This window comes from Kogia breviceps, chromosome X (assembly GCF_026419965.1).
Source record: "Kogia breviceps isolate mKogBre1 chromosome X, mKogBre1 haplotype 1, whole genome shotgun sequence".
NCBI classification, from domain to species: domain Eukaryota; kingdom Metazoa; phylum Chordata; class Mammalia; order Artiodactyla; family Physeteridae; genus Kogia; species Kogia breviceps.
The window spans coordinates 87,665,768-87,788,559 of record NC_081330.1 but is presented as its reverse complement, the minus strand read 5'-3'; the positions used below and the strand labels follow the sequence as shown (position 1 = coordinate 87,788,559).

General features: G+C 40.2%; 2 protein-coding genes and 1 non-coding gene across 19 annotated transcripts; 1 reads left to right on the top strand and 2 right to left on the bottom strand.

Moving 5' to 3' along the window:
• The first annotated feature begins 1,928 nt into the window (after nucleotides 1–1,928).
• Nucleotides 1,929–79,146, top strand: PFKFB1 (6-phosphofructo-2-kinase/fructose-2,6-biphosphatase 1). Of its 17 annotated transcripts, none has more exons than XM_067023858.1 (15): nucleotides 4,904–5,068; nucleotides 5,757–6,332; nucleotides 40,294–40,419; nucleotides 44,308–44,416; nucleotides 45,258–45,324; nucleotides 46,616–46,690; nucleotides 47,133–47,189; nucleotides 49,107–49,228; nucleotides 52,137–52,344; nucleotides 55,099–55,272; nucleotides 58,723–58,827; nucleotides 70,311–70,440; nucleotides 73,078–73,140; nucleotides 74,202–74,266; nucleotides 78,977–79,146. In XM_067023858.1, exons 2-15 carry the CDS (start codon nucleotides 6,236–6,238, stop codon nucleotides 78,980–78,982), a joined length of 1,404 nt encoding a protein of 467 aa, XP_066879959.1. In that variant the 5' UTR covers nucleotides 4,904–5,068; nucleotides 5,757–6,235; the 3' UTR covers nucleotides 78,983–79,146. The 17 variants fall into 17 exon arrangements, with proteins under 17 accessions (XP_066879967.1, XP_066879964.1, XP_066879962.1 ...); XM_067023854.1 differs by lacking the exon at nucleotides 78,977–79,146 and adding an exon at nucleotides 74,617–74,940 and having other exon boundaries at nucleotides 4,905–5,068; XM_067023856.1 differs by lacking the exon at nucleotides 78,977–79,146 and adding an exon at nucleotides 74,617–74,940 and having other exon boundaries at nucleotides 4,907–5,068; nucleotides 44,323–44,416; nucleotides 55,099–55,245.
• Nucleotides 76,361–84,738, bottom strand: LOC131747796 (trophinin-like). Its single transcript, XM_067023869.1, is given in 11 exon segments — nucleotides 76,361–78,588; nucleotides 79,380–79,494; nucleotides 80,046–80,108; nucleotides 80,525–80,567; nucleotides 80,661–80,740; nucleotides 81,430–81,521; nucleotides 81,957–82,036; nucleotides 82,297–82,360; nucleotides 82,476–82,580; nucleotides 83,226–84,334; nucleotides 84,658–84,738. Coding segments are annotated over 10 exon segments (3,531 nt in total). The 5' UTR covers nucleotides 84,294–84,334; nucleotides 84,658–84,738; the 3' UTR covers nucleotides 76,361–76,767.
• Nucleotides 79,728–79,856, bottom strand: LOC131749087 (small nucleolar RNA SNORA11). Its single transcript, XR_009333197.1, has one exon. It is a non-coding gene; the product is annotated as a small nucleolar RNA SNORA11 (small nucleolar RNA).
• Nucleotides 84,739–122,792: the final 38,054 nt, after the last annotated feature.

Genomic DNA, 122,792 nt, shown 5'->3' with positions numbered 1-122,792 from the left:
AATTTTTATGTTATGTGTATTTTACCATAATTAAAAATAATAGTAATAAAAGGAATGAGGAACCATCACCTCTACCTAGTTCCAAAACATCACCCCAAAGGGAAACACATACCCATTACGCATTAAGCAGTTAGTCCCTATGCCCTCCACCGCCAGCACCTTTATGACATAAATTTGCTTTCTGTTCCTGTGGGTTTATCTATTTTTGATATTTCATATAAATGAAATCTTTGCAAAATGTACTAAATACCACTTAATCGTACACTTTAAAATTGTTAATTTTATGTTCAAATTTACCTCAATTTTTTAAATGCATATACACACTACAATATATGAAATAGAGAAACAACAAGGACCTACTATACAGCACAGGGAACTCTACTCAATACTCTGTAATAACCTGTATGGGAAAAGAATCTGAAAAAGAATAAGCAGTATATGATGTATTTTGCTGTACACCTGAAACTAACACAACATTGTAGATCAACTATACTCCAATATAAAATATTTTTTTACAAAATGGGGGGAATAATGAAATGTTCTATGTGTAGTGATATGGAAAGATCCCAAAACATATTGGGGGGTGGCAGGCTGTAAAATAGTGAGTATTGAACCTTTTCAATAAACCACGGGGAAAATGAGGGGAAAAAAGAAGCACTCTAATGGAGTAAGATTTAGAAGAGGGCCTCTGGCTTTACTGGGCTGGGGGAGGGGGATGGGGAAGCTGTATCAAGCCACCCTGTAGTCATTATTTGTCTTGGGCCTTATAGCATCTCTTAGGATGTGGCCTGACAGGTACTTTCTCTTTGCTCTATTTCTCAGATGATTAAAATCAAGGCCAAGAGAGTTAAAGTGGGCTACAAGTTCCAGAGCAGCACTGTCTTCCAATATAACCCATGGCTCTTCCATATGCATTATCTCATTTCATTATCAGGGCAACACTGTAAGGGGCATTGAGGCTAAGTAAGAGAGGTTCAGTTAATTCACCCCAGTATCACAGAAGCGGTAGAGCCAGGATTCAACGCCTGTCTTAATCAGCTCAAGGAATACTTTCCTGAGTAAGTTTTTTCTAACCCTGCCAGCTAGATCTTTTCCTCTGGGCCCCCACACCACCCTATGGTCCATTCTGTCACAGCACTTACAATGCACCGCTACCACTGATTTCTATTTCTGTCACTAGACTGCCAACAGCTTGAGAGCAATGACCATATCTGATTCCTCTTGTTAGCCCCATCCCCTAATATAGTGCACAACACATATTAGGAGTTAATAAATATTTGTTGAATGAGTGAACAAATAAAGGGCAATAACAAGAGCATCAACAGGTTAGTGACTTGTTTTGATAACATAAAAATAGAAATAACAGACGTGCCCAATGTCCAGGGAAAAGCATAACTTCGCATCCTTAGTTTCCTCACCCAGAATTGTGGCATAATTACTTTTCCCCCAGAATTCCATAACCTTAAAACCATCATTCTCAGCGTCTGCAAAAAAGACCCAAAGAGCTGCTTTACCTCCTGGAGGACTTAAAGATTACATTCCAGTTGTTGCCATCAGAAAATAGCCCTGCAATTAAAATTAAGATGTTGGTGCTTTAAGCTTTTCCATGTTTTGGTGGTTATTGGCTTAGGATTGAGTCCCAAGAGTGGAATAATTAGGACAAAGGAAATGAATATTTTTATTGCTCTTGCTTCATATTGCCAAATCACTTTCCAGTAGGGAATCATGCTGATTTACACTGAAGACCAATCTGAACCAGCCCCAAGGAAATCCAGATCTTGCCTGTTTACATTGCTGTTTTTTGTTTCCCCATTCTGCAGTAGCTTGTTAATATTAGTTCTGACCTTTGGGGCAAGGCGAACACATGGTTGGCCTGAAGAGAAAAGGCTCTGGGTGACTCAGGAACTTCTTTGGCAGCTGATATTTCAACAGCGGGCACACACCCCCTCTTACCAAGGGTACTTCCCCAGCCTTCCCAGGGAACTAACAAGTGCCTCCAGGCTCCCTGCTTGATGCCACTCTCTGGACCTGCTTTGGGGGTCTAAATGCAAGAGAGCCGTGTGTCGTGTGTTGGATAACTAGCGATGGAAGAAAAAACCTCTAGGAGAGCAGGTAGGTGAAACAGAAGGAAAAATGGATAGGAGTTAACACAAACCTAAATCCATTCTTTAGGCTCTCTGGAAAGTTTTCTTGGAATAGGTGGTCACTCAAACTGTTCACTAAAGTGTATGGGAAGTTGGGGATAACATGATTTCTATATCTCATTATCTATCATCCATTCTGACCTGTCTTTGTGGAACACTGGCCCAAAGGGCAGTTCCCTAGCACCTTAGAAGTCTCTCTAATATGGTCTAGTCCAATTTTGAATGAACTGGATGATAGAGATTGTATCTCTTACCTCCCAGCTGGTGTATAAAGTAGGGCTGGTTTGCTGTGGCACTTTGAACAAGGCTTTTAGCTCCTCTGGGCTTCAATAGCCTCCTCACCAAAATGGAAATTGAAGTCCCTCCTATTTCCCTCAGAGGAAATAGTCCCAGAGGACTGTCACAAGGTGAAGAGGAGTGGGATGACAGGAGCTAAAACTCATCTGAAATATTTCAGGACTTCCGTGCTCTGTCTTAGTGATCCTACTTTTTCTGTAGCCTCCACAGGCAATACCACCCATAACCCTCCAGCTGCTCTTCTCCCTGAGTGACTATGGTCTGTGGAGGGCTACTCCTAAGACTAGGATAGAGCAAACCTTGGTCCCCAGGCATGGGGCTGAAAGTAGTGGGGGGATGGTGGGCCAGGGCAGTGGCCAAGAAGGAAGTGGATCATAGGCAGCTGCCACAGAAGGCCTGATATTCACATATAGGCACCTGACCTGTAAGCATACAATCTCCCCTCCTCACTCTAACACAAATGCATTCACACCTACACACTCCAAGAATTACCAATAAGAAGACTGGTTTTGTGATTTTGATACCCATCAGTACTGTCTTGATACTGCTTTTAATGAGATTCTCCCATACACTTCATACTTTGGGAGGATGGTCAGGATCTGTGGGCCTCAGGTAGTCACACTTTATGCTTTTCCTCCATAGAGTTAACCCCAAATTAGAATTTGTGACTCAGCTCTTGGTCTTGAGTGAGTCTCTGATACTGGGTGAACAATATTTTCTGTAACCAGTTAACTGGAACTTTTTTTTTTGGGGGGGGACTTCTTTCTTTTGTTCTTTCTGTTCTGCCCCGTTCAGGGTTGAGAAACTTTCTAGATCCTACTACCACCTTCTACCTTCAGACCAAGATAGTTCTCCCACCCAGTTCCCTAGATAGCTCTCTTTTATAAAATTTACCTTGTTGAATGGGGATTATTTGTACACGTTTTCATCTCATCTAGGGAAGAGAGATATAGACTGAGCAAGTCTCCTCTGTGCCAGGGCCTGAGCTGGACACCTGGAAACAGATCACAGATAACTGAGATCCAGTCCCATTCTTAAGGAGCAGTAAGTTTGGGGGCCTAGTGAGTCCGCTGGTACAATTTAACCACAGAGGTCTAAAGAGATACATGACTGGAGAAACAGGTTTGATTGAGAAGAGCCAGGGCTGAGACCTTCCCATAAAGCTTTAGTTTTCCTACTTCTGGGGAATCAGAACTGATAACAGTGGTTAAAACACACACACACACAAACACACACACACACAGATAGTTCCAGGTAGTTTTAAGTTGGGTTTTCAAGCCTGGACCCCAAGTTTACCCTTTCAGACCTTGTCAAAAGCCTGCTAATCTCCTATCTCAGATTTCCTGCTGCTAAATTTATCTTTCTGCCTTTTGTCAGGGTCATGAGGACAAAATTGTAAACATAGAAGAGGGGTTCACGTGACTGGATTGATTACCTCGGACAAGCCACTCCCCCTCCCTAGACCTCAGTTTCCCTGTGAGACTAGTGAGAATGTTTGGAAGGAGCAACTATGATAAGGAATATGTTTCTTTGTGGGCCATGGAAAACATACATGTAAAGGGTTATTATTCAGATTGTTAGCCTTAGCAGAGTGATACCAGTTAGGAGATTTATTAAGATTAAGAGAGTTGCATCTCTTCCAAACTCTAGTTCTAAGACTCTAAATGTTCTGAGCTAATCTAGAAGACCACATTCTTAAATCAAGCTTGATTGATCAGTTAACCAAAGAAAAACCCTGGACTGGAGAAATCGGATCCCCAGTGTTCTATTTCTGACTTGGTGACTTAATTTACTATAGGACCTTAGGAAAATACTTCCCTCTCTAGGTCTCCATCTTCTTAACTGAGAGGGTTGGATGCAATGATTTCTAGGGGACTTCTGTATTACAAAACCAAAAAAGTAAAAGCGAATTCATCTTTCTAATTGATTGGCATGAGCTCTTTATTTATTATAAATGTTAACCCTTTGTCATAATTTTGTAAGTTTCCCTTACTGAACATTTCCTGAATGCTCAGCATTACACCAGAAGTTGCATATTAGCCAAAGAGGAAACTGACCTTTTACTTCACAAAGGGAATCAGAGTGTTAGGTAATAGATAATGAACATTTTCCAGGTTACTTTATATGTGTTAACACATTGAATCTTCAACAACCCTATGGGAGTACGTACCCTTATGAGATGAAAACACCACGGCACTGAAAAATTAAGTCTTCTACCCAGGGTCTCATAGCAAGGGGCAGAGGTGGGATTCCACTCCAGTAGTGTGACTCCAGAGCCCATTGCTTTTAACCACCGTGATCCACTGCCTCAGTAGATTCATTTAGAAGGTCAGGCTTTGGAATGTATTGAAAGTTTGGTATGATTTATACACAACAACTGGAGGGAATCTAACCCTTATGTAGACGAGGATTCTGGGAATGTATTTTAGGGAACTTCTTAAAAGGCAAAGTGGAGCTGAGAGCATTGGAGGTCAGGGATTGGAGATTGCTATCTCCATGAGATTGCCCCAGTGTTGCTCAGCTCAGTGGAAGAAATTGAGCTTCCTTGTAGCCAATCACTGGAGGTTCATCAAGGGGTGGGAAGATTGCAAAAGAATGAAGTAAGAGCACACTTGGACGTCTTCCAGGTAAGCTATGCTGTTAGATGAGTACTACACATAAAAGCTTCAAAACAACCAGGGGGATGGGGGAGGGTAAAGCAGAGACATCTGGGTAGGATGGCTCTGGCCTATGGACTTGTCCTACTTTGAGGCCATTGCTCCCAACTCACCACACTCTGCCTGCTGTAGCCTCCCCACTAAGCCTCCATCCCCATGACTTGGCATGAAGAACTTTAGTCTGGTTCTGGGTCAGATCACAATGCCTTTCTCCCTAGGGGACCTGATGGCAGTTGGCAGTCATGTGAACAGTGCTTATCATCCTAGCAATGGCTGCATTCACTTCTCTTCCCAAGGTGTACAATTTACTCTGATTTATTTAGCTTTGGCTGGAGAGAGCATAAAGATGATCAGATAGTGCCCATCTCTCCAAGAGTGTCCTGGGCAACACATTTTGGGAGAGAGAGGCCCTTCAGTAGGAAAGGTAGCAGAATTCAGGGAAGACAAGGGTTGCAATGCCATTTGTGGGGGAGGGCACTGAGGCAGTAAGCCTTCCACTTCCAGTTCAGACCTAGGATTGCTAGCTCAAAACATTGCATTTTTCAGTAGGGACTTTGTGTTTGTGTGTTTGTTCTTGGGAATCTTGCATTTCTGATGTGGATCTCTGTTTCTGGGTTAGAACTTGACATTCTACTTGGGCCTGTTTTTAATTTCGAAGCTATGAAAGCTGCTGAGATCTGCCTGCATCACCTTTGCCTTCCCACCCCACACAGGATATAAGCACATGACCTTCGGTCTTTTATTTGCATACTCTACTAGTCCTGTCTTCATTGGAGGGAAGTGACTGGCCAGACCTGGGCTGTCTTGCTGGCTGCCTTCCTTGCTGGGTTTCAACTTATCTCCTATGTACACAGCCCTTGGAGTTCAGAGGCCTCTGCTGACCTCTGTTCAACCTCTCCTCTGCGCCCAAGCCCCCACTGGTACATACAGGAGCAGAGGCAGACAAGGCAGGCAATGACTAGGAGACAGGAGAGGGGCTGGAGACAGGCTGCTAGAGGGCTCAGAACACCAGCACACCTCCCTGTCCCAACTCTGTCCACCACCTGCTGTGACCACAGCAACAGAAGAGACAGCTAATAAGACCAAGTGAGGCCTGATACCTTGTGGACAGTGGTGTCATTAGCTGCGACGCCTAAGATGTCTCAAGAGATGGGAGAACTCACCCAAACCAGATTGCAGAAGATCTGGATTCCACACAACGATGGCAACAGCAGGCTGCAACGCAGGAGGGGCTGTAAGTGGGGTTTGCTTCCATGGGCTTCGAGGTGGTGGTGGTAGAGTGGATGTAGAAGAGCAAAGGACATGCCCCCCAACCACCCCCACCCCAACCTGAGAGTTGGAATAAATGAACAGCTGGATGAAATAGCTGTAAGCTAGATAACAAGAGGCTAATGTCAAAAAGGTAGAGAAAGAAAGACAGAAAGAGAGAGAAGAAGACAGAGAAAGAATGAGAATTATATGAAGACCATCTTAATCAGAGGGATTTTTGACTAGGAATTTTTTCTTTCTTATCCAGAGCTTGTTTGGAATACTTCTTGTTTGAAATTTGACGTTTCTAGTTCAGTGTTAGCTTAAATGTTTTATTTTGGTGACATCAGTGAAGTGTCTGGAAATTAGTACTGTCTGATAGTGCTTGGGTGAAATAAGGTGATGGTTCCTGGCATTGTTTCTCAGAGGACAGGTGCTGGGTACACAACAGTACCATATCATTGGTCGGTTTTGCTCCTCCCCTTTCTCAGGCCTCTTCTAATAAGCCTCTGACTGGGTTGGGAAAGGCTGGGTGTCCTGTCTCCTGCATTGCCTTCTTGGCACATATGGACACTTTTGCTGCTCTGGGGATTTGAGGGAGAAGACATTCAGGGAAAGCCTGCTGGTGTAATGTTCACTTTGAAAATTTAAGAAAGAGCAGGTTCAAAGGGGAAGCAAACAAAACCTCTAAAATATATATTTTAAGTAGAGTATACCATTTCCCATAGATAACAGGGTACAGTTGCGGATCAAGGTGCTGCCAGCCCAAGAATTTTGGCCTGAGGAGCCATAAGGTGTGCAGAGATAAGACAGCTGTGGAGTGTGGGACCCAGACATCTCAAGGACCAGCTGACCAAGCTTCCACTATGCTAATGCTAGAGGAGGTCCAGGCTCAGGGCTAGTGAGGGGAGGATCCAGGAAGATGTAGGATGTTAAATATACTATGTAGAATGAGGGTGTGGTTAGAGGGAGAGGGGTAAAAACCAACCTCCTGTTCTTCTTCCTCCTCCTCTCCACCAGCAGTTTCAATCTCTCATCTGGTGATCTAGGAGCCTGGATGAGACTGAGAATTACATGCCACCCTCACTCACCAAGCCACTCTTTATCCTTTCTAGGGGCTGTCGAGTTTAGCTGGCAAGCAGGCAAGCCACTCTCTGCATACCTGGGTCCTCCATTGTTAGGACCCTTATATTCCCGAGAAATCTGTCTTTCAGGTTGGAGAAATAATAGATATAAATCACCTAATATAGTATTTGTCATATAGAGGGTGCAAAATAAATATGTGCTCACTTTATTCTGAGCCCGTCTTTCCTCAGCTGTAAGACAGAATTCATACCTACTTCCCCATGTTGTTGAGGTGATTCAGTGATTCAGACTGCCTAGCTTTGAGTCCCAGCTCTGCCACCTCCTGCCTCTGTGACCTTGGACATTTCTCTTAACTTACCTCTCATTCCATTTCCTCATCTGTCAAAAGAAGTTAGTAATAATAGTGTTGTTGTGAAGATCAGAGAGCTAAAGCATATAAAATGTTTAGGAGAATGTCCAGTGCATAGTAAATACTCAATAAATATTATTATTATTTAAACAAGAAGGCGGGTGTGTGGTCTTTTTACCCATCATATCCCCAGCGTCAAGCCCAAAGCCTGGCACATAGCAGATACTCAGTAAATGGTCACTCTGTGCTACTTCCACTCTACCACTCACCATAGCCAAGCATGGGGCTCTGTGTATACAAGACAGTAACTCATTAGTGATTGACTGAATTATGTCAGACCGCAGATATAATAAACTTAGATAGTGCCCTGGGCAATGTCTGCCTCACCTACCTTGCTGAGGAGGCCAGGCTATTTACCCCAGAAAGATCTGAATTACCTCCTGCTTGGAGCATCCTCTCTAGAAGACCTGCCCACCCTCACAGTGGGCAGTGGGGGAGGGGAGGCACACAATCACTTAATGACGGTTTTGAGGATTAAATGCATTAACGTGTGTAAAGTGCTTGAACAACTGTGTATATTCATCTTTGACTTGGTTTTTTGCATTCAGTGTTATGTTTATTCGTGCCATGTATAATATTGTTGCATGCAGTTGTAGTTTGTTTATTCTCCTTGCTGTGTAATATTACATTTTGTGAATATCCCGTGATTTACTTATCCATCTTACTATTGATGTACCTTTAGGTAGTTTTGTTTTGGGTTATGAGCAATTATGCAATGAGGATTTTTGTCCCCATAAATTTTGGAATCAGTTTTTCAAGTTACACACACACACACACACACACACTTTTGGGATTTTGATTGGAATTACAGTCAATCTGTATGTCAATTTAAGGAGAATTAACATTTTGTGATATTGAGTCTTCTGTAAACATGGTGTGCCTCTCTATTTAGACTTTTTTGATGTTATTTGAGTGAAGTTTTGTAAGTTAAAAGGGCTTATACATCATTATAAGATTTTTTTGCTTATTTTTCTTGCTATTGTATACCATTTTAGAAAATTACATTTTATACCAATTTATTGCTAATGAGTACAAATATAATTGTGTGTGTTCTTTTGTGTGTGTGTGTGTGTGTGTGTGGCGCATGGGCCTCTCACCGCTGTGGCCTCTCCCGTTGTGGAGCACAGGCTCCGGACCCACAGGCTCCGCGGCCCCAGCCGCTCCGCGGCACGTGGGATCCTCCCGGACTGGGGCACGAACCTGCGTCCTCTGCATTGGCAGGCAGACTCTCAACCACTGCGCCACCAGGGAAGCCCTAATTGTGTTTTCTGTATATTGCATTTGCAACTAGCAAACCTGATAAACCTTTTATTAATTTTGATAATTTATATGTAAATGACAGTTTTCTTTTTTCCCTTCCAATTCTTATATTTTTTAAATCTCTTTTTCTTATATTACTGCACTGCTAGGACCTCCTACCTTCGATACATGCACACCAATGTCAAATAGAAATGTTAGTATTGTGCATGTTTATGTTGAACCTACTTTTAAAGGTAGTGCTATTAAAGTTTCACCATTGAGTAAGTTCGTTATAATTTTTTTTTGTAGATACCATTAACAGGTTAAGAAAGTTCCAGTGTGTTCTTAGTTTGCCAGTAGGATTTTTTTTCTCCTATCTACTTTATTTACTATTATTATTATCCAATAATAATTATTTAACAAAAGATTTACCTTCTTAGCAATTTTTAATGTGTACAATATTATTAACTATAGGCACTATGCTGTACAGATTTCTAAGATGTATTTTTCTTGCATAACCAAAACTTTGTACCATTTGACTAATACCTTCTCATTTCCCCTGCCCCATCCCAGCCCTTAGTAACCACCATTCTATTTTTTGCTTTTATGAGTTTGACATTTTTAGACCCTTCACATATGTGGTATCAAGCAGTATTTGTCATTCTGTTCTTGGTTTATATCACTTAGTATAATATTCTCCAGTTTCATCCATGGTGTTGCAAATGGCAGGATTTCTTTTTTTTTAAAGCCTGAATAATATTCCATTACATATATGCATGTATATGTACATTTTCTTTATCCATTCATTCACCAGTGGGCACTTAGGTTACTTCCATATCTTGACCATTGTGAATAATGCTGTGGTGAATATGAAAGTGTAGGTATCTCTTTGAGATCCTGATTTCAATTTCTTTGGATATATACCCAGAAAGGAGATTACTGGACCATATAGTAGTTCTCTTTTTAACATTTGGAGGATTCACCATACTGCTTTCCATAGCAACACCGATTAACATTCCCACCAACAATGTATGAGGTTTCCCTTTATTTCCACATCCTTGTCAACAGTTGTATTTCATTTTTTTAGGATAGCCATCCTAACTAGTGTAAGATGATATCTTACTGTGGTTTTGATTTGCATTTCCTTGATAATTGATTATGTTGAACATCTTTTTATATACCTGTTGTCCATCCGTATGTCTTCCTTATAGAAATATCTATTCAGGCTCTTGCCCATTTTTAAAGTAGGTATTTGTTTTTTGGCTGTTGGGTTGTAGTAGTTCACTATATATTTTGGATATTAACTCTTTATCAGATATAAGGTTTGCAAACGTTTTCTACCATTCCACAGGTTGACTTTCATTTTGTTGTTTCCTCTGCTATACAGACGTTTTTAATTTGATGTAGTCCTACTTATCTATTAGGATTTTTTAAAGATGAGTAGATGTTGAATTTTATAAACATGTTTTCTGTATCCACTGAGATGACAGGTTGATTTTCTATTTTAATCTGTTAAAATAGAAATGTGAAAATTAAATTAAATTAAATTTAAAAATTAAATAAAATTAATCTGTTAATGTGAGAGATTTTTCTTGTTTGGAACTTATCTTGCAATCCTAGGATAAATAAAAGCTGCTGGATTTAGTTCATTAATATTTTGTTCAGGAATTTGGCATTTTGTTTATGAATGAGAGTTACCTGTACATTTTCCATTCTCATAGTTCCAGTTCCCTGTTTGACTTTTGTGTCATAAAATGAAGTGGGAACTATTTCCTTTCATTCTACTTTCTCACAGAGTTTGTCCAAGTAACTATTCGTTCTTTAAATATTTAGCACAACTTCCAGGTAAAAACATGCGGGCTTGGTGTCTTTGTAAGAAAAATTTTAATGGATACAGCCTTTTAAATAGCTATAGAATCATTCCAGTTTGCTATTTCTTCTTGTCAGTGTTGTTAAATTATGGTTTTCTAGGAATTTTTCTATTTCATGTCGTTTTCCAAATTTATTTGCATAAACTTATGTCCATATTTTTAAAAATCTCTGTTGCATTTGCAATTATATCCTCTTATCCTTGTTTATTTGTACCTTCTCTTTCTTCCTCTTGATCAATCTTGCCAAAAGTTTGTCACTTTTAAAAGTTTTTTAAAATAGTCAACTTTTGGTTTTCTGATTCTTTCTGTGATGTCCTTTGTTTTTTATTTAGCTATTTTCCTTATCATTATTCTTTTCTTTTCACTTTACTTGGATTTATTCTGTTGTTCTTTTTTTTAATTTCTGGAGTTGGATGCACAGCTTATTAATTTTCAAACTTTCTTCTTTATGAATATAAGTATCTGATTCTATAATTTGCCTACTAAACAGGGCTGATATTCCACAGATGCACAATTGTATGGACATATGAATTTTAAAGATATTTCCAGACCATTTGGTAAATAGGCACTGCTCCAGGCTTTCTTAGTTTCTCCATCACTTAACCAGTTGCCCTGGCCACCTCAGTCTCTTTCCCAGGACTGCTAATACCTACAGATTATCATCTAGCAACTAAAGGGTTAATGCCTGACACAGAAGGAGGCCTCTACCAATTGGTGCCAAGCCCTTGGGCCAGCTTCTGTTTTGACAGATCAGTGCCCTTGCCATTTTCCAGTTTAATTCCATTCTCCTTAGAGAACAAACTTTGTATGATTTCAATTGTTTGAAATCTATAGAGATTTGCTTTATGGACCAACGTGTGATAATTTTTGGTTAAAATTCCATGAGAACTTGAAAAAATGCACATTTTACAACTGGGTTCAGAGTACTATATACTTCAATTAAGTCATGTTTGTTAATCTGGCTCAAATGCTCTATATTCTTCCGGGATGTTGTCTGCTTGTTGATATGGAAAATTTGTTAATGTCTCCTTGTAACTATGTCAATTTTGAAGCTTTGTAAATAGTTCCAAATTTAGAATTGCTATATATTTCTGGTATACTGAATATTTATCAATGTGTAAGGAAATTATTTCTGGTAATCTAGTATCATTGGCATTTTGTCCTACAATTTTTTTTCCTGATATTAATATATATGTATGTATATTTGCTTTATTTAGCTTTATATTTGCCTGGTATATCTTTCTTACACTTTTAAAAAATGTTTTTAACAATTTTAATTGAAGTAAGTTAATTTACAATGTTGTGTTAGTTTTAGTTTCAACTGTACAGCAAAGTGATTCAGCATATGTATATATGTATTCTTTTTCAGATTCTTTTCCATTATTGGTTATTACCAGATATTGAATATAGTTCCCTGTGCTATACAGTAGACCCTTGTTGTTTATCTATTTTATATATGTTTGTATATGTTAATCCCAAACTCCTCATTTATCTCTCCCTCTCACCCCTGCTATCTCCTTTGGTAACCATGTTTGTTTTCTATGTTTGTGAGTCTATTTCTGTTTTGTAAATAAGTTCATTTGTATCATTATTTAGATTCCACTTATAAGTGGTATCATATGGTATTTGTCCTTCTCTGTCTGACTTAATTCACTTAATATGATAATCTTTAAGTTTATCCATGTTGCTGCAAATGGCATTATTTCATTCTTTTTTATGGCAGACTAATATTCGATTGTATATATGTGCCACACTTCTTTATTCATTCATCTGCTGATGACATTTAGGTTGCTTCCATGTCTTGGCTATTGTAATTAGTGTTGCTATGAACATTGGAATGCATGTATATTTTCAAATTAGATTTTTCTCTGGATATATGCCCAAGAGTAAGATTACAGGATCATATGGTAACTCTATTTTTAACTTTGTAAAGTACCTCCATACTATTCTCCACAGTAGTTGCACCAATTTACATTCCCACCAACATTATAGGAGGTTTCATTTTTCTCCACATCCTCTCCAGCATTCATTATGTGTAGACATTTTAATGATGGCCATTCTGACTGGTATAAGAAAAATGTTTTTGATAGAGATATAATTCACGGAGCATAAAACTCACCATTTTAAAGTGTACAACTTAGTGGTTTTTAGTATATCTGCATGGTTGTATACCATAATTACTAATTCCAGAACATTTCATCACCCCCCAAAGAAACCCCATACTCTTTAGTGTCATTCCAGATTCCCCTCTCCCTTCAGCCACTGGCAACCACTAAAATCTACTTATTGTTTCCATAGTTTTGTCTATTCTGGACATTTCACATTAATGGAATCATACAATATGTGGCATTTTGTATCTGGCTTCTTCCATTGGGCATAACATTTTCAAAGCTAACCTATGTTGTAGCATGTGTAGGTACTTCATTCCTTTTTATAGCTGAATAATATTCCATTATATAGATACACCACATTTTGTTTACCCATTAACGAATTGATGGAAATTTGGTTTTTTTCTGCTTTGGGCTATTATGAGTAATGCTGTCATGAACACTCTTGCACAAGTTTCTGTGTGCACATATGTTTTCATTTCTCTTGAATATATACCTAGGAGTGGAAATGCTAAGTCCTCTGGTAATTCTATCTATAATGTTTTGAGGAACTGTTAAACTGGTTTTCAAAGTGGCTTCACATTTTACATTCCCAAAAGCAACATATGAGCATTCTAATTTCTCTATATCCTCACTACCATTTTTAAAATTATAGCCATCCTAAGTGTGTATGAAATGATATATCACAGTGAGTCCCATTTGCATTTTATTAATGCCTAATGATGTTGAGCATCTTTTCATGTACTTACTGGCCATTTGTATATCTTCTCTGGAGAAAAGTCTATTCAGATTCTTTGCTCATTTTTAAACTGGGTTATTTGTCTTTTTATTTGGGTTGATTTTTCCTTTTTATATTCTGGGAACTAGACTCTTGTCAAATATATGGTTTGCAAATATTTATTCCCGTTCTGCGAGCTATCTTTTCACTTTCTTGATAGTGTCTTTTGAAGCACAAAAGTTCTTAATTTTAATGAAGTCCAATTTACTTTTTTTTTTCTTTTGTTGTTTGTGCCTTAGGTGTCATGTCCCTGAAGCCATTGTCTAATCCAAGGTCACAAAAATTTATGCCTAGGTTTTCTTCTAAAACTTTTATAGTTTTAGCTCTTACATTTAGGTCTTTTACCCATTTTGAGTTAATTTTTGCATATGGTGTGAGGTAGGAGTCCAACTGCATTCTCTGCACGTGGATATTCAGTTGTTCCAGCACCATTTGTTGAAAAGACTTCTTTCTACCACTGACTTTTTTTGGCAGTCTTGATGAAAATCAATTGACCATAAATTAGAGAGTTTATGTCTGAGTTTTCAGTCCTGTTTCAATGGCATATATATATATATATATATATATATATATCCTTATGCCAGTACAACACTGTCTTTATTACTATAGTTTTTTTAAATTAAGATTTGAAATTGGGAAGTGTGAGTCCTCCAACTTTGTTCTTCTTTTTCAGGATGATTTTGACTCTTCTAGGCCCCTTGAATTTCCATATGAACTTTGGGATCAACTTATCAATTTCTGAAAAGAAGTCAGCTGAGATTTTGATAGGGCTGTGTTGAATCTGTAGGCCAATTAGAGAATACTGACATCTTAACATTATTAAGTCTTAGGTCCATGAACATGTGTTGTTGTTCCATTTATTTAGGTCCTCTTTAATTTCAACAGTGTAAGTTTTCAGAGTATAAGTTTTGCATTTCTTTTAAGTATTCCTAAGTATTTTTGATGCTATTGTAAATTGAATTGTTTTTATTAATTTCATTTTGCTTGTTCTTGCTTCTTTATGGAAATATAAATTTTTATATATTGATCATGTATCCTGCAACATCACTGAACTCATTTATTTATTTTATTTTTATTTATTTATTTATTTTTTTTGCGGTACGCGGGCCTCTCACTGCTGTGGCCTCTCCTGTTGCGGAGCACAGGCTCCGGACGCGCAGGCTCAGCGGCCACGGCTCACGGGCCCAGCCGCTCCGCGGCACGTGGGATCTTCCCGGACCGGGGCACGCACCCGCGTCCCTTGCATCGGCAGGCGGACTCTCAACCACTGCGCCACCAGGGAAGCCCCTGAACTCATTTATTAATACTAATAGATTTTTAGTGGATTTCTTGGAATTTTCTACATGTAAGATCATGTCATCTGCAAATAAAGATAGTTTTATTTCTTTTCTTTATTTTTATTTTTAATTTTATTTATTTATTTAACATCTTTACATATACAAATATCCCCATATCTCCTCCCTCTTGTGTCTCCCTCTGCAATCTGGAGGCCTTTTATTTGTTTTTCTTGCCTAATCACCCTCACTATAACCTCTGGTACAATGTTGAAAAGATGAAGTGATAATAGACATTCTTCTCTTGTTTCTGATTTTAGTGCATTAACATATGATCTTTCACCATTAAGTGCAATATTAGCCATGAGTTTTTCATAGATGTCCTTTATCTGACTGAGGAAATTCTATTGTATTCTTAGTTTGTTGTGTGGTTTCACTATGAAGGGGTGTTTAATTTTTCAATTGCCTTTTCTATGTGCACTAAGATGATCATATGGTTTTGGTACTTTATTCTAACGATGTGGTGTATTACACTACTTGATTTTCAGAGGTCTAATCAACACTGCATTCCTATAATAAAGCTAACTTGGTGACAGTGTATAATCTGTTATATTTTTCTGGATTCAATTGGCTAATATCTTGCTGAAGATTTTTGCATCTATATTCATAAAATATTGGGCTATAATTTTATTTCTCTCTGATATCTTTGTCTGCCTTTGGTATCACAGAAATACTCAAGGAATGAGTTAGGAAATATTCCCTCCTATTTTATGAAACAGATTTTGAAGAATTGGTATTAATTCTTTAAATGTTTGGTAGAATTCTCCAGTAAAACCATCAAATCCTGGACTTTTCCTTGTGACAAGTTATTTTGGTTACTTATTCAATCTCTTTACTTGCTATAGATCAACTAGATTTCTTCTTGAGTCAGTTTTGGGAGTTTGTATTACTTTAATAATTTGTCCACTTCGTCTAAGTCATCTATTGTGTTGGCATACACAATAACACTCATAACACTCCATTATAATTATTTTTATTTCCATAGGGTCAGTAGTAATACCCTTCTTTCATTCCTGAATTTATTTATTTATTTATTTTAACTTTTTTATTGGAGTATAATGGCTTTACAATAGTGTTAGTTTCTACTTTATAAATAAGTGAATCAGCTATACCTATACATATATGCCCATAACTCTTCCCTCTTACGTCTCCCTCCCTCCCACCCTCCCTATCCCACCCTTCAGCTGGTCACAAAGCACCGAACTGATCTCCCTGTGCTATGCGAGTGCTTCCCACTAGCTATTTATTTTACATTTGGAAATGTATATATGTCCATATATGCACTACCACTTCCTCACTTTGTCCCAACTTACCCTTCCCCCTCCCTGTGTCCTCAAGTCCATTTTCTAGTAGGTCTGTGTCTTTACTCCCGTCTTGCCCCTAGGTTCTTCATGACCTTTTTTATTTTTTTAGATTCCACGTATATGTGTTAGCATATGGTATTTGTTTTTCTCTTTCTGACTTACTTCACTATGTATGACAGACTCTAGGTCCATCAACCTCACTACAAATAACTCAATTTCATTCCTTTTTATGGCTGAGTAATATTCCATTGTATATATGTGCCACATCTTCTTTATCCATTCATCTGTTGATGGACACTTAGGTTGCTTCCATGTCCTGGCTATTGTAAATAGAGCTTCAATGAACATTGTGGGGCATGACTCTTTTTGAATTATGGTTTTCTCAGGGTATATGCCCAGTAGTGGGATTGCTGGGTTGTATGGTAGTTTTATTTGTAGTTTTTTAAGGAACCTCCATACTGTTCTCCACAGTGGCTGTATCAATTTACATTCCCACCAGCAGTGCAAGAGGGTTCCCTTTTCTCCACACCCTCTCCAGCATTTATTGTTTGTAGATTTTTGATGATGGCCATTCTGACCAGTGTGAGATGATATCGCATTGTAGTTTTGATTTGCATTTCTCTAACGATTAATGAGGCTGAGCATTCTTTCATGTGTTTGTTGGCAATCTGTATATCTTCTTTGGAGAAACATCTATTTAGGTCTTCTGCCCATTTTTGGATTGGGTTGTTTGTTTTTTTGATATTGAGCTGCATGAGCTATTTGTAAATTTTGGAGATTAATCCTCTGTCAGTTGCTTCATTTGCAAATATTTTCTCCCATTCTGAGGGTTGTATTTTGGTCTTGTTTATGGTTTCCTTTGCTGTTCAAAAGCTTTGAAGTTTCATTTGGTCCCATTCATTTTTTTGTTTTGTTTTTAATTCCATTTGTCTAGGAGGTGGGTCAAAAAGGATCTTGCTGTGATTTATGTCATAGAGTGTTCTGCCTTTGTTGTCCTCTAGAGTTTGAAAGTGTCTGGCCTTACATTTAGGTCTTTAATCCATTTTGAATTTATTTTTGTGAATGGTGTTAGGGAGTGTTCTAATTACATTCTTTTATATGTAGCTGTCCAGTTTTCCCAGCACCACGTATTGAAGAGGCTGTCTTTTCTCCATTGTATATTCCTACCTCGTTGATCAGATATAAGGTGACGATATGTGTGTGGGTTTACCTCTGAGCTTTCTAAACTGTTCCATTGATCAATAGTTCTGGTTTTGTGCCAGTACCATACTGTCTTGATTACTGTAGCTTTGTAGTATAGTCTGAAGTCCAGGAGCCTGAATCCTCCAGCTCCATTTCTCTTTCTGAAGGTTGTTTTGGCTATTCGATGTCTTTTGTGTTTGCATACAAATTGTGAAATTTTTTTGTTCTAGTTCTGTGAAAAATGCCAGTTGTAGTTTGATAGGGATTCCATTGAATCTGTAGATTGCTTTGGGTAGTAGAGTCATTTTCACAATGTTGCTTCTTCCAAGCCAAGAACATGGTATATTTCTCCACCTATTTCTATTATCTTTAATTTCTTTCATCAGTGTCTTACAGTTTTCTGCATGCAGGTCTTTTGTGTCCTTAGGTAGGTTTATTCCTAGGTATTTTATTCTTTTTTTTTTACAATGGTAAATGGAAATGTTTTCTTAATTTCACGTTCAGATTTTTCATAATTAGTGTATAGGAATGCAAGAGATTTCTGTGCATTAATTTTGTATCCTGGTACTTTACCAAATTCATTGATTAGCTCTAGTAGTTTTCTGGTAGCATATATAGGATTCTCTTTGTATATTATCATGTCATCTGCAAACAGTGACAGCTTTACTTCTTCTTTTCCTATTTGGATTGTTTTTATTTCTTTTTCTTCTCTGATTACTATGGCTACATCTTCAAAAACTATGTTGAGTAATAGTGTTGAGAATGTGCAACCTTGTCTTGTTCCTGATCTTAGTGGGAATGGTTTCAGTTTTTCACCATTGAGGATGATGTTGGCTGTGGGTTTGTCATATATGGACTTTATTACGTTGAGGTAAATTCCCTCTATGCCTACTATCTGGAGGGTTTTTATCATAAATGGGTGTTGAATTTTGTCAAAAGCTTTCTCTGCATCTATTGAGATGATCATATGGATTTAATTCTTCAATTTGTTAATATGGTGTATCACATTGATTGATTGATTGAAGAATACTTGCCTTCCTGGGATAAACCCCTCTTGATCATGGTGTATGATCCTTTTAATGTGCTGTTGGATTCCGTTTGCTAGTATTTCATTGAGGATTTTTGCAACTACGTTCATCAGTGATATTGGTCTGTAGTTTTCTTTTTTGTGTGATCTTTGTTTGGTTTTGGTATCAGGGTGATGGTGGCCTTGTAGAATCAGTTTCGGAGTGTTCCCCCCTCAGCTATACTTTGGAAGAGTTTGAGAAGGATAGGTGTTAGTTGTTCTCCAAATGTTTGATAGAATTCGACTGTGAAGCCATGTGGTCCTGGGCTTTTGTTGGAAGATTTTAAATCACAGTTTCAATTTCAGTGCTTGTGATTGTTCTGTTCATATTTTCTACTTCTTCCTGATTCAGTCTCAGAAGGTTGTGCATTTCTAAGAATTTGTCCATTTCTTTCAGGTTGTCCATTTTATTGGCATATAGTTGCTTGTAGTAATCTCTCATGATTCTTTGTATTTCTGCAGTGTCAGCTGTTACTTCTCCTTTTTCATTTCTAATTCTATTGATTTGAGTCTCCTCCCTTTTCTTCTTGATGAGTCTGGCTAATGGTTTATCAACTTTGTTTATCTTCTCAAAGAACAAGCTTTTAGTTTATTGATCTTTGCTATCATTTTCTTCCTTTCTTTTTCATTTATTTCTGATCACATCTTTATGATTTCTTTCCTTCTGCTAACTGTTGGATCTTTTTATTCTTCTTTCTCTAATTGCTTTAAGTGTAAGGTTAGGTTGTTTATTTGAGATGTTTCTTCCTTTCTTAAAGTAGGATTTTATTGCTGTTAACTTCTTTCTTAGAACTGCTTTTGCTGCATCCTATAGTTTTTGGGTCATCGTTTTTCACTGTCATTTGTTTCTAGGTATTTTTTGATTTCCTCTTTGATTTCCTCAGTGATCTCTTGGTTATTAAGCAGTGTATTGTTTAGCCTCCATGTGTTTGTATTTTTTACAGATTTTTTCCCTGTAATTGATATCTAGTCTAATAGTAGTGTGGTCAAAAAATATACTTTGAATTCTCTTAAATTTACCAAGGCTTGATGTGTGATCTAAGATATGATCTATCTTGGAGAATGTTCCATGAGCACTTGAGGAGAAAGTGCATTCTGTTGTTTTTTGATGGAATGTCCTATAAATATCAACTAAGTCCATCTTATTTAATGCATCATTTAAAGCTTGTGTTTCCTTATTTATTTTCATTTTGGATGATCTGTCCATTGGTGAAAGCAGGGTGTTAAAGTCCCCTAGTATGGTTGTGTTACTGCCAATTTCCCCTTTTATGGCTGTTAGTATTTGCCTTATGTATTGAGGTGGTCTTATTTTGCATGCACAAATATTTAAAATTGTTATATATTCTTCTTAGCTTGATCCCTTGATCATTATGTAGTGTTCTTCTTTGTCTCTTGTAATAGTCTTTATTTTAAAGTCAATTTTGTCTGATATGAGGATTGCTACTCCAGCTTTCTTTTGATTTACATTTGCATGGAATATCTTTCTCCATCCCCTCACTTTCAGTATGTATGTGTCCCTAGGTCTGAAGTGGGTCTCTTGTAGACAGCATATGTACGGGTCTCGTTTTTGTATCCATTCAGCCAGTGTATGTCTTTTGATTGGAGCACTTAATCCATTTACATTTAAAGTAAGTATCGATATGTATGTTCCTATTCCCTTTTTCTTAATTGTTTGGGGTTTGTTATTGTAGGTCTTTCCTCCTCTTGTGCTTCCTGCCTGTATAATTTCCTTTAGCTTTTTTTTAAAGCTGTTTTTTTGTGGGGTTGTATTCTCTTAGTTTTTGCTTGTCTGTAAGTATTTTAATCTCCCTGTCGAATCTGAATGAGATCCTTGCTGGATAGAGGAATCTTGGTTGTAGGTTTTTCCCTTTAGTCACTTTAAATATGTCCTGCCAGTCCCTTCTGGCTTGCAGAGTTTCTGCTGAACGTTCAGCTGTTAACCTTATGGGGATTCCTTTGTATGCTATTTGTTGTTTTTCCCTTGCTGCTTTTAATATTTTTTCTTTGTATTTAATTTCTGATAGTTTGATTAATATGTGTCTTGGCGTGTTTTTCCTTGGATTTATCCTGTATTGGACTCTCTGTGCTTCTTGGACTTGATTAACTATTTCCTTTCCCATATTAGGGATGTTTTCAACTATAATCTCTTCAAATATTTTCTCAGTCCCTTTCGTTTTCACTTCTTCTTCTGGGACCCCTATAATTTGCATGTTGGTGCATTTAATATCGTCCCAGAAGCCTCTGACACTGTCCTCAATTCTTTTCATTCTTTTTTCTTTATTCTGCTGTGCAGTAGTTATTTCCACTATTTTATCTTCCAGGTCACTTATCCATTCTTCTGCCTCAGTTATCCTGCTATTGATCCCTTCTAGAGAATTTTTAATTTCATTTATTGTGTTGTTCATAATTGTTTCTTTGCTCTTCAGTTCTAGGTCTTTGTTAAACGTTTCTTGTATTTTCTCTATTCTATTTCTAAGATTCTGGATCATGTTTACTATAATTATTCTGAATTCTTTTTCAGATAGACTGCCTATTTCCTCTTCATTTTTTAGGTCTGGTGGGTGTTTACCTGTTTCCTTCATCTGCTGTGTGTTTCTTTGTCTTCTCATTTTGCTTAACTTACTGTGTTTGGGGTCTCCTTTTAACAGGCTGCAGGTTGGTAGTTCCCGTTGTTTTTGGTGTGTGCCCCCAGTGGCTAAGTTTGGTTCAGTGGGTTGTGTAGGCTTCCTGGTGGAAGGGTCTAGTGCCTGTGTTCTGGGGGATGAGGTTGGATCTTTTCTTTCTGCTGGGTAGATCCACGTCTGGTGGTTCATTTTGAGGTGTCTGTGACCTTATTATGATTTCAGGCAGCCTCTCTGCTAATGGGTGGTGTTGTGTTCCTGTCTTGCTAGTTGTTTGGCATAGGGTATCCAGCACTGTAGCTTGATGGTCGTTTAGTGGAGTTGGGTCTTGGTGTCGAGATGGAGATATCTTGGAGATTTTTGCCATTTGATATGACCTCCAGCAGAGCTGGAGGTCTCTGCTGGACCAATGTCCTGAACTTGGCTTTCGTCCCTGAGATGCACGGCCCTGACCCCTGGCTGGAGCACCAAGAGCTTCTCATACACATGGCTCTGAATAAAAGGGGGGAAAAAAGAAAAAGATAAAATAAAATAAGATAAAGTAAAAAAAAAAATAATAATTATTAAATTGTTCTTCAGTAATTAAAAGAAGAAAAAAAGATAGAAGAGAACAAGCACACCAGAAAACAAATCCACCAATGATAACAAGTGCTGAAAACTATACTAAGAAAAACAAACAAACAAACAAACAAAAGCAAAACAAAAAATACAGACAGAACCCTAGGACAAATGGTAAAAGCAAAGCTATACAGACAAAATCACACACAAAAGCATACACATACACACTCACAAAAACAGAAAAAGGGGAAAAAAAATATATCTATATATCATTGCTCCCAATGTCCACCTCCTCAATTTGGGATGATTCGTTTTCTATTCACGTATTCCACAGATGCAGGGTGCACCATGTTGACTGTGGAGATTTATTCTGCTTCTCCTGAGGATGCTGGGAGAGATTTCTCTTTGTCTTCTTTGTTTGCACAGCTCCTGGGATTCAGCTTTGGATTTGGTCCTGCCTCTGCATGTAGGTCACCTGAGGGTGTCTGTTCTTTGCTCAGACAGGATGCGGTTAAAAGAACAGGTGATTAGGGGGCTCTGGCCCACTCAGCTCGGGGGGCTGGAGGGGTATGCAGTGCAGGGTGAGTCTGCAGCAACAGAGGCCGGCGTGATGTTGCAACAGCCTGAGGCATGCTGTGTGTTCTCCCGGGGAGGTTGTTCCTGGATCATGAGACCCTGCCAGTGGCAGTCTGCACAGGCTCCTGGGAAGGGAGGTGTGGATAGTGACTTGTGCTTGCACACAGGCTTCTTGGTGGCTGCAGCAGCAACCTTAGCATCTCACGCCCGTCTCTGTGGTCCACGCTGATAGCTGCAGCTTGTGCCCCTCTCTGGAGCTCCTTTAAGTGCTCTTAATACCCTGTCCTCATGCACCAGGAAACAAAGAGGCAAGAAAAAGTCTCTTGCCTCTTCGGAAGTTCCAGACCTTTTCCTGGACTGCCTTCTGGCTAGCCATGGTGCACTAGCCCCCTTCAGGCTGTGTTCACGCAGCCAACCCCAGTCCTCTCCCTGGGATCTGACTGAAGCCGGAGCCTCAGCTCCCAGCCCCCACCCATCCTCTTGGGTGAGCAGACAAGCCTCTCGGGCTGGTGAGTGCTCTTTGGCACCAATTCTCTGTGCAGGAATCTCTCCACTTTGCCCTATGCACCCCTGTTGCTGCACTCTCCTCCATGGCTCCGAAGTTTCCCCCCTCTGCCACCCGCAGTCTCCACCCACAAAGTGGCTTCCTAATGTGTGGAAACCTCTCCTCCTTCACAGCTCCCTCCTACTGGTCCAGCTTCCATCCTTTTTCTTTTGTCTCTGTTTTTTCTTGTTTCTTTTGCCCTACCCAGGTACATGGGGGAGTTTCTTGCCTTTTGGGAGGTCTGAGGTCTTCTTCCAGCGTTCAGTAAGTGTTCTGTAGGAGTTGTTCCACATGTAGATGTATTTCTGATGTATTTGTAGGGAAGAAGGTGATCTCTATGGCTTACTCTTCCGCCATCTTGCAGCTCCTCCCAATTCCTGAATTTATTCATTTGAGTTTTCTCTCTCTCTTTTTTTCTTGATCAATCTAGCTAAAAATTTGTTGAGTTTGTTAATCTTTTCAAAGAACCAATTTGGGGTTTGTTGATTTTCTTTAATGCTTTTCTATTCTGTATCAAATTATAATATCCCTCCTTTTGGTTCACATACTTGTGAATTTCCAGAAGTTCTTTCTGATGTTAATTTCTAATTTCACTCCATTATGACTGGAAAACAAACTTTATATTATTTCAATACTTTTAAGTTTACTATAGCTTATTTTATGACTTAGACTATGATGTATCCTAGAGAATGTTTGATGCTCACTTGGGAAGAATGTATATTCTGCTGTGTAGAGGTGGAGTGTTTTATAGATGTCTGTTAGGACTGGTTTGTGTACAGTGTTGTTCAAGTCTTCTGTTTCTCTGTTTATCTTCTGTGTAATTGTCCTATTCATTATTGAAAGTTCCATATTAATGTCTCCAAATATTTTCATCAAATTGTCTATTGCTTGCTTCAATTCTGTCAGTTTTTACTCCATGTATTGTGGGGCCCTCTTCTTAGATATAATTATAATATATTCCTTACGGATTGACCCTTTTGTCATTATATAGTGTCCTTACATATCTCTAGCAATGTTTTTTAGCATCTCTTTCACACGATCTTAGTATAGCCACTCCAACTTTCTTCTGGTTGGTCTTTGCATGATATATTTTTTACGTTCTTTTACTTTTCATCTATCTGTGTCTTTGAATCTAAAATGTATTTTCTGTAGGCATCATATAGTTGGATCTTGGTTTTAATCCAGTTAGAAATTTTCCACCTTTTGATTGGATTGCTTGCTCCATTAACATTTAATGTTATTATTGATGTGGTTGGATTTAAATGTGCCACTTTTAAATTTTCTATATATATTATGTCTTTTTCCTTCTATTCCTCCTTTCTTTTGCATTAAGTTAATGTTATCTAGTTTAATATTTAATTCCTTTAATAATTTTTTCACTGTACATTTCTGAGATATTTCCTTAGTGGTTGCTCTAGGGCTTTCCATATACATCTTAACTATTAGAATCTACTTTAGATTTTTACTAACTTAATTCCAATAAGATATAGAAATGTTACCACTATGTATCTCTATTCCATTTTCTTTTTTGTGCTATTATTTCATACATATCATATCTTTACATGCTAAACCCCCAAAAATATATTGTTATAATTGTTATTTTATATAATTGTATGTTTTAAAGAAGCTGAGAAAATTAAGGAGGCACATATATACTTATAAAGTTTTTTTTATATTTACTGTATGATTCTGTTCATTTTTTCTATGGGTTTGAATTAACTTCTTATGTCATTTCCTTCCTCTAATATAACTCTTTGCTTTGTGACTTGGTTAGGTTATTTTAGTGAATTCTATTTCTCTGCAGTGTGAAGCCTTTGGTGTTACTTCTTGGAGGGCATAGACTTTGGTCTCACTTTGACCATCTCTTTCCCTGATTACTCTACTAAGCTGTCAGTCTCATCTGGTATTACACTCTGGAATCCACTAATTATTAGCTGATTGCTATTATTTTAATTAAATTCTGGCAAAAGTAGTCTTTGAGGTTAGCTCTGACCTGAGGAGGGCTCTTCTTAATTGGCTTTTTCTCTGGTTCTCTGGTGAACTAGCTGTTCTATGGTTTAGCTTGTTGCTCATAATTAAGTGGACTTATTGTTTTCAAGAGCACCCTTAGGCTCTTGTCTTATGGATTGCTTTTCTCCATTGGCAAACCTTCTGATCCACTGCTGTGGGTGCTGGGTGGGGCAGTGGCCTCTGGTCTTCTGTTTGCCTATCCTGGTGTAGTACTTCTGGCCTCTGAGCAAGTTGGAATGAGGGTGATCAGGAACCCAGTATTCTCAGCCTACTGCACCTGGGGTATAACCTGCATCCTATGGGTAGGGACTGGATGAGGGAAGGACATATCCAACCTCTGAGCTACATTTGCTACTGCAACTTGGAGCTGGAAGGGATGTGAGGTGCTGACTGTCTGCCCCTCCAACTGAGGTACCATATGATTTTATTGGGCGAACTCTCTTAGGTGGGAGCCCCATCTTTTTGGCCACACACACACACCTGGAGTGGAAGTTCCATTAAACTAAACTTGGGGGGCAAGAGTGAGGATCATGGCAAAAATGCCACAGATACTCACTGTTCTTACTGAATTTTGGTTGATTTTTTTGAATAAATGCTTCATGTACTGTATCCCATTAGGATAATTTTCAGAGACTTTAAAAGGTTATTTTTTAAAATAATATTTGCCAGTTTTGCTTTTTTCACTGGGGAATGGGTTCGCAGAACTCCTAATGATGGAAGTAAAAGTCTCACAATTGATTTTTTGTGTTGATCTTGTGCCTTCATCCTTGCCTAACTCACTTGTTAGTTCTAAGAATTTTTATACTTTTGGGGAATTTCTATATAGATAATCATGACATCTACAAATAGGAAATATTTTATTTATTCTTTTCTAAACCGTATGCCTTTTATTTCCTTTTACTGCCTTATTGCAGTGGTTAGAACGTCTAGTACTATGTCAAAAGAGTAGAGAGAGTGAACATCTTTACATTGGTTCTGATCTTAGGGGGAAAGTATTGTCTTTTACTTTTTAAAAATTTATTTATTTAATTTTGGCTGCATTGGGTCTTCATTGCTGCATGCAGGTTTCCTCTATTTGCAGAGAGCAGGGTATACTCTTCATTATGGTGCACAGGCTTCTCATTTCAGTGGCTTCTCTTCTTGTGGAGCACAGGATCCACACACGGGCTTCAGTAGTTGTGGCATGAGGGGTCACTAGTTGTGGCTTGTGGGCTCTAGAGTGCAGGCTCAGTAGTTGTGACACATGGGCGTAGTTGCTCCGTGGCATGTGGGATCTTCCCAGACCAGGGATCGAACCCATGTCCCCTGCATTGGCAGGTGGATTCTTAACCACCGTGCCACCTGGGAAGTCCAAGTCTTTCACTTTTAAGTGTAATAATGACAATAGGTTTTTGTTGTAAAGATTCCTTATCAAGTTTAAGTAATTCATTTCTATTCCTAACTTGCCAATAATTTTTATCACTAATTAGTGTTTAATATATGAAGTGTTTTTTCTACATGCATTGACATATTTTTCTTCTTTAGCTTATCATATTGTGAGTTACATTAATTTATTTTTTTGAATGTTCATCTAGCCTTGTGTACTTAGACTGAATTCCACTTAGTTATTGCATATAATTATTTTAATGCAACGTTGGATTCTATTTGCCAACATTTTTTGATGATTTTTATATTTAAGTTCATGAGAGATATTGACCTATAGGGTTTTTTGGGCACTCTATTTGTCTTGTTTTGGTATCAGGGTAATTCTGGCCTCATTAAATTAGCTGGGAATCCTCCCTTCTCTTTTGTTTTCTTGAAATTATTGTGTAAAATTTGTGTTAATTCTTCTTTAAATGTGTGGTAGATTTCTCACATGAATACATCTGAGCCTAGAGATTTCTATTTCTGGAGATTTTCTTTTTAATTAAATTACTTTAATGATTACAGGACTATTCAGATTGCCTATTTCATTGTGGTTGAGTTGTGGGAGGTTGTGGTTTTCAAGGAATAGGTCTATATATTCTAAGTAGTCAAATTTATAAGAGTAAAATTGTTTGTAGTATTCCCTTATTAGCCTTTAAATGACTGCAGGATATGTAGTGATATAACCTATTTTATTTCTGATAATGGCCATTTGTGTCTTCTCTCTTTTTATATTTGTCAGTCTTGCTAAAGGTTGATCCATTTCATTGATCTTTTTTAGGAATCAACTTTTTATTTTATTCATTTTCTCTATTGTTTTTCTGTTTTCATTGATTTCTGCTCTTATCTAATATTTCTTTCCTTCTGCTTCCTTTTGTTTATTTTGCTCTTATTTTTCTAGTTTTTTTAAAGTGGTAACTTAGATTACTGATTTGAGACTTTTCCTTTTTCCAATGTAAGAATTTTAGTGCTATAAATGTCCCTATCAGTACTGCTTTAGCTGCACCCCTCATATTTTGAGAAGTTGTTTTTTAAGTTTAAATCAGTTCTATGTGTATTTTCAAAATTTCTTTTGAGACTTCTTTTTTCAGTCATGGATTCTTTAGAAGTATGTTCTTTAATTTCCAAGTGTTTAGAGACTTTGCTGTCTTCCTTCTTCTGTTGATTTTTACTTTGATTCAGTTAGGATCAGAGAATACACTATGTTTAATGTCAATCACTTTAGATTTACTGACTATTGTTTAATGGCCCAGGACATGGAAATGTACCATGGACACTAGAACAAAATATTTATTCTGTTGTTTCTGGGTGTAGTGCTTTATAAATGTCAATTAGATACTGCTGATTTATTGTGCTGTTTAATTCTTCTACACTGTTGCTGATTTTATGTCTAATGATTCTATTAATTTCTGAGAGTGTATGTTGGAGTCCTCAGATATACTTGTGCATTTGTCTTATTTCTCCTTTTAGTTTTTTTTTCATTTATTTTGAGGCTTTGTTGTCTGGTATGCATACAATTTGGATTATTATATATTCCTAGGGTATTGATCTTTTATTATTATGTAATTCCCTTTTGTATGTAGTAATTTTCTGTGCACTGAAGTCTAATTAACTGGATAGTAACAGCTACTCTTGCTTTTTTAAAATTAATGATTTCATGGTATATTCTTTCTTCTTTATAATATATATTTATTAACCCACTTAAACATGAAAATAATAAACCTACTACATGATAACATAAATAGCACATTTTTCATAAAATAACTTTATTTCCCCTCAAAGAAGGTAAAGCAAAATTGTTTTATGAATTTGTAAATCTCTTTTATGTCTGGCGTAATAGAAGATAGATGTATTTTCATACCTTCTGCATTCAATCTGTTGCAATGTGTTATCTTGGTTGAAATATATGAAGAAAATTTGTCCTCCTATACAGTAGCTTGGGAAAACAGCAATATGCTAATAGCCTTTAGTTTTAGATAATTTTATTTTTCTTTGATATTACACAAAAATTAGACAATTGATAGTTGCTTTTTTATATTGTGGCAAGAACACAACATGTGATCTACCCTCTTGACAATGTTTTAAGTGCATAATAAAGTATTATTAATTATAGGCACAATTACAGTAGATCTCTAGAACTATTCACCTTGTATGACTCAAACTCTACCCATTGAATAGCAACTCCTTATTTCCTGGCAACAACTATTCTACTCTCTGCTTTTGAGTTTGACTATTTTAGATATCTCATATAAGTGTAATCATGCAGTATTTGAACTTCTGGAACTGGCTTATTTCACTTAACATAATGTACTCCAGGTTCATCCATGTTGTCACATATGACAGGATTTCCTTATTTTTTTAAGGATGAATAATGTTCAATTATTTGTATCTACCATATTTTCTTAATGCATTCATCAGTTGATGGATATTTAGGTTATTTCTATATCTTGGCTATTGTGAATAATGCTTCAATGAACATGGGAGTGCAGATAATTTCTTGACGGTCCTGATTTCAAGGATAGTGTCTTAAACAAATGGAAGTGGGGAAACTGGATATCCACATGGAAAATAATGAAATTGGACCCTTATCTTACAACATACACAAAGATCAAGTCAAAATTCATTAAATATTTAAATATAAGACCTGAAACTGTACAACTCTTAGAAGAAAACTTAAGGAGAAAGCTTCATGACATTAGTCTAGGTAGTGATTTCTTGGATATGACACAAAAAGCACTAGCAACAAAAGCAAAAATAGACAAGTGGGACTACATCAAACTAAAAAGCTTCTGCATGGCAAAAAAACTTAACTGTATTTGAGTGGATCTATTTCTGGTTTCTCTATTCCATTCTTTTGATCTATATGTCTATCCTTTGCCCATACTACACTGTACCTTTATAATAAATCTTAAAATCAAGTAGGAAGTTACCTCCAAAATTGTTCTTATCTTGCAATTATTTTAGTCAAACTAGTTCCTTTTACTCTCCATATTTTCAGAGTACAGGTATTTTGCCTCTTTAGGTAGGTTTATTCCTAGATATCTTATTATTTTTGATGCAATGGTAAATGGGATTGTTTCCTCAATTTCTCTTTCTGATCTTTTGCTGTTAGTGTACAGAAACATGACAGATTTTTGTATATTTATTTCATATCCTGCAACTTTACCGAATTCATCAATGAACTCTAGTAGTTTTCAGGTAGCATCTGTAGGATTTTCTATATATAATATCATGTCTGCAAACAGTGACAGTTTTACTTCTTGTCCACTTTGGATTCCTTTTATTTCTTTTTCTTATCTGATAGCCATGGCTAGGACTTCCAAAACTATGTTGAATAAAAGTGGTAAAAGTGGACATCCTTGTCTTGTTCCTGATCTTAAAGGAAATGCTTTCAGCTTTTCACTGTTGAGTATGATGTTAGTTGAAAGTTTGTCATATATGGTCTTTATTATGTTGAGGTAGGTTCCCTCTATGCCCAATTTCTGGAGAATTTTTATCATAAATTGTTGTTGAATTTTGTCAAAAGCTTTTTTTGCATCTATTGAGGTGATCATATGGTTTTTATTCTTCAATTTGCTGATGTCATGTATCACACTGATTGATTTGCAGATATTGAAAAATCCTTACATCCCTTGGATAAATCTCACTTGATCATGGTGTATGATCCTTTTAATGTGTTTTTGGATTTGGTTTGCTAGTATTTTGTTAAGAAGTTTTGTGTCAGTGTTCATCAGTGACATTGACATGTAACTTTCTTTCCTGTGATATTTTTGTCTGGTTTTATTATCAGAGTGATGGTGGCCTCATAGAATGAGTTTGGGAGTGTTCTTTCTTCTGCAATTTTTTGGAATAGTTTCAGAAGGATAGGCATTAATTCTTCTCTAAATGTTTGATAGAATTCGCCTGTTAAGCCACATAGTCCTGGGCTTTTGTTTGTTGGGAGTTTTAAAATCACAGTTTCAATTTCATTACTTGTGATTGCTCTGTTCATATTTTCTATTTCTTCCTGGTTCAGTCTTGGGAGATTGTACCTTTCTAAGAATTTGTCCATTTTTCCCGGGTTGTCCATTTTACTGGCATATAGTTGCTAGTAGTAGTCTTTTATGATCCTTTGTATTTCTGTGGTGTCAGTTGTACCTTCTCCTTTTTCATCTCTAATTTTATTGATTTGAGCCCTCTCCCTGTTTTTCTTGAGTCTGGCTAAATGTTTATCATTTTGTTTATCTTTTAAAAGAAGCAGCTTTTAGTTTCATTGATCTTTTCTATTGTTTTTATCCCTATGTCATTTATTTCTGCTCTGATCTTTATGATTTCTTTCCTCCTACTGACTATGGGTTTTGTTTGTTCTTCTTTCTCTAGTTGCTTTAAGTATAAGATTACATTGTTTGAGATTTTTCATGTTTCCTGAGGGAAGATTGTATTGCCATAAACTTCTCTCTTAGAACTGCTTTTGCTGTCTCCCATAGGTTTGGGATCTTCTTGATTTTGTTTTGATTTGTCTCTAGGTATTTATTGATTTCCTCTTCAATTTCTTCAGTGATCCATCAGTTGTTTAGTAAAATATTGTTTAACCTCCATGTGTTTGTGTTTTTTACAGCTTTTTAAAAATTGTAGTTAATTTCTAATCTCACAGAGTTGTGTCGGAAAAGTTGCTTGATATGATTTCAATTTTCTTAAACTTACCAAGGTTTGCTTTGTGGCCCAGCATGTGATCAATCCTGGAGAATGTTCCATGTGCACTTGAAAAGAATGTGTATTCTGCTACTTGTGGATGGAATGCTCTATAAATATCAATTAAGCCCATCTGGTCTAATGTGTCATTTAAGACCTCTGTTTCCTTATTGATTTTCTGTCTAGATGATCGGTCCATTGATGAAAGTGGGGTGTTAAATTCCCCCACTATTATTGTGTTACTTTCAATTTCATCTTTCATGGCTGTTAGTATCTGCCTTATAAATTGAGGTACTTCTATTTTGGGTGCATATATATTTACAATTGTTATATCGTCTTCTTGGATTGATCCCTTGATCATTATGTAGTGTCCTTCTTTGTCTCTTGTAACAGTCTTTATTTTAAAGTCTATTTTGTCTGGCATGAGTATTGCTATTCCAGCTTTCTTTTTTTTCCATGTGCATGGAATAACTTTTTCCATCCCCTCACTTTGAGTCTGTGTGTGTCCCCAGATCTGAAGTGGGTCTCTTGTAGACAGCATATACAGGGGTCTGTTTTTTGGGTATCCATTCAGCCAGTCTATATCTTTTGGATGGAGCATTTAATCTGTTTAAATTCAAGGTAATTATCAATATGTACATTCTTATTGTTATTTTGTTAATTGTTTTAGATTTCTTTTTTTAGTGTTTTTCTTCCTTCCCTCTTTTGTTCTCTTCTCTTCTGGTTTGATAATTATCTTTAGTGTTGTGTTTGCATTCCTTTTTCTTTTTTGTGTATGGACCTATTGTAGACTTTTGTTTTGTGGTTATCATGAGGTTTTGATATAGCAGTTTCTATATATACTATATACAAGATTGTTTTAAGTTGCTGGTCTCTTAATTTCAAATGCATTTCCAATATCCTGCATTTGTACTCTCCTCACGATTTCTGGTTTTGATATCTTTTGTATGCAGATGATTTCCTACCTTTACTGTATGTTTACCTTTACTGTTGAGCTTTTCCATTAGTAATTTTCTTGTTTCTAGTTGTGGCCTTTTCTTTTCCACCTAGAGAAGTTCATTTAGCATTTGTGTTAAAGCTGGTTTTGTGGTGCTGAATTCTCTTAGCTTTTGCTTTACACTTTTGATTTCTCTGATGAATCTGAATGAAAGACTTGCTGGGTAGAATATACTTGGTTGTAGGTTTTTCCCTTTTGTCACTTTAAATATATCCTGCCACTCCTTTCTGACCTGCATGATTTCTGCTGAAAAATCAGCTAAGTTTATGGAGATTCCCTTACATATTATTTGTTGCTTTTAAAATTTTCTCATTGTCTTTAATTTTTGCCAGTTTGATTAATATGTGTCTCGGTGTGTTCTTCCTTGGGTTTATCCTGTATGGGACTCTGTGCTTCCTGGACTTGGGTAACTGTTTCCTTTCCCATGTTAGGGAAGTTTTCAGCTACTATCTCCTCCAATATTTTCCCAGGCCCTTTCTCTCTCTCTTCTCCTTCTGGGACTCTTACAATGTGAATGTTGTGCATTTAATGTTATCCCAGAGGTTTCTGTGACTGTCCTCATTTCTTTTCATGCTTTTTTATTTATTCTGTTCCACAGCAATGATTTCCACCATTCTGTATTCTAGCTCACTTATCTGTTCTTCTGCCTCATTTATTCTGCTATTGATTCCTTCTAGTGTATTTTTTATTTCAGTTATTGTATTGTTCAACTCTGTTTGTTCTTTATATCTTCTAGCTCTCTGTTAAACATTTCTTCTACTTCTCAGTCTGTGCCTCCATTCTTTTTCCAACATCTTGGATTATCTTTACTATTATTACTCTGAATTCTTGCTTGGGTATTTTGCCTATCTCCACTTCACTTAGTTGTTCTTCTGGTGTTTTATCTTGTTCTTTCGTCAGGAACATATTCCTCTGCTGTTTCATTTTGTCTAACTTTCTGTGTTTGTGGTCTCTGTTCTGCAGGCTTCAGGATTGTCATTTCTTTTGCTTCTGGTGTCTGCCTCCTGCTGGGTGAGGCTTGTCTAGAGGCTTGTGCAGGCTTCCTGGTGTGAGGGACTAGTGCCTGACCACTGTTGGTTGGAGCAGGTTCTTGTGCCTCAGGTGGGCAGGCCTGTGGCAAATGGTGTGTTTAGAGGTGGCTGTGGACTCAGGAAGACTTTAGTCAGCCTGTCTGCTGATGGGTGGAGCTGTGTTACTGCCCTGTTGGTTGTTTGGCCTGAGGCCTCCCAGCTCTGCAGCCTAGAGGATGTTGGGTAGAGCCAGGTATTGCTGCAAAAATGGCAGCTTCCAGGAGAGCTCATGCCAATGAATATTCCCCAGAGTCTCTGCCTCCACTGTCCTTGTTCCCACAGTGAGCCTCAGCCACCCCCTGACTCCCCAGGAGACCTTCAAAGACCAGCATGTAGGTCTGAACCAGGCTACCTTCTGAAGTCACTGCTTTTCCCTGGGTCCTGGGGCACACGAGAGCTTGTGTGTACCCTCTAAGAGTATATTTTATGTTTTCACCAGTCCTGTGGAGTTCTTCTGATCAAGCCACTGGCCTTCACAGCCAAATGATCTGGGGGCTCCTCCTCCCAATGCTGGACCCCCAGACTTGTAAGCTTGATGCAGGGCTCAGAAATCTCACTGTGGGAGAACCTCTGCAATATAATTATTTTCCAGTTTGTGGGTCACCCACCTGGTGGGTATGGGATTTGACTGCATTGCAAATGTGCCTCTCCTACCATCTTTTTGTGGCTTCTTTGTCTTTGGGTGTAGAATATCTTTTTTGGTAGGTTCCTATCTTTTTTGTTAATGGTTGTTCAGCAGTTAGTTGTGATTTTGGTGTTTCTGTGAGAGGTGGTGAGCTCAAGTCTTTCTACCCCACCATCTTGTCTCAAACCCCCATAACCAATCTTCTTTTATGGAAGAACCCTGAAGTATGAACAGGTGGTTTCACACAGTTCTAAGGTATAGATTTCTGGAGGGATAGGAACAGACCAGCAGTTCACTGAGTTCTCATTACCAGGTTCAGTGACATCCCTTGCTCTTCACCACTTCTTTTGGTTCTCCATAGCATACATTTTCTGGCCCATTTCATGAAAAGGGAAGGTATCATGGAAAATATCCTAGAGAGTAGTTGAAGACACTAGTGAATGCAGGTCAATGAATCCCTGCAGTTGAACCATCCAATTCTGCCTGGCTCATACCTCTTTGGGTTCCCACTGGGCTCTGTTCCCTCTGTTGTCTCTGCACTCCAGCATAATGTGACAGGGTAGATCTGATACCGTCTGTGCAGTTTTCTCTCTGTTCTGGCTGCTGCAAACTAGCTGCTGCACTCTCCTCCAAGGCTCTGAAGCTCTACCTCTGTCCTGGCTGATCTCCCTGCAGGTGAGGGGACTTCCCAGTGTGTGGGACCCTTTCCTCTTTCACAGCTCCCTCCCAGGTGTGCAGGTCCTGCCCTAATTTCTTTCCCTCTTTCTTTTTTTTCTTTTGTCCTACCCTGTTACATGGAGATTTTCTTGCCCTTTCAGGAGTCTGAGGTCTGAGTCTGCCAGCATTCGGTAGATATTCTGTGAGAATCATTCCACATGAAGGGTGTATTTTTGATGTATTTGTGGGAGGAGGTGAGATTCATATTCTACGGCTCTGCCATCTTGATCTGCTCTCTCATTCAAGAATTTTTATAATAGATAATTTTAGACAATTCCATCGCCTGTGTCATCTCATCATTCATGTCTGTTGATGGTCTTTTTTCATGTGAGTTGAGATTTCATAGTTATTTGTATCTTGATTGATTTTAGTTTGTATTGTGGACATTGTAAATATCATTTGAGACCAAGAGTATTGTTTTTATCCTATGGAGGTTGATATTTTTGTTTTACCCTTCTGTGTATTGGGGTTCCAAAATCAATTACATTTTTGAAACTTTCATAGTACTATTTAGACCAGTACGGTGTGTGCACCACCTAGTGGTCAGTGTGGGACTTGGGATGATTCACTTTCCAAATCTTTGGTAGGCTAATTAGGGTCACATCAAAGCACTCACAGATCAAACGTGAGCCCAGCGGTTCAAAACCACTTTTTGCAATTTCTTTTCTAAACTGTTCCCTCTCCCATAGTTTTTCAGTACTTTCCATTTCTCTAGGCTCCCATTTTCTGTCCTCTGTTCAGAAACCACCCACCTGCTTGGTAGTATCACTTCCAGAAACAAGTTGCAGGAGAGAGAGAGGAAAAATTAGTATGGAGTTTAGTTTTGTCCCCTTGATGCCATGGCTCCACCTAGAGAAAGAACCTTATCCCTGAGAGTTTTGATTACTGGAAGTTCCCTTTATGGACCACTCTTGCTTCTGGACTACTTTTGCTGTCACTACTCCCACTGTGGGACCAAAACAGAAGTCGAGTAAATAAAAACCTGAGGAATTTCTCACATTTTCACATTTAGGAGTTCTCTTTTCCTCTCCTTAGGCCATAACATCAAGGCTTCTCCTGTATTGCACTCTGTTAAACAATGCTCACCTCTGGGTTTCATATCATGTCAAATTCAGGCTTAGGAAGCTGGAGGGAAAAAATAATGTTGAACTCACAACCGTTTAGGTGGCATTTCAAACTCTGATTTTTTTCCCAGTCCATCTGCCTATATTTACTTTTCAGTTTTCAAATAGGTGTCCATGAATTCTATCAAGGTTTTATATTCTAGTTAGTTAGTGAGAGATAAAAGAAGGTCCCAGAACTGGACCCAGCTGCATGTGTTTTGTAGATGGCTTCTAGTCGATTCTTGCTTTTTTTTTCGCTCTGACAATCTCTGTCTTCTAACTGGTGTGTTTAGAAAATTCACATTCAAAGTGATTATTAATACAGTTGGATTAAAACCTACCATCTTGCTGTTTTTTCTATTCATTGCATTGTTGTTTGTTTGTTTTCTCTCTCTCTCTTTTGAGTTTTCTTACTTTATTTGAGTATTTTTATGATCCCATTTTATCTCCTCTATTTACTTATCATTTATATATCTTTTAAAAAATTTAGTGGTTCCCTAGGGTTTGCAATGTACAGTTTAAAATAATTGGGTTTGGGCTTCCCTGGTGGCGCAGTGGTTGAGAATCCACCTGCCGATGCAGGGAACACGGCTTCATGCCCCGGTCCAGGAGGATCCCACATGCCGCAGAGCAGCTGGGCCCGTGAGCCATGGCCGCTGAGCCTGTGAGTCTGGAGCCTGTGCTCCGCAACGGGAGAGGCCACAACAGTGAGAGACCTGTGTACCGCAAAAAAAAAAAAAAAATTGGGTTCATCTTCAAATAACACTATATTGTTTTGCATGTAGTCCAAGTACCTTACAATAGAATATTCCCAATCTTACTCCCTTCCCTTGTGTCACTATTGTAATCATTTAATTTTTACATTTGCTATAAACACCCAATACATTGTTACTATTATTGCTTTAAACAGTTGGGTTGTTTAAATTGGAAATATAGTTGACATACAATATTATGTTTCAGGTTTACTACATAATGACTTAACATTTGCATATATTACAAAATGATCACCATGATAAGTCTAGTAACCATCTGTCCCCATACAAAGTTATTATTATTACAATATTATTGACCATATTCCTTATGCTGCATATTACATCTCTGTGGCTTATTTATTTTATAACTGGAGGTTTATACCTCTCACTCCTCTTTACCTATTCAACCCCCACCTCCCCTCTGACAGCCATCCATTTGTTCTCTGCATCTATGGGTCTGTTTTCATTTTGTTTTGTTTGTTTCTTTTATTTTTGGGATTTTGCATAAAAGTGAGATCATATGGTATTTGTCTTTCTCTGTCTGACTTATTTCACTTCACATAATACCTTGTAGATCCATCCATGTGGTCACAAAGGTCAAGATTTCATTTTTTATGGCTGAATAATATTACATTGTGTGTGTATACATATAATGTAAATTATATATATATATATATATATATATATATATATATGACAGATCTTCTTTGTCCATTCATCTATTGATGGACACTTAGATTGCTTCCATATCTTGGCTATTGTAAATAATGCTGCAATGAACAGGGGGGTACATATATCTTTTGTGATTAGTGTTTTTTGTTTTCTTCAGATAAATACCAAAAAGTGGAATTGCTGGATCATATGGTAGTTCTAGCTTTAAGTTTTTGAGGAAACCCTCACTGTGTCCATAGTGGCTGAACCAGTTTACAATCCCACCAACAGTGCACGAGGATTCCCTTTTCTCCACATCAGTCAGTTATTTTTTAGAACAATTAAGAATATGGAAAATAAAAATATATATTTTGCCTTCATGTATTCCTTACTGAGGGCACATGCTTACTGAGGGCACATTCCTTACTGAGCTGAGGGCACATGCTCTTACTTTAATTATGTAGATCCAATTTCTGACTTATATCTTATCCCTTCTGCCTAAATAATGTCCTTTAATATTTCTTATAAGACACGTCTGCTGGTGATGAATTTCCCGTTTTTGTTTGAAAAAAAGTCCCTATTTTACCTTTATTTTAATTTTATTTTTTTATTTTTATTTTTGTGGTACGCGGGCCTCTTACTGTTGTGGCCTCTCCCGTTGCAGAGCGCAGGCTCCGGACGCACAGGCTCAGCGGCCATGGCTCATGGGCCCAGCCGCTCCGCGGCATGTGGGATCCTCCCGGACCGGGGCACGAACCCGTATCCCCTGCATCGGCAGGCGGACTCTCAACCACTGCGCCACCAGGGAAGCCCTTGCCTTTATTTTTGAAGGACATTTTTGCTGAATTTAGAATTGGATAGGCAGGGTTTTTACTTTCAATATTTTAAAGGTTTCATTCCACTATTTTTGGCTTATGTGACTCTCATACAAAGTCTCATATAATTCTTCTTGTTCCTCTGTAAGTAAGGTGTTCCCTCCACCCTTTTTCCCTGACTGCCTTCAATATTTCATTTTGCCTGATTTTCTGCAGTTTGAATTTGATATGTCTGGGTGTGGTGTGGCTCTTTTAAAAATTTTATTTACCCTGTTTTGTGTTCTCTAAGATACTTGGATCTGGGGTTTATATCAATCGCTAATTTTGAAAAATTTCAGCAATTATTTCTTCAAATATTTTTTCTCCATTCTCTCTCTCTTCTTCTAGTATTCTAACTTGATAGTGTCCCAAAGCTGAGGGCACAGGTGGAAACTCACCACAGTTGAAGGAGAAAATTTGAAAAAATGCTCTAACCCAGGAGGGATAGGAATATGTGCTAGGCCCACAGTTTTATTTAGAGGAGGGTCAGGAACATTTGGGAATGTCACACCTTTATGACTCAGGATAAGCCTGTCTAAGACTGAGACTTAATCCAAAAAACATAGTATGTCCCTAGTCCCCTATTCTCCACTACAAAGCTAAAATAAATCAAGTAAAATAATAGCAGACTTTATTTTTAAAGAATGCAAGAGGTAAGTTGCCTCCAGAGAGCAGCACAAAGGGAAGAATCAAGGAAAGAAGAAAACGTAGTCTGAAGAGACAAACAAAATCATCAGGACAAGACTGTTTTGCCACATGCTGGAATTTCTGTTTTCTTTTGTTGTTGTTGTTGTTTTGGTTTTTGGTTTTTTGCGGGTATGTGGGCCTCTCACTGTTGTGGCCTCTCCTGTTGTGGAGCACAGACTCCAGACGCGCAGGCTCAGCAACCATGGCTCACGGGCCTAGCTGCTCTGCGGCATGCGGGATCCTCTCGGACCGGGGCATGAACCCGTGTTCCTTAATCGGCAGGCGGACTCTCAACCACTGCGCCACCAGGGAAGCCCCCTTGTTTTCTTTCTTTACCCTTTATTTTTTCTCTGCATTTCAGTTTGTGTAATTTCTATTGTTCTAGTTTCAATTTCACTTATTCCTCAGCTGTGTCTAGTTCACTAATAAGCACACTAAAGGCATTCTTCAGATCTGTTGATGTGTTTTTTCTCTTGTATTTACATATGATTCTTTCTTATACACTTTATCCCCTGCTGCTATCTTATCTGATCTTGCATGTTGTCTAACTTTTCCAATATAGAAAAGTATTTAACATTTTAATCACAGCTATTTTAAATTGCCTGTCGGAAATTCCAGCATGTGTCATAACAGTCTTGTCCTGATGATTTTTTTGTCTCTTCAGACTACGTTTTCTTCTTTCCTTGATTCTTCCCTTTGTGCTGCTCTCTGGAGGCAACTTACCTCTTGCATTCTTTAAAAATAAAGTCTGCTATTATTTTACTTGATTTATTTTAGCTTTGTAGTGGAGAATAGGGGACTAGGGACATACTATGTTTTTTGGATTAAGTCTCAGTCTTAGACAGGCTTATCCTGAGTCATAAAGGTGTGACATTCCCAAATGTTCCTGACCCTCCTCTAAATAAAACTGTGGGCCTAGCACATATTCCTATCCCTCCTGGGTTAGAGCATTTTTTCAAATTTTCTCCTTCAACTGTGGTGAGTTTCCACCTGTGCCCTCAGTTCCTATTGCCATTCCTTCTGCAGAGCAAGGCTTGTTTTCCCTAGGGGAGATAGAGTAGATTGGTCTGGGCAGAGTTTTAGTAGGGTTGGTTATTCCTCTCTGCTAGCTGCAATGAATTTCCACCAGTGCGCTCAGACTACAGTTTTATTGCCTTTCCCTGTGAAGGTTAAGGCCTTTTATTCTGCAGTGTATAAAGGCAGAATGCTTTGGGCACAATTTCAGCAATGGGTGCTGTTCTGTTTCCCTCCCCAAACCAGAACTATAGGATATCTTTCTCCAGATTCTTCTCATTCTTCCCTGCCAGCACGTGGTGGAGTTCCTAGGGGGAAAGTCTGCAAGAGGATTCAAAACCACCTATGTCTGCAGTCCCCAGGGGTTTCATATTTTCACACTAACACACAACCAAATTTTAGCAATTCATTAACAAATTTTAGCTGTATCTTCTTATGACTTTACATATTATTCAGTAGTATCTGCAAAAGATAAACAAGTACCTGGGCCCTGTTTCTCCCTGTAGATGCCTGTGTCTACAGATTTTGGTTAGCTTTTTGCACTGCAATCTCAGTTTGCTCATGAATTCAAGAGAGGACAATTTGCAATTTTCCAGTTTTTTTTTCCCTTGTTATAATGGTAGGAGAGATGCTCATTCCAATTCTACATCTCTGAGTTCATACCAGAATATCATGTGAGCCTGGGGATAAGATTTGAGGCTCTGTTTGTCTTCCAGCATCCATACCCCAGTTTACAAATTCCCCCACGATGGTGATAATGGTGGGTTTACCAGCTCGAGGAAAGACCTACATCTCCACGAAGCTCACACGATATCTCAACTGGATAGGAACACCAACTAAAGGTATGTCCCTGAAACCCTTTGTTCTACAGCCCTCTATAGGCCAATGCTATGTCTGGGTGTGGTGTGGCTGTTTAAAAAATTTTATTTACCCTGCTTTGGTAGCTGACCTCAAAAGGGCAAAACCATGAGTACAGGAATGTCTCAAACCATTATTACCAGTATTAGGACTAATACTATTACTGCTGCTGCTGCTGCTCTACTACTACTATTACTACTACTACTACTAACTACTACTACTAGTAGTACTACTACTAGTACTACTACTACCACCGCCACCACCACCACCACCACCACCACCACCACTCACCTCATAATTTTTTACAATTTCTTAAGTACGTAATCTGTGCCCAATCCCGTGATAGGTGCTAAGCATAAGAAAACTAGAAAGATTAAATATCTGTTTTCAAGGAGCTCTATTTTTGTAAGACCTCAAAAAACCCTATGAGTAACATACTACTTTTATTACCTTTATTATTACTTCTACACCAAAAATACGATTCTTATTAGCATTACCATTTCTTGACAACCTTAAGGTTTTCTTTAAACTATAGGGGTGTGTGGAGTCAAGCGCGTCGAAGCCCCAGCCTGGAAGCCCCCACAAGGTCTTCAGTAAAGCAGGGCAATTTAGCTCACCTCTCCTGTCCAGAAGGCATCCGCTCTCTCCAAGCCTCTCCTTAGATCTGAGCCTATCTCCTTCCCCTCCCCAGCCGGAAGTGATCCTGCCTCTTTCCACCTCCAGAGGGGTCTCCTTCCCTGCCTGTCAGCCTCCTCCCTCACTCCCTACTTCCAGCTTACCTTTCTCCCCAATGTGATCTCTTTTCTGCTTGCTACCTCTTATTCAGCAATCATTCTTTTCTATTCTCCATTTGATTTCTCTATCCCCCACCCTGTATCCCCACTCCTATTTGATTCCTCTGTTCTCCCTAGGAGGACTGTGTTTCTCTGGGCTCCCACACCAATGCTTCCTACAGAGCCCTCTATGCCAACCTTAGTTACATAGTGTGTTGTTGTAGTGTGTTGTGTGTCTGGGTCTCTCTCCCCAGGAGCTGCTCTGGGGTAGGGGACTAGATCATATTAATTTCTATTGCTTAAGTAGGACCAAATTAAGACATTTAGAGTCTCTAAACTCTAAAAGTTAGAGTGCCGCCTGCATCATATGTAATTCAGAATAAAATCAGTAAATATAAGAAAGTCTACCAAAAGTTTTTATTTATCCCCTGATGACTATATTGAAGCTTTGAACGTATATCAACTTAGCTGAAAATTTTTACTGGGACTGTGCTCCTCCTTTACTTGTACACTGGTGCACAAGTGCCTAGCCTCTCTCTCTTGTGGAATGGAGCACTTCTCCCCAGTGTGGGAAACAGTTCTTCTAGGGCAATCACTTACTCACTCAGTCAGTAATTATTTGTTGAGCACACAGTTGTGCCAAGGCCCTTGTTGGATGTTGGATCCCTGCCCTCAAAGAACTCACATCTATTTTTTTAACTTTATTGGAGTATAATTGCTTTACAATGTTGTGTTAGTTTCTGCTTTACAACAAACTGAATCAGCTATACATATACATATATCCCCATATCCCCTCCCTCTTGCATCTCCTTCCCACCCTCCCTATCCCACCCATCTAGGTGGTCACAAAGCACTGAGCTGATCTCCCTGTGCTATGCAGCTGCTTCCCACTAGCTATCTATTTTATATTTGGTAGTGTGGATATGTCCATGCCACTCTCTCACTTCGTCCCAGCTTACCCTTGCCCCTCCCCGTGTCCTCAAGTCCATTCTCTACATCTGCATCTTTATTCTTGTCCTGCCCCTAGGTTTTTCAGAACCTTTTTTTTGTTTGTTTTTTAGATTCCATATATATGTGTTAGCATAGAGTATTTGTTTTTCTCTTTCTGACTTACTTCACTCTGTGTGACAGACTCTATTCTTAAGTTCTAAAACACCCATGTAGGGAAGAACTAGTATTATCATCATTCCACAGCTGATGAAATTAATGCCCACGAGGTGATGTGTCTTGTCTAAAGACACATGGTCACTAAGTGATGGAACCAGAATATGAACGCACACCTGCTTGATTCCAAAGCCTGGCACTCACTGTGGCAGGTCTGCTACTTGGTGCTACTGATGGGAAGAAGAAAGAACCCACATTGGTCCTGTACTCTCCTCCACGCTCTGCCTCTTATTTCCCTTGACCATACTAACACCATATCTCTCTGCCCCCTTCCCTCCCTCTCTCCAAGTATTCTCCTCCCTTTCTCCCATTTCTTCTTTCTCTTCATGTACTTTCTCTTTCTCTAATTCACTGGTGAAGAGTTCCCCAGTGGTTTTCCATGTGCCAAAACCCATACTATGCACTGGAGATGCAAAACTGGATGAGATTCACAACCTGTCCTTGAACATTTCTCCATCAGGCTGGGATGCATAAGAATACAACATGTCACTGAAGAATCCCAGAACAGGGTACTGAGGGGCCTCACAGAGGAAATCACCTACTGGAAGGCAGTGAAAGCTTCCAGATAGGGTGTATTTGAGCTGGGTGTGTCCTGTGGGAGGAGTAAAACATTGGCAGAATAGAAGAGAAGGAGTAGTTCTTGTAGGAATGCAGGCTCTGAGGAGCCTCTGCTGAACATAGGGGCACATGTGACAGTGGCAGATGGGTCTCTTCTCTAATGCACCTGCTTCCCACCTGCTCCACTTGTACAGAGGCCCTCAGAGTCATGTTTCAAATGCAAAGCTGACCATATCTATAGCCACTAAGGGTTCCCTTGGCCTGCAGGTTTAAATCCAAGCTCCTTAGCCTATCATTCAAGGCCCTCCACAGTCAGCTCCTGACAGCCTCACAGGCCTCAGTCACAGTGGATGACTCATGTTCTGCCTCCTGCCAATGCCATACCTTTGCTCAAACTCTTCCTCTACCTGGAATGTCTTTGTTCCCCTCTCCCACACCCCATGCCTGCCAATAAAAGGCCTGCCTTCCTATAAAGACTGGTACAAATGCTGCTTTTTCCAAGAAACCATCTGAGATCACCCCAAGCTTAGTTAGTCTTTCCTTCCTCCTTGCTCTTTTGCATGCTCTGTCAGAGCACTTACCAAACTGGGTGAGAGCTCTCTGTTTACTGGTTTACTGTTTACTCTCTTTCCTACATGCTAGATTGTGAACTCCTTGGAACCCCATCATGCAGATCTGGTTCATCTTTGACACCCCAGAACTCATGTCCTGTTTCACAAAGTAGGCATGAGAAACTATTTATTGGATGAATGAAGAAAATATTACATTACCTCTTTGCCTATTATCCCCTCTTTCCCCCTTTCCTTCCCTTCTCTCTGATTTTTCACCATTACAAATGAGAAAGTGTGGCTTAAAGAAGGTAATAAATCTAGATTCTCTGTCTTGATAAAGAAAATGTAATAACATTGGACTAGGATTCAGGAGGCCCAGTTTAGTTATGTCCCCAGCTGACTCAATGTTTGACCCTTGATGACTGATTTTACTCCCTGGGTCCCAATTTCTTCACCTTTCCAATGAAGTAATGTACAGAACACAGTAATGATGTGTAGTAATACTCTGGGCATTAAAAGTTTTGGAGTTTATGATAAAATGGAATAGTGGAAAGATCACCAGCTTTGGAACCAAATAGTCCTGGGTTTGAATTCCAGCTCTCCACTTATTAACTATGAGAGTTACTCCCTTGATTTCCTCATTTATAAATGGGAATGATGATTCCTACTTTTCAGGGTTGTTTTAAGGGGTAAATGAGCTGGTAGCCATAATTTGAAGCTTTGTAAACATATTATATAGTTACAAATTATACCTTCTTTTACCTCTGAGCTACCTCCCAGGAAGGACAATATTTTGCCACTGGGATCTTCCCAACCTCTTCACCAGGGCTCCTACTTTCAGTGTTTAATTTAGGCCAGTATCGACGAGAGGCAGTGAGCTACAAGAACTACGAATTCTTTCTCCCAGACAACATGGAGGCCCTACTTATCAGGAAGTGAGTACCTAATATTTTAAAGACCTGGGCTGCCTCCTGGCTGAGGGAGGCCTTTGTTCAAATGATGGGGGAGTAGGGCAGAGCAACTTGGGTTAGCCAGGAGTCCATCTAGACTCTCATAGGGTGGTTAGGACAGCCCTTCTACTATCTTAGCCGAAGCTTATTTCTGGTCATATCCATCCCCTGCTTAAGAACTTTTAACAGTTTCCTACTTCTGACAAGAGAGAGTGGAAACAGCCTAGAATTTAAAATAAGAGTCTCAGTAGCTTGGCCCACTCCAGTCTCATCCATTCAACCTCAAGTTCTCTCTCCTCTACAAGACTCTGAGCACTTCCAGAGCAGAGCCTGGGTCTCATTTATTGATCCATATCCTCTTAATAGAACTCAGCAAAGAGTAATCACTAAACAGATTTTTGCCAAAAGCATAAATACATTTACACATTTTTACCTGTGCTTGCCCTGTTACATATGCCAGGAATGCCTTCTCCTTCACAGACCATATATTCAGGTTCTTCTTGGGTTCAAGAACCAATTCAGCTTGAGCGCTATTAGTTCAAGGTTTGGAGCCCTTAATATTATGGCTCTGTCATTAGTCAACTTTTCCTGGGTATGTTACTTTATACTTGCACCTAAGATGTCTACACAGAGCCATTTTCAACTGTGTGACCTCTCTGTGCTTGTCATAGTACCTAGAATATAGGACACCATTTGTAGATATTCAACAGATGAATAATTTAATATAGGACATCTGAGAGATAGTGCAAAAGGTAATACAGAAAAATAGAGAGGAACCCACCTTGGGTATAATGGTTGTTTCTGTTTCTTTCTTCATCTTTTTCAGGCAATGTGCCCTCGCAGCCCTGAAAGATGTCCATAACTATCTGAGCTGTGAGGAAGGTCATGTTGCGGTAAAGAAATTTGCATTTTTTCTTAGGTTCTGCTGGGATGGAGAAAAGCTAATAAATATTGAGCATTTTCTATGTTCTAAATATTGTTCTAAGCACTTTGCACATATTTATTTAATTCCACCCTCCCCCACAAGATAGGTATTATTATTATACTCCATTTTATAGCCCAGAAGAATGTCGTGCAGAGAGATTAAATATTTTAGCAAGGCGGCAGGCCAGAACTGGAATACCGGTTGTATAGCTCCAGAATCTACACTCCTTTTTTCTCTCTTTTTTAAAAAAATATCTATCTATCTATCTATTTATTTATTGGCTGTGTCAGGTCTTAGTTGCAGCACATAGGATCTTCGTTGAGGCATGCAGGATCTTTTGTTGCAGCACGCGGGATCTTTCATTGCGGTGCATGGGCTATTCACTGCGATGCACAGGCTTCTCTCTTATTGTGGCATGCGGGTTTTCTCTTCTCTAGTTGTGGCGCACAGGCTCCAGGGTACATGGGCTCTGTAGTTGTGACACGCGGGTTCCAGACAGTGTGGGCTCTGTAGTTTGTGGCACGCAGTCTCTCTAGTTGAGGCACGTGAGCTCAGTAGTTCTGACACATGGGCTTAGTTGCCCTGTGGCATGTGGGATCTTAGTTCCCTGACCAGGGATCGAATCTGCATCCCCTGCATTGAAAGGCTGATTCTTTACCACTGGACCACCAGAGAAGTCCCCAGAATCTACACTCTTAACCAGTATACTACCACTCCATCCCCAAGAATTCAGCAGAACTACACTAGAATTTGACTGCAATACAAACATTTTTAAGTTCTAGAGATTTAGCTAAACATTTAATCAATTTAATCTCATAGACCTTTAGGATTTGCAAATTCTAAAAGGTCTTTAAAGAGCTCCAGAGTGATAGGGAAGGAAGAAGCTTCACCTAGGAGTTGACAGAATCAGTTCCAACTCTGCTTTGTCAGAGTTTGTGATAGTTTGTCTCTCTGTGACATTGGTTAAGGAAAACCCTTCCTCTAAGCCTTAGCTACTTTACCTGTAAAATAACCCTAATAAAACCCCACCATTTTCCTCTTGCTTTATTATATCTACAGAGTCTGCTACTTTTCTGGGCAGGCAGTGAGGGCTCAATGAGTGCTTGAGAAACTGATATAAGCCATTTACAAATCCTTCAAAACCCTGTTCAAGTTTTATCCTCTTCTGGAAGCCCTCCACTTAGCACAGGGATGGTCAAAGAGTAGGCATTCTATCAAAGCCAGATTCAGAGCAAACCAATCTCATCGTGTGCCTCTAGGTTTTTGATGCCACCAACACTACCAGAGAACGACGGTCACTGATTCTGCAGTTTGCTAAAGAACATGGTTACAAGGTAAAGTAACTCTCCAACTCTTATCTAGAGCCTACTCATTTAACAAACAACCAAGAAAGGCAAACCAGGGGAGGCAGAGATGCCAAATCAGCTATCATAGGGTCAGCATTTTAATTTAGTTGTACGGCTTTCCAGATCACAGTGAGAAGCAGCAAAACAGAACAGAACAGGAAAGAAGAGGTGCCACATTAGGCAATGGAAGATAATTGCTGACAAGCTGACACTGTGGAGGTGGGTATGAGGAAGGAGGAGAGAGAACCGCTACAATTCAAGGCCGATCTGCCTCATAAAACTCAGAATCCTGAAAGCACCACTATATGAAATTATGTTGTCAGAGATACCTCTAAAGATGACTCAGAGCCACTGAGAAGGGGTCAAGCTATGTTTGACTCCTACCAAACATAATTCGTTGCTGGAACTCTTTCTTCTGTTTCTTTTATAGGTCTTTTTCATCGAGTCCATTTGTAATGACCCTGACGTCATTGCAGAAAACATCAGGGTAAGGAGCACCAGTCACCTTTCCTTCTTATTTTGTCTCAGATTTAGATCATACCTAGAAATACCTCTGTGCAGTTAAAGGAGGTATCTTCCCTGAGCTTGTCCTCCCACTTCCTATAGGAAGTATTCCCTGGCCATCCTGGCATACAATGATTCTGTGAAATTCCTTTAAGTATTGGAGAGAAAACTAAGGTTCCAAGAGGAGAAGTAAGTTGTCAAGGGTTCATACAGCCAGGAAGAGTTAGAACTGGGACTGGACCTCAAGCCTGGATGTCTGCCTTGAAAGCTCTTTTTTTTCTGCCCCAGAATTCATATCAGAGCTATCACTGCTCTTTTCTATGGTTTCTAGGCATGTGGTCTAGATTTAGATCACTCACTACATTTTATTGTTCCCTATTTCATTAAAGTACTGTATCTTGGGGACAGAGGAGACCTTAAAAGTCACCTCCTTCAACACTTCATCAGGAACTTGAAATCTTAGCTAATTGTTTGTGTAGATTTTCTCTTTGTACCTCCAGTGTAGAAGCTCATTGCCTTCATTAAGTGAAGTCCAATCAAGCTGAAATCTGCCTCCCTGTAATTTCAACTCATTGGTCCTAATTTTGTCTCTTGAGGCATAGAATATGTCCAAGTCCTCTCTTTCCTTTTCATCCATCCACCTATCCATAAATTTGTTGATTAAACATAAACTGAATACATACACCTGGGCTGAACCATTCTGGGTACTAGAGACAGAGCTAGATAGAGGAAAGCCTGGCCCTTGAGCTCACAGTCTAGTGAGGGAGACTGACAATTTTATAGACATAATTCTGTGAGATCAGTGCTGAGATGAAGAAACAAAGGAGGCTGTGGCAGCACAGTGTTGAGGACCTAACCTTGCATGGGAAGGCTTCTCAATGAAGGTAATAGCTGACCTGCATCTTGAAGAATGCATAGGAATTTGGCAAGTAAAGAATGGAAAATAGGGGGATAGCATATACTAAGTATGGCATCTATGGGGAACTAGAAAAAGCTTAGGTTGTCTAAAGCAAAGTATGTGGAGGTCTAGAGGAGTAATTGGAGAGGAGGATGAAGAAATCATTTGGGACCCAATCATAACAAGCCATGAGTCACCTGCTAAAATAGTTCATACTTTGTCCTAAAAGATGTGAGGAAATGGTGAAGAGTTTCAAGCAGAGGAATTCCATATTCAGATGTGCATGTTAGAAATATCCTTCTGGCTACTAGTATGGGAAAGTAACTAGACTATAGACAGAGTAACCAGTCACAAAGCTAGAGTGAGCATCCAGGAAAGAGAGAATGGAGGCCAGCTGGAGAGATATTTAGAAGATACAGTGGGGAAGATTTGGTACCTTCTAAGAGGTGGGGGATGATAGAAAGAGACACATCTAGGATGACTCCCAGATTCATTTTATTTTAGGCTCAGGTGACTTGAGTAGATGATAGTGACATTCACTGAGATGGGGAATGTGGGTGAGAAGGTAGATATATTAAGGGATTAGGAGTTGCCAGCCCCTCAGAAATTTAAAGCCAATATATGTCAGGTTATCCCAGTAAACACTCATTATATGTAAGCCAGTATGACCCCCGGCCAAGATCTGTTCCTTTTCTTCAAGCATTTCTCAAACCACAATTTCCAGGCTACTTATAAATGTTTCTCTTAAACAGTGTGTGAACTGAATATAATGTAACAGACCTTGTTTGGGCACACAGGGATAAGGAATGAGGAGTTAACACAGTTCAGATTCTCTTCAACTGACTGATTTTGTAAACTTGGGCGAGACCGTTTCTCCAACTCTCAACTTCCTCATCTTTATGATGAAGAATGTTGTACTCAGTGATCTCTAAGGGCTCTTCCCAAGGGCACTGTCAGAGTCTCTGTCTCCAATAGTTCTTCCGTCTTTCTCCCTTCATCCAGCAAGTGAAACTTGGCAGCCCTGATTACATAGACTGTGACCGTGAAAAGGTTCTGGAAGACTTTCTAAAGAGAATCGAGTGCTATGAGGTCAACTACCAACCCTTGGATGATGAACTAGACAGGTAAGAACCCAGAACCCCAAAGTAAATGTCAGGATCCTTAGCCCGGTTTTGATGTCCTGTAGGACCTGGAGGAATGCCTTTCTTCTCTGGGCCTCAACTTTATTTGTAGCATCAGGAAGCTGTACTTGATTTGTCTTCAAGGGCCCTCCCAGCTCTAATTATCCATGAGGCGGTTATTCCTTGATGTGTAAGGTGTTCATAAGAGGCTTGAAGTAGTATTTTCCTGAACAATATGGACATATTAGGACCCTGAGCTCAGGGAGGAAAAATGCCTCTCTCCTGTGGTTGTTGCTATTATGTTTTCAAAAGTATTCTTCACACATGGATGATATTTCAGCTTCCAAACATATTCACCTTTTTTGTTTCATTGAATCCCCTTGGCACCCCTGTTAAGGAGGCTAAAATAGGTCTTATGATCATAAATTTTCAAGAAGAGGAGATTGCATCTTAGAGAGCTGAAACCACTTGCTCAAGCTTCCACCACAAGTCAGGGGGTAGAGCTAGGATTCTAACCACATATTCTGTCTCTTAATCATGTCTGTTTTCACAACATGCATGCACCTTCAATCAATAAGTATTTGGATTCTTTGGGCTATGGTGTACATGGGGGGTGTAAATAAGGGCAAGAGAGGTAGGTTCTATCTTCAGGTAGCTTCCATAGTGCTTTGACATATGAGAAGACACATTAAAAATATGAAACTTTCATTCACAATACCAACTAAAGATTGGAGAGGTGTTAGTTGGCAGTACAGGGAAGATGTGAGTTTTAGACGTAGGGTATACCCAGAACCTCAATTTCTTTCAAAATGGATTGTGATTAGAAGAGACCCTGGTCACTCAGACCCTTTGGGCCCCAAGTAAGAAGTATAAGGAGGCTGCTAACAGTCATCACCACCTTAAGAAGTTTAAAGAGCATCCTTCCAACTTTGTCCAGTCAAAGTCCCCAGAGGTGAGCATTGTTACTGCCTCACTTCTTAGATGGGGAAACAGACCCAGGGCTTACCTGAGGCCACACAATGAGTGAGTAGCAGAATATATACTCAAATTCTTGTCTTCAAACTTCCATCATGGTTATCCTCCTCCCACATCCCTATATCATAAAAAGTGTCACATGAGGCTTAGACACTCAGGGCAAGGGGCAGGACCTTGTGTACAATTGTGACTATTATTCACTGTGCTAGGTCGTGGGTACACTTGCTTTTCGCACCAAGACGTGTACTGGAGTGGGGGAAACTTTTTCAAATTTCCACAAAGGCACTATATGAATAGTAGCATATGGTGGAAGAAGTTTGAAGGAGGGGAGCTAAAATGAAAGAACAGCATTGAGAAAGCCTCTAGCCTTTGGCCTAGATGCTGCAGGTACTCGGTATTTGATGAATCAGTTTGGGTCTGAAGAAAACTGATTCTGAAAGTTGGCTTTATCTAATCATTTTTCCATCAACAGACATTTACAATCCAAGCATCAAGGCCCACCCCTAAGCTGTGCCCTAGGAACCCAAAGAGGGAAGGGCTATCTATCTCTGTTCTGATAGAATGCCCACTTGGTTGAGGAAGACAATGAGTATGCAGTTGACCAGAATTATGGGGATGGCAAAGCAAGTGGGGTGGGGAAACACAGAAGAGGGGACCCAGTCCAACTTGGAGGAAAAGGTCTGGAAGAGCAGGTTTACCTAGTAGGTAGACTAGACATGCGTTTAGGGCACCAGCAAGGTAGAGTCCACCAAAACTAAGAAAAGAAGATCTTGAAAGCTTTTAATAGTTTGTATTTCAAAATCAGAATCAAGGTAGTCAAAACAGAAAAAAATATATAACCAGAACTCAGTAGAACTTATTCATGTTATAATATAGCTTATAATTTTTACTTTAAATTACACATGATGGGGGTAAGCATTAACTACTATAATACCTTTGATGTGAAGTACCTTTAAATGGCTTCACATGATCCTGGGCTCAAAGAAAACTTTCTAAAGAGAGTGAATGTACTGTTCTTGAAGGATGGATGCATAGGAGTTCAACTTTGGAAATCAGACAAATAACATATTTTCAAGGAAAGAAAACAGTACCTTGTAATGGCCTAGTTAAATCTGAATAAAAGTAGGAAAGTACAGGGAATATTTCAGCAAAAGCATTAAGGCTAGAATGAAACAGAAAAGTTATGAGCATGGACATGGAACACAGAGGTGAGGCAAAGCAGGACCAGTGTATGAAGGCACCTAGAATGTCAGACTAAGCTGCGGAATTTGGAAGTTCTCCTAGAGCCACTCAGGACCAAGTGCCAGGAACAAGACAACAAGGCTACATCAGATATTTTCTACTTAGGTTCTGAGAGTCATAGATGAGATGGTTGGAGAGTTTGACATTAGGTAAATCAATTCCTCTCTCTGTATTTCAGTTTCCTCACCTATCAGAGATAATAATCTCTGCTTCCTAGGATGGTTATGAGGATTTATGCACTTTGAAGCCCCCACCCTTGCCAGATGCACACACACACACAAAATGGTCAGCAAATGCAAGTGGCCTGTGAGATGTTTGAGATAGTCAGGGACACAGAGGATTACTGTTTCTCTCTGAGTATGTCAGCAGTGTGAACCACAAAAGAGAGAACCCTAGATGCCTGAAGTGTGAGGAGTGAAAGTAAAAAGACAGTCTGGCTCAAACTGAGATCGAGGAAAGGAGACAAAAGGAGATGGTAGCAGGCAGTGAGCTCCTCAGAGTGGCAAGGAACCAAGTCTCTAGAACAGGTACCCAGAACAGGGCAAGGCATAGCACCTTGTTAGAGGAAAGGTAGGTGAGAGCTGGGTTATGGAGGAGGCTTGAAGGCAGGGTGTGTGGTTGGGGCTTTCTCTTGGGATCAGCCTCTCCACCATCAACCCCTGAGCTGCCCTTGTTCCTGCTTGGGCTGGCCCAGCCACCTGTCCTACATCAAGATCTTCGACGTGGGCACACGCTACATGGTGAACCGAGTGCAGGACCACATCCAGAGCCGCACAGTCTACTATCTCATGAACATCCACGTCACACCCCGCTCCATCTACCTATGCCGGCACGGTGAGAGTGAACTCAACCTCAGAGGCCGCATTGGAGGTGACTCTGGCCTCTCAGCTCAGGGCAAGCAGGTAGGAATGGCCCCATGCACTCAGAGGTGTTGGCTGAGCTGGTCCAGGTGGGCTGCGGGTTGGTGGGTCGACAGATGCCTGGGTCCTGAGGATGGGGGGACTCAGTGGCAGGATAAAAGCAGGTTCTGGTCACTCTTGCTCTTCCACCCCATCATCCACTCAGTTTTAACCCATTAAATGGCTCCCAAGTGCCAACAGCATCTGCAATTCCGATGGCTTGGTCCTGGTGCTCCAGGCCTTCCCAGATCTGGCTGTTCCTCCACTCCCATTGCAATAAGCACCCTCTCTCCTGCCTGACTGGTCCCCTCACCTTTCTCAGAACTCTGTGCTTTTGCTTGTGCAGTTTCCCCACCGAGGCTGTCCTCCTCTGTCCCCTCTGTCAGCTGGTGACCATCATTTGCACAGATAGCTGCCTTAAAGTGCCCCATCTTTGAATCCGTCTTCTCCTCCATTACTCAGGGCTGATGCTACTCCCCCAAACCCCCACTACAGGTCATCACAGGGTCAGCACTTGTCCCCCACCATTTACTGCTTCTTTTCTGCCCTCCCTTCTCCACCCTTTCCAGGACCCATCTCCTGCTCCATGAGTTGGTCCAGGAAGCCCTCCCCTGTCCTTTCCTGCCCTCCTAGGCAGGTCACCTGAGCTCCATCCCCACCAGTTCTGGCCAATTTCTGACCCTCATGGTGGGAGTCTCTTCTTTGTAGCTGAGAATAGTGAGCTGCACATTATGGGTGCTTGCCAATTAAAGATACACATTTTCCCATGTTTGGCTCTGTCCCTGGTCTTGTTAACACAGTTATTGTTCTTGCTGGGAGGATGGCTTGGGGTGGAACAAGTGGGAAATGAGGTGCAGGAGAGAGGGAGTGTCCTCTTTTATTGGACACCTCTGCACATTCACGGCACTATCTGCTTCCACATGTGTGGCCTCATTTAATCTTCACAACAGCTCTGTGTGGTGGCCATTACCATCACTGATTTATGGATGAGGAGGCCGAGGCCCACACAGGAACAGAGAATGGCCCCTGGTCACACAACCTGTAAAGGACACAGCCAGGACTGAAAACCAGGCCTTCATGCTTGCTCCTCAGCCTCCCCCACTGCAAAGCTGGCAGTGTCACAGGCAAGGCATCACACCAGAAGGCCTTTTCCTTCTGGATCATTTTCTGTTACCTTCAGACTGGTAGCCTCCCCTCGAGGTAGACTCTGACCTCTGACTCTTGCCTCTCTCACAGAGTCAGAGACCACTGGAGGAGCCACCCTAGCCCGTGGCACCACCTACAGCCAGGGGTCCTCTTGGTTAGGCCTGTCCGTGGCTTTGCCTGCACAATTTAGCACCCAGTTTGTACACGTGGCCATCTCCACCCAACGTACCTCCTTGAACACAAGTGTGTGCATGTACATGCACACTCCTGGCCCCAACCTTCATACTAAAGGGCACAGTGCACCATGCATTGTTTACAAAGCAGTTTCCCATCAACTGTCACCCACCACCAATCACAGTAGCTCTCACTTACTATGTGCCAGGGAGTGCTCTGGGTGCTCCCCGTCCACTATCCAATGTGACACTCACAGAGACCAGGCTGAGTGAGCTAATGCTGTTTGCATTTTATAGGCAGGAGATATGAGGCCAGAGACGGCCAGGGACATGTCCCAGGCCACACGGGCATAATCCCCATTGCCTGTCTCCCAGTCAGCACTCCTTCCACCAGAGCACACTGACTGCTGACTCATAATCCATAATTAGAATGTGTGTACACAATGCCTATATTTGTACATAAAAATGTGTGCCTGTATCTGTACATTTGTGCAGATGTTCCTCACACACCATCTGTGATGAATAACATGCCTATATGCAGAAGAAAAGTGAACCAGTTGCTCATCTGGGCTCCCACAAACCTAAGTGGTTCCTTTTGGTGCTGTCACTGTTTCCCTCACTGGACTGGCCATGTCTTAATAACAGGACACCCCAGTACCCAGCACATGGCCACACACATTCAGTAAATGTTTGAATGCCCTTAGAACCTGGGTACCAGGTCCCCTGCTCAAACTATGAGAATTCACAGGGTCAAAGAGAAATGCACCCCACATCCCACCCCCATACACTTCCAGACCACACTCAGAGTACCCAGAACACTAGAATTTCCTGCCCAGAGTCTGCTTCCATTACCTACATGGGCACATCCCAGAGTCTGTTCACCTGAGAAAAGGCCACGTCACAGAAGTGTTCACCCCTAGGCAAAGGGGTGGCCAAGGGGTTACTGTTTGTGTGTCATGGAGATTGGTGGAGATATGGTGTGGAAAGAACTTGTTCCTATGACTGGATTATCCATAAACGTGCACTCAAGGTACCTAGGAGTGCAGGATGGAGCAGAAATGGGAAAAGGAGGGAAGTAAACTATGAGTGGAGTGCTTCCATTTGTACTTTTGTCCCAGGCTCCACAAATTTTAGAGGTGGGCTGTTTGAATGAATGAACAATCAAGTAGGAGTTTCTGTGAGCAAACATCAGTGAACGCACACACACACATATGCACATATACACACATAAATACACATATTCTTCTCTATTCCCTTGGTCCTTAGTCACATGGGCAAGAGTATGACTTTTTATAAATTGGGAATATTTAAACTCTGCTTTTGCTTGTTCATCATCACTCCATTATTTGTGGCAGATCTGAAATTCTTCTCACGGTCACCCTGTCTTCTTTCATCTCTCTTTCTCCCTTGCTCTCCTCCTTTGCACCCTACTCCCCAGTATGCCTATGCCCTGGCCAACTTCATTCAGTCCCAGGGCATCAGCTCCCTGAAGGTGTGGACCAGCCACATGAAGAGGACTATCCAGACAGCTGAAGCCCTGGGTGTTCCCTATGAGCAGTGGAAGGCCCTGAATGAGATTGATGCGGTGAGATGGAGGCGGATGGATTTCCCGGTGGGTGGTGAGGCTCGACTCTAGGCTTATCCCCTGGATTGCCTCTACTCTGGCTCATATGGGGAGGCTAATTAATTCAACAAACGTTTATTGTGCTAAACACTGTACTGTGTCTTGGGGATCCAGTGAAGGCCAGAACAGAAAAGGTATTTACTCTCATGGAGCCCAAAGGCAGACCGTGAATAAGACATTTCATTGCATGTGACAAAAGTTTGTAAGAGGGGAAGTACAAGGGACTATAGAGTCTCAGAAGGTGAGGGTATTTGACAAGACAGTTGTGGAAGATTTAGAAGGAAAGCTTCCTAGAGGAAGCTGGAGATGAGACAAGAAGCAGGCAAAATGGGCTGGGGTAAGGGAATAATTTTAATTTGAGAAATAGGGAACAGTTAATGTGAAAGCCCAGAGGTGAGAAGAGAGCATGGCAAGTTTAGGGAACTGAGGAAAAGTAGCCAAGATTCTGGGACAGTGAGTGTGAGGTCTGGAGAGAAGGGAGATGAGGTTGGAAAGGAAGACAGCTTATAGTGCTTTATAGTCCATGTTGAGGGATTTGGATGCTGCCCTAAAAATGGGAAGCCGTTGATGTGGTTTAAGTCAAGGAGGAGTGGCCTGAATGTGATTCGCATTTTCTTAAAAAAAGACCACTCTGGTCACGTGTGGAGACTAGGTGAGAAGAAGGCCAGAATGACAATGCATACCAATATGGAGATGGCTGCATTAGTCTAGGCAAGAGGTGAGGGTGTGATGGCCCATATGTATATTGGAGACGAAATGAGGAAGAAAAATTTGGTAAATATTTCATCTGACCCTCATGACATGGCAGTCTCTCTTTAGAGTCAGGTTTTTCCATGAGCTTTTTGAGAAGGTGTTTCCTCTCCATTGTCTCACCTGCACTATAGGTACACTGACCTCAGGTTAGACACTAAAGTAAAAGCTTCACCACAGATGTAGATAACTTGTGTGTAAGTAGGTTAACCTTATTGCCTGCTAGATAAATACAGAGATGTATGTTTGTGTGTACATAATACATATATGCTTAACTGTAGATGTACAGAGACACACATATTTAGAAAAGGGATATACAGCATTGTTATACATATCACATATATTTGTTATAAAATACATGCAAGCAACAGTTCATCATAATTGTTCAGTTATTGTTTGTTTCTGGCCCACATGTGGTGTAAACATTTATTGGACACCTACTCCATTTCAGGCTCTGGAGTATTTCTGCAGACAGAGATTGGTTCCTGTCTTCACTGGGTTTTCAGAAAAAAACAGGGTAGACAGAGGAATGCAAAATAGTGTGTGTGATACAGGCTCTGATTGGTTAGAATGTGGGCACACAGATGCTGGGGCAAGGCATCTAACCTAGCCATGATCTGCCTAGAGGAAGTGATGCCTAGCTAAAGCCTAAGGGGTGAGTAACAGTGAGCCAGATAGAGAGGGTCAGGAATAGTATGTCATGCAGAGAAAGCAGCATAAGCAAAGAGGGAATTGTGTGTGTGTGTGTGTGTGTGTGTGTGTGTGTAGAACTACTAAGGTCATAGCAGTGCAGATGGAGAGGGAAGAAAAAGGAATAGATCTGAGAGAAATTTCAGAGGTAGAATCTCAGGAATTAACTATGAGGGGATGGGTAAGGAAGAAGGAAGAATTTAGAATGATGTCTAATTTTCTGGTTTCTTTTCCATTCAGTAATATATTAATAATTAGATATATTAATCTAATAATATTAGATTAAATTAATCTATTTAAATTACTATATAATCTAAATAATATTAATTAATATAATAATATATTCCATTGATTGAGTTTTTAAAATGTGCCTTGTACATTCTGTACTAGTCTCTTTTACATATATTATCTCTAATATTCAAACTACTATTGTGAGGTAGTTATAATTATCCTTATTTTGCAGATGAGGAAAATAAAATTCAGAGAAGTTAAGCAATTTTCCTTAAGTCAATAAAGAGTCAGTGGCCACTTCCACAGGCAACAAGCTCCCAGCATGCCTCAGAATAGAAAGTCAAAGCCAATCTGGAAGGACCTTGTGTATATACAGGGTGCACTTTCTCCTATGGACAGTGTCAGTTGCAGGTTTGACACTGCCTGTCTTCTTGTAGGCTGGGGCAGGGGTGAACCTAAACCCTAAGGGAAGCTTGGTTGATGGCTCAAAAGACAACAACCAGAGCACATTGCTCCCCTACAGGAAGCTCTACTTGGAATCTACACAACCAGAAGGAAATCTTACAAACCCAACATCACTTCCCACCTCTACTAGCAGCCACCTCACTTCTGTGGATTTCTCGGTGGGAACTCATTCTCTGAGCCTTTGATTCCTTCTTTGGGTGTGGAGAGTGTATCTCCCCAAGGACCACTCTGAAACTGTTAGGAATTTACTAATTCTTGCCTTCTGAGAAGTCTGTGGATACCTGTTTCTTTATCTGCCAGAGGTCCTGGAGCAGAGGTGTGGGCAAGAGGGATGGGAAATGCTATAACACAAGAAAGCACTGCTGTGGATGTGCGCACACACATGCGCTTACCTACACAGTCATAGACATCCACCATAAGTATATTTACACTCACAGACATGCACTTCACAGACACATGGACCCAATAGTCAAACACAGGTTCCCTCTCAGATGCATCTACCAATCATATTTGCACCATTCATGAACACACATACACACGTACACACCTAGAGATACATATCACACTCACCGTAGACACACATGCAGTCTTTGCATATATCTACATCACATAGACACATAAAGGCATACCGGGGATATATAAACAGTACAGACACATAATCTCAATCATATTACCACAGATTCATGCAGACCTCAGAAATAGGTACACAGATACTCACACATATAATCAGGGACATACACAGTCGCAGATACACATACCACAGACACACTGAGACCCACATGGAGGGACAGACCACAGAGACACCCATGTAGGCACATTCTTAGATGATCAGACAGTCTGCATACACACACACTCACACCAATACACTATACATATGCTGAGACAAATACACAACCAACAGCATAGGACCTTAAACATACCACAAATAAACACCATAAGCATGCTGCACACACACAGATAAACACAGTCACAAATCCCCACAAATTTATAAAAATACACACTCATATATACAATGTACACCTATAAACCTATTGGGACAACCATAGAGAAACACCAGATACCCACCATACACTCAGCCTGAACACACCTATACACATGCACTCATTCTCACATCCACACAGCTACACACCTTGTGCATACATACACACATACATTCAGACAACAGACGCAGACCTAGAGCTGTGTTCACAGAAACCCAGGTGCTTGTGTGCTAACTTCCACAATCATTGGCTTCAGAACTATGGTAAAGGCTGTGGGGATTTCAACTTGTGAATACTTTTGTCCCCAAATAATTTTTCTCAGGGTGTCTGTGAGGAGATGACCTACGAAGAAATCCAAGAACACTACCCTGAAGAATTTGCACTACGAGACCAAGATAAATATCGCTACCGCTATCCCAAGGGAGAGGTAAGGTTGGAGGGGTGGCCAGACTCTTAGGACTCCTCCCAGTATCTCTATTCCAACTACCAGGATTCCATACTTTCCCAGACAGCTTTAAAAACAAGGTAAAGCAAATTTTGCAGCATCTTCCATCTCACAAGGCACATGATTATCTGGCCCTTGGCTGTCTCATTCTTAGCTATAGGCAGCAGATTTCTCTTTTTTTAAAAGCTACACATTTGCCTGATTATTTTCCTGTCTTCTTTCAGGAGGGGTCACTTTGTCCTAGACTTTGTCTTTGATATCCTTACACTAAAGATATTTGAAATAGTTCAATATACTCTAATTTCCTGACATTTTATTGCCAAGTTGCCTAAAGCTCCAGCCTCTCTGGACTGTGGGTTGGAGTCCCAAGGGACAATGGCTAACAGTTTATCCAACTTCTTTGCCACCACATGAACCAGACTATCAGTTCCCTATTACCATGTGAGATAAATCCTCGTTGTTTTCAACCCAGTCTCCATTTAGCCAGTTCCACATGTTAGAATATTTATTAGTCATACTCAATTTCTGATACAGATTCCAGGGAACAATTATCAGAAAGCAGGATATCAGAGAAGAAGAAACAATAGATATCCTGTGTTACAAAGCACTTTCACATTTATATTTTCATCCTCAAAAATGACATTATGAAGTCAGTCTGACTTTGCCCTCATTTTCCTTTATATATTTTGAGGCTATGTTGTTAGAGGCATACAAATTTAAAGCAATTATATCTCCTTAGTGAATTATATATTTTATTATTACATAGTGAGCAAGCCTCTTTCTCCCAAATAATGCTTTCTGCCTAAAAGTGTATTTTATATGATATTAATATAGCTATATAAGATTTCTTCTGGTCAGTATTTGCCTAGTTCATCTTTAGTCATTTACTTTCAACTTCTCTGTGCATTTTTGTTTTGTTTCTTATAGACAGCGTATAGTTGACTTTTATTGGTTTTAATAAAAACTGAAAATGTATGTCTTTTGAATGGTAAATTTGGTACGCTTACTTTTATTGTAATTACTGATTTATTTGAACTTCTTCCTATTCTCTTATTTTGAGCTCTCTAGGCTTAGTTTATCTTTCCTTTTTTCCTCCCTTCTTTAGAATTGATAGAGTTTTTACATCTATATTTGACTTATATAATCTCTTTCCATTCTTTTAGAGTTACTCTTATCATTTTAAAATGTGATTGACAAAATCTAAAAATCAATATCTCTCCCTACCCCCTAAAACAATAAAAAAATGTTACAACTCTGGTCACTTCCTCTCTTAACTTACATGTTAATTGTTGTTTTGTATTTTACTTCAGACTTGTGTCTTATCCCCCAAATTAATTATTATTGTTATTAAAAAATTTATTATTGTAAGCACAACTTACTAAGTAGATGTTGATTGAATTAATGCTTACTGAAACACTTCAATTTACAACAATCTATCAGAATATATCACTATTTGTTCCTATAATACCGACATATTATATTTTTAGGTTAAATCAATATTACCAGAGTAGAATTATTATAAATGCTAGATAAAATAGAGCTACTTCTAAACAATTAATAAACTTTGTACCCACATAGATGGATTTTTTTCTTTTTTAAAAATTTTGTTGGATTATAGTTGATTTACAATGTTGTGTTACTTTCAGGTGTACAGCAAAGTGATTCAGTTATACATATACATATATTCATTCTTTTTCAGATTCTTTTCTCATAAAGGTTATTACATAAAATAGAGTAGAGTTCCCTGTGTTATACAGTTGGCCCGTGTTGGTTATCTATCTTATATATAGAAGTGTGTGTTTGTTAATCCCAAGCTCCTGATTTATTCCCCACCCAAATTTCCCCTTTAGTAACCATAAGTTAGTTTTTGATATCTGTAAGTCTGTTTCTCTTTTGTAAATACATTCATTTGTATCACTTTTAAAAAATGAGATTCCACATATGTGTGATATCGTATGGTATTTGTTTTTCTCTGACTTACATCACTTAATATGATAAGTGAGGGGAGAGCTGGGAAGATGGAGGAAGAGTAAGAAACGAAGATCACCTTCCTCCCCACAGATACATCAGAAATACATCTACACGTGGAAAAATTCCTACAGAACACCCACTGAACGCTGGCAGAAGACCTCGGACTTACCAAAAGGCAAGAAACTCCCCACGTACCTGGGTATGGCAAAGGAAAAAAGAATAAACAGAGACAAAAAATAGGGACGGGACCTGCACCAATGGGAGGGAGCTGTGAAGGAGGAAAGGTTTCCACACACTAGAAGCCCCTTTGTGGGTGGAGACTGTGGGTGGCAGAGGGGGGTAACTTGGGGGCCGTGGAGGAGAGTGCAGCAACAGGGGTGCGGAGGGCAAACCGGAGAGATACCCTCAAAGAGGATTGGTGCCAACCAGCACTCACCAGCCCCAGAGGCTTCTCTGCTCACCCACCGGGGCGGGCGGGGGCTGGGAGTTGAGGCTTGGGCTTTGGTCAGATTGCAGGGAGAGGACTGGTGGCGAGAACACAGCCTGAAGGGGTTAGTGCACCATGGCTAGCCTGGAGGAAGTCCGGGAAAAGTCCGGACCTGCTGAAGAGGCAAGAGACTTTTTCTTGCCTCTTTGTTTCCTGATGCACGAGGAGAGGGGATTAAGAGCGCTGCTTAAAGGAGTTCCAGAGACAGACGTGAGCCTCGAGTATCAACACAGACCCCAGAGATGGGCATGAGACACTAAGGCCGCTGCTGCCACCACCAAGAAGCCTGTGTGCGAGCACAGGTCACTCCCCACACCTCCCCTCCCAGGAGCCTGTGCAGCCCGACACTACCAGGGTGCAGTGATCCAGCGGAAACTTCCCCGGGAGAACGCATGGTGCGCCTCAGGCTAGTGAAAAGTCTCACCAGCCTCTGCCACTGCAGGCTTGCCCTGCATCTGCGCCCCTCCCTCCACCCGGCCTAAGTGAGCCAGAGGTCCCGAATCTGCTGCTCCTTTAACCCCGTCCTGTCTGAGCGAAGAACAGACGCCCTCCAGTGACTGATATGCAGAGGCGGGGCCAAATTCAAAGCTGGGAGCTGTGCGAAGAAAGAAGAGAAAGGGAAATTTCTCCCAGCAGCCTCAGGAGCAGCGGATTAAATCTCCACAATTAACTTGATGTACCCTGCATCTGTGGAGTACCTGAAGAGACAAAAAAATCATCCCAAATTGAGGAGGTGGACTGTGAGGGCAAGACATATTATTTTTCACCTTTTCCTTTTTTTGTGAGTATGTATGTGCATACTTCTGTGTGAGATTTCTTCTGTATAGCTTTGCTTTCACCTTTTGTCCGAGGTTTCTGTCTGTCATTTTTTTTTTTGTTTGTTTGTTTTTACTTAAAAATTATTTTTCTTAATATTATTTTTTATTTTAATTACTTTATTTTACCTTACTTTATTTTATTTTACCCTCTTTCTTTCTTCCTACTTTTTCTCCCTTTTATTCTGAGTGGTGTGGATGAAAGGCTCTTGGTGCTGCAGCCAGGAGTCAGTGCTGTGCCTCTGAGGTGGGAGAGGCAACTTCAGGGCAATGGTCCACAAGAGACATCCCAGCTCCATGAAATATCAAATGGCGCAAATCTCCCAGAGATCTCCATCTCAACACCAAGACGCAGCTTCACTCAACGACCAGCAAGCTACAGTGCTGGACACCCTATGCCAAACAACTAGCAAGACAGGAACACAACACCACCCATTAGCAGAGAGGCTGCCTAAAATCATAAGGCTACAGAAACCGCAAAACACACCACCAGATGTGGACCGTCCCACCAGAAAGACAAGATTCAGCCTCATCCACCAGAACACAGGCACTAGTCCCCTCCACCATGAAGCCTACACAAACCACTGAAACAACTGTAGCCACTGGGGACAGACACCAAAAACAATGGGAATTACGAACCTGCAGCATGCAAAAAGGGGACCCCAAACACAGTAAGATAAGCAAAATGAGAAGACAGAAAAACACACATCAGATGAAGGAGCAAGATAAAAACCCATCTGACCTAAGAAATGAAGAGGAAATAGGCAGTCTACCTGAAAAAGAATTCAGAATAATGATAGTAAAGATGATCCAAAATCTTGGAAATAGGATAGAGAAATTGCAAGAAACATTTGACAAGGACCTTGAAGAACTAAAGAGGAAACAAGCAGTGATGAACAACACAATAAATGAAATTAAAAATTCTCTAGATGGGATCAATAGAAGAACACCTGAGGCAGAACAACGGATAAGTGACCGTGAAGATAAATAGTGGAAATAACTACTGCAGAACAGAATAAAGAAAAAAGAATGAAAAGAACAGAGGACAGTCTCAGAGACCTCTGGGACAACATTAAACACAACAACATTTGAATTATAGGGGTCCCAGAAGCAGAAGAGAAAAAGAAAGGAAATGAGAAAATATTTGAAGAGATTATAGTTGAAAACTTCCCTAATAAGGGAAAGGAAATAGTTAATCAAGTCCAGGAAGCACAGAGAGTCCCATACAGGAAAAATCAAAGGAAAAACACGCCAAGACACATATTAGTCAAACAGTCACATATTAAGTACAAAGAAAACATATTAAAAGCAGCAACGGAAAAGCAACAAATAACACAGAAGGGAATCCCCATAAGGTGAGCAGCTGATCTTTCAACAGAAACTCTGCAAGCCAGAAGGGAGTGGCAGGACATATTTAAAGTGATGAAGGAAAAAAACCTACAGCCAAGATTACTCTACCCAGCAAGAATATCATTCAGATTTGATGGAGAAATTAAAATCTTTACAGACAAGCAAAGCTGAGAGAGTTCAGCAGCACCACACCAGTTTTACAACAAAAGCTAAAGGAACTTCTCTAGGCAAGAAAAACAAGAGAAGGAAAAATTTACAATAACAAACCCAAAACAATTAAGAAAATGGGAATAGGAACATACATATCGATAGTTACCTTAAATGTAAAAGGATTAAGTGCCCCCACCAAAAGAAACAGACTGGCAGAATGGATACAAAAACAAGACCCATATATGAGCTGTCTACAAGAGACCCACTTCAGACCTAGAGACACATACATACTGAAAGTGAGGGGATGGAAAAAGCTATTCCATGCAAATGGAAATCAAAAGAAAGCTGGAGTAGCAATTCTCATATCAGACAAAATAGACTTAAAATAAAGACTATTACAAGAGACAAAGAAGGACACTACATAATGATCAAGGTCTCGATCCAAGAAGGAGACAAAACAATTATAAATATTTATGAACCCAACATAGGAGCACCTCAATACATAAGGCAAATACTAACAGCCATAAAAGGTGAAATCGACAGTAACACATGCATAGTAGGGACTTTAACACCTCACTTTCACCAATGGACAGATCATCCAAAATGAAAATAAATAAGGAAACACAAGCTTTAAATGATACATTACACAAAATGGACTTAATTGATATTTATAGGATATTCCACCCCAAAACAACAGAATACACATTTTTCTCAAGTGCTCATAGAACATTCTCCAGGATCGATCATGTACTGGGTCACAAATCTAGCCTTGGCAAATTTAAGAAAATTGAAATCGTATGAAGTATCTTTTCCGACCACAACACTATGAGACTAGATAGCAATTACAGGAAAAGATCTGTAAAAAATACAAAAACATGGAGGCTAAAAAATACACTACTTAATAACGAAATGATCACTGAAGAAATCAAAGAGGAAATCAAAAAATACTTAGAAACAAATGATAATGGAGACAGGATGACCCAAAACCGATGGGATGCGGCAAAAGCAGTTCTAAGAGAGAAGTTTATAGCAATACAATCATACCTTAAGAAACAGGAAACATCTCGAATAAACAACCTAACCTTCTACCTAAAGCAATTAGAGAAAGAAGAACAAAAATCCCCCAAATTTAGCAGAAGGAAAGAAATCATAAAGATCAGATCAGAAATAAATGAAAAAGAAATGAAGGAAATGATAGCAAAGATCAAAAATACTAAAAGCTGGTTCGTTGAGAAGATAAACAAAATTGATAAACCATAAACCAGACTCACCAAGAAAAAAAGGGAGAAGACTCAAATCAATAGAATTAGAAATGAAAAAGGAGAAGTAACAACAGACACTGCAGAAATACAAAAGATTATGAGAGCTTAATACAAGCAACTGTATGCCAATAAAATGGACAGCCTGGAAGAAATGGACAAATTCTTAGAAATGCACAACCTGCCAAGACTAAATCAGGTAGAAATAGAAAATATGAACAGAATAATCACAAGCACTGAAATTGAGACTGTGATTAAACATCTTCCAACAAACAAACGACCAGGACCAGATGGCTTCACAGGCAAATTCTATCAAACATTTAGAGAAGAGATAACATCTATCCTTCTCAAACTCTTCCAAAATATAGCAGAGGGAGGAACACTCCCAAACTCATTCTACAAGGCCACCATCACCCTGATACCAAAAGCAGATAAAGATGTCACCAAGAAAGAAAACTACAGGCCAATATCACTGATGAACATAGATGCAAAAATCCTCAACAAAATACTAGCAAACAGAATCCAACAGCACATTAAAAGGATCATACAGCATGATCAACTGGGGTTTATTCTATGAATGAAAGGATTCTTCAACATACACAAATCAATCAATGTGATACACCATATTAACAAATTGAAGGAGAAAAGCGATATGATCCTCTCAATAGATGCAGAGAAAGCTTTTGACAAAATTCAACACCCATTTATGATAAAAACACTGTAGAAAGTGTCAGAGAGGGAACTTTACTCAACATAATAAAGGCCATATATGACCAACCCACAGCCAACATCATCCTCAATGGTGAAAAACTGAAAGCATTTCCACTAAGATCAGGAACAAGACAAGGTTGCCCATTCTCACCTCTCTTATTCAACACAGTTTTGAAAGTTTTAGCCACAGCAATCAGTGAAGAAAACCAAATAAAATGAATCCAAATCAGAAAAGAAGAAGCAAAGCTATCACTGTTTGCAGATTACATGATACTATACATAGAGGATCGTAAACATGCTACCAGAAAACTACTAGAGCTAATCAATGAATTTGGTAAAGAAGCAGGATACAAAATTAATGCACAGAAATCTGTGGCATTCCTATACACTAATGATGAAAAATCTGGAAGTGAAATTAAGAAAACATTCCCATTTACCATTGCAACAAAAAGAATAATATATCTAGAAATAAACCTACCTAAGGAGACAAAAGACCTGTATGCAGAAAATTATAAGATACTGAAGAAAGAAATTAAAGATGATACAAGAAGATGGAGAGATATACCACGTTCTCGGGTTGAAAGAAGGAACATTGTGAAAATGACTCTACTACCCAAGCAATCTACAGATTCAATGCAATCCCTATCAAACTATCACTGGCATTTTCCACAGAACTAGAACCAAATATTTCACAATTTGTATGGAAACACAAAAGACCCCGAATAGCCAAAACAATCTTGAGAACGGAAAATGGAGCTGGAGGAATCAGGCGCCCTGATTTCAGACTATACTACAAATCTACAGTAATCAAGACAGTATGGTACTGGCACCAAAACAGAAATATAGATAAATAGAACAGGATCAAAAGCCCAGAAATAAACCCACACACATATGGTCACCTTATCTTTAATAAAGAAGGGAAGGATATACAGTGGAGAAATGACAGCCTCTTCAATAAGTGGTGCTGGGAAAACTGGACAGCAACGTGTAAAAGTATGAAATTAGAACACTCCCTAACACCACACACAAACATAAACTCAAAATGGATTAAAGACCTAAATGTAAGGCCAGACACTATCAAACTCTTAGAGGAAAACATAGGCAGAACACTCTATGGCATAAATCACAGCAAGATCCTTTTTGACCCACCTCCTAGAGAAATCGAAATTAAAAAAATAAGGAAATGGGACCTCATGAAACTTAAAAGCTTTTGCACAGCAAAGGAAACCATAAACAAGACCAAAAGACAACCCTCAGAATGGGAGAAAATAGTTGTAAATGAAGCAAATATCAAAGTATTAATCTCCAGAATTTACAAGCAGCTCATGCAGCTCAATATCAAAAAAACAAAGAACCCAATCCAAAAATGGGCAGAAGACCTAAATAGACATTTCTCCAAAGAAGATATACAGATTGCTAATAAACACATGAAAGAATGCTCAACATCATTAATAATTAGAGAAATGCAAATCAAAAAACAAAGAGATATCATCTCACACCAGTCAGAATGGCCATCATTAAAAAAATCTAGAAACAGCAAATGCTGGAGAGGGTGTGGAGAAAAGGGAACACTCTTGCACTACTGGTGGGAATGTAAATTGATACAGTCACTATGGAGGTTCCTTAAAAAACAAAAAATAGAACTACCATATAACGCAGCAATCACACTACTGGGCATACTCTGAGAAAACCATAATTCAAAAAGAGTCATGTACCAAAATGTTCATTGCAGCTCTATTTACAATAACCAGGACATGGAAGCAACCTAAGTGTCCATCAACAGATGAATGGATAAAGATGTGGCACACATATACAATGGAATATTACTCAGCCATAAAAATAAAACAAATTGAGTTATTTGTAGTGAGGTGGATGGACCTAGAGTCTGTCTTACAGCGTGAAGTAAGTGAGAAAGAGTAAAAGAAATACTGTATGGTAACACATATATATAGAATCTAAGAAAAAAAAGGTCATGAAGAACCTAGGGATAAGACGGGAATGGAGATGCAGTCCTACTACAGAATGGACTTGAGGATGTGGGGAGGGGGAAGGGTAGGGTGTGACAAAGTGAGAGAGTGGCATGGACATATATACACTACCAAACGTAAAATAGATAGCTAGTGAGACACAGCCGCATAGCACAGGGAGATCAGCTTGGTGCTTTGTGAACACCTAGAGGGGTGGGATAGGGAGGGTGGGAGGGAAGGAGGCACAAGAGGGAAGAGATATGGGAACATGTGTATATGTATAACTGATTCACTGTGTTATAAAGCAGAAACTAACACACCATTGTAAAGCACTTATACTCCAATAAAGATGTTAATAAAAAAATATGATAAGGAAAGTGAAGCACCCATGTTGCTGCCAATGACATTCTTTCTTTTTCTTTCTCTTTTTTTTTTTTTTTTTGCACTACGCGGGCCTCTCCCTGTTGTGGCCTCTCCCATTGTGGAGCATAGGCTCCGGACATGCAGGCACAGTGGCCATGGCTCACTGGCCCAGCCGCTCCATGGCATGTGGGATCTTCCCAGACCGGGGCATGAACCCATGTCCGCTGCATTGGCAGGCAGACTCTCAACCACTGTGCCACCAGGATAGCCCATTCTTTTTTATGGCTGAGTAATAGTTCATCGTATATATATATATACCACAGCTTCTTTATCCATTCACTTGTTGATGGACATTTAACTTGCTTCCATGTCTTGGCTATTATAAATCGTGCTTCAGTGAACATTTGGTGCATATATCTTTTCGAATTATGGTTTTTCTCTCCATATATACCTATGAGTGGGATTGCTGAATCATATGATCATTCTATTTTTAGTTTTTAAGAAACCTTCATACTGTTCTCCTAGATGGATTTTATATAGTGGAAAAGGGGTAAAATCACTTATCCAATTAAAATATAATTCTTATATAGCTAAAAATAATATTGTATACAGTCAGTGTTTATTTACATTTAACCACATATTTACCAAATCCCTTGGTCATTCTTTCTCCTTACAGCACAAGTTTTCCTTTTGGGTTCAATGTCTATCTTCCTTTAGAAGTTTCTTTAGGAGGATCTGTTGGTAGTAGATTCACTTTCTTTTTGTCCAAAAATGACATGGGAGGGGTGGTCCTTAATCCTAGATGGTATTTTGGCAAGGTATAAAACTCTAGGATGACAGTTTTCTCTCGGCACTTTGGAGATATTATCCCCACTGTCTTCTGGCTTCTAACATGGTTAAGAAATCTCCTGCAAGTCTAATTGTCATTTCTTTTATCTCTGGCTGCTTTTAGGGTCTTTGGGTTTCTATTGCTTTTAAGTTCCACTCTGATATGTCTAAATATTAATTTCTTTTCATTTATCTTCCTTGGGGTTAATTGGACTTCCTGAATCTGAGGACTAGTATTCTTCATCGATTCTAGAAAATTCCCAGACATTATATCTTTAACTATTCCTCTCATATTTTCTCTATTATCTCCTTGAAATGCAATTAGATGTGTGTTAGTCCTGTCTCTATCCTTTATGTCTCCTGACTTTTTATTTTCAATCTCTTTGCTACATTCTGAGTAATTTCTTCAGCTCTATCTTCCAGAAGAGTATTTCTTAGATTGTATCTAATCTGCTGTTTACTCTATCCATTGAGTTTTCCATTTTAATACTATATCTTTCATTTATAGAAATTCTGCTTAGTTCTTTTTCAAATCTAGATCATATATTCAATAGCATCTTATTTCTTCCTTACATTTTTGATTCAATATTTTATTTATTTCAAAATCTCAAGCATATTCATTTTATATTGTGGATCCTTTATCTTAAGTTTTTAGGGTTCTGGTTGTTTCTGCTTATTTTTACTCATGATAGCTTATTTTCCTTGCATGTTATGTGAACTTCAGTTTGATGAAAATTTATCTGTGGGAATCCCATGCAGTCTGAGTTGAGAGAATCCAGAGAGAATTTCCATTTGCTTCTTCCAGACACTCTTGGGAGCTAATGACTTGAAATCACTTTTTATTAAACTCTCAGCTTAGCATTCTCTAAAACACATAGGTAGTATAATTCTGAAACACAAATCCACCTGAGGATAGGCTTGTGGTTACACATTCTTACAAGAGGCTTTTCCTAATTTTTTCCACCAAGAGTCAAGCAGAGACATATATTTTCTTACTGTTTCCCTTTGGCTGTGGATATATTTTTTAGGTTATACTTTTGCTGAGGATGTATTCCTTTGAAGGCCTCAGATTTTTGTGAGAGTCTCCGTCCCAAATCCCCACCTTGTACACACCTAAGGCCTTGTCTCGTGTTTCTATAAGGTTTTAAAAGCTCAACGCTCTTGGATACTGTCATTGGCAAATGCCCTCATGGGAGATGTGGCTTCTATATCCATTTATCACTCCTTTTTCCAGTTTTTCTTCATTTTGGAACCATATATTCATAATGTTTCCTTCATTTTCTTGAAAGATCAGCAGTGCAGACATTTATTTTATCCAGATTTTCTAGGGAATTTTAGTGGAAATTTTATTATTGTTATTTACTCCACTATATTGGTTGCCCCATTTAATAGATGAGAAACTAAGGCCCTAAGAAGGAAGTGAGGTGCCTAAGGTCATACTGCTGGACCAACAACTGAACTGGCACCACAGCCAAGTTTTCCTGATTCCTAGTGTAGAGTTCTTCTCCTCTGAGCAAATGTGCCTCATCTCCTCTTCTTACCCAAGTGTTTCTCTCCCTTTCAGTCCTATGAGGATCTGGTCCAGCGTCTGGAGCCAGTTATAATGGAGCTAGAACGGCAGGAAAATGTATTGGTGATCTGCCACCAGGCTGTCATGCGGTGCCTCCTGGCCTACTTCCTGGACAAGAGCTCAGGTACCACTGTTCTCTCTGTTCCTGGCATGGAAGCTGCATGTGAGTTGAGACCTTGACACCAGTAATTGGTGGTTTATATCTTAATAGTTAAGAGCACAGGATCTAGAATGAGGGTGCATGTGTTCAAGTTCTTTCTCTGTCACATAATACTTTTGGCAAATTACTTTAATCTCTCCGTTCTCAGTTTCCTTGTCTGTAAAATGGGGAGAATAATGATGAAGTTTAAATAAATAAACATATTTAACATAAAGAGCTTAGAACAGTTCATGACACAAAGTATGGGCCATATAAGTGTTAGCTGTTATTATTAATATCAGTGTTATTCTGAGATAACATTTTCAAAGCCAACCTTAACAGTCTGCCTCAACCTGAAAAAGCTGAGCCAGTATTTGTCTGAGGCATGCTGTTCTCAGGTGGAATGGGACCTCTTATGGCTTCTTGATTTTGATTATAGGTTTCTGTCTTTGCTATAGGGATGATTTCCCCAAGATATTGATGTTTTCATTTAGAATTTTAAAATGATAATTTCTTTTTATAAAAAACATCTAGATATTTTAATTTACAGAGTATCTACACTGACTGCAAATACTGAAATGCAAACTAAGGAAGCTGGCCTGGCAAGGGACTGTTGTGTCACCTTCAGGTGGGAGAGTCCATTTCTGACATGGTTGCTGAAGCATTGACATCTCCAGGATATTTGAGGGAGGGAGTGTGAGGACAATGCAAAGTCATATTTGAAGTGTACAATATACTTGGATCTTTTCTATGATGCTAGCTTCCTAACAAAGGGCACTTGTAATATGGAGTCATCTAGAATTGGAACCCTTGGAACTTGAAAACTTGACATTGGACAAATAATTTCCTCTGCTTGGTCCTCAATCTCTTCAATGGAAAAAAGATGACAGGGGTTGGGGTGGTGCTGCTAGATTTCTGATACTGTCCACATCTCTACTGCTCAGTACTATTTTTGAGACTGTGAGGCTGGCCCTGTAACCCCAACTATGCAGAAGAGGAAATGGGGTCTCTGAGAAATGAAGGAATTGCCCAAGATCACAGGGCTCAGTAGGGCAGGGAGAGGTACAAATCTCAGGTGCATTCCAGAGGCCCCTCACTTCAGACACATGTGAAGTGCATGGGAAGCACATGCATCTCCTGTTTGCACACTGCTTTACCCACTTACTACCCACTTTCATGCACAGGTCATGCCAGCTTCTCACAGCTGTCCTAAGAGCTGGGCCAGGCAGGGCTGGGCACATGCTCTTGCCCTTATCACTCAGGTGAGGAAACTGACACCCAGAGAGATGGTGTGACTGATAACTCAGACCCATAAGACCTCAGAGCTGGGTCCAATCCTGTGCTATGAGAGATAGGAACTTTGGGGACCAGAAAGAAAAAAGACAGAGCTGAGGTCACTTGTTCAGGCAGTGGCAGAGCTGGGCCAGAGACCTCAGGCAAGTCGCTTCCCTTCTCTGAATCTATTTTGTCATGTGTGCAGTGAGGAACAGTAACTCCCACAGAGTATCAGTGAGGATGGAATGAGATAGTGCACCAAAAACACTGGGCCCAGCACCTGAAGATGATGGTGACAAAGGCAAGGAGGAAGAGCAGACTGGTTGCCCAGGAAATTGCCAAATCTTATGTGTCAGGAGGCTGAGTGGGCAGTGGCAGGCCTTAAAAGCCTAGGGTGAACCTCAGGGGCAGGGCGGCTATGAGGGGTGGGGTTCTGGCTCAATGAAGGGAGATGGGGAGCTGTATCGGTTGTCTGGGTGGTCAGGAGGGTGGGTGTCTGGAGAGAGGAGTGAGGTGGGGGTGTCACCCCACAACACTGTGAGTCCCTAGAAGGCAGTGGCAGCAGACTGCAGTAGACAGAGCACACATTTGGCCTCAAAGCATCCTGGGCTTGAGTCCCAGCACTGCCACTTCCTGGCTGTGGGACGTAGGACAAGTGTCTTCCCTCTCAGAGCCTCAGTGTCCTCATCCACGGAATGAGCCTGATCATCACCTCCTATTAGGGCTGTCTGGTGAATGTCATCAAGGCCATACGAGTAATTGCATGTGAATATTCAGAACAAATTTGTACATAATCCTCAGTAACTGGAAACAAGTGAATCAGTGAATGCTTGTCCATCAACAAGTGTCCCAGGAGTCAGAGGGCACAGGCCTGGGCTGGAGAGAAAGCTGCAGGAGCTGCCAATGTGCACGCACACCTCAGCCAAGGCCCTGGCACATAGTAGGGCCTCAGAAAACACTTGCTGGGACCTGTTGTGGGCCTTTGTGGTGGGGGAGCATGTGGAAGGGCTGAGGTTGGGGCCGGGAGGGAGGCCTGCCTTGGTCGCATGTTTGCCCTGTGGGTGAGGAGGTCGGCCGCCTCCGAGGTGACCATCCTCGGCTTCTGGGGGACCCAGAGTCTGTCCATGGTCCCCGGGCCCCTCCTTCCTCCCTGCTCCTGAGGCCGTCTCTCTGCTCTCTTCCTCCCTCCCCACCCTGCTCCCTGCAGAGTGTGGGGGAGCAGGGCCCAGGTGAAGACAACCATGGGGAAGCGGGTGGAAGGGGAGAGTGCTGCAAGCCTGGAAGCCTGGGGAGGTGGTGCCTTCCCCAGCACCCTGTCTCTGAGGGCTGCTCTCTCCTCCTTTCTAGATGAGCTGCCTTATCTCAGGTGCCCTCTGCACACAGTGCTCAAACTTACACCTGTGGCTTATGGTGAGTGCCCCACCTTCATCTGGGGAAAAGCACATAGACACCATGAGCATGCCTACAGTGCCTAGCATTTGCCCAGCAGAGTCCTGAGAGAGATTTCCTGGGTGGGTAGTTGGATGTCTTGGTAGAAGCAGGACTGGTGGTAGCAAGATGAGAATGGGGAAGGACTGAGGTGGCCTCTAAATCTTGGACCTGGCCCCAGCTTTCTCTGTCTCTACCAGAGCACCAATCATACAGCACAAAGCTGTAGAAGAGGGGGTCCCCAAAGGGGACCAGATGAATAAGTGTATGTTGGGGCCAGATTTGAAGAAAGGATTCAAAGATCAGACCGGGCAGTTGAGACTCTCTTTGGAGGCATTAATCAGCTCTGGAATGTTCATGAGCAGAGAAGAGACAGACTCAAATCTATTCTGGGGTATGAACAGGACAGATGGTGTACTGAAGCCTGGATTAGTGTTCAATCCACAGGGATGGAGCTAAGGGGGCTTCCATAGACATTGGAACTCGTCTGCCTGCTCTAGACCCCAATGATACCACCCTCCTCTTTCTTCAGGCTCCCTAGAACTCCCTTGTGACCTTCCACACCTCTGATGTTGCCATAACCGCATAGCTCTGGAAATAAACTTTACCTGGGACTGGTCACCACAAGGCAGAGGTCCCAGGACTCTTCCACCACTTTCACACCTAACACAGCTGGGAGGATCCACAGAGCTCCATTGTTATTATTAGGTTTCTGTCTCACAGACAAGAGCTGGGGAGGGGTGCAGAAATCATCTCTTGTCATCTCTCATTCCCATTGACAACTGGGAAAGGGAGGGTCAGAGAAGTCTGAGACTATTAGGGGCAGAGCTGGGGGTATGCCCCATTCCTGTCTCTTAGGCCTAGTGTCTTACCCTGACATCACACAAGTGGTCTAAATTCCCCTTCCTAAAGGGCAGTCACAGTCTGCACACAGCGTGGAGCTGGGGGTGTGGGTGGTGACGGGAGGAGGAGGGAATGACATCTCAGGGAAGACCTGTGCTTACCCGGGTGGCTTATGGATGAATGGGTTGTTATTTTCTAAGGCTGCAAAGTGGAGTCCATCTACCTGAACGTGGAGGCTGTAAACACACATCGGGAGAAGCCTGAGGTAGGTGAGGGACTCTGTGGCCTAAGCTGGCACGTGGTGAAAGCACCCTCCCCTCCAGAAAGGCAGCCCCAGTCCCACAGAGCTTGGGTGTTTCCACCAACAGGTAGAATAGCCAGCACCCAGAAATGCAGGAACCACAGCCCAACCCGAGGCACCATAGACACACACAGCTAGAGCAACCCTGCCTAAAATGCCTCTGGCTGAGGTTCCCCCAGGCTTGCCTGAGAAGAGGGTCAGGATCCAGGCCTGGCTGAAAGAGGGGAGCCTGGCAGTGAGGACAAGAGGCAGGGAGGGGCGGGGGCTCCACACTGCTAGCTGCTTCCTGCTAATACTGGGTTCTCTCCTCTTAGAATGTGGACGTCAGCCGGGAACCTGAGGAAGCCCTGGACACTGTCCCTGCCCACTACTGAGTCCTTTCTAAGACATAAAACTGCCTCTGTCCTCACTATCTTTCACATTTAGGAGCTGCTATTTTTGTTCTTCTCTTACACTGAGAACACTCTGGAGTTGGCCTCACTGGAAGAGACCTGCTTCCAGTGAAGAAACCCTCATCAGCTCCAAAACAGGTCTTGATTTCTAGCTACAACCAAGGAGCTGTCTAGGTCAGGATGAAACTTTTTCCTTCTTAATTCCTATTCCCTGATCAATAAAGACTTATCTTAATGCCTACAAAAGGGGAAAGGAGGTCATTGTGAGGCTTTTCCCACAAGATCCTCTTAAAATCCTGACCCTATGAAATGGCTCTGGTGCTGTCGGGGTATGGACTGGGTGAGAACTTCCTGGAGAAAAGGGCTTCGGAGTAATACCTTCAAATGTGAGGGTGGAGATAGGTCCATGTGAGTGCTTATGGCCTTGTTCCTTCGTGGGCAACATGGCTGGGAACATGACACCTTATCCCTACATTCAAAGAAGAATCTGCACTCAGACCACAGTTCTCCTTCCCTCTCCAACTCTTGTTGCCATCCTGAGTGATTTCACTGTCCATATAATGATTCAGACAATACCCTGGTCTCCTACTGCCCTGCCCCCTCAACTTCAGTGAGCATCTTCCCTTCAGCCACTCACTCCTTGGTTGGCATCATCTAGACTTCTCTCTAGTCTGACTTCTTAAGTACAAGCATCCCACTATCTGACCGCTGGCCCCCCAGTCCTTACAACTCTCTTTGTCATCCACAGGATCCCTAGCAGCATGCCTCCCACACAGCAGGCATGTATGTAGTATTTCTTGAATGGACAATATTTGTTCTTGTACTACATCAAGAGTATAGTCCTTTGATTCCTCCATTATCTCCCAATCCACCAGTCCTCTTCCTCTTCACTGTTCTTCCATACCTGGCCAGTTTGGATCCTACATTCTATCTCTTCAGCCAATCTCCATGCAGCTACTGTGGGCAGATAGCAGCAACCCAGTTGCGAAGAGACAGACTCATACACCCCCTGCCTTTGTTTGTCCTTCCATCACAACCACTAGCAAGACCCAAACCTTGTATAATCCACATCGCCTTTTTTATTGGGATCACTGCTTGAAGGAAATCTACATTTATCTCTTTATAGAGCCACCCTTAAATCTTTCTAAAGCCACCCTTAAGTCAGGTCACCCTCTATTCTCTGGTATTCTATCCATCCCACCTCCCCAAGGATGGGTTAATTCAGTCAGTCCCTGACTATTCCACATCTATATCCTGTCCTTCTCTATTGGCTTTTGCCCCCACAGTCTATGCAACATGCTCAGGTCTCTCTCCTATCCCAAGAAAATCCTCCCTTGTTCCCATGTCCACCTTTAGTTACATCCCTCTATATCCCTCCCATTCTTACACAAATATCTCAAAATGAATCTATACTTACTCTCCAGCACCCTCTCCCTTTACCTTCTGTTCCAGGCTTTCTCCTTCTAGATCCTGACTTAAGGTATTATCCCCTTGCCTGCTATGCTTTCCCCACGTCTCTACCCCACTGAAGTCATACTTGCCTTTTCGCATAAAGCTGGAGCCCTCCTTCCCCAAAGAGCTATGCTGATCTCTAGCTCTTCTATGAACCCAAAATGTCACTCACAACAACTTAGGCACATTAAAAGACAGAACAAACTGCAATTCATTTTTCAAATTTAATGTAACTCATATCAAATATGACAGGACACAGAAAGTAAGCAACAAAGCAGGATTGGCAAACAGATTTTTTCATAGCGTGTCACCCTCAGCTGATTGGTAATATCTGCTTAGATTGCTGTGTGGACAAAGATTCCAAGGATGTACCTTGGCTCCATAGGAAGGACTGCTGCAATTCATTAGCGGTATCTGTAAACATGCGAAATAAATCTGAAAACAAAACACCAAACAGAAACACATTTTTGGACCAAATATACTATTTTCTCATAATTCCTTCATTGTGCTCATCTCTCCACCCTGCCCTCCCACCTTGGGGTTTCTTATAACATCTCCCAGCTCTTATACCCATCCCCATTGGCCTTGGCTGTGGAAATGTTGTAATTACCTGAAACCTCACTAGCCATAGGAGAAGCTACAGGTACCAAGGCTGGTGGCTCCACCTCCAAAGCCAGCAGCATTGCTTGGTCCACCACCATAGCCATCACTACTGCTTGGTCCACCGTTGAAGTCAGCATCGGTGCTCAGTCCACTGCCAAAGCCAACAATAGAAGTGGGTCCACCAATAAAGCTGGTGCTGGTGCGGGGTTCACCAGTAAAGCCAGTGCTGGTGTTGGAACCACTGCCAAAGCCAATGATGGTGTTCAGTCTTCCATTGAAGCTGGTATTAGGCCCACCGCCAAAGCCATCACTGATGCTGCGGCCACTACTAAAGTCAGCACTGGTGCCAAGTGTGCTGCCAAAACCAGCATTGGTGCCTAGCCCACCACCAAAGATATCACTGGAGATCAGTCCACCACAAAAGCCAGTGCTGGTGCTTAACCCATCGCAAAAGCTGAAACCAGTACTGGTGCTGAGTCCATCACCAAAACTGGCACTGGTAGGACCACTAAAGCATGTGCTGGTACTAGGAGGGCCACCAAAGCATAGGATGGTGTTAGACACACTGCCAAAGCAGAAGCTGGTGCAGGGGGCTCCACCAAAGCCAATGCTGGTGTCGGGAGCACTGCCAAAGTCAGTAGTGGTGTTAGGTGCCCCACTGAAGTCAGTACTGGTGCTGAACACACTGCCAAGGCCAGAGTTGGTGCTGGGTGCACTGCTGAAGCCAGTGCTAATGCTGACAGCACTGCTAAAACCAGCACTGGTGTTGAGTGCACCACCTAAGTCAAGACTGGTGCTGAGTGTACCACCAAAGCTGACACTAGTGCTGGGAGAATCACCAAAGCAGAAGCTGGTGCTTAGTGTGCCACCAAAGTCAGTGCTATTGCTGAAAGAGCTACCAAAGGAGACACTGGTACTGAGTACACCATCAAAACCAGTGCTGGTGCTAGGAAAGCCACCAAAGCAGATACTGGTACTGAGTGTGCCACCAAATCTGGCACTGGAACTGGGAGAACCACCAAAGTAGACACTAGTGCTGAGTGTGCCACCAAAGCCAGTGCTGGTGCTAAGTGCACCACTAAAGACTGCACTGGTGCCGAGTGTACTGCCAAAGCTGGTGCTCATACTGAGTGCATCACTGAAGCCAGCAGGGGTACTGAGTATGCCTCCAAAACCAGAGCTGGATCCACCACTGAAACTTGTACTGGTGTTGAGTGGGCCACTGAAACTAGAGCTGACCCCATCACTTAAGTTGGTACTGGTGCAAGGTGTGCCACCAAAGCTAATGTTGGCTTCACTGCTGAAACTAGAGCTGGTGCTGGCTGCACCACCAAAGCTAATGCTGGCTCCACCACTGAAAGTGGAGCAAGTGCTGGGTGTGCCACCAAAGCAAATGCTGGCTACGCTGTTGAAGCTGGCACTGGTGCTGCATGTACCACCAAAGCTAATGCCAGCTCTGCCACAAAAGCCATTACTGGGGCTGGGTACACCACTGAAGTTAATACTAGCACCATCGCTATAGCTAACCCTGGTGCTAGCTCCTCTGCTGAAGTCAATGTTGGTGCTGGCATTTGCATTTTCTTGGGCTCTGGCCTCAATTTCAAGTGAAAATCTGCTCCAGGCCTGAGCATCATCTCCTAACTCTTCCCTTGTTAGGCAGTCGATATCAATGTCATCCCAATTCCAGGACCCAGCCACAGCTTCCTCTCCAATCACCATTTGGGCTCTTGCCTCAGCCCTGGCCTCAGCCTCAGCTATAGCCACAGCTGCAGCTTGGACTTCCATCTCCACTGCCTCCTGGTACTGCACGGCCCAGTCCTTGGGGTCTTTTTTCTGCACCTGAAATGAGAATTACAATCATTATAAGAAAAATAACATTTGTAATTATGTATTAAATACCTATAATGGGCTTTGTATAAAACTAATAGTAGCATTATAAAAAAGTCTTAGTTGTTGGGACTCTATCATGGGTCAGTCCTGAGATCCAATTTCAGTTTGATAACTTAGGTGCTGTGTGACCTTGGACAAGCTACTTAATCTCACTGAACCTAAGTGTCTTCATCTGTAATATGGGAAACGATAAGAGAGTATGTTGTGGATTGAATGTTTGTGTCTCCCCAAAATTCATATTTTGAAGTACCAACCTCGAATGTGACTATATTTGGAGGTAGGCCTTTATGGAAGTAAAGTTTAATGAGGTCATAATGGTGGGTCTTTGATCCAATAGGATTAGTGTCCTTATAAGAAGAGACTCTCTCTCCACCACGAACACAGCAAGAAGGTATTCATCTGCAAGCCAGGAGGAGAGGCTTCACTAGAAACTAACACTGCTGGACCTTGATCTAGGACTTCCAGCCTTCAGGACTATGATAAAATAAATTTCTGTTGTTTAAGCCACCCAGTCTATAGTATTTTGTTACGGCAGTTGAGGAGACTAATACAAAGTATGAACAATGAATGAAACAATGTAAACTTTATGTCAAGCAGCATTCTGGGACATAAATGAAGTTCCATATGCTTATATATGAACTGCAGACTGCCCTATACCTTCCCATCCCTGTACACTTCCTACCTCAGCCAGGAACATCCTGTACCCTTAATATGCCAAGTCAGGGCAGCTCTCCTATTACCTTGCATGCAAACTTGAGAACTTTCATCTTGCTAGTCTCATGGTAGGAGCGCAAGCCCCAGAAGAACTCATATTCAGGTGGTCTGCTTTGGGGGACCCTCTTGTATTCCAGGTACCTTGAAGAAAGGAAATGAAACTTGCTTCTAACCAAGCAAACCTGTTGTCTAATCACTTGGGACCAGGTGGCAACCTCCTCCAAAAAAAACTAAACTCAGCTCCTGGAGAAAGATTTTCAAGGCCGTTCTTCCCTAGACTCACTCCAAAACACAGTTCATGGTCTTGATCTCCAATACTGAGCCATTTCCCATTGGCACTGTGCAAAGTAGCCACTTGGTGTTGCAGGAGATGCATGTATAGGGTATGGTGTCACAGGGAGGCCAAAATATCCTGCCACCTGTGAGGAGTAAACCCAAGTTTCTATTGGGTGTGTTGTAAACAGAGGAGCCATTCTTTGGGCATTCTGCTCTGAGCACACCCCATACATAGCAAGGGCCTTGTGTTTGGTCTGGCCCAGCCCTGGTATGGTCTACCATGGACTCAGTTCTAGGGAACAAGATGCCCATACCTCTAAAGGTAGTGTAAGAAAAGGGCAATCAAGCACTTTCTGGACCAGACCGGAACACTCAGAACACTTCATGACCTGACAAAGCCCCAAAACACCACTTACTTCTGCTTCACAAACTCGTCTGTGATGAGCTTCCTCACTTCCCCAAAGAGCGAGTGCCTTACCCTGACAATGGGAAAAATAACCCATGAACCAAGATCAGAACTTCCCACATGGGAGCAGAGGCATTTCCCAACATGGAAGAGACTTCTCTAGTACATAAGGCCATCCCAATGAACTCAGGAAAGTAAGGAACACATGGTCACTAGAAGCAGGCAGTTGAGGCCGGATGGTTCTTTATCAGGGATGTCCTGAAGGTCTATCTTATATATCAGCTTAGAACAGAAAAAGGACATAGGAGAAAGGGGAAGCAGAGAGTTCAGGACCATTTCCCTATCCACCCAGGTCAGAACCCTGGACACTCTACCCAGTTCAGCAACCCCACCCACTCCACCAGACCACCAGGCTGATGCAATCCTGGGACCATCCTCTCTTGCCAAAGGACAACACGGACAGCAAGTGCTGACAGAGCCCAATCATACCCAGGTTGCAGCCCCAACTTGTATAGCACCTCCCAGATGACAGCTGCAAGGGGAGGCAAAAGAAAACAGGGATAGAAAATGAACATGTGGAATTCTGACCATGACCCCCCATTCAGCTGCCAGCCCAGCCACTCACCCTCATTGGCCTTGTTGCCATTCATAAAAATGACACTCAGAATCACCATGAGAAGACCTAGTTTGGGTGTGTCCTTGGTCCTAGGGAAATAATGGGACAGAGAGAAGGTTTACATCCAGCAGCCATCTGCAAAAAAATACACACCAGCCAGCCTACTATGTTAGCTTTCCCAGATTCTTCAGATATGAGAGAATTCTGCCCAGTCTATGCTTCAAGCTCTATGTGACCCTGGGCAAGGCACTTAGACTCTCCTATTCATAAAATGGGAAAATCACATTCTCCTCTCCCCAGGTTGCTGAGAGGATAGAATTGTACTTGTATTTGTCAACCCAGTACAACCCGGACACCCAGCCAATGTGAGTCCCTTCTTTCTCTCCCAGACCCCTCAGATCCAAAAGAATTCTAGGCATGGCCCCTCTGATGTTCTTGCCCTTCAATCCTCATGATTCACCCATACCAGGAAGCCCTCCCTTGAGAACCACTCTACCAAGGTCAATAGGAAGAGACAAGCAACAACAGGGAAGTTTCTGGAGATACAGAAAACTTGACAGTAGGAATGACCTGCCCCGGGCTTCTACAACATCCAGTCAATCATAATCAGGCACCACTACTATGTGTAGGGCTCCAACTACATGTGGGATATGGAAAAGGGGTTTTTAGGCTCCGTCTTTCCTGACTTCCTAGAGGATGTGGGGAGAGGACAGGGATGGAGTAGTACCATGGACAAAAGCAGAAGCCTCCCTCCCATCCCAGCCCCTTTCCAGCTTACGTTCCCAGGATGCCTGCAGAGGATTCCTGAATGCTGATGAGAATATACAAGCTACTTTGTTTATCAATTTCCTTCAGATTGACTCGAAACATCTGCCAAGTAAAATAATAGCCTGTGAGGTCACAAAATTCAGCCTAGGCAGTGAAATAATGCATGTAAAGCACTTAACTAACACAGCAAACAGGTAACAAATGTATTATTGTTATCAAAATAGTCTTTATGCTTAATGGGACTCTAAGGAGACAGAGAATGGGGGATGGAAGGGAGAGGTGAGCATTTGAAATACACTACAGGACATGTCCAGCAGTAGACAGAAGCCAGGACTAAGCTGGGTGGCTTGGGTCCTAGCTGTACTTGCTGTGTGACCCGAGGCTAGTCTACGTCCCTCCGTAGGCCATCGTCTGCTCATTTGCACAGTGATGGGGCTGGATTAGGGAGTCTCTGTGGTCTCCCCAAAGGGACATGTACACCTTTGTTCCATTCAAGACTTCCCCATTGTGCCCATCCCACAGAGGATGTCCCTTCACCTTCTCCAGAGCATAGCTTGCTCATTCAATGATCTCTGGGAAATATTCATCATATTCTTGGATGACATCCTTCAGCATGTCTGCAGGAAGGGAGAGCTGGGAGCAGCTGGGCTGAGAAGGGGCCACAGAGCTGCAGCCCTTTTGCCAGCCCTATGGGGTTAGTGTAGTCTGAGTCCTGAACTGTGTTAATGGGTGATGCCTGCCATGACAGAGTGTGAAAAGGGCAGGGGAGGATAGATGAGAGAATGAAGAGGCCATAAAACTAAATGGTTACCCCCAGGGCAGGGAGGAGAGGGGAGTAGAAAGGAGAGCTCAGGGAGTAGGGTTGGTATGACTCTACCTGAGCGCTTGATGGGGATCTTTGTCTGGTCCTTAACCAACAGGTATTTCACCAACTTATTTGCCTGGGAGAAGAGGAATACATGGGGAGATCTCAATATGTTTTCATAAAACTTGGAAGAATGACAGAGAAGAGGGCAGGTGAAGAAGAGAAGAGACTGGGCAGCATTGGATTCTTACCCTTTCTTGCAAAATGGCCACATCTCGGGATAGCGGAGGCCTCCAGCCCCATGGAATCCACCTATAATTACCACCACCTCTCTCATCCCCGTTCAGATGCTTGGACTGCATCATCAGAAAGAAGGAAGGTCCAAAATCACCAGGTGAAAGAGATGGCTCTGTCTCCTCACGCTGCCTGTTCCTGAAAGTCCCCTAAACCCTCCCTGTAGGGGTCCTGACGTTACCATTAGCCACACTGGGTTCTAGATTTGTCTTTCACTGTCTTCCGGGCAGGAGTTTCATTTCCCTGCCAAGACAGGAGCAACGCCAGGGCAGGGTCTGGTTCTTCCTTTTCTTTTGGCCACCACTGGCTCTACTAGCTTTACCCCTTCAACAAGTCACTTCACCTCTCTGGGACTTGGTTTTCTTATCTGTAACACTGGGACCTAGCTGGTAAGAGTTACTTTAAAACATTAAAGCATAAACTGTGTGACTATACCCAACACAAAGCCTGGTGCATGCTAACTACTATGTATTGATAAATACAAGTTGAATTATATCCAGTTTGTAACTAAGTGTATGGATGTCTTATTTCCCCATCAATCTTTGAACTGCCAAGCAGCAGGAACTATACACATTCTTCTTAGCATCTTTCACAGCCTATGTGAATGCAGGGACTGGCTCAGTAAACTTAAAAGAAAAAGTGAACAAACCAGGCGGATAGGAATGGAAAAGAAGTAGAGTTAAGGATGGTGATGTCAGAGATCTCACCTTTCGGTTCCTCTTGTCCTGGGTCCTGGTTGTGGGCTCCAGACTCAACTGAGCCAGGTAGTCATCTGCCAGGGCCTGGACAGTAGCAACAACCTGAGTCTCAAGGGCACTTATGTTGATCTGAGGGTTAGCCATCTTGGCCTGGGCCCCTTCGTCAATTTGAGCCTGGCTTTCAGTTGTCTGGGCTTTAGAGTCAACCTTCCAAGCCCTGTACCCTCTCTTGACCCAGAGGGTGGCTGCTAGGGCTTGTTTTGTGACCATTTGACTGGCAGGTGGGGCTCCAGAGATCTCACAGGCAGAATTTGGGCCCTTATAGGCAGCCTTCTTGCCCTTGGATTTTTGGGGCCAGATAGATGCTGCTGAGGCCTCAATCTGCCTGGTAGCTGTCTCAGTGGCATCTGAGGCCTCTAGGAGTTCAGTGTCAGTATTTGTGCCCTTAAAAGTTGCTTTCTTGGCTTTGGAGGCTTTATTAGTTCGGATGGAGGTAATTTGGCCTTGGGTGGTAGCTGTGTAGGTGGTGGATGGAGCCAGTGAGATCTCAGTGGCACTAGCTATGGACTTATTGTTAGCCTTCTTAGCCTTGGGAACTTTCTTAGGCTTGATGGAGGCTAACAAGGCTTGAGAATTGGCTGACTCAGTGGCAATTGGAGCCTGGATAGTGTGTGGGATGACTGGCACATTTAGGGCCTGCCAGGGTATCTTGATCTGTGTAGTAACACTCTCACTGCCAGTTGGAAATTGGGAGCCTCAGGCTGCCTTAGCAGTAACTCTCTTTGTCTTGTTGGCTTTCTTAGGCTGAGTGGTGAATGAAGAAGCCTGAGTATTGGCTACCTCAGTGGTAGCTGAAGCCTGGTTGATCTGGGGGATGATTGGCAGGTTTAAAGCCAGAAAAGTTATTTTAGGCTTATTGGTGGTAATCACATTGGCAGATGGAACTGGAGGGGCAGTGCATACTGTCTTAGTGATAGCCTTAATAGGGGCCTTCTTGGTCTTGCTTTTCTTAGGCCGGTTGGCAACTGGTGGGTCCATAGTCAGGGGGTCCTTGGTTGATGACAAGAGGGTACGCATCAGCAAGACACTGTCTTCTTCTGTTGTCTCAGCCTGTACATCTGGAGGGAAGTGAAACCCCAGGCTCCCAGGGGGAGGCAGAGGGCCCTACACACTTAAGATTATAATGTGCTGAGCCACCTGACCTCCCTACAACCCACCCTTTCCTCAAAACCTCCCCCTCCTCTGAATGGTGACTGATTGACGGGGAGGGTGAAGGAAGAGGAAGGGATCAAGAAATAGGCAGGTTTTCTTCACCTCCTCCTCCACCATGCAAAGGAGGACTGAAACAGGTTTATGCGACTACAGAGTGGTAGGGGCTCAACAGCCTTAAATGAACTCAGAATAGGGCAGATGGCCTGCCAAGAATGCAGAGGGGCCTCACCTGGAACGGGGTCATCTTATAATCGGAGTCATTTCTCCTATCCATTTTTCTGGAAGGCTGAGAAACACCTGAGCCTGATGGGAAGGGGCCTGAGTCAGGAAAGAATAAGAGTGGGGTGGACATTCATCAGGTCTCCTGCCAATCCTGAAGAAGGGGGTTCTGATCAAACCTTGGGCCCCAAACCCTTCTACTACTGGGTTCTCATACCTAGAAACCCAGACCATCTGGCTTCCAAATCCTAGCGTCTCTTGCCTCCAAGCAAACGCAAGTCAGCTCTCGACCCCACCCCTTTACCCTACAAACACCCTTACCGAAACCGGTAGTGCGCATGCACATCAACCAGAGCCGTGAGGGCAACCGCAGGCGCCCAGCGCGCATGTGCTTTAGTGGACTGGACAGCCTGACCACCTCAATCCCACATAAGCCCCCTGCCCTCAGAGCAGCAGAACATCTTGACGCCACCCCTGACCGACTCTTTCTAACTGCATCTCTTCTCATTCCAACCCTTCCCCCAACACCGGTCCCTCTCCCTCCACTCTGCAGCACCTCTTCGTTCCGCCCCTTCCCCAACACCATACACCTCTCCTCTGCAGTACAGCCACGCAGCTCACCGCCCCTTCCGAAACGCCCCCTCCCTCCGCTCTGCTGTACTCCTCCGCACCTCCTCTTCCCTTTATGTGCCCCCTCCCTCCACTCGGCAGTACTTCTCCGCACCTCCTCTTCTCTTTATATGCCCCCTCCCTCCGCTCTGCAGTAAGTGCCTGCACCGCCCCTTCCGCAACACCGCACCCCTACTTCCACGTCTGCAAGTGACCATCCCGCCCTTACTGCAACATGGTTACCCCACCCACAAATCCTATGGTATTAGGCTTTTGTGCAATCCTTCCCAAACGCTACCAGGTTCTGTCCCTTTCTTTACAAACCGGTATCAACCGGGTCCTAGCCCCTCTTTTCTCCCCTCTGATCCAGGTCATTTCAGATGTATAATAAGGATTCTGCCCCTTACTTTTTCTAGCTCCCAGTCTCTACTTTCTGTGGCCCAAACCAGGTCCTGCGACCCCTCTCCAGTTTAAACGAAGCCTCCCATCGCCTATCTCCCTGCCTAATTGGATCGTGTTCCATTCTTTCTACGGCCTGAACTATTTCTCCATCTCTCTTTTCTGCAGTCCCAACCGGGTCTGCATCCCTCCTTTCTGCATCCCGAACAGAGTCCAGATCCCTCTTTCCGTTGCCCAAAGGGGATTCTGCCCCATTCTTTCTCCCTTGCAGACCGAGTCCAGACACCTCTAAATCCAACCACTTCTATGCGGTTAGCTCCTGAACCTCTAGCAGGTTTCCTTCAAACCCTAGGGGTGTGTGGAGTCAAGCACGTCGAAGCCCCAGCCTGGAGGCCCCCACAAGGTCTTCAGTAAAGCAGGGCACTTTAGCTCACCTCTCCCGTCCAGAAGGCGTCCGCTCTCTCCAAGCCTCTCCTTAGGTCTGAGCCTATCTGCTCCCCCTCCCCAGCCGGAAGTGATCCTGCCTCTTTCCGCCTCCAGAGGGGTCTCCTTCCCTGCCTGTCAGCCTCCTCCCTCACTCCCTACTTCCAGCTTTCCTTTCTCCCCAATGTGATCTCTTTTCTGCTTGCTACCTCTTATTCAGCAATCATTCTTTTCTATTCTCCATTTGATTTCTCTATCCCCCACCCTGTATCCCCACTCCTATTTGATTCCTCTGTTCTCCCTAGGAGGACTGTGTTTCTCTGGGCTCCCACACCAATGTTTCCTACAGAGCCCTCTATGCCAACCTTAGTTACATAGTGTGTTGTTGTAGTGTGTTGTGTGTCTGGGTCTCTCTCCCCAGGAGCTGCTCTGGGGTAGGGGACTAGATCATATTAATTTCTATTGCTTAAGTAGGACCAAATTAAGACATTTAGAGTCTCTAAACTCTAAAAGTTAGAGTGCCGCCTGCATCATATGTAATTCAGAATAAAATCAGTAAATATAAGAAAGTCTACCAAAAGTTTTTATTTATCCCCTGATGACTATATTGAAGCTTTGAACGTATATCAACTTAGCTGAAAATTTTTACTGGGACTGTGCTCCTCCTTTACTTGTACACTGGTGCACAAGTGCCTAGCCTCTCTCTCTTGTGGAATGGAGCACTTCTCCCCAGTGTGGGAAACAGTTCTTCTAGGGCAATCACTTACTCACTCAGTCAGTAATTATTTGTTGAGCACACAGTTGTGCCAAGGCCCTTGTTGGATGTTGGATCCCTGCCCTCAAAGAACTCACATCTATTTTTTTAACTTTATTGGAGTATAATTGCTTTACAATGTTGTGTTAGTTTCTGCTTTACAACAAACTGAATCAGCTATACATATACATATATCCCCATATCCCCTCCCTCTTGCATCTCCTTCCCACCCTCCCTATCCCACCCATCTAGGTGGTCACAAAGCACTGAGCTGATCTCCCTGTGCTATGCAGCTGCTTCCCACTAGCTATCTATTTTATATTTGGTAGTGTGGATATGTCCATGCCACTCTCTCACTTCGTCCCAGCTTACCCTTGCCCCTCCCTGTGTCCTCAAGTCCATTCTCTACATCTGAATCTTTATTCTTGTCCTGCCCCTAGGTTTTTCAGAACCTTTTTTTTGTTTGTTTTTTAGATTCCATATATATGTGTTAGCATAGAGTATTTGTTTTTCTCTTTTTGACTTACTTCACTCTGTATGACAGACTCTATTCTTAAGTTCTAAAACACCCATGTAGGGAAGAACTAGTATTATCATCATTCCACAGCTGATGAAATTAATGCCCACGAGGTGATGTGTCTTGTCTAAAGACACATGGTCACTAAGTGATGGAACCAGAATATGAACCCACATCTGCTTGATTCCAAAGCCTGGCACTCACTGTGGCAGGTCTGCTACTTGGTGCTACTGATGGGAAGAAGAAAGAACCCACATTGGTCCTGTACTCTCCTCCACGCTCTGCCTCTTATTTCCCTTGACCATACTAACACCATATCTCTCTGCCCCCTTCCCTCCCTCTCTCCAAGTATTCTCCTCCCCTTCTCCCATTTCTTCTTTCTCTTCATGTACTTTCTCTTTCTCTAATTCACTGGTGAAGAGTTCCCCAGTGGTTTTCCATGTGCCAAAACCCATACTATGCACTGGAGATGCAAAACTGGATGAGATTTACAACCTGTCCTTGAAGATTTCTCCGTCTGGCTGGGATGCATAAGAATACATGTCACTAAAGAATCCCAGAACAGGGTACTGAGGGGCCTCACAGAGGAAATCACCTACTGGAAGGCAGTGAAAGCTTCCAGATAGGGTGTATTTGAGCTGGGTGTGTCCTGTGGGATGAGTAGAACATTGGCGGAATAGAAGGGAAGAAGGAGTAGTTCTTCTAGGAATGCAGGCTCCGAGGAGCCTCTGATGAGCATAGGGGCACATGGGACGGTGGCAGATGGGTCTCTTCTCTAATGCACCTGCTTCCCACCTGCTCCACTTGTACAGAGGCCCTCAGAGTCATGTTTCAAATGCAAAGCTGACCATATCTATAGCCACCAAGGGTTCCCTTGGCCTGCAGGTTTAAATCCAAGCTCCTTAGCCTATCATTCAAGGCCCTCCACAGTCAGCCCCTGACAGCCTCACAGGCCTCAGTCACAGTGGATGACTCATGTTCTGCCTCCTGCCAATGCCATACCTTTGCTCAAACTCTTCCTCTACCTGGAATGTCTTTGTTTCCCTCTCCGACACCCCATACCTGCCAATAAAAGGCCTGCCTTCCTATAAAGGCTGGTACAAATGCTGCTTTTTCCAAGAAACCATCTGAGATCACCCCAAGCTTAGTTAGTCTTTCCTTCCTCCTTGCTCTTTTGCATGCTCTGTCAGAGCACTTACCAAACTGGGTGAGAGCTCTCTGTTTACTGGTTTACTGTTTACTCCCTTTCCTACATGCTAGATTGTGAAATCCTTGGGACCCCATCATGCAGATCTGGTTCATCTTTGACACCTTAGAACTCATGTCCTGATTCACAGAATAGACCTCTGAATGAAATATTACATTACCTCTCCTTTAAAAAAATTTTTATTGGGCTTCCCTGGTGGTGCAGTGGTTGAGAGTCTGCCTGCCGATGCAGGGGACACGGGTTTGTGCCCCGGTACAGGAAGATCCCACATGCCGCGGAGCGGCTACACCCGTGAGCCCTGGCCGCTGAGCCTGTGCGTCCAGAGCCTGTGCTCTGCAATGGGAGGGGCTACAACAGTGAGAGGATCGCATATCAAAAAAAAAAATTATTGGAGTATAGTTGCTTTACAATGTTGTGTTAGTTTCTACTATATAGCAAAGTGAATAAGCTATACATGTACATATGCCCCCACTTTTCTGGATTTCCTTCCCATTTAGGTCACCACTGAGCATTGAGTAGAGTTGCCTGTGCTATACAGTAGGTTCTCATTAGTTATCTATTTTATACATAGTATCAAAAGTGTATTTATGTCAACCCCAATCTGCCAATTTATCCCACCCCCCATTCCCCTTGGTATCCATATGTTTGTTCTCTACGTCTGTATCTCTACTTCTGCTTTACAAATAAGATCATCTGTACCATTTTTCTAGATTCCGCATATATGCATTAATATACAATATTTGTTTTTCTCTTTCTGACTAACTTCACTCTGTATGACATTCTCTAGGTCTATGCACGTCTCTACAAATGACCCAATTTCATTCCTTTTTATGGCCAAGTAATACTCCATCACATATATATGTACCACATCTTCTTTACCCATTCCTCTGTTGATGGACTTTTAGGTTGATTCCATATCCTCGCTACTGTAAATAGTGCTGCTATGAACATTGGGGTGCATGTATCTTTTTGATTAGAGGTTTCCCCAAATACATGCACAGGAGTTGGATTTCGGGGTCATATGGTAACTCTATTTTTAGTTTCTTAAGGAACCTCCATCTCAATCCATTACCACCAACAGTGCAAGAGGATTCCTTTTTCTCCACAATCTCTCCAGCATTTATTGTTTGTAGAATTTTTGATGATGGTCATTCTGACTGATGTGAGGTGATATTCCATTGTAGTTTTGATTTGCATTTCTCTAATAATTACTGATGCTGAGCATCTTTTCACGTGTTTGTTTCCCATCTGTATGTCCTCTTTGGAGAAATGTCTATTTAGGTCTTCTGCCCATTTTTTTGATTGGGTTGTTTGATTTTTGATAATGAGCTTCATGAGCTGTTTGTATATTTTGTAGATCAATCCTTTGTCAGTTGTTTCATTTGCAAATATTTTCTCCCATTATGAGGGGGGTATTTTGTCTTGTTTATGGTATCCTTTGCTATGCAAAAGCTTTCAAGTTTAATTAGGCCCCATTTGTTTATTTTTGTTTTTAATCTAGGAGGTGGATAAAAAAAAGGTCTTGCTGCAATTTATGTGAAAGTGTGTTCTGCCTATGTTTTCCTCCAAGAGTTTTATAGTATCCTGTCTTACATTTAGATCTTTCATCCATTTTGAGTTTATTTTTCTGTATGGTGTTAAAGAATGTTCTAATTTCATTTTTTTACATGTAGCTGTCCAGTTTTCCCAGCACCATTTACTGAAGAGACTTCCTTTTTTCCATCATAGAGTCTTGCTTCCTTTGTCATAGACTAATTGACTGTACCTACATGGGTTTATTTCTGGGCTTTCTATCCTGTTCCATTTGTCTATATTTATGATTTTGTGCCAGTCCCATACTGTTTTGATGACTGTAGCTCTGTAGTAATGTCTGAAGTCAGGGAGCCTGATTCCTCCAGCTCCGTTTTTCTTTGTCAAGATTGCTTTGGTCATTCGGGGTCTTTTGTGTCTCCATACAAAGTTTAATATTTTTTGTTCTAATTCTGTGCAAGATGCCATTGGTAATTTGCTAGTGATTGCATTGAATCTGTAGATTGCCTTGTGTAGTAGTGTCATTTTCACAATATTGATTCTTCCAATCTAAGAGCAAGGTATATCTTTCCATCTGTTTGTGTCATGTTTGACTTCTTTCATGAACATCTTATAGTTTTAAGAGTACAGGTCTTTTGTCTCCTTAGTTAGGTTTATTCCTAGGTATTTTATTCTTTTTGATGCAATGGTAAATGTGATTGTTTCTTTAATTTCTCTTTCTGATCTTTTGTTGTTAGTTTATAGAAATGCAAAGTTTTCTGTATATTAATTTTGTAACCTGCAACTTTACTGAATTCATCAATGAGCTCTAGTAGTTTTCTGGTAAGGTCTTTAGGATTTTCTGTGTAGCATCATGTCCTCTGCAAACAGTGAGAGTTTGATTTCTTCTTTTCTTATTTGGATTCCTCTTATTTCCTTTTCTTCTCTGATTGTCATGGCTAGGACTTCCAAAACTATGTTGAATAAAAGTGGTGAGAGTGGGAATCTTTCTCTTGTTCCTGATCTTAGAGGGAATGCTTTCAGCTTTTCAACCTTGAGTGTGATGTTACCTGTAGGTTTGTCACATATTGCCTTTATTTTGGTGAGGATTGTTCCCTCTATGTCCACTTTCTGGAGAGTTTTTATCATAAATCGTGGTGAATTTTGTCAAAATTATTTTCTGTATCTATTGAGATGATCATATGGTTTTTATTCAATTTGTTGATGTGGTGTATCACACAGATTGATTTGTGGATATTGAAAAATCCTTGCATCCTGGGATAAATCCCACTTGATCAACTTGTCTGATCCTTTTAATGTATTGCTGGATTCACACTGCTAGTATTTTGTTGAGGATTTTTACATGTATGTTAAGCAATGATATTGGCCTGCAATTTTTTTGTGTGGTATCTTTGTCTGATTTTGGTATCTGGGTGACAGTGGCCTCGTATAATGAGCTTGGGTGTGTTCCTTCAGCTGCAATTTTTTGGGAAGAGTTTCAGAAGAATAGGTGTTAACTCTTCTCTAAATATCTGATAGACTTCAACTGTAAAGCCATCTGGTCCTGGACTTTTGTTTGTTGGAAGATTTTTAATCACAGTTTCAATTTCATTACTTATGATTGGGCTGTTCATATTTTCTATTTCTTCCTGATTCAGTCTTGGAAGGTTGTACTTTTCTAAGAATTTGTCCATTTCTTCCAGGTTGTCCATTTTTGGGCATATAGTTGCTTGTAATACTTTCTTATGATCTTCTGTATTTCTGTGGTGTCAGTTGTAACTTTTCCTTTTTCATTTCTAATTTTATTGATTTGAGTCCTGTCCCTTTTTTCTCGATGAATCTGGCTAAAGGTTTATGAATTCTGTTTATCTTCTCAAAGAACCAGCTTTTAGTTTTATTAGTCTTTGCTATTGTTTCTTCATTTCTGTTTCATGTTTTTCTGCTCTGATCTTTATGATTTCTTTCCTTCTACTAAATTTGGGTTTTGGTTTTTCTCCTTTCTCTAGTTGGTTTAGGTGTAAGTTTAAGCTATGTATCTGAGACTTTTCTTGAGGTAGGATTGTATTGCTATAAACTACTCTCTTAGAACTCCTTTTGCTTAATCCCATACGTTTTGGATCTTCACGTTTTGATTGGCATTTGTTTCTAGGTATTTTTTATTTATTCCTTCATTTCTTCAGTGATCTCTTGGTTATTTAGTAGCATATTGTTTAGCCTCCATGTGTTTGTGTTTTTATAGTTTTTTTCCTGTAATTGATTTGTAATCTCATAACATTGTGGTCAGAAAAGATGCTTGATACAATTTCAATTTTCTTAAATTTACTGAGGCTTGATTTGTGACCCAAGATGTGATCTATTCTAGAGAATATTCTGTGTGCACTTGAGAAGAAAGTGCATTTTGCTGCTTTCGGATGGAATGTCCTATAAATATCAATTGTCTATCTGGACTAATGTGTCATTTAAGTCTTGTGTTTCTTTATTAATTTTCTGTCTGGATGATCTATCCATTGCTGTAAGTGGAGTGTTAAAATTCCCCACTATTACTGTGTTACTGTCAATTTTCCCTTTTATGGCTGTTAGCATTTGCCTTATGTATAGACGTGCTCCTATATTGGGTGTATAAATATTTATAATTGCTATATCTTCTTGGATTGATCCCTTGATCATTATGTAGTGTCCTTCCTTGTCTCTTGTAACATTGTTTATGTTAAAGTCTATTTTATCTGATATGAGTATTGCTACTCCAGCTTTCTTTTGATTTCCATTTGCATGTAATATCTTTTTCCATCCCATCACTTTCACTGTGTATGTGTCCATAGGTCTGAAGTAGGTCTCTTGTAGATAGCATATATACAGGTCTTTTTTTATTTGTTTCCATTCAACCAGTCTATGTCTTCTGGATGGAGCATTTAATCCATTACATTGAAGGTAATTATCAATTGGTATGTTCCTATTACCATTATCTTTATTGTTTTGTGTTTGTTTTTGTAGGTCATTTTCTTCTCTTGTGTTTCCTGCCTAGAGAATTTCCTTTAGCATATTTTGTAAGAGTGGTTTGGTGGTGCTGAATTCTCTTAGGTTTTGCTTGTTGGTAAATCTTTTGATTTCTCCTCTGAATCTGAATGAGATCCTTGTTAGGTAGAGTAATCATGTCTTTATGCTTTTCACTTTCATCACTTTAAATATGTCCTGCCACTCCCGTCTGACCTGCAGAGTTTCTGCTGAAAAATCAGCTAATAACCTTTTGGGGATTCTTTGTATGTTATTTGTTGCTTTTCCCTTGTTGCTTTTAATATTTTTTCTTTGTATTTTATTTTTATTTGTTTGATTAACATGTGTCTTTGTGTGTTTCTCCTTGGTTTTATCCAGTATGTGACTGTCTGTACTCCCTGGACTTGGGTCACTGTTTCCTGTTCCATGATAGGGACGTTTTTGACTATAATCTCTTCAAATATTTTCTCAGACACTTCCTCTTTCCCTTCTTCTTCTGGGATGCCTATAATTCAAATGTTGGTGCATTTAATGTTGTCCCAGAGTCTCTGATACTGTCCTCATTTCTTTTCATTCTTTTCTCTTTATTCTGCTCCATGGAAGTTATTGGCACCATTCTATCTTCCATCTCACTTATCCTTTCTTCTGCCTCAGTTATTCTGCTATTGATTCCTTCTAGTGTATTTATCTTTTCAGCTATTATGTTGTTCATCACTGATTGTTTGTTGTTTAGTTCTTCTAGGTCCTTGTTAAACATTTCTTGTATCTTCTCAATCCATGCCTCCATTCTATTTCCAAGATCCAGATCATCTTTTTTTTAACATCTTTTTTGGAGTATAATTGCTTTACACTGGTGTGTTAGTTTCTGCTTTATAACAAAGTGAATCAGTTATACATATACATATATCCCCATATCTCTTCCTTCTTGTGTCTCACTCCCTCCCACTCTACCTATCCCACCCCTCTAGGTGGTCACAAAACACTGAGCTGATCTCCCTGATCAGCTGATCTCTCCAGTGCTATGCAGCTTCTTCACATTAGCTATCTATTTTACATTTAGTAGTGTATATATGTCCATGCCACTCTCTCACTTTGTCCTAGCTTACCCTTTCCCCTCCCCATATCCTCAAGTCCATTCTCTAGTAGGTCTGTGTCTTTATTCCCATCTTGCCCCTGGTTCTTCCTGACCTTTTCTTTTTTTGTTGTTTTTTAGATTCCGTACATATGTGTTAGCATACAGTATTTGTTTTTCTCTTTCTGACTTACTTCACTCTGTATGACAGTCTCTAGGTCCATCCACCTCACTAAAAGTAACTCAATTTCATTTATTTTATGACTGAGTAATATTCCACTGTATATATGTGCCATATCTTCTTTATCCATTCATTTGTTAATGGACACTTAGGTTGCTTCTATGTCCTGGCTATTGTAAATAGAGCTTCAATGAACATTTTGGTACATGACTCTTTTTGAATTATGGTTTTCTCAGGGTATATGCCCAGTAGTGTGATTGCTGGGCCATATGGTAGTTCTATTTTTAGTTTTTTAAGGAAGCTCCATACTATTCTCCATAGTGGCTGTATCAATTTACATTCCCACCAGCAGTGCAGGAGTGTTCCCTTTTCTCCACACCCTCTCCAGCATTTATTGTTTGTATATTTTTCATGATGGCCATTCTGACTGGTGTGAGATGATATCTCATTGTAGCTCTGATTTGCATTTCTCTAATGATTAATGATGTTGAGGCTTCTTTCATGTGGTTTTTAGCAATCTGTATATGTTTGGAGAAATGTCTGTTTAGGTCTTCTGCCCATTTTTTTAACATCTTTATTGGAGTATAATTGCTTTACAATGGTGTGTTAGGTTCTGCTTTATAACAAAGTGGATTAGTTCTGCCCATTTTTTTGATTGGGTTGTTTGTTTTTTTGATATAGAGCTGCGGGAGCTGATCGTATATTCTGGAGACTTATCCATTGTCAGTTGCTTCATTTGCAAATATTTTCTCCTATTCTGAGGGTTGTCTTTTCATCTTATTTATGGTTTCCTTTGCTGTGCAAAGCTCCTAAGTTTCATTAGGTCCCATTTGTTTATTTTTGTTTTTATTTCCATTTCTCTAGGAGGTGGGTCAAAAAGGATCTTGTTGTGATTTATGAAATAGAATGTTCTGCCTATGTTTTCCTCTAAGAGTTTGATAGTGTCTGGCCTTACATTTAGGTCTTTAATTCATTTTGAGTTTGTTTTTGTGTATGGTGTTAGGGAGTGCTCTAATTTCATTTGATTACATGTAGCTGTCCAGTTTACACAGCACGACTTATTGAAGAGGCTGTCTTCTCTGCACTGTATATTCTTCCCTCCTTTATCAAAGATAAGGTGACCATATGTGCATAGGTTTATCTCTAGGCTTTCGATCCTGTTCAATTTATCTATATTTCTGTTTTTCTGCCAGTACCATACTGTCTTGATTACTGTAGCTTTGTAGTATAGTCTGAAGTCAGGGAGCCTGATTCCTCCAGCTCCATTATTTTTCCTCAACATTGCTTTGGCTATTAAGGGTCTTTTGTGTTTTGATACAAGTTGTGAAATTTTTTGTTCTAGTTCTGTGAAAAATGCCAGTGGTAGTTTTGTAGGGATTGCATTGAATCTTTAGACTACTTTGCGTAGTGTTGTCATTTTCACAATGTTGATTCTTCCAACCCAAGAACATGGTATATCTCTCCACCTGTTTGTATCACCTTTAATTTCGTTCATCAGTGTCTTATACTTTTCTGCGTATAGGTCTACTGTGTCCTTAGGTAGGTTTATTCCTAGATATTTTATTATTTTTGTTGCAATGGTAAATGGGAGTGTTTTCTTAATTTCAGAATTTTCATCATTAGTGTATAGGAATGCCAGAGATTTCTGTGCATTAACTTTGTATCCTGCTACTTTACCAAATTCATTGATTAGCTCTAGGAGTTTTATGGTAGCATCTTTAGGATTCTCTATGTATAGTATCATGTCATCTGCAAACAGTGACAGATTTACGTCTTCTTTTCTGATTTGGATTGCTTTTATTTCTTTTTCTTCTCTGATTGCTGTGGCTAAAACTTCCAAAGCTATGTTGAATAAGAGTGGTGAGAGTGGGCAACCTTGTCTTGTTCCTGATCTTAGTGGAAATGTTTTCAGTTTTTCACCATTGAGGATGATGTTGGCTGTGGGTTTGTCATATATGGCCTTTATTATGATGAGGAAAGATCCCTCTATGCCTACTTTCTACAGTGTTTTTATCATAAATGGGTGTTGAATTTTGTCAAAAGCTTACTCTGCATCTATTGAGATGATCATATGGTTTTTCTCCTTCAATTTGTTAATATGGCGTATCACGTTGATTGATTTGTGTATATTGAAGAATCCTTGCATTCCTGGAATAAACCCCACTTGATCATGGTGTATGATCCTTTAAATGTGCAGTTGGATTCTGTTTGCTAGTATTTTGTTGAGGACTTTTGCATGTTCATCAGTGATATTGGCCTGTAGTTTTCTTTCTTTGTGACGTCTTTGTCTGGTTTTTGTATCAGTGTGATGGTGGCCTCGTAGAATGAGTTTGGGAGTGTTCCTCCCTCTGTTATATTTTGGAAGAGCTTGTCAAGGCTAGGTGTTAACTCTTCTCTAAATGTTTGACAGAATTCGTCTGTGATGCCATCTGGTCCTGGGCTTTTGCTTGTTGGAAGATTATTAATCACAGTTTTAATTTCAGTGCTTGTGATTTGTCTGTTCATATTTTCTATTTCTTCCTGTTTCAGTCTCAGAAGGTTGTGCGTTTCTAAGAATTTGTCCATTTCTTCCAGGTTGTTCATTTTATTGGCATATAGTTGCTTGTAGTAGTCTCTCATGATCCTTTGTATTTCTGCAGTGTCACTTGTTACTTCTCCTTTTTTATTTCTCATTCTGTTGATTTGAGTCTTCTCCCTTTATTTCTGAATGGTCTGGCTAATGGGTTATCATTTTTGTTTATCTTCTCAGAGAACAAGCTTTTAGTTTTATTGATTTTTGCTATCATTTCCTTCATTTATTTTTCATTTATTTTTGATCTGATCTTTATGATTTCTTTCCTTCTGCTAAATTTGAGGGTTTTTTGTTCTTTCTCTAATTGCTTTAGGTGTAAGATTAGGTTGTGCATTTGAGATGTATCTTGTTTCTTAAGGTAGGATTGTATTGCTATAAACTTCCCCCTTAGAACTGCTTTTGCTGCATCCCAAAGATTCTGGGTTGTCGAGTTTTCATTGTCATTTATTTCTAGGTATTTTTTTATTTCCTATTTGATTTTTCCAGTAATATCTTCGTTATTAAGTAGTGTATTGTTTAGCCTCCATGTGTTTTTATACTTTGCAGATTTTATGCTGTAATTGTTATCTAGTCTCATAGCATTGTATTCGGAGTAGATGCTTGATATGATTTCAATTTTCTTACGTTTACCAAGGCTTGATTTGTGACCCAAGATATGATTTATCCTGGAGAATGTTCCATGAGCACTTGAGATGAAAGTGTATTCTGTTTTTTTTGGGGTAGATGGTCCTGTAAATATCAATTAAGTCCATCTTGTTTAATGTATCATTTACAGCTTGTGTTTCCTTATTTATCTTCATTTTGGATGATCTGTCCTTTGGTGAAAATGGTGTGTTAAAGTCCCCTACTATGATTGTGTTACTGTCGATTTCCTCTTCTATGGCTGTTATTGTTTGCCTTATGTATTGGGGTTCTCCTTTGATGGGTGCATAAATATTTTCTATTTTCATATCTTCTTCTTGGATCCATCCCTTGATCATTATGTAGTGTCCTTCTTTGTCTCTTGTAATAGTCTTTATTTTAAAGTCTATTTTGACTGATATGAGAATTGCTACTCCAGCTCTCTTCTGATTTCCATTTGCATGGAATATCTTTCTCCATCCCCTCACTTTCAGTCTGTATGTTTTCCTAGGTCTGAAGTGGGCCTCTTGTAGACAGCATATATACCGGTATTGTTTTTGTATACAGTCAGCCAGTCTATGTCCTTTGGTGGAGCATATAATCCATTTACATTTAAGGTAATTATGAATATGTATGTTCCTATTCCCATTTTCCTAACTGTTTTGGGTTTGTTATTGTAGGCGTTTTCCTTCTCTTGTGTTTCTTTCCTAGAGAAGTTCTGTCCGAATTTGTTGTAAAGCTGGTTTGGTGATGCTGAGTTCTCTTAGCTTTTGCTTGTCTGTAAAAGTTTTAATTTCTCTATCAAATCTGAATGAGATCCTTGATGGTTAGAGTAATTTTGTTTGTAGATTTTTCTCCTTTCTCACTTTAAATATGTCCTGCCACTCCCTTCTGACTTGCAGAGTTTGTGCTGAAAGATCAGCTGTTAATCTTATGGGGATTCCCTTGTGTGTTATTTGTTGTTTTTCCCTTGCTGCTTTTAATATGTTTTATTTGTATATAATTTTTGACAGTTTGATTAATATGTGTCTTGGCATGTGTCTCCTTGGACTTATCCTATATGGGACTCTCTGTGCTTCCTCAATTTGTTTATTTCTTTTCTGATATTAGGGAAGGTTTGAACTATAATCTCTTCAAATATTTTCTCAGTCTCTTTCTTTTTCTCTTCTTCTTCTGGGACCCCTATAATTCGAATGTTGGTGCGTTTAATGTTGTCCCAGAGGTCTCTGAGACTGCCCTCAGTTCTTTTCATTCTTTTTTCTTTCTTCTGCTCTGCAGTAATTGTTACCACTATTTTAACTTCCAGGTCACTTATCTGTTCTTCTGCCTCAGTTATTCTACTATTGATCCCTTGTAGAGATTTTTATATTTCATTTATTGTGTTATTCAGCATTGTTTGTTTGCTCTTTAGTTCTTCTAGTTTGTTGTTAAAAGTTTCTTGTATCCTCTCTATTCTGTTTCCAAGATTTTGGATCAACTTAACTCTCATTATTCAGAATTCTTGTGCAGGTAGACTGCCTATTTACTATTCATTTGTTAGCTCTGGTGGGTTTTTACCTTGGTCTTTCATGTGCTGTGTGTTTGTCTATCTTCTCATTTTGCTTAACTTGCTGTGTTTGCAGCCTCCATTTCGCAGGCTGCACGTTCATTGTTCTCGTTGTTTTTGGTGTCTGTCCCCAGTGGCTAAGGTTGGTTCAATGAGTTGTGTAGGCTTCCTGGTGGAGGGGACTAGTGCCTGTGTTCTGGTGGGTGAGGTTGGATCTTTTCTTTCTGGTGGGTAGGTCCATGTCTGGTGGTGTTTTTTGGGGAGTCGGTAGCATTATTATGATTTTAGGCAAGCTCTCTGCTAATGGATGGGGCTGTAGTCCTGTCTTGCTAGTTGTTGGGCATAGGGTGTCCAGCACTGTAGCTTGCTGGTCATTGAGTGAAGCCAGGACTTGGCATTGAGATGGAGATCTCTGGGAGATTTTTGCCATTTGATATTATGCGGAGCTGGGAGGTCTCTTGTGGACCAGTGTCTTGAAGTTGGCTCTCCCACCTCAGAGGCACAGCACTAACTCTTCGCTGGAGCACCAAGAGCCTTTCATCCACATGCTCCAAATAAGAGGGAGAAAAAAATAGAAAGAAAGAAAGAAAGAAAGAAAGAAAGAAAGAAAGAAAGAAAGAAAGAAAGAAAGAAAGAAAGAAAGAAAGAAAGAAAAAAAGAAAGAAAGAAAGAAAGAAAGAAAGAAAGAAAGAAAGAAAGAAAGAAAGGAAGAAAGAAAGAAAGAAAGGAAGAAAGGAAGAAAGAGGATAAAATAAAGTTATTTAAATAAAAATTTAAAAAAAAATTAAGAAAAAGAGTTTTAAAAGTAAAAAAAAGAAAACAAAAAATGGACAGACAGAGCCCTAGGATTAATGGTAAAAACAAAGCTATACAGGCAAAATCACACAGAAGCATACACATATACACTCACAAAGAGAAATGCGAAAAAAATATATCTTTGCTCCCAAAGTTTACCTCCTCAATTTGAGATGATTCTTTGTCTATTCAGGTATTCCACATATGCACGGTACATCAAGTTCATTGTGGAGCTTTAATCCGCTGCTCTTGAGGCTTCTGGGAGAAATTTCCCTTTCTCATCTTTGTTTGCACAGCTCCTGGGGTTCAGCTTTGGATTTGGACCCGCCTGTGCGTGTAGGTCACCTGAGGGTGTCTGTTCTTCACTCAGACAGGACGGGGTTAAAGGATCAGCTGATTCAGGGGCTCTGGCTCACTCAGGCCTGTGGGAGTGAGGGGTACAGTTGTGGGGCGAGCCTGCAGCAGCAGAGGCTGCCATGACGCTGCACCTGCCTGAGGCAAGTTGTGCGTTCTCCCAGGGAAGATGTCCCTGGAGCTTGGGACCCTGGCAGTGGCAGGCTGTACAGGCTCCCAGGAGGGGAGGTGTGGATAGTGACCTGTGCTTGCACACAGGCTTCTTGGTGACTGCAGCAACAGCCTTAGCATCTCATGTCCGTCTCTGGGGTCCGCACTGATAGCTGCCACTCATGCCTGTCTCTGGAACTCCTTTTAGCAGTGCTCTTAATACCCTCTCCTCCTGCACCAGGAAACAAAGAGGGAAGAAAAAGTTTCTTGCCTCTTAGGCAGCTCCAGACTTTTTCCTGGACACCCTCCCAGCTAGCTGTGGCACACTAGCCCCCTTCAGACTCTGATCACACAGCCAACAGCAGTCCTCTCCCTGGGATATGACCGAAGCCTGAGCCTCAGCTCCCAGCTCCCACCCGCCCTGGCAGGTGAGCAGACAAGGCTCTCAGGCTGGTGACTCCTGGTCGGCACTGATCCTCTGTGCAGGAATTTTGATGCTTTGCCCTCCACACCCGTGTTGCTGCACTCTCCTCTGTGGCTCTGGAGCTTTCCCCCTCTGCCAACCACAGTCTCCGCCTGGGAAGGGGCTTACTAGTGTGTGGAAACCTTTCCTCTTTCACAGCTACCTTCCACTGGTGCAGTTACCTTCTGTATTCTTTTGTATCTGTTTTTTTCTTTTTTCTTTTGCCTTACCCAGGTATGTGGGGAGTTTCCTGCCTTTTGGGAGGTCTGAGGTCTTTGCCAGTGTTCAATAGGTGTTCTATAGGAGCAGTTCCACATGTAGATGTATTTCTGATGTATTTGTGAGGAGGAAGGTGATCTCCGTGTCTTACTCTTTCACCATTTTAAGCTCTCTCAGATCTTTTTAATGTGCTGTTAGATTCTGTTTGCTAGTATTTATTTGAGGAATTTTGCATGTAAGTTCATCAGTGATATTGGCCTTTAGTTTTCTTTCTTTGTGATATCTTTGTCTCGTTTTGGAATCAGGGTGATTGTGGCCTCGTAGAATGAGTTTGGAAGTGTTCCTCCATCTGCTATAGTTTGGAAGAGTCTTAGAACTGTAGGTGTTAGCTCTCCTCTTTATGTTTGATAGAATTCACCTCTGAAGCAATTTGGTCCTGAGCTTTTTCTGTTTGGAAGATTTTAAACCACAGTTTACATTTCAGTGCTTGTGTTTGGTCTGTTCATATTTTCTATTTCTACCTGGTTCAGTCTCAGAAGGTTGTGCATTTCTAAGAATTTGTCCATTTTTTCCAGATTGTCCATTTTATTGGCATTTTTTTAGTCGCTTGTAGTAATCTCTCATGATCCCTTGTATTTCTGCAGTGTCAGTTGTTCCTTCTCCTTTTTCATTTCTAATTCTATTGATTTGAGTCATCTCCCTTTTTTTCTTGATGAGTCTGGCTAATGGTTTATGAATTTTGTTTATCTTCTCAAAGAACCAGCTTTTAGTTTTATTGATCTTTGCTATCATTTCCTTCATTTCTTTTTCATTTATTTCTGATCTGATCTTTATGATTTCTTTTCTTCTGCTAACTTTGGGTGATTTTTGTTCTTCTTTCTCTAATTGCTTTAGGTGTAAGGTTATGTTGTTTATTTGAGATGTTGCTTCTTTCTTTTTTCTTTTTTTTTAAATCAAATGTCCAGACAGGCAAATCTATAGGGACAGTAGGAGATTCATGGCTGGGGGGAGAGGGAGTGGGGAGAATGACTCTTTTTTTTGATGTTGGGGGTAAGAGTTTATTAATTAATTTATTTTTGCTGTGTTTGGTCTTCATTTCTGTGTGAGGGCTTTCTCTAATTGTGGCAAGTGGGGGCCACTCTTCATCACGGTGCATGGGCCTCTCACTATCGCGGCCTCTCTTGTTGTGGAGCACAGGTTCCAGACACGCAGGCTCAGTAGTTGTGGCTCATGGGCCTAGTTTCTCCATGGCATGTGGAATCCTCCCAGACCAGAGCTTGAACCCGTGTCTGCTGAATTAGCAGGCAGATCCTCAACCACTGTGCCACCAGGGAAGCCCTGCTTGTTTATTAAAGTAGGATTGTATTGCTATAAATTTCCCTCCTAGAACTGCTTTTACTGCATCCCATAGATTCTGGGTCATCGTGTTTTCATTGTCATTTGTTTCTAGGTTTATTTTTTATTTCCTCTTTGATTTCTTCAGTGATATCTTGGTTAATAACCAGTGTATTGTTTAGCCTCCATGTGTTTGTATTTTTAACAGATTTTTTCCCATAATTGATATCTAGTCTTATAGCATTATGGTCGGAAAAGATACTTGATACAATTTCAATTTTCTTAAATTTACCAAGGCTTGAGTTGTGACCCAAGATATGATCTATCCTGGAGAATGTTCCATGAGCACTTGAGAAGAAAGTGTATTCTGTTGTTTTTGGATGGAATGTCCTATAAATATCAATTAAGTCCATCTTGTTTAATGTATCATTTAAAGCTTGTGTTTCCTTATTTATTTTCATTTTGGATGATCTGTCCATTGGTGACAGTGGGGTGTTAAAGTCCCCTGCTATCATTGTGTTACTGTTGATTTCCCCTTTTATGGCTGTTAGCAATTTCCTTATATATTGAGGTGCTCCTATGTTTGGTGCATAAATATTTACAATTGTTATATCTTCCTCTTGGATTGATCCCTTGATTGTTATGTAGTGTCCTTCTTTGTCTCTTGTAATAGTCTTTGTTTTAAAGTCTATTTTGTCTGATATAAGAATTGCTACTCCAGCTTTCTTTTCTTTTCCATTTGCATGGAATATCTTTTTCCATCCTCTCATTTTCAGTCTGTATGTGTCCCTAGGTCTGAAGTGGGTCTCTTGTAGACAGCATATATACCGGTCTTGTTGTTGTATCCATTCAGCCAGTCTATGTCTTTTGGTTGGAACATTTAATCCATTTATATTTAAGGTAATTATCGATATGTATGTTCCCATTACCATTTTCTTAATTGTTTGGGGTTTGTTACTGTAGGTCTTTTCCTTCTCTTGTGTTTCCTGCCTAGAGAACTTCCTTTAGCATTTGTTATAGAGCTGGTTTAATGGTGCTGAATTGTCTTAACTTTTGCTTGTCTGTAAAGGTTTTAATTTCTCTGTCAAATCTGAATGAAATTGTTGCTGGGTAGAGTAATTTTGGTTGTAGTTTTTTTCCCCTTCATCACTTTAAATATGTCCTGCCACTCCCTTCTGGTTTCCAGAGTTTCTGCTGAAAGATCATCTGTTAACCTTATGGGGATTCCTTTGTGTGTTATTTGTTGTTTTTTCCCTTGCTGCTTTTAATATTTTTTCTATGTATTTAATTCTTGATAGTTAGATTAATATGTGCCTTGGCATGTTTCTCCTTGGATTCATCCTGTATGGGACTCTCTGTGCTTCCTGGACTTGATTAACTATTTCCTTTCCCATATTAGGGACGTTTTCAACTATAATCTCTTCAAATATTTTCTCAGTACCTTTCTTTTTTACTTCTTCTTCTGGGACCCCTATAATTCGAATGTTGGGGCATTTATTGTTGTCCCAGAGGTCTCTGAGACTGTCTTCTGTTCTTTTCATTCTTTTTCTTTATTCTGCTCTCCAGTAGTTATTTCCACTATTTTATCTTCCAGGTCACTTATCCATTCTTCTGCCTCAGTTATTTTTCCACTGATCCCTTCTAGAGAATTTTTAATTTCATTTTTTTGTGTTCAACACTGTTTGTTTGCTCTTTAGTTCTTCTAGGTCCTTGTTAAACGTTTCTTGTATTTTTTCGATTCTATTTCCAAGATTTTGGATCATCTTTATTATCATTATTCTGAATTCCTTTTCAGATTGACTGCCTATTTCCTCTTCATTTGTTAGTTCTGGTAGGTGTTTACCTTGCTCCTTCATCTGCTGTGTGTTTCTCTGTCTTCTCATTTTGCTTAACTTACTGTGTTTGGGGTCTCCATTTCTCAGGCTGCAGGTTCGTAGTTCCCTTTTTCTTCATGCCTGCCCCCAGTGGCTAAGGTTGGGTCAGTGGGTTGTGTAGGCTTCATGGTGGAGGGGACTAGTGCCTGTGCTCTTGTGGATGAGTCTAGATTTTGTCTTTTTGGTCGACAGTTCCACGTCTGGTGGTGTGTTTTGGAGTGTCTGTGGCCTTATTATGATTTTAGGCAGCCTCTCTTCTAATGGGTCGGGTTGTGTTCCTGTCTTGCTAGTTGTTTGTCATAGGGTGTCCAGCAGTGGAGCTTTCAGGTCATTGAGTGGAGCTGTGTCTTGGCATTGAGATAGAGATCTCTGGGAGATTTTTGCCATTTGATATTACATGGAGCTTGGAGGTCTCTTGTCGACCAATGTCCTGAACTTGGCTCTCCCACCTCAGAGGCACAGCTGTGACTCCTGGCTGGAGCACCAAGAGCCTGTCATCCACATGGCTCAGAATAAAAATTGGAAAGAAGAAAGAAAGCAAGAAAGAAAAAGATAAAATAAAATAAAATAGTTTGAGGCCTATGCAGGTGAATGGAAAGATTCCTCTTCCTCAGTCACAGTGCCCCTGGGGCTCAGCTTTGATTTTAGCCCCAACCGAGTGTGAGCATTGCCCTCAGGCATTTGTTCCCCATCCAGGCAAGAGAGAGTGAAAGCAGCAGGTAATTGGGGTCCACTTACTCCCTCAGGCTGGGGAGTGGTAGGGCAACCACAACTTGGGTGTTCTAAAATTGCCTGTGGCAGCACAGACAGGCAGGAATTTGCAACAGACTGGGGTGAGCTTGCTCTGGTTGGAGGGGCTGGTGTGTGAGGGTGTTGGTAGTCCTTCCCCTTGTGTACTACTCAGTAATGGCACCTCATTTCTTAGGCAGACAATGTTTCTTATAGGGGCGTTCTTGGTCCTGGAGCTTCTCACTCCCATCCCCTCTGTTGTATCCATGCAGCCAAGAGTGGTCCGCTCCCTGGATCCGCTCTTTTAACCCCACGCTTTAGCACTCAGCCCCAGCCAGCATTGGCAGATTCCTGTCTCAGGCAGGGTGCCAAGAGCTGTTTCCTAAGGAGGCTGTAGGGTGGGTGGCACTCAGGTCCCTGTGGCCTACATGGGAAGAGGAGACCTTGACTTGAGGGGCAGGTAAGCCTGTTCAAATGGTTGCCCCTCCCAGTGCCTGCAGAGGCCAAAGTCGCCAGCAAGTGGGGAAAGTGGTTGTAATAGTGGCCCCCCTTGTTTGCCACTCAACAGTGATGCCTTTCTTCTATGGGGTCATGAGGTTTTTCTGCAAACTTTCCAGGTTGTGGAGCGCCTTACTCCTATCCCTTCAGGCTGTCCTTTCACAGCCAACAGCTGTCTCCTTCCTGTGTCCATGTTCCAAATCCCACTTTCCAGCACCCAACCCCCTTCCACAACAGGAAACTCACAACTCAGGCTGGAATGTGCAGAGCTGCAGTGCAGACCATGCGCACAGTTCTTACTTTGTCCTACCTTCCACAGACCATCTGTTGTATTCTCCTTTGATCTCCTGAAGATTATTTTCTGTCCCAGCTGATTTCTCCACCATGATGGAGTTTTTCTGAGTGCTGGGACCTTCTCTCACCTTCAGCTTCCCACCAGGGTTGCTGGTCTGTTTTTTTGATTCCTCTTTTCTTTCTTTCATCCTACCTGGTTGCAAGAGGATGTTTCTTGTTCTTTTAGGTGTCTGAAGTCTTCCACTAATGTTCAGCCAGTGCTCTGAGAGAATTGTTCTATTTGTAGATGTATTCTTGATGCACTTGTGAAGAGCGACATATTACTTGTCCTCCTATTCCACCATCTTGACTCCTCACTCTGTCTAAAAGACTATCTCTTAGTAGAGTACATTACCAGAAATTTCATGGTACTCCTCCAAGTATTCTTATGAAACAAATTATGACAGCTTTACCTCAGTGGAAGGAGAGAAAATTGTGGATTGAGGACTTGCTTTATCCATAACCAGGCATTCACTTTTCAGTGCTTCCACACAGTCCTCCCCATGGCCCCTCGCAGATTCTGCTGACTCCTGTTAGTCTTTCAGACTGACATGCTGGCTTCTACAGGGTCCTACACTTTCTGACTATGGCAAATATTAAGCTCTCAGCTTCCTCATGTGTTAGGTAGTATTAGCAAAGTTCAGCATGAATCAAGAGAATAAATCAAAATTAATTTAGCCTTCTTCTCAGGGGTCCACCAATTTTCCTAGTAGCATCTTCTGGTAGATTATCCACTTCTATCTTCTTATTTTTATCACTGAGGTCCAAAGCTGGAAATATCCCTGAAAACCAGCAGTTTTATCTCATTGTTCCTTGAAAATCTTTGCCACAGAAACTTGGAATTAACTCTTCTCTTTATGAAACATATAAAGCCAGAGAACCTGTGGTTTCTGTTAGATTTATGCAGAATATTGAGCTGATCAAGCTGTGTTTATGGTAGCTGTCCAAATATAGACGTTTTCCCCCTTTTCCTTCATGCTTCACCTAGTTTCACTTGTTCATAGTGTGCACCATAAAAGCCTCACACCTGGCACTTCAGTCCAGACTTCTTAGTGAGAAACGGTGCTGCCTGGCACCTCAGCTCTGTGGGCCATGTGAGGAAGTCACATCTTCTTCTTCTTCATGTCTTCTTCCACTGTTCCCCTCTCTTTTCCCCTTATTTTGTTTTTTCTTTCATTGCCAACTTTTGTTTTTATATTAAGCCATGCCTAAATCCAGTGATATCCCTGAGCTTTCTTACATATAATATGATGCCCCCCTTTTAAAGTCAGTTTGGAGTTGAATTTTCTATTATTTACAGGCAAAAGCATGCCTATACAGAAATTGGTACCAAGTTGTTACGGGTAGAAACTGCAGCAGAGGGCACAAGTTAGAAAAGAATAGAGTATGAGGGTATGTTGGCTACAATAAGGAGCCTCAAAATAATTTCTACTAAAAAGAAATAAACTGAGTTTGAGACTGGCCTGAATGAAAACCAATAAGCATTAATTAGGGAAATACAAATTACCAAAAAATAAAATACCACTTTGTCTATTAAATTAGTAAAAGCTAAAAAAAAAAAAAAACCTTTAAAAAGCAAGATTGGTAATACATAGTGTTGGGGAGAGTATCAGAATATAGGCAATCCCATTCAGTATTTGTGGTGGTATACATTTGTCCAATTACATTATCTAGTACAATTAAATATAAATATAACCTATAACCCAAAATTCCACTATTAGGTAGTATCCAAGAGAAACATATTCCTAATGATACATGAAATGAATGTTTATTGCAACATTATTTGTAACAGAACAAAATCAGAAGGCTACACCAAATTTAAAACAAAGTAATAGGCAATTTTGATAAGTAAATTGTAGCATAGTCATTCAATGAGATATTATACAACAGTTAAAATATGTATCAAAATGGATATTTACCTACTAATATCTTCAGTATCATACCATTTATATACATGTGAAACTATGCTATACATTTTATGGATACATACATATACAGCGATAGTATAAAAATATGCACAAGGAGGGAAGAAGTTATGGGATTTGGAAAAAGGTTCAAAAGCATATTTAACTCTATCTAAAATATTTTTTTATTAAAAAATACATAAATCTAGCAGGGCTTTGTAGGCATTGAGCTCATAGAAACTGGTAGTCAGGGATTTTTCTCATTAGTTGGTGTCTACACCTTACAGGTTGTTATATTTTGAATATCACCTCTGGAAACAACTTTATAAAATGTTAGGATATGATAGGTATGGATAATGGCTTAGCAAGAGTTTATGTTATAATCTGTACATTAATGTACAAAATTCTTGCTGTAATTTTATCTGAACTTTCAATCAATTTATAGATAAATTTGGGAGACACTGAAATTTTTATAATGCTAAATCATCCTATTCATAAATATGGTATATCTGTTCACATATTCAGGTTACCTTTTATATCTTTCACAATAAGACCTAAAATTCTATGGAAAGATGCAACTGGATAATTATCAACATAATGCTGAACATAAAGTAAGACATAGAATGAGATTTAAAATACAGTGCTCTTGGGAGACTCAATTCTGCAATGGGAGTGTAAGCCCCCTTACAAACCACACCCCCCAATAATGAAACCTATAATCACTGGAAAAATTTTTAAAAACAAAAAATCCTACTTGAGGACTCTGAGAAGTAACCAAAAAAGGAGGCAAATGGTGGAAAAAAGTGAAAATGTAAGAAAGAGCATAATTTTTTTTAAAAATTGAGTATAATTTCCATTTAATTCATGACTTTATTTTTTTATTTTTAAAAAAATTTGTTAAAACATCTTTATTGGAGTATAACTGTTTTACAATAGTGTGTTAGTTTTTCCTTTGCAACAAAGTGAATCCGTTATACATATACATATGTTCTCATATCTCTTCCCTCTTGCGTCACCCTCTCTCCCACCCTCCCTATCCCAACCCTCTAGGTGGTCACAAAGCACAGAGGTGATTTCCCTGTACTATGCAGCAGCTTCCCACTAGCTATCTAATTTACATTTGGTAGTGTATATATGTCCCTGCCACTCTCTCACTTTGTCACAGCTTACCCTTCCCCCTCCCCATATCCTTAAGTCCATGCTCTAGTAAGTCTGTGTTTTATTCCCATCCTACCACTAATCTCTTCATGACACATTTTTTTCCCCTTAGAGTCCATATATATGTGTTAGCATATGGTATTTGTTTTTCTCCCTTTGACTTACTTCACTCTGTATGACAGACACTGGGTCTATCCACCTCACTACAAATAACTCAGTTTCATTTATTTTTATGGCTGAGTAATATTCCATTGTATATATGTGCCACATCTTCTTTATCCATTCATCTGTTGATGGACACTTAGGTTGCTTCCATGTCCTGGCTATCATAAATAGAGCTGCAATGAACATTTTGGTACATGACTGTTTTTGAATTATGGTTTTCTCAGGGTATATGCCCAGGAGTGGGATTGCTGGGTTGTATGGTAGTTCTATTTGTAGTTTTTTAAGGAACTTCCATACTGTTCTCCATAGTGGCTGTATCAATTTACATTCTCACTAGCAGTGCAAGAGGGTTCGAAAGAGGGTAAATTATCCAGGTTTTTTTTTTCTTTCTCAGCCTTGCAAGGTGATTGTGTCCCATTTGTGGATTGGAGAAGCACAGGTAGCTGAAACCCTGATGGCAACCCTGCCATCTTTCTGGACAAAGGACCTCACAAGGGAGCACGGGTAAGATGCAGTGCAAGTGAGAAATCTCAGGAGGAAATGAGACAGAGAAAGTATTTCATATTTGTGAATAAAATCACACAACACTTACTGGACAAGGCACATGCAGGAGTTAACCAAATGAGCAAATCAAAGGCTTTGAGAAATGAGCTGAGATTTGAATCACAAAAATATCAGCTTAAATCCTGAACCACACATGCACACACATATCCAAATCAGCAAATTAAGGCTATGAGAACTAAACTGATATTTTTAACTACAGCCCAGAAAAGGTAAGACAGAATTGATGGGCAGAATATAACCAAATTGATTGCCTATTAAAAGAAAAGGATCAATATTTTCCAGAGGATTATAAAAGAACAGAGTCTACAGAAAACATTTTCAAAGTCCAGGATAAACAAAAAATTACTTAGTATTAAAGAACAAGAAAATATGCCCCATTCAAAAGGAAAAACAAAATAATCAGATGTCAAACAAGAGACACAGATATCATAATAATGAGGCATAACATTAAAGTAGCTATTATAACTATATTCCATGAGGAACAGAAAAACACACTTGAAATGAATGAAGGAAAAACAAGTATCAGAAGAGAAGTAGAAACTGTAAGAAAAAACCAAATGTAAATTTTAGAATCGAAAGTGCACTATCTAAAATAAAAAGGAATTAGATGAGTTTAATAAGAGAATGGCAATTTCAAAGGAAATAATTGGTGAAATTGAAGATAGATTGATAGAAACTAACCAATCAGAAATATATAAAGGATAAAAGTTAGGGGAAAAATAAACAGAGACTGAGAGAGCTATTGAGCATTACCAAAGATACTGATATATGTGTAACTTGAGTTCAAAAAATGGAGGAGAAATAGACTGGGGTAGAAAATATATTTGAAGAAATCATAAATGAAAGCTTCTTAAATCATGTGAGAAAAAAATTTCTGTATGTATGAGAAGCTCAGTGAACAGGATAACATCCAAGAAAACCAAGTCTTAAAACCAAAGGTATGTTAAAAACCTATAAAACAGCCAGAGGAAAATGACATTATTTTACACAAGGAAAGGCTTCAGTGAACACGGACTTTTTAAAAAAATATCTTACAGTTTTATTTTTATTTTTTAACATATTTATAGGACTATAATTGCTTTACAATGGTGTGTTAGTTTCTGCTTTATAACAAAATGAATCAGTTATACATATACATATGTTCCCATATCTCTTCCCTGTTGTATCTCCCTCCCTCCCACCCTCCCTATCCCACCCCTCTAGGTGGTCACAAAGCACCAAGCTGATATCCTTGTGCTATGCGGCTGCTTCCCACTAGCTATCTATTCTACATTTGGTAGTGTATATATGTCCATGCCACTCTCTCACTTTGTCACAGCCTACATTTCCCCCTCTCCAAATCCTCAAGTCTATTCTCTAGTAGGTCGGTGCCTCCATTCCCATCTTACCCCTAGGTTCTTCATGGCCTTTTTTTTTTCTTAGATTCCATATATATGTGTTAGCATACGGTAATTGTTTTTCTCTTTCTGACTTACTTCAAGCTGTATGACAGACTCTACGTGCATCCACCTCATTACAAATAACTCAGTTTCATTTCTTTTTATGGCTGAGTAATATTCCATTGTATATATGTGCCACATCTTCTTTACCCATTCATCTGTTGATGGACACTTAGGTTGCTTCCATGTCCTGGCTATAATAAATAGAGCTGCAATGAACATTTTGGTACATAACACTTTTTGAATTATGGTTTTCTCAGGGTATATTCCCAGTAGTGGGATTGCTGGGTTGTATAGTAGTTCTATTTGTAGTTTTTTAAGGAAACTCCATACTGTTCTCCATAGTGGTTGTATCAATGTACATTCCCACCATCAGTGCAAGAGTGTTCCCTTTTCTCCACACCCTCCACAGCTATTATTCTTTCTAGATTTTTTGATGATGGGATTCTGACCAGTGTGACATGATATCTCATTGTAGTTTTCATTTGCATTTCTCTAATGAATAATGATGTTAAGCCTTCTTTCATGTGTTTGTTAGCAATCTGTATATCTTCTTTGGAGAAATGTCTATTTAGGTCATCTGCCCATTTTTGGATTGGGTTGTATGTTTTTTTGATATTGAGCTGCATGAGCTGCTTGTAAATTTTGGAGATTAATACTCTGTCAGTTGCTTCATTTGCAAATATTTCTTTCTAATCTGAGGGTTGACTTTTGGTCCTGTTTATGGTTTCATTTGCTGCGCAAAAGCTTTTAAGTTTCATTAGATCCCAATTCCTTATTTTTGTTTTTATTTCGATTTCTCTAGGAGGTGGGTCAAAAAGGATCTTGCTGTCATTTATGCCATAGAGTGTTCTGCCTATGTTTTCCTCTAAGAGTTTGATAGTGTCTGGCCTTACATTTAGGTCTTTAATCCATTTTGAGTTTATGTTTGTGTGTGGTGTTAGGGAGTGTTCTAATTTCATACTTTTACACGTTGCTGTCCAGTTTTCCCAGCACCACTTATTGAAGAGGCTGTCATTTCTCCACTGTATATTCTTGCCTCCTTTATCAAAGATAAGGTGACCATATGTGCATGAGTTTATCTCTGGGCTCTATCCTGTTCTATTGATCTATATTTCTCTTTTTGTGTCAGTACCATACTGTCTTAATTACTGTAGATTTGTAGTATAGTCTGAAGTCATGGAGCCTGATTCCTCCAGCTCCATTTTTCGTTCTCAAGATTGCTTTGAATATTCGGGGTCTTTTGTGTTTCCATACAAATTGTGAAATTTTTGGTTCTAGTTCTGTGAAAAATGCCAGTGGTACTTTGATAGGGATTGCATTGAATATGTAGATTGCTTAGGGTAATAGCGTCATTTTCCCAGAGTTGATTCTTCCAATCCCAAACATGGTATATCTCTCCATCTATTTCTATCATTTTAATTTCTTTCATCAGTGTTTTATAATTTTCTGCATAGAGGTCTTTTGTCTCCTTAGGTAGGTTTATTCCTAGATATTTTATTATTTTCATTGCAATGGTAAATGGGAGTGTTTTCTTAATTTCACTCTCAGAGTTTTCATCATTAGTATACAGGAATGCCAGAGATTTCTGTGCATTAATTTTGTATCCTGCTACTTTACCAAATTCATTGATTAGCTCTAGTAGTTTTCTGGTAGCATCCTTAGGATTCTCGATGTATAATATCTTGTCACCTGCAAACAGTGACAGCTTTACTTCTTCTTTTCTGATTTGGATTCTTTTTATGTCTATTTCTTTTCTGATTGCTGTGGCTAAAACTTCCAAACCTATGTTGAATAAGAGTGGTGAGAGTGGGCAATCTTGTCTTGTTCCTGATCTTAGTGGAAATGGCTTCAGTTTTTCACCGTTGAGGATGATGTTGGCTGTGGGTTTGTCATATATGGCCTTTTTTATGTTGAGGAAAGTACCCTCTATGCCTACTTTCCGCAGGATTTTTATCATAAATGGGTGTTGAATTTTGTCGAAAGCTTACTCTGCATCTATTGAAATGATCATATGGTTTTTCTCCTTCAATTTGTTAATATGGTGTATCACGTTCATTGATTTGCACATATTGAAGAATCCTTGCATTCCTGGAATAAATCCCGCTTGATCATAGTGTATGATCCTTTTAATGTGCTGTTGGATTCTGTTTGCTAGTATTTTGTTGAGGATTTTACATCTTTGTTCATCATCTTCATCAGTGATATTGACCTATAGTTTCTTTCTTTGTGACATTTTTGTCAGGGTGATGGTGGCCTCATAGAATGAGTTTGGGAGTGTTCCTCCCTCTGCTATCTTTTGGACGAGTTTGAGAAGGATAGGTGTTAGCTCTTCTCTAAATGTTTGATAGAATTTGCCTGTGAAGCCATCTGGTACTGGGCTTGTTTGTTGGAAGATTTTAATCACAGTCTCAATTTCAGTACTGGTGATTGGTCTGTTCATATTTTCTATTTCTTCCTGATTCAGTCTTGGAAGTTTTGCATTTCTAAGAATTTGTCCATTTATTCCAGGTTGTCCATTTTATCGGCATATTGTTGCTTGTAGTAATCTCTCATGATCTTTTGTATTTCTGCATTGTCAGTTGTTACTTCTCCTTTTTCATTTTTAATATTATTGATTTGAAGTTTCTCCCTTTCTTTCTTGATGAATCTGGCTAATGGTTTATCAATTTTGTTTATCTTCTCAAAGAACCAGCTTTTAGTTTTATGGATATTTGCTATCATTTCCTTCATTTCTTTTTCTTTTAATTTTGATCTGATCTTTATGATTTCTTCCTTCTGCTAAATTTGGGGGTTATTTTTGTTCCTCTTTTTCTATTTGCTTTATGTGCACAGTTAGGTTGCTTATTCGAGATGTTTCCTGTTTCTTAAGGTAGGATTGTATTGCTATAAACTTCCCTCTTAGAACTGCTTTTGCTGCATCCGATACATTTTGGGTCGCTGTGTCTCCATTGTTATTTGTTTCTAGGTATTTTTTGATTGCCTCTTTGATTTCTTCAGTGATCTCTTCGTTAATAAGTAGTGTATAGTTTAGCCTCCATGTGTTTGTATATTTTAAAGATCTTTTCCTGTAATTGATATCTAGTCTCATAGCGTTGTGGTCAGAAAAGATACTTGATACAATTTCAATTTTCATAAATTTACAAAGGCTTGATTTGTGACCCCAGATATGATCTATCCTGGAGAATGTTCCATGAGCACTTGAGAAAAATGTGTATTCTGTTGTTTTAGGATGGAATATCCTGTAAATATCAATTAAGTCCATCTTGTGTAATGTATCATTTAAAGCTTGTGTTTCCTTATTTCTTTTCATTTTGGATGATCTGTCCATTGGTGGAAGTGGGGTGATAAATTCCCCTACTATGAATGTGTTACTGTCGATTTCCCCTTTTATGGCTGTTAGTATTTGCCTTCTGTATTGAGGTCCTTCTATGTTGGGTGCATAAATATTTACTATTGTTATATCTTCTTCTTGAATCGACACCTTGATCATTATGTAGTGTCCTTCTTTGTCTCTTGTAATAGTCTTTATTTTAAAGTCTATTTTGTCTGATATAAGAATTGTTACTCCAGCTTTCTTTTCTTTTCCATTTGCATGGAATATCTTTTTCCATCCCCTCACTTTCAGTCTGTATGTGTCTCTAGGTCTGAAGTGGGTCTCTTGTAGACAGCATATATATGGGTCTTGTTTTTGGATCCATTCAGCCAGTCTGTGTCTTGCAGTGGGAGCATTTAATACATTTACATTTAAGGTAGTTAGTGATATGTATGTTCCTATTCCCATTTTCTTAATTGTTTTGGGTTTGTAATTGTAGGTCTTTTCCTTCTCTTGTGTTTCCTGCCTAGAGAAGTTCCTTTAGCATTTATTGTAAAGCTGGTTTGGTGGTGCTGAACTCTCAGCTTTTACTTGTCTGTAAAGGTTTTAATTTCTCCATCAAATATGAATGAGATCCTTGCTGGGTAGAGTAATCTTGGTTGTAGGTTTTTCTCCTTCATCACTTTAAATATGTCCTGCCACTCCCTTCTGGCTTGTAGAGTTTCCGGTGAAAGATCAGCTTTTAACCTTATGGGGATTCCTTTGTGTGTTATCTGTTGTTTTTTCTCTTGCTGCTTTTAATATGTTATCTTTGTATTTACTTTTTGATAGTTTTATTAATATGTGTCTTGGCATGTTTCTTCTCAGACTTATCCTCTGTGAGATTCTCTGTGCTTCCTGTACTTGATTAACTATTTCCTTTCATATATTAGGGAAGTTTTCAAGTATAATCTCTTCAAGTATTTTCTCAGTCCCTTTCTTTTTCTCTTCTTCTTCTGAGGCCCCTATAATTCGAATGTTGGTGTGTTTAATGTTGTCCCAGAAGTCTGTGAGACTGTCCTCAGTTCTTTAAATTTTTTTCTTTATTCTGCTCTGCAGTAGTTATTTCCACTATTATATCTTCCAGGTCACTTATCCATTCTTCTGCCTCAGTTATTCTGCTATTGATCTCGTCTAGAGTATTTTTAATTTCATTTATTGTGTTGTTCATCATTGCTTGTTTCCTCTTTAGTTCTTCTAGTTCCTTGTTAAATGTTTCTTACATTTTCTCTATTCTATTTCCAATACTTTGGATCCTCTTTACTATCATTATTCTGAATTCTTTTTCAGATAGACTCCCTATTTCCTTTTCATTTGTTAGGTCAGGTGGATTTTTATCTTGCTCCTTCATCTGCTGTATGTTTTTCTGTCTTCTCATTTTGCTTATCTCATTGTGTTTGGGGTCTCCTCTTTGTTGGCTGCAGCTCCATAGTTCCCATTGTTTTTGGTGTCTGTCCCCAGTGGCTACATTTGGTTCAGTGGGTTGTGTAGGCTTCCTGGTGGAGGGCACTGGTGGCTGTGTTCTGGTAGATGAGGCTGGATTTTGTCTTTCTGTTGGGCAGGTCCACATCTGGTGGTGTGTTTTGGGGTGTCTGTGGCCTTATTATGTTTTCAGGCAGCCTCTGTGCTAATGGGTGGTGTTGTGTTCCTGTCTTGCTAGTTGTTTGGCATAGGGTGTCCAGCACTGTAGCTTGCTGGTCGTTGAGTGATGCTGGGTCTTAGTGTTGAGATGGAGATCTCTAGGAGATTTTCACCATTTGATATTACATGGAGCTGGGATGTCTCTTGTGGACCTGTGTTCTGAAGTTGGCTCTCCCACCTCAGAGGCAGAGCACTGACTCCTGGCTGCCACACCAAGAGCCTTTCATCCACATGGCTCAGAATAAGTGGGAAGAAATGTAGGATGAAAGAAAGAAAGAAAGAAAGAAAGAAAGAAAGAAAGAAAGAAAGAAAAGAAAGAAAGAAAGCAAGAAGAGAAAGAATGGATGGAAGGAAGGATGGAAGGAAAGAAAGAAAAACAGAAAGAAAGAAAGAGAGAGAAAGAGGATAAAATAAAATAAAGTAAGATAAAATAAAGTTATTAAAATAAGAAATATTTATTAAGAAAAAATATTTAAGTAAAAAAAAAACCAAACCGACAGACAGAACCTTAGGACAAATGGTGAAAGCAAAGCTCTACAGATGAAATCTCACACAGAAGCATACACATACACACTCACAAAAAGAGGAAAAGGGGAAAAAATAATATATGTTGCTTTCAAAGTCCACCTCCTCAATTTGGGATGATTCACTGTCTATTCAGGTTTTCCACTGATGCAGGGTACATCAAGTTGATTGTGGAGATTTAATCCGTTGCTCCTGAGGCTGCTGGGAGAGATTTCCCTTTCTCTTCTCTGTTCACACCACTCCAGGGTTTCAGCTTTGGATTTGGCCCCGACTCTGCGTATGGAACACCAGAGGCCATCTGTTCTTCGCTTAGACAGGACGGGATTAAAGGAGCAGCTGATTCAGGGGCTCTGGCTCACTCAGGCCAGGGGGAGTGAGGGACATGGAGTGTGGGGTGAGCGTGCGGTGGCAGAGGCCAGCGTGATGTTGCACCAGCATGAGGTGTGCCGTGCATTCTCCCGGGGAAGTTTTCCCTGGATTACGGGACCCTGACAGTGGCGGGCTGCACAGGCTTTTGGGAAGGAATTGTGGATAGTGACCTGTGTTCACACACAGGGTTCTGGTGGTGGCAAAAGTGGCCTTAGTGACTCATGCCTGTCTCTGGTGTCCATGCTGAGAGCCGCAGCTCATGCCTGTCTCTGGAGCTCCTTTAAGCAGTGCTCTTAATCCCCTCTCCTCGTGCATCAGGATACAAAGAGGGAAGAAAATGTCTGTTTCCTCTTTGGCAGGTACAGACTTTTTCCCGGACTCCCTCCTGGCTAGCCGTGGTGCACTAACCCCTTCAGACTGTGTTCACGCCGCCAGTCCTCTACCTGAAATCAGACCGAGGCCCGATCATCCCCCGCCAGCCCTGGTGGGGGAGCAGACAAACCTCTGCAGCTGGTGAGTGCTGGTCGGCACCGATCCTCTGTGTGGGAATCTCTCCACTTTGCCCTCCGCACCCCTGTAGCTGTGCTCTCCTCTGCATCTATGAAGCTACCCACCTCAACCACCCACAGTCTCCGCCCATGAAGGGACTTGTAGTGTGTGGAAACCTTTCTTCCTTCACAGCTCCCTCCCACTGATGCAGGTCCTGTCCCTATTCTTTCGCCTCTGTTTATTCTTTTTTCTTTTGCCCTACCCAGGTACGTGGGGAGTTTATTGCCTTTTGGGAGGTCTGAGGTCTTCTGCCAGCGTTCAGTGGGTGTTCTGTAGGAGTTGTTCCACGTGTAGATGTATTTCTGATGTATCTGTGGGTAGGAAGATGATGCCCGCATCTTACTCTTCTGCCATCTTCCCAGCCTGGACATTTTTAAAAATTGAAGTATAGTCAATTTACAATTTTTTGCTAATTTCACGTGTAAAGCAAAATGATCCAGTTTTTTTGCATATTATATTCCATTATAGGTTATTACAAGATATTGAATATAAATTCCTGTGCTATACAGTAAATCCTTGTTACTTATCTATTTTAAGTATAGTATTCAATAGCTTGTGTCTGTTAATCCCATATTCCTAATTTGTCCCTCTCTCCCCCTCCCCTTTGGTAACCATAAGATTGTTATCTATGCCTGTGGGTCTTCTTCTCTTTTGTATATAGATTCCTTTGTATTATTTTTAGATTCCTCACATAAGTGATATCATATAGTATTTGTCTTTCTCTGCCTGACTTACTTCACTAAGCATAATATTCTCTAGGTCCATATATGTTGCTGCACATGGCAATATTTCATTTTTTATGGCTTTGTAATATTCTGATGTATATATCTACCACATATTCTTAAGTGAATAATCTGTTGTTGGGCACTTGTGTTGTTTCCATGTCTTAGCTATTGTAAATAGTGTTGCTATGAACATTGGGAGATGAATGTATCTTTTTGAATTAGAATTTTCATTGTTTCCTAATATATACCCATGAGTGAGTTTGCTGGTTCATAAGGTAGCTGTATGTTTAGTTTTTTGAGGAATCTCCATACTGTTTTCCATAGTGACTGAACCATTTTACATTCCCACCAACAGTGTAGGATGGTTCCCTTTTTTCCACACCCTCTCCAGCATTTATTATTTGTAGATTATTGATGATGGCCATTCTGATCGGTGTGAAGCGATACCTCATTGCAGTTTTGATTCACATTTCTCTAATAATTACAAAGTTGAAATATTTTCATGTGCCTTTTGGCCATCTGTATGTCTTCTTTGGAGAAATGTTTATTCAGGTCTTCTGCCCATTTTTTGATTGGGTTTTTAAAATATTGAGTTGTATGAGCTGTTTGTATGTTTTGGCTATTAACCCCTTGTCAGTCACATCATTTGCAAATACTTTCTCCCCTTCAGTAGGTTGCCTTCATTTTGTTGATGGTTTCCTTTACTATCAAAAAGCTTTTATGTTCAACTAGGTCCCACTTGTGTATTTTTGCTTTTGTTTCTTTTGCCTTGGGAGACTGATCTAAGAAAATATTGCTACAAAATATTTTTTTAAACAAGAAAATATTGCTACAAATTATGTCAGAGAATGATTTGCCTATGTTCCCTTCTAGGAGTTTTATTGTTTTCTATTGTATATTTAAGTCTTTAAACCATTTTGAATTTATTTTTGTATGTGGTGTAATGAGTATTCTAATTTCACTGAGTTACATGTTGCTGTCCATCTTTCCCAACACGACATGCTGAAAAGACTATCTTTCTCCATTGCATCCTCTTGCTTCCTTTGTCATAGATTAATTGACCATAGATGAGTAGGTTTGTTTCTGGGCTCTCTATTCTGTTCTATTGTTTATTGTGCCAATACCATGCTGTTTGGATTAATGTAGCTTTGTAGTATAGTCTGAAGTATGGAAGGCATATGCCTCCAGCTTTGTTCTTCTTCCTCAGGATTACTTTGGCAATTCAGGATCTTTTGTGGTTCCATATAAATGTTAGGACTAATTATTTTAGTTCTGTGAAAAATGTCATGGGCCTTTTGATAAGGATTGCATTAAATCTGTAGATTGCTTTGGGTGGCATGGCCATTTTAACAATATTAATTTTTCTAATGTAAGAGCATGGGATATCTTTCCATTTCTTTGAATCATCTTCAATTTCTTTATCAATGTTATATAATTTTCAGTGTATAGGTCTTTCACCTCCTTGGCTAAGTTTCCAGGTATTTTTTGAACATGATTTTAAACTGGTTGTTTTTTTACTTTATTTTTCTATTTCATTATTAGTGAGAAAATGCAACAGATTTCTGTATGTTAGTCTTGTATCCTGCTACCTTGCTGAATTAATTTATTACTTCTAATATAGTTACTGTGTGGAGTCTTTAGGGCTCTCTATATAGAGTATCATGTCATCTGCAAATAGAGAGAGTTTTACCCTTTCTTTAAAGTTTGAATAACTTCTATTTCTTTTTCTTGTCTGATTCTTGTGGCTAGGACTTCCAATATTATGTTGAATAAAAGTGGTGAGAGTGCACATCCTTGTCTAGTTCCTAATTTGGGGGGAAGTCTTTCAGCTTTTCACCATTGAATATTAGTTGTCTCTGGGTTTGTTGTAAATGAATTTTATTATGAGAGATATGTTCCCTCTATACCCACTTTGGTGAGAATTTTTATCATGAATGGATGTTGAATTTTTTTGAATGATTTTTCTGCATCTATTGATGGTCATGTGGTTTTTGTCTTTCCTTTCATTGATGGTGTGTATCACGTTGATTGTTTTCATATGTTGAACCATCCTTGTGACCCTGGAATGAATCTAATTTGATCATTGTGTATGATCCTTTTTATGCACTGTTGAATTTGGTTTACTAATATTTTGCAGAGGATTTTTACATCTATATTCATCAAAGATGTTGGCCTATGTGTTTTGTTTTTTGTAATGTCTTTATCTTGTTTTGGTATCAGGGTGATGGCAACTTCGTAGAATGAATTTGGGAGTCTTCACTTCTCTTCAATTTTTTTGAAGACTTTGATAAGGATATGTATAAGTTCTTTTTTGTATGTTTGGTAGAATTCCACAGTGAAGCTGAAGACTTGTTTTGCAGCGAGTTTTTTAAATTACAGATTCTATTTCACTTTGAGTGATTAGTCTGTTCAAATTATCTGTTTCTCCTTGACTCAGTTTTGGGAGGTTGTATGTTTCTAGAAACTTGACCATTTCTTCTAGGTTGTCCAGTTTTTTGACATAGAATTAATCATAGTATTCTCTTATGATATTTTGTATTTCTGTGGTATCACTTGGTATTGCTCCTCTTTTATTTCTTCTTTTGTTTATTTGGGTTCTATCTCTTTTCTTCTTGGTGAGCCTGGCTAGAGGTTTGTGAATTTTGTGTACCTTTAAAAAACAAAAAAGCTCTTGGTATATTGATCTTTCCTAGTTTTTAATCTCTACTTTATTTATTACCTCTCTGACCTTTATTGTTTCCTTCCTTCTGCTAACTATGGGTTTTATTTGTTCTTCTATTTCTAATTCTTTTAGGAGGTAGATTAAGCTGTTTATTTGAGATTTTTCTTGTTTCTTGTGGAAGGCCTGTAGTGCTATGAACTTCCCTCTTTGAAATGTTTTGCTACATCCCATAGATTTTGTAAGGTTGTGTTTTCATTTTTATTTGCCTTCGAGTATTTTCTGAATTCTTCTTTGATTTCATCAGTGACTCCTTTCTTTTTAGTAGCATGTTATTTACTCTCCATGTGTTCGTTCTTTTCCCATTTTCCTTCTATAGTTGATTTCTGGTTTCATACTATTGTGGTCAGAAAAGAGGCTTGAAATAATTTCTATCCTCTTAAATTTATTGAGACTTGTTTTGCGACCTAGTATATGGTCTATCCTACAGAACGTTCCATGCATGCTTGAAAAGAATGCTTATTCTGCTATTTTTGGATGTAGTGTCCTGTAGGTATCAGTCAAGTCCACCTGTTCTATTGTGTCATTTAAGATCTGTTCTGCCTTATTGATTTTCAGTCTGGATGATTTATCCATTGATGTCAATTGAGTGTTAAAGTCTCCTACTATTATTGTATTATTGTCAATTTCTCCCTTTATGTCTGTTAGCATTTGTTTTATATATTTAGGTATTCCTGTATTGGGCATGTATATGTTAATATTTGTAATATCTTCTTCTTGAATGGATCCCTTTATTATTATATAATGTCGTTCTTTGTCTGTCTTTATGGCCTTTGTTTTAAAGTCTATTTTGCCTGATATGAGTATCATCGTCCCTGCTTTCTTGTTGTGTCCATTTGCATGAAATATCTTTTTCCATCCCCCTCACTTTCAGTCTGTGTGTGTCTTTTGCCCTGAAGTGAGTTTCCTGTAGGCAGCATACTGTAGGTTCTTAAGTTTTTATCCAACCTAGTACTCTATGACTTTTGATTGGAGCATGAAAAAAAAAGTCACTAACAGATATTGACTATATTATCTATCTCTCTATCTAGATATTTGGCTTTTCATGTTTTTTCCTTTCTCTCCACCCCACTTCTGTCCTTTTTTTTCTTCCAGACTGTGAGGCATGGTACTATTTTCCTTCACAATGTGATGTTACTTTTGATGGTAATGGCTTAAAACTAGTGTAACCATAAAATTTATTATACAAACTGGAATGCCTTTAGGTGTGTAGAGAGTCACTACTCAAAATTATATCAGGAGTATGGATGAAAACAGGGACAAATGGTTAACCTACTACTATGTAAGGGTTAAACTGGCTCATAGAACATTTTGTACTTTTCCATAATAGAGCCAAAACAAATGCAATACTAGCCTTTCTGTTTTCCATTTAAGCACTTCTAAGTGTGACATTACTATTTTAGATATACTATATTAAGAATATTTTTTTCAAGTCAAAACATTTAAGTGAACTTTTAAAAAGTTTCTTTTGTTGCTTAGGTTTTTTATTTGTTGTTTGGTTGGATTTTTACTAAAAGTGTAAAAAAATGTTGCTTTCTACTTAAAACTACCTCTGAATGGAAGAATTGGGTTTAATCATTTCTGAACTTGAACAGTCTGTTTCTCTGTACCACTAGAAAGAGTGGTGTGTTTAGCAAATATTGTTAATGTGCCTGAAAGTCTACCTTCAAAGTCTCTACAGAGGTTTAACTGTATATAAGCCAAGGGTCACCCTTAGGGTTCTGGTTTTAGTCCATCTTATAAAACGAAGACTATAGTGTCCTCTGTATCCCTTTAGCATCATCTAAATAAAGTTCTAACTAATATTCACAAATGTTATGTTACCTTACATGTGAGGGCCAACCACAGGTTTAAATGAATACAAACTGTAACCATGCAGGC

Excerpts from the sequence above, each read along its gene's own strand:
- PFKFB1 (XM_067023854.1), top strand. The coding sequence starts at position 6,236 with ATGTCTCAAGAGATGGGAGAACTCACCCAAACCAGATTGCAGAAGATC. Across the intron at positions 55,273-58,722 it reads GGAGGCGGATGGATTTCCCG|GGTGTCTGTGAGGAGATGAC; the intron begins GTGGGTGGTGAG and ends AATTTTTCTCAG. Across the intron at positions 58,828-70,310 it reads ACCGCTATCCCAAGGGAGAG|TCCTATGAGGATCTGGTCCA; the intron begins GTAAGGTTGGAG and ends TCTCCCTTTCAG.